The sequence below is a fragment of the Wyeomyia smithii genome, chromosome 2, assembly GCF_029784165.1.
Source record: "Wyeomyia smithii strain HCP4-BCI-WySm-NY-G18 chromosome 2, ASM2978416v1, whole genome shotgun sequence".
Taxonomy (NCBI): domain Eukaryota; kingdom Metazoa; phylum Arthropoda; class Insecta; order Diptera; family Culicidae; genus Wyeomyia; species Wyeomyia smithii.
This window is the reverse complement of record NC_073695.1, coordinates 73,586,593-73,730,771: the sequence shown is the minus strand read 5'-3', so window position 1 is coordinate 73,730,771 and position 144,179 is coordinate 73,586,593. Positions and strand designations below refer to the sequence as shown.

The 144,179-nt window shown below is 37.9% G+C and overlaps 1 protein-coding gene across 1 annotated transcript; it reads right to left on the bottom strand.

The window, feature by feature from the left end:
• Positions 1-37,509: 37,509 nt before the first annotated feature.
• LOC129720010 (myb-like protein U) lies at positions 37,510-124,830 on the bottom strand. Its single transcript, XM_055671420.1, has 3 exons — positions 123,754-124,830; positions 54,394-54,884; positions 37,510-54,333 (listed from the first exon to the last, which is right to left on the bottom strand). Exons 1-3 carry the CDS (start codon positions 124,050-124,052, stop codon positions 54,020-54,022), a joined length of 1,104 nt encoding a protein of 367 aa, XP_055527395.1. The 5' UTR covers positions 124,053-124,830; the 3' UTR covers positions 37,510-54,019.
• Between the last annotated feature and the right edge of the window lie 19,349 nt (positions 124,831-144,179).

Genomic DNA, 144,179 nt, shown 5'->3' with positions numbered 1-144,179 from the left:
TTGGAAAAACTCGATCTACATAATGTCGTTTTTGCCAATTTGAAACCGAAACTGCTGAACATATAGGTACTCTGCAACTGTGGAGCCTTGTTCAATCAAAGGATGTCAATATTTGGAAAAGGGCTACTAGAGCCCCATGAAATTTGGCATTGTGATCCTGGTAAGGTATTAGATTTCATAAAACGAGTCGACCCTAACTGGGATCGGGTATTATGTCAACCAGTGTCCATCACACCTTAGTTGTGATAGGATAATCGACTAATACCAAATCAAACATGGGTCATACAACAATAGTCCTTACTAATGGAGGCAGTTGTGTTTCGGCCCTACAGGGAAGAAAAAAAAGGGTTTTTAAAATCAGAAAACTATAAAATTATAGTTGATGTGAACCAAACTTAATTCAATAATTCTATGGGCAAAAGATGCTTTTGGTTCAATTTTTTGGAACACGATTCATTTTTGAGAAAATACTATTTCGGGAAGGTATTGATGATTACAAATATTTGCAGAGCCAAAAAGATTTAATCATGTGATGTCTTCGGCCAAGTTGTAATATACATATAGTAGTTTAATTGGCCAAAACACCATGCCGGAGACATCGGAGTTTGCGGGTTTGCGTTCCGTCTGGACGAGGAAAATTTATTTTAAGTTAACAACCTCAGCCCTAAAATAGGCTGCAGGTTAGCACAGAAGTAACATCAACACACCATCTATTGGAGTAGGTGCTTTCGGCAAGGTGTCCGGGCCGTCGGTTGTATTTTTTCGGCCCAAAGTGATTTCGGGCTCTAAATTAATAGCGTCCTTTTGTTTGATTTTAGTGATACACTTTATTTGGAAAAGTTTCTATGTTTTTGATTGCGCTTCTTTCAAAATGGACATTTTAGAATTTAATTCGCCTAGAAGTGATATGAAATTTTTTTTTTCAGAACAGTGAGATAGACAAAGTCTTCGAGAAAGTTGTAGTAAATGTTTTTGCTAGCAACTTTGTCGGAGGTGTCGAATTTCTATCTCTTATGTTAAAAAAGATATAAAAAGTATATAAAGCCCAATTAATTAATAATTTTCAATATAACTCTTTTTATTATTTTTTATACAAAATTATTAGCCAAACAGAAACACATACTTTTGCTGAACATTTGATCTAGCAATAGTCATCGGGGATGCGGACAGGAGAACTTCTTCCGCCCCGTGATTGGTAGAGAAAGCCTCCGACAACGGCCTGAGGCTAGTCAATTTCGCTGCAGCCAGAGGTATGGATATCTGTAGCACTTATTGTGCATGCCGGAATATACGTAAACACACCCGGATGCACCCGAATGGTGAGACCTGCTCTCAGATCGACCATGTTCTGAATGATGGTCGGCGCTTTCCAGACATTAAAGACGTGAGGTCGTTTAGAGGACTAAACGTTGACACGGATCGTTATCTCGTGGTATCCAAGATTCGCGTCTGCCGTATCAAAATCCAGGACGACAAGGAGGATACAGTTGAACATCCAGCGGGTATCAACTGGAGAAGTTGGAAGATTGATGAGCGGATCGGGGATCAAGTTGGAGGTAGCCTGAATGAACACTGGTGGCATATCCACAGTACAATCAGCACCACAGCGAGAGAAGTGTTGGGTACATCTGCGACAGCCACGTCCAATGAGTGGTTCGACGCTGAGTACCAGCGAGCAACGGATGAAAAGATCACGCCAGAGTTCACATGTTAGCTACAGCTGTGACTCGTCAGAGCGTAAGAAGATACCGGGAAGCTAGAGCTCATGAAAAAAAATCCATCGCCGGAAGAAACGACAGTATTGGGAGCGTATTCTTGCGGAGGCGGAAATTGCTTCTCCAGACACGATGCAAGAAGCTTCTACAACAAGATTAATGGAATCAGGAACCGAAATGTGCTGATTACCGATAGAACGGAAATGGCCAGGCGTTGCAAGGAACACTTTAGTGTGCTGTTGAATGGTGAAGCAAACAGCATAGTCGAAAGGAGCAGGATGGTGATTGAGGATGATGGCAAAGCTGTAGACCCACCATCCATGGACGAGGTAAAAAGAGCAGTGAAAGAGCTCAAGAACTGCAAGGCAGCTGGTAAGGACGGTATTCCAGCCGATATCTTCAAAGTTGGGAGCGATCAGTTGTTTCGTGCTTTACATCGGATCATGCTAAGAGTGTGGTCCGATGATAAACTACCCTCGGGCTGGTTGGAAGGTCTTATATGTCCGATCTACAAGAAAGGCCACCGCCTGGACTGTATTAATTATCGTGGCATAACCCTTCTCAACACCGTTTACAAAAGTCTCTCCCGTATTCTGTTCCATAGACTGAGGCCGTTGCAGGATACCTTTGTTGACGAATACCAATGTGGTTTTCGAGGGGAACGCTCCACTACGGATCAAATGTTTACCCTGCGACAGATCCTCGAAAAATTTTTGAGAATTCAGCTTGCAGACTCACCATCAGTTCATGGACTTTAGGGCAACGTACGATACAGTTAAGAGAAATGAGTTATGGCGAAACTTTTGAAGTAGTCGATGAATTTATCTACCTGGGTCAACCATGAGATAAAAAGGCGGATAGCAGCTGCAAACAGGGCCTACGTAACCAACTGAGATCCCGCTGTCTACAAACCCATACTAAACTTGCACTCTACAAAACACTAATCTTTCCCCTGGACATCTACGGCCATGAAGCATGAACGTTGAAAGAGACAGATCGGCGAACTCTTGATGTTTTTGGGTTTGACTTTGCGTTCAATCCTTGGCGGCAAATTAGAAAACAGTGTTTGGCGCAGACGCATGAACCGTGAAGTGTACCAGATGTACAAATCGGCGGATATATTCAAGCGGATAAAACACGGCAGGTTGCAGCGGGCTGGGCATGTAGCTAGAATGCCGGAAGAACGACCAGCGAAGACTATATTTGGCAGAAAACCCGATAGAAGCCGTCGACTTCGAGGTAGGCCTCGCACACGTTGGATGTGTGCTGTCGACGAGGATACCCGCGAAACAGGTGTTAGAGGAGATTGGAGGATAGCAGCCCAAGACCGAGTGACATGGCGACGTATTCTGGAATCGGCATTGGATCGATAATATTTCTGCCGCCGTAAAAGTAAATTGAGTAAGTATTTTGACAGTTTTTCTAAAAATGACAATTATGCAATTACGCACGTACTATCAACAGCAATAGAATTAGCTAGACATGAATAAAACAAAATGACATCGCCAAACGAATGACAGCATCTCTTCAATGCGCGATGGTTATTCTACAATTTTTGTGTGTGCGAGAGCCGTCGGTCGTTCTACATTTACGGGAGCCTACTGCCACGCACACTAGCGAAGCTAATCAAATGAAAGTGATGGCCGTTTACAACCCGCCTACAAAAATAACGCGCCTGGTTTAAATAGTTTTGGAGTAATTATTCGATTACTTTGATTACTTCCTATAGTCACATTCCTATAGTTTTATCAAATTCAAGGTTTCGTTTAGCAGAAGCTATTCTACCAACTCCCTTAGATATTAAACTTCCACTTGACATTTGCAAAACAGCCGTCCAGTGCATATGTGTTGCTAGTATAAATTGCAATCCCCAACGCGAAGGGTTTGAAGGGCGAAAAAGTTAGCATATATTAAAGCTCTGGAGGTCCTCCTCCAGACGAGGTCCCTTGCTTGCGATCCATAGTTTGTTACTGTTCAATGTCTGCACAGTAATGTTCAGCATTCAAATTGAAATGCTATAGCTAGAGCGCATGCAATGGTCATGAATCGTGAGTTGCCCAACTCGACACGCGACTGTGGAGCGTGTGGAAAAACTACGAGTTACAAGAGCAAAAAATTCCTCAAAGAATATTTACTCAGCAGTCAAATTGCATGTCACGAACGCTTTCGGAAAAAAGTTCTTGGGAGGAATTTTCCTCAGACACGTGACAAAACGTTTCATTTACAGCTGGAGTGCATATGTGCAATTAATGAATTGAGAAAATGTAAAAAACGAAGTGCAATGAATCTAAATTAAATATTCATTTGGAGACAGGCATGCATAACCAATTCCACAGCTCGACTTGCGCGGTTCTATAAAAAGCTTTCTTCCAGCTCTAAGCACAAGCTGCAGACGTTGTTCAGTTTTACTGGCAAAGTATTGGTAGAGAAGTTCAAAAGTTGGAATCGTCCAATTAGCAGCGCCTACGCAATAAAGCAATAACTGTTAAAAGAAGTTATTGCTTTATTCATTCTAAAGTCGAATGCAAAGTTTTCAAATTAAATTATCCCAGCGCTCTCGACAGCTTGCGGTGCTAGCTTTCCTGCTGGTGCTGGTAAACCAAAATTGTATCACGATCCTTGCTCAGGAGCAAAAGGAAGCGCAGCAACCCACTACGACCCCAGCACCGCTGGCTGCAACGGAAAATGCAAGACAACGCCTCCCGAAGCAGCTGTCGCCAATTGCCCAACTCGCGGATTGGTCTGGAAAAGGAATTTCCTTCGCCGGAACCGTTTGGGACACCTTTATGAATCTGGGACAGGAAGCAACGAGGCGGTTGTTTACTGCGCTGCACGTAGGATAGCAAATTATGCTGTGGTGGTTTGTTCAAATCGGTTAACGTTTCTCTACGGAATGCAAAAGTGCCGTGTCGTGTTGAACAAGTGGAAGATCTTTTGAACTATAAAAATAATAACAGTATGCGATGACCAGGATAAAATAAATAGGTGAATAATGAGAGGTCTTATATTCTTAGTTTACTAACTACCAAGTGGGTGTGAATTTCAATCGCTGCAGCATTAACTTGACTAAATAGTTTTGATCTTTCCTTTTTCATTGAGTTAAGTGCATCCGATTTCCACGGCAGCCTTCTGCCTTGTTGTTCTTTTCACATTTCCAGCCTATCCGAAAGAGATAGATTCCATCTCTGAACCTCCGTGCTGTTTGAGTAAAAATATCTCCTTTATTTTCCGAGCCTGGCTAGACGGAAATAGCGACCGACCGTCGCAATCTGCTGCAATCAAAAGAAGCAATCCCATAAACACCCACTTCTGTTTCTTTCTCCTGCCACTGTACCCGGCAGTATCAGGAGATTACTGCCAAACTAAGGAGTAAATATTTGCCATAATGTGGTTATCCTTCGTGATTTATGATCAGTCGCGGTACGCTGCCGGACACGGGCAGACCACATAGCGTTCGTTTGGATGGAATATTGGAAAAGCATTACACTGTGATGAAAATTTATGCAGTATAAGTTGGTCACGAATCAGAAGCAGTGCCTCATCGTTTGACTTGACTTGCTTTACTCTACTTCGATACAGACAGTGCTTTGATAATAAAACTTACTACTAGAATTTGTATAGGAAGATGAGTTATTACAATGCATGCAATGATGAACTGCTGAAGAATGTAGCACCCGTGTGAAATATCGTGCACGAAAATAGTTTTAGCCACAAAAGAGTCTTTTGAAAAGACAAACATTTCTTTCGCAGTGGCACTTCTGCCCAACGCCCGTTAGACATACAAAAAAGAGTAGGAGGGTGGTATTCAAGACACGACCGCATGACGTTGACTACCGTATTCTTATATTCCATTAAAACAAATAGTAGAGGGAATTGCAATGCTTGTATTACAAAACTTCGAGGCACCAAAAGGTACCAGTTGCCGATTATTCTTGTACGTCCAGAAATCCAGACATTTTAGTATTTTGCAGTAGCCATGTACTACTAACAGCTACCAGCATTACTGGTGAAACCGGCACGAGATGACCAGTACTATTTTGTCTTTCCTCCTTCCAGCTGCTAACACCCAGAGTCCGTATGTACCCCGGTACGGTTTGGTAATAAAACTGATGGGGTTTGATTGATTGATTTCTTTTGAAGGGACTTTAACCCCCAACGGTCATTCGTCCCTCTGCTTTGCTTGAGGAGAAACAGTCTCTTATGTAGCCCAAAGACATACGCTGGATGATGAAAGTATCTCAAACCACCTGGCGGTGCGAGTCTCTTTCAGTTTCGGGTTGTATTCACCCAACGATATCAGAATCGGGTTACCGCTGCACAGTGTTTTATTTTGCTGATTTCGTGCGAAAAATCAATAGCGTCTTAAAATTTGATTTTAGTGATATACTTTATTCGGAAAAGTTTTTATGTTTTTTATTGTGCTTCTTTTAAAATGTACGATTTAGCGATTAATTCACCTAGAAGTGATATGGAAAATTTATATTTTCAGGACAGTGAGATAGACAGCTAGTGTCTTCAGAAAAGTTGTGGCAAATGGTTTCACTAGCAACTTTGTCGAAGGTGTCGGATTTCTATCTCTGATGTTAAAAAAGATATAAAAAGTTTTATATGCAAAGTTCACCCAAATAATAATTTTAAATATAACTTTTTTCCTGGATTTTCTACATATTTTATACCTTCTGCAAAGTTATTAACCAAACAGAAATACACCTTTTTGCTGAACATTTGATCTAGCTATGGTTCAAAATAAAAAAGTTACTCAACCTTTAACGGTTTTTCAAGGGTTAGTTTAACTTCAAATTACTCAGCCGTACGCAAAAATACGCAGATAACTTTATGATTTTCTGAAAGCATGTCTATTCTACTTCCGAAAGAATATAAAATCATTTGTCTAATAGAGTCTTTTCGATTGTTTTAATGAAAACCTAAATTAATCCACCTAGCGGTCAGACCCACCCTTTCTCATTCAACTTTTATTTGTAAAAATAGATTTACATGAACGCTTCAATCCAATAAATGTATGTCACTCTTTAGGTTCTAAAAAATTGATGTTGTAATCTATACATATAAAAATGTAGTCCGGTCTGTCAGCCTGTTTGATCCATATAGGCTCGAAAACTACCGAACCGATCGACGTGAAAATTTGTATGTAGGGGTTTTTGGTCCCGATAGAGGTTCCTATGATAGTTTGAGACCCCTCCCTTTTCTGGAAAGGAGGGGTCCAATACAAATGAAACATACATTTCTGCACAACCCAAGAAAAAACCAAGCAAATGAAACCGAATTTGGCATGTGGATGTTTTGAAGGGTAATAAATATGTCCATAATGGTTCGACGCCCCTCCCTCTTATGGAAGCACATGTTTCTGCACAAATTTAGGCACATCTCGCGAACTAATCAACTAAATGGAACCACGGGGACCACAAGAAAGATACACAGGAGCTGAATTCGACCACAGATACAATTTGAATTCTAATATGGCGACTTCCGGCTACGGAAAACCAGCGGCAAACGACCAAATACCACCCAATATGGGTATTTTTGGAATCGTAATGATGCACTGGAGCCACAATTCAGACACCATTATGAATTGTAGGATGGCAACTTGTGGTTTCTGGAAAACAGCCAAAATGGCCGATTTCCGTCTAATATGAGTATCTCCGGATCTAGAATGATACACAGCATTTGAAATCGAAAATTATCAAATTACACCCAATATAGGTGTTTTTTCAACCAGAATGACGCTCAGAGGCCAGAAATTATATTAAATACCATTTTGAAATCCAAGATGGCGAATTCCGGTTTGTGAAAAACAGCCTAAAATAACCAAATACCATCCGATATGAGTATCTCTGGAACCAGAATGATGCAATGAGCTAACAATTGACCTTAGGCACCATTTTGAATCGCTAAATGGCAACTTATAGGAAACAGTCGAAAATGACCAAATAATACTCAACATGGATATTTCCGTAATCGAGATGATGCATAGAAACCAAACATTGATCCTTGACACCATTTTGAATTTAAAGACGACCACTGTTAGTTTCTGGAAAACAACCAAAATAACTAAATACCTTCCAATATGGGTATTTCCGGTGTTAGATTGATGCCAGAAAGTTTGCTGAAAATGACCGAATATCACCCAATATGAATATATTCTAAATTAGGGCGATGTACAGAAGCCAAAAGTCGAGGATGTTGTCATTTCGATAAAACCAATAAAACCAATAAACCAAACGATTTGTCTTTTGACTTTGAACATATCCTATGGCCGATTCGTCGTGCATTTGCAGACTTTGAACACATCGCGAGGAATCAATGACTTTGGAACGTTCAAATAGTACAAAACCACATTTAAATTATGTTGAGGCCACATAAATATATCAATCAGAGCAGGTATAGTTTTAAATAGTCTTTGAATTTCTTTTCTTTCCATAACTTTTGAGCCACATATCAAATTGTTATGAAGTTTGTTATTTGTAAGTTTGAGAGATGACTCGTTCGTATGACACTAGTTATGTTCAAATAAGTCATGTGAAATAATAGACTTTCATTGTTTTATTAGCAATTTAATACATAACGGTGGCTTAAGTTCAATTACAATCAAATGAAATGGGAATGTATAGGGCAGCCAAACTTTAAAACCACGTGTTTAATCATAATTCATCAGTTAACTCTTAACAAGCCCGCTCATCTGATAATAATATTGATCAAATCGGTTGTGTAGTTTTTGAGATAATGAAGTTTCGTGATTTTCACATTTTGGTACTTTACAGACGAAGTTACAGTCCGATTACAGTAAAATTCAATGGGGTGTTACGAGGCAGCTAGACTTATTAATTGACACTAATTTTGTGGAAATCGGGTCAGCCATCTCTGAGGAAAGTGAGTGAGTTCAAGTAGTCTTTGGAATATGTTCCTTTTCGTAGCTGGATTTCACATTTATAAACATAACAGGCAAAGTAATAGTCCGATTGCAAAACAAATCAATAGGTTCTAATGGGGCAACTAGACCTTCCATTTGACACTAATTTTATGAAAATCGGTTCAGCCATCTCTGAGAAACATGAGTGAGATTAAGTAGTCTTCCAAACACGTTTCTTGTCATAACTTTTGAACCACAAGTTCAATCTTTATGAAATTCAAAAGTTAAAGGTTTTCCAGGTAGCCCGTTCATTTGAAATCAATTTTGTTCAAATCGGTTGTGTAGTTTTTGAGATAATAATGTTTCATGATTTTTACATTTTGAAACATAACCTCTAAACTAAAAATCCGATTACAATGAAATTTAATAAAGTCTTATGGGACAAAGAGACCTTTCATTTGCAATTAGTTTCATGAAAATCGGTCCAGCCATCTCTGAGAAAAGTGAGTGAGAATAAAAATCTGCACATACACACACACACATACACACACACACATACAGAAAATGCTCAGCTCGTCGAGCTGAGTCGAGTGATATATGCAATTCAGCCCTTTGGAGCACTTTTATACTTTCGGTTTTGCAAGTGATTGCTATACCTTTCTAGGAGAAAGGCAAAAAATCTTTTGCATGAAAATTCTGATTTTATCATATAACTTTGTTATTTCTAAATATAGCGTTTTGCAATATTTAGCAAAAATATAAATCCAATAAAATCGCGTAATTTTCTATATAGTAAATCATGGGAAAGAGTTATAACAAAATATATGAATTTTTGGTCAAAGTTCAACGTATGACATCATCTAAAGTGAATCAAAAATCGTATTTTTTCAGTTTATTCTTCGTTTTCTTCTCCACTGTCTTGTTCGAATTGAACGAGAGTTTTAGCATCTTCTGACAACTCTTTCGCATTAAGTTTTGGCCAACCTCGAGCTTCCGTCACCATTGGATCCGAAGAAACCAGCAACCAGTGCATGAGATCCTCATTCGCACACTTTCTAGATATTTTTCGGGTGTGGTATTCTCGATATTTGTTAATTAAAAAATAAATCACCGAATGAATTAAGAACTTGCGTGAATGTTTACCGTTTCCACTCTTAATTTTTTGCCTCTTGTGCTTCCTCCGACAGCTGTCCAATAGGGACCAAAAAGTGTTCGATAACCGCCGATCCGTGCATAAGTACTTCATGCACGCTCGACGGTAGATAGTACCAAAGATACAATAGTGTTAATAAACGGGCTGTCTCTACACAGTAGCAGCTGAAAGCTTCAATATTATAATATCTTTCTCTTCTTAATGATGTGAAGCGATTCTGCTAAGACGCTCGAATTTTTTTTTTCTAATTTTTCCGAATTATTTAAACTTTGTTTGTCTTTTTTCTCTCGCGACTTAACCGAGAATTTTTTAATAATTATCAACAGTTTATTTATAAAAACAGCCGCTTATAAGAATTCCGTAAGCTTCATAAACTCTACAACGAAATTTAAAACAATCGATGAAGAAGACAGAAAAGACGACAGTCAACAGTGACCAAAAATTCATATTTTTTTCTTATAACTCTTTTCCATTATTTTCTATATTTTCATGACATTCTAGAAAATTACATTTTATTGGATTTATATTTTTGCTGAATATTGTAAAACGCTATATTTAGAAATAACAAAGTTATTTAAAAAATCAGAATTTTCATGCAAAAGATTTTTTTCATTGAAACAATCGAATAGACTCTATTAGACAAATGATTTTATATTCTTTTGGAAGTAGAATAGACATGCTTTCAGAAAATCATAAAGTTATCTGCGTATTTTTGCGTACGGCTGAGTAATTTGAAGTTAAACTAACCCTTGAAAAACCTATAAAGGTTGAGTAACTTTTTTATTTTGAACCATAGCTAGATCAAATGTTTAGCGAAAAGGTGTATTTCTGTTTGGTTAATAATTTTGCAGAAGGTATAAAATATGTAGAAAATCCAGGAAAAAAGTTATATTTAAAATTATTATTTGGGTGAACTTTGCATATAAAACTATCTTTTTTAACATAAGGGATAGAAATCCGACACCTTCGACAAAGTTGCTAGTAAAACCATTTTCCACAACTCTTCTGAAGACACTAGCTGTCGATCTCAGCTGTATATCTCACTGTTAATCACTAAATCGTACATATTAAAAGAAGCACAATAAAAAACATAAAAACTTTTCCGAATAAAGTATATCACTAAAATCAAATTTGAAGACGCTATTAATTTTTCGCACGAAATCAGCAAAATAAAACACTGTGCGCTGGTGGGGTCCAACTCAGATCGAAGAGAAGCCGAACTGAGAGAGGTAAGAACTGCAGCTAACCACTACCACCGCCGCTGTTGCCTGCTGCTGGTCCACTTCGCCTACTGCCATCAGTGTTGATGTACGCTGCTGCTGCCTGCTGCTAGTAAACTGAACTGATGGGGTGAAATGTTCGAACGGTACCTTTTATACCAAGGCTTAGAAAGAAGGAGGAGCTAAGTAGATAATGGAATGACAAGGAACATAAATAAGCATCGGAAACAGAAAGTGACAACAACAATAACAACAAAGTCAGATCGATTGTATCCGTTAGTGTCGACTGTGCTTGGGAAGAGAGGTAGTGATTGGCTGCGCGGTATTATTTAGACAATCGATATTAATCACCAATTTTTCAATAGTGTATCTCAAACAATAGTTTGTTTTTGTTACATAAATTTAGCCGTAAAAGAATTTCTGAACGATTGATGCCAAAACCTCGAAAACCTGGTTATATATGACTGAAAAATAAGCGCTCAAAACCTGACCACTTTTCCCTGGTTTTCACTGGTTGAATTACTAGATTTTCAAATTCAGGTGCCTAACTTCGATATAGACGTTAGTCAACGTCAAAAAACTTATTGTAGCAGCCATATCAAATCATAAAGCGTTATGGTCTTTAAGCTGGCAGCACTGGCATGTAATAGCGTCCACGCGTCATCTGTCAGAGTCAAAATTGTTCAGTATACTATGATATTTCATCGTGGATTTAGTTACGAAGGAACAACCATTGCAAATAGTAGAAACTTATCAGGAAAATTCGTGTTCTGCGGAAAATGTGTTTCTCCTGTTACTACCATTAACAGGAGAAACACATTTTCCGTCGCCATAATCGCCCGGTGAAATCACAATCCAAGGTGTCATTAACAACTTTTGCTCCAATTTTCCTTTGTTAGACTATAAACCGTTGACTCGCAACAGTTTGGTATGGTTTATGGACTGGTTAAATTGCACCGTTTTTCTTTTAGGATGAATTTGGACGAAACGTTACCATCGACGCGAACGGTATCGATCCATGATCCGTGATTTTTTATCGCTCAAACTGAAAGATTTGAACTTGGTTGACACCTAGTTTCCACAGACAGACAATGGCATATTATAGATAAACTCAGAATTTTGCTTTGCATGTTTGCAATTCTTTTAAATTTTCAATCTTTAGCAATTTATGTATTCATTTGGTGATTTGGCTCATCCATCATATCGTCGGTTTCGTGCAACACTGGCACAACTAAAAAATCATAGTTTCGAAAAAAACGCGTTTGAAAATTAACGTCGAAAATTTGTTTTTCAATATTTTTGGAAAACTCTATAGTTTAAGATTTCCAACCCTTATCTAACACTTTGAGGTCTAATATGCACATATTATGAGCACGCTGTACAAGTTAAATCCTTATTTTTACCAACTTTATAGAGAAATTTTGATTTGTGCAGTAAAGGCACTTCTACTCATAACTCATATTTAACTCATATTTCCATCTGCGAATCAAGCTGAAAATCAAGAAAAAATATGAAAAAGTTTGGCCAAATGAGTGACAATATAGTAATTGTTCTACGTAAGGTCATCAGACACTCTAAATAAACGATTTAAAAAATAAAACCCAAATTAATCCACCTAGTGGTGAGACTCAGCCTTTCTCATTCAAACTAATTTACACGAACACTTCAATTTTCAGAAAAAATACACCTTGATAATATTTATTGGATTTATTTATGACTCTGAATAACAAATCGTTGTTAGCCAGTAGTGAAACTATACATTTAAAACATAACATTCAAACACATATGAACATACACTAACACATGCAAATACCATGGAATAAATATATTTCAAAAATATGGCGCGAAATTTTTTTTGATCGTGGTATAATCGAAATGTCACTGTACTCATATTAAGGTTGAACTTGATGATATATAGACTCGATTATATATCATTTGATAAAATATCATTTTAGATTCGATTATTTTAAGCGAGATTTTTTTTCTCTTTCAAATATGATTTCCTTTTCACAACTTTTGAATCATGTGTTCAATCTATATAAAATTCATCAGTTAACCCTTAACAAGCCCGTTCATCTGATATCAGTATTGTTCAAAACGGTTGTGTAGTTTCTGAGATAATGAAATTTCGTGATTTTCACATTGCATCAATTACAGACGAAGTTACAGTCGAAATTACAGTAAAATACAATAGAGTGTTATAAGTCAGCTAGACCCTTCATTTGACACTAGTTTTGTGGAAATCGGTTTAGCCATCTCTGAGAAAAGTGAGTGAGTTTGTGTGTTTCTTTCCAGAGCTGGAATTCAAATTTTCAAACATAACAGGCAGAGTAAAAGTCCGATTGCAAAAAAAAAAATCCAGACCGTCTTATGGGGTAACTAGACCTTCCATATGACACTGATTTTATGAAAATCGATCCAACCATCTCTGAGAAACATGAGTGAGATTAAATAGTCTCCAGAACACGTTTCTTTCCATAAATTTTGAACCGCGTGTCCAATCTTTATATTAATTCTAAAGTTAAGGGTTTTGAGGTTGCCCGTTCATTTAAAACTAATTTTGTTAAAATTGTTTGTGTTTTGTTTCTGAGATAATGAACTTTCGTGACATTTTGATAAATAACATACAATCTAAAAATGAGATTACAATAAAATTTAATAGGGTTTTATGGGGCAACTAGACTTTTCATTTGAGAATTACTTTATGAAAATCGGTCCAGCCATTTCTGAGAAAATCGAGTGAGATTGAAAAGTTGCACATACATACACACACACATACAGAAAATGCTGAGCTCGTCGAACTAACTTACTTACTTCAGCAGCCTAGAGCCGTGGCGGCTCGTGCCGTATCAAGAATTTTCCTCCATTCTACTCGGTCCTGGGCTACTCGTCACCAATTTCCTAGACGTCTCGATACTCGCAGATCCGCTTCAACCTGATCAAGTCATCTAGCACGTTGGGCCCCTCTATTCCTGGTGCCGGTGGGGTCCTTGAAGAGAACCGATTTTACCGCGCTATCATCCGGCATCCTCACGACATGCCCGGCCCATCGTAGCCTCCCGACCTTCGTCAGGTGTGCAATGGGAATCTCTCCAAGTAGTGTCTGTAGCTCGTGGTTCATACGCCTACGCCACTCTCCGCTTTCTCCACCAACCTCGTTTGTACTCCACCAAATATTGTCCGCAACACTTTACGTTCAAATACGGCCAGTGCGCGTATGTCCTCTGTGAGCAGCGTCACGGTTTCGAGTCCATAGAGAACTACGGGTTCAATTAGGGTTTTGTACATCGTCAGTTTCGTGCGGCGGCGTATGCTCCTGGATCGAAGCGTCCTGCGAAGGGCAAAGTAGGCTCGATTTCCAACTTGAATACGTCGTTGGACCTCCTTACTTGTGTTATTGTCGGTGGTTACCAGAGATCCCAAGTATACGAACTCCTCTACCACTTCGAGTTCGTCGCCGTCCATGACCACCGTCCGTGGCAGGCGAATGTTAGTCGAACTAAGTCGAGTGATATATGCCATTCGGCCCTTCGAAGCACTTTTATACCTTCGGTTTTGCAAGTGATTGTTATACCTTTCTAGAAGAAAGGCAAAACCATTAAAAAACATGCCGCGTAAAAAAAACTACTTTTTTGGAAAATCTGCGTATCTACTTTTCCAAGATCAGCATGGAAAACCGCGTAAATTTCGAAATCTGTGAAGGAAACTGCGCAAAAAAAATTTAGTGTATTTTAATGCAACATACTTAATATTCAGTAACCACGCGATTAAATAGTTCAAATGCGGTTCTAGGTGACCTTGAGCTAAGAAACGTGTTATTTTCACTTCACTAATTCTTCCGCGTTATTTTGACTTCGCTAATTCGTCGAGGTCATAAATCCCTCACATTTAGAAGAAAACAATGTATTATGATTTTTGTTTGCGGTACAATTGCGTATTCACGGTTGGTTGACCGTTTATGGTATGTTTATTCTGCGTTTTATGAAATCAAGTTACTCATTAATTCTTGAATCGAAATGTTTTATGAGATACGCGTAATTAGCGATTATGTAATGTGAGAAAGCCGAAATTAATGAGCTATTTCGAATTTCTGGTGTACGGAAGATTCTAGGGACGCAATTAATTTATATTGTTTACGCAATCCACGATTATCTTTTTTCTTAATTCCAATTCAAGGCTATTAGGAGCCACTTTTCTGCTTCGCATTACAATAACCAGCACGCTCGTTGTAGAATTAAACTGTTTGAAATGTGTTTTCTTCTTGCGAAAAAACAGCTGTGGATAATGATTTACGACTTACGCAGTAATTTCAGTTTTGATAAGGAGAAATCTTCTCATGCCTTATTATGAGGGGATGCGGGTCGTGAATTATGAAAAAAGTTTCTACGTTATTTGTGGATGACGCCTGTGGTCAGAAAATACAAAATTAGAAAATGATTCCAAATTCAGCTAAGAAAGACAATTTAAAGGCCAGAAAAAAAGCCAAAATATAAAACGATTCCAAATTGAGCTCAGAATCTTCAAAAAGTGCTTCTAAAGACCAGAAAGGCTAGAATAGAATATGATCCCAAAATAGGCTCAGAAACGCTGAAAAACTATTTTAAAAGCCGAAAAAGCCAAATAAGAAAATCATCCAAAATTAAACTTAGAGTCGCCGAAAAGCGCGGCCAGAAAAGGTCAAAACCGAAAATGATCCCAAATTGAGCCCTGAGTCACCGAAAACTGTCAGAAAAGCTTAAAATAGAAAATGATCCCATTCCGAGCTTAGAATCGCAGAAAAACTCTCCTAAAGGCCAGAAAAAAGCCAAAATAAAACTGATCCCCAATTGAGCTCAAAATCACTGACAAGTACGAGAAAAGGCAACTATACAAATGATAACAAAATGAGCTCCGATTCGCCGAAAAGTCCTTCTAAAGCCAAAATAGAAAATTATCTCGAACTGAGCTCAAAATCACTGAAAATCCCTTAAAGGTCAGGAAAGCCAACGTTGAAAATGATTCCAAATTGTGCTTAGAATAGCCGAAAATGCTTCTAAAGGCCAGATAATACCAAAAATAAAATTATTTCAAATTGTGCTTAGAATCTGAAAGGCTGGGAAAAGCATAAAAAAAAGATCCAAAATTAAGCTTAGGGTCTTTGAAAAGTGCTTTTAAAGGCCCGAAACACCCAGAATAGAAAATGATCGCAAACTGAGCTCTGAATCGCTGAGAAACTCTTAAAAAAAGCCATATCATATCCTCTTTCTCCATTCTTATAAATTTGGAATCATTTTCTATTTTGGCCCCTAAAATAGGCCATGATCCCAAATTGTACTCACAATCGCCGGAAAGTGCTTCTTAACACCAGAAAATAGCAAATGAGCTCAGAATCCAAAAGGCCAGAAAAAGCCAAAATAGGAAGTGATCCCTAAATGAGGTCATAATCTCTGAAAAACCTTTTCAAAGACAGGAAAAATCCAATTAGGCTCAGAATCGCTAAAAAGAGCTTCCTCAGGCCAGAAAATTTCAAAATAGGATAAATTGAATGAATAAATTGAATTGGTTGTTATGTTTTTCGTATTCTCTATTTGATAGATATAGAAAAAATGTTTTTTTTTAAACTTACGATGCTTTATTATGGGGTAAGGAAAAGTCGTAAATTCCGAAAAAAACCTTGGATAATTTGTAAATGGCGCCTTATTCGTAACATTTATTTAAAACACAATTATTTCCTTACTAGTTGACCGGTAGTGGCTAGCCACTTTTAAAATGCATGTTGGACTATTACTTCGACTCACAACAAATACTGGTATTTATTCTAAAATGATGAAGCTTCTTCAAAAAATCTAGTTTGGAATCAAGATTCAACTATGACAGTTAGACAATTCGATGCAGATGATCAACGCTAACTTGAAACTCAAATGTTAACCTTAACTGTGAGAAACATCCTTCTTTCAGTGTATCATGAAATGGCTTGGATTTATTAGAAGACGAATGAATATCTTGTCTCCCATACGGAACCACTGCACAGAACATTTTTTCTATTATTTTACCATTTAATTTTAATTTAAATAAGAGTTCAATTTTTCAATTGTATGATGTTACATTTTAAGTAAAACTTACATAACAAACAAAAACAAATGTGACCGAGAAAAACATAACAATTTTCAAAATAGTTGCCTACGATAAAATACTGAACTACTCCAGAAATTATTCACTCGTGCAAAAGTTTGCCTCCGTACTTTATAATAGTCATGGCAAAGCCTAGAATAACTGGGTACTGACGTCTCCTAATCATTATTAGGCAGTTCAAATCACTCTGTGTAACTCCAGTATAACCTCACACATTATCAATTTCGCGCATGAAAGCCTGTCCCCGTGTTCCCTGGTTCCTGGTTTTAAACCTGAAATGTGTGGTGTAAGCCTTGAATGTGTATAAGGTTTACAACGGGAAATACACTAAGGTCTTTTTACGCAGATTTCGAAATAAACGCGTTTTTTATGCGCATTTCGGATTCTACGCAGATTTGTCAAAATAGTCGTTTTTGTCGCGGCTTTTTTAATGGCATTTCATTTTAAAATCGCTTATGTCTGAGGATCGTTCGTTTCACATTTTTCGTTGATGTTCAGCTCAGTTCGGAGGTGGAAATGACACTGCTGTTTATTGTTGTATTTAGCAGAAATGGTTAAAAACCTTTAGCAAATTAAGTTTTCTACGCGAATTTCGGAATTTAAGCGGGTTTTTACGTCGATTTTGGAATTTGTCTTGTTCTTTTTTTTTAATCAAATCAAATGCTTGGTGTCTGTAGGATTTTAGAAAAATCGAAAACTATATGGCGATATTTCAAACATCAAAAATAAAAACCGGTAATCAAATTCTACATCATGTTTCAAGATAATGATAAATAGTGTAAGCTTATACTGTATCTGTATTTATAAAGCAATGACATAATATGTTCTTATTAAATAACGTATTGACTGGTGATATTTTTACATATCGGCAAATGAATTATCGCTTTAACCATACAGTTTGAACGTCGGAGTTAGTTAAAGGATTACGTTGGAGCTCTTGTTTTAAATAACCCATCTTGTACCTGACTTTTTCATAGTCGGGTTCTGTCTTATGCCATCACTTATCATCCTAATTTTGATGAAGCTGTATGATGTTACAGGACTAATTTGATATGTTACTATAGATTAACGTTCATAATCAACTGAAAGTGGTTTGGTTTATTTCAAATCTCTGGGACATGCTGAATATTTATGACACTACGTTCCTTCTACATCCCGAAATCATCTTCCTCTGTCTTCAGCGAAGCATTATATTTTTGGCGGTTTTTGTCGATGCAACTGGATCAGAACATTTAGCCATGTGCGAATAATAACACGTGTGCCTAAGTAAGTTAAAACTCAGTTCACTCTGATTTCCTCACGCTTCAATGGGTCCGTATCGGGCGAGAGGAGGTGTGTAGAGGACTAAACGCAATCAATGGTAACTTGTAGTTGCTACACATAAAAAAATAACAAACTTTGGTGTACCTCAGGTTCATAGTTTGCTAGGAAAGAAGACAGTTTTAGTAAGTTGCGTTTGGCGTGTGCGTGACCACTGACAGCTTACGAAACTATATATATTCCGATTTTGACAACTGTAGCGATTGTCATTTGCTCGTGTAAAAAAAAGTTAATAGAAGTTTTAAAATTCTTGGTTGGTGCTTGAAGTGTCCCATAATTCTGAGAAAGAATAACTTCGCCCACAATTGTGGGCCAGTATATTTTGATAATTTTCAAGCTTTTCGAAAAAAAATACGTCAAAACTTACTACAACCTAATTCCATGCGGTCACAAAAATAATTGATTTTTTTTTGTTAGGGAATTATAATTACGTTGTCCATTGATGTGAACTTTTGTAATAAAAAAATTGATTATTCATTTGTCTAATTTTATATCTATTTGACCATTAAATTTTTGCGTTGACTGACCCAAAATTATGGGACTTTTTTGAGTATAAATATTTAGCGATGTTTCAATCGTCGCCCCGCGTGCCATCGATTTAACACTAATACTGAGTGGTAGATTTCAAATATATCACTCAGTTGAGAGCGTGGCTTGGGTATGGAAGGTTCTGGGTGGACTTGCCGCCCCGGGCGTCGGTAATCGGCACAACAATGGTAACGGAGCTGGACCGATGGAAAATAAGTGAAAAAACAACAACTTTTTAATCATTGAAAAATTCACGTGAAACACAGTTTCATTCTCATGTCCACTTCCATTAATTCTCTCTCCGCGGATTGAGCTCAGTTTTACCTCGAAAAATGACCTTCAAAATCTCATTACTCATAAATCACATGTACAATGGGATACCAACGCTAATTTCTGCTAATAAATCACACCAGTGAGTGCAAATGTTTGTGTTTTCCCATCTATTAAAGAATTACAGAAACTATCGATTTTTTTCAATCACAGCTGCAGTAGATTTCGTTGCTTGTCCATGATACTTAAATGGTTCATCGCTATATGAAAATATTAAACATTGATATCAAAGAACCAGAACAAAATTTTATTGATTCCATTTGAAACCTCGAAAATCCTAAACTTATTGGAAGTCAATTACTAGTGACTCCGCTTGGCGCATTGCATTCTAAATTCGAATTAAGATTTTGTATGAGAAAATCTACATTTAGCAAACTAGATTCATTCTAACGAGTATTGCACGCATCCGCATTCGACCACACGGCTCTCGTCCTAATTTTAAGCTATTGTAGAAATCGCACGAACTACGGTTACTACGAGCCTGCAGCATACATGGTTAGAATTTTCGCAAATGTTGAACATCTTTTTAACTTTGGTGAATCCACACATATTTTTAAACAAAAAATTGTTAGACTAAGTTCCTTTTAACTATCGATTCATTAGGACAACTGTCAGATGATGCTATGAACAAATAAATAAATAAATAAATAAATCACGGGCTCATAGACGAATGGTAGTAAGACACAATGGAGTTATATGAAAAAAAAAAACATATTGTTTTCATAAAAATATATTGCCTTTAGTCAAAGTAAGTACTAGAAAGTTAGAATAAGATGTATAGAAGGTAACTGATGCTCTTTTCCTGGTCAATAACTAAAATTCTCGAAGAAATGTCTACACTGGGGTCTTTTTTTACGCGGTTGGTTGTACCGCGTTGAAAAAATCCGCGTTTAAAATAACCGTGTATTTTGAAAAAATCGGGTAAAAAACTCCATACGATAAAAAGATTCAATCGAAAATAAAAGCAAATAAGTAAATATAAACTTGAAAAATGATATAAAAATGTTAACAAAACACACAGAATGAGTTTATAGTGGATCAAAAATGAAAATTCATTGAGCTACAAGACAATAACTTTTTTACAATGATTTCACCATATTTTTAAGCTTTCGTTCCTTAATCGGAAATTTCTCGTAACGACCCTGACCGGCATCGTTATACAATTATTAATGTATTTTTTTTCCTTTTTTCTAATCAACGGAAATTGCCTATTATTTGATAATAGCAGCAAATTTATAAAAAATATTTGTTATTTTTTTCACTACCCACAGTTAAATGGAGAGCCTCAGCAAACGGTCGGAAGACTACTAAAAACTTTCATTAGAATCATAATATATTCTTTAGAAATTCCTGACAGTCTGAAAAGTATTGATAGCTTTAAAAGTTATATGACCATGAATACATAAGAGCAAATAAAGATCTGTTTTAGCATAAAAAAAAATTATTCGATACCGCGTAAAAATAGTCTTCCAAATCGCGTAAAAACAATCCGCGTTATTGTTAAAAATCGCGTAAAAAAGCCGCGTATAAAAAAACCGCATCAAAATAACTTGCGTAAAAAAGACCCCAGTGTATTTAACTACTACTGCAACAGCGCCATCTCTTGCCATTGGATGTTTTTTTTAGGTGTCCCATTGGCATGAATTACTGCATGTTAAAAGTCGTATTTTTGTTCTTTAACTGTATTTACAGTTTCTTTCGTTCAAAATTTCAAATATGATTGGTCGGGATGCAGCCAAATCTAACCAAATATTATTAACACCAATTGATGTGGAAATAAATAATCTTTTTTTTCGTTAAGCAAAGGAAATTATTTGCACATTTTATAAGGGTATTATAACAAAAATGTTCTGTAGTAGGTTGCACAAAGAAAATTTATATCCAAGACCCAAAACGTTTGTTATTTGAATATATATGTATGCCTCAAAATTTTAGGAAAGCATTTTTTTTTGAACAATTCTTCTATTAACCCTCTAGTGCCCAAGTTAATTTCAGACCGACTTCGAAAATATCACTATGAAATTTTATAAACATTTTTTAAGTATTGATTGCAGCATTTCAGAGGTTTAACTGACGACTGTCTGTAGGGCACTAAAGGGTTATAACTGCAAGTTGACAAATCTGCACTAAAAGTGAAGCCACTCGAAAATATTAGGCGCGGAATGGTTGAAAACTGTTATCAAATTAACATACCAGCTACGTTGTTGCTTATGATTAGGGACAGTGGTAAATTGGGTCCTAAAGCTATACCAGTTTTTATATATTATTTGAAAAAGCCGTGTTTTCTGAGCAAAACGTGATTTTTAAAAAATGTTCATCGTTTTCCTTCGATTTTTAAATGAAGAACAAAATAACTGCTCGAAAGGTCTTAAATGACATTTCACCCATGTACGGTATTTGGAAGAACTGTCATTTAAGGCATTTCGAGCAGTTTTTTATTCTTCATTTAAAAATCGAAGGAAAACGATAAACATTTTTTAAAAATCACGTTTTGCTCAGAAAATTGCCCTGTTTCAGCTGATATATAAAAATCAGAAATCCGTGTAAAGCTTTAAGATCCAATTGCGATTTCGCGGAAGCCGCGAATTCCGCGAAATCCAGCATCGGCCGCGAAATTTACAAAAATTCGCGAAATGCCGCGAAAGTAATGATAAACAGCAACAATTTATGTCCATCATGAAACATACCAATTTGAAACCTGCGAAATTCATGGTAACCAGCAATACACACAAAGCTGAAGGTTAATTGTCATCTCGATGACAACAGGAAGCCTTTTCCTATGTAACCAAGAAGTTTCAGTACTACTACTCTCTTACATTGCGAATTTGTCAGCCTGGGTTGATTTGTCTTCGGACGGTTGTGACCTGCATGACAGAATTCCAGAGTGTGCAGTCGAATCGGAGTTGCAAGACGAACAAAGTACAAACAAGCATTTTCAAAAATACCGGACAGTGAGATTGATATTATTAAATTGCTATGTATTCGGATCGCGAAGGTTTTCCTGGACTTTTTCGGTTAGCAATCGATTTCCGGATTTCCGATTTCCTTATCGATTGAAGACATTTTGACACACTATGTACTTTTAGCCAGTAAAGCAAAAAAATCATGGATTGTACGGTAAAATGACCGTATAATTAATTAAATAAAACATTTGTTTCTACCAAAAAAAATTACCTCTGTAGTATCCGCTGAAGAAAAAGGTTATCGCGAAATTACCACGAATTTTGAATATTTTCTATTTTGTCATTCGCGAATTTTCATTTTTTTTGCCGCGAATTACCACTGTCTCTACTTATGATTAATTATTCGCTGCTCCATTTTATCTATAATTTTGTGTGAATCCATCCCTGGGGATTGATGCTGTAAGACTTCTCAAGACAGGTTAAGTAAGATCATATTCATATATAAAGGTGAATCATATTTCATACACAAACTGATCTGTCATCTCGAAGAACAGGTTAAAGACCGCAGAGCATCTGACTAAGAGCGCTGACCAACAAGAACCCTTGTCAATTGAACTGAACTGAAAGAAATGAAAGGGGGTGGTTTATCAGTAAAACCAAATTTGGGTCGTAAATCCAGAAAGTTTTTTTAAGCGCAGTCTTCACAAGGAACAAAACTGCCTAAAAGTTCAGAAATTCGATTGACCTGACGTTGTTGATTTTATTTGTGCCTTCGTCGGTGGCAAAAAGTATAGTGTAGAGGTACCTGGGGTAATAAGCACCGTTGAGGCGAGATTAACCCCGTCCGATTTACAATGGAGAAACATTTTAATAACAAAATAATAATTCTATTATGTGAATCTATGTTTTCTATAGCGTCAATTTGGCAGCACTGCAATGTCAGAAAATGTAAATAAATACAAAAAAAAATTCGCTGCATACGGTATCATTATTTTCATAGCTGAATTAAGTGTTTTTAGCTCTTCAATCATTGTTTTCATTCGGTGCATTTTACTCCAGCAATGGGGCATTTTGCCTCGATTGACGAATTTTATAAGGTATTACACTCACTTGAAAAAGTGTGTGTTATGCATTTTTTATAATGTTTTTGCATCAGAGGCGAGTTTGAACGAATAAATAAGGGGTTTTACATTTTGATCAGTATATAACATTGGTTTTATCTTTCAGCTTAAACAAGAATATACTCTGCTTCCGTTAACTGGTGCGTTTTACTCTAGGAACCCCTAATAGTTTTTCCTTCACATTTCAACATGCTCCATTTTTTTTGTTCGATATTTACAGTTGTTTAGAAAATGGGATGTACTAGTGCAACTATTGTTGAATTGACTTACCTGTTGTTCTTGCAGGGCATTGTTCGGACAATTACTTGTGCATGCGATAAAAGACGGAATGTATCAATAATTAATTCTTGACGCACAAGAAAATTCAGTTAAAGGGTAGAATCGCAAAGCCACAGTCTTATTTCAGACTCTGAACGTCTAAACTAACAAATGTGGACTATTAGTACACAATGCTTTATAGAGAAAGCTGTTTGCTCAAACAAAGTACAGTATCCCAGTTTTATTTTATTCAGCATTTTGACAAGTATGTTTTACGCTTTCTGATCAAGAGTACCGTGCTCTGTATTTTCTGGCTGTACTTTATCTGAATACAGTCATAAAAACTAGTTTTACACCTAGAATCTCTCCCAGAGTGTTTCTTTCTGAAGGATGAACCAAAATTAATGTTGAAACATACTGAATTATTGAGTGCCTTTAGCTTCTCGGTCTTCCTACCTTTCTCCCTTCCAGGATATTCCTTCAAAGCCAGTAACCAATTCGTGTGTTCTACTGCCCCAGGGATTCCGGATTGAAGCGAAATAAATCAATCATTTGTGATTTTTTCCTTCTCTGTGGCTCAACCATTCAACAAACTATTCATAGTCTGATAGACAGTCGATAAAAAAGCACTCACAATGTTCTACACATTTCCACTTGTCTATATAACCATTTCATTCATCATTTTTGAGTCGGCAAATTTCGGAACTGGCTTCCACTGGAAAGAGAAGAAGATTTTGCTGTTCAATCCTACTTTGCCATTTTGTAAAAGATAAAAAAAAACTCTGGCGTTTGATGTCGCGTCAGTTTATTTTACTTCTGAATGAATTTCATTTCATTGAGACAATTTGGCTTCTGAGAAGAAGGACGGAATCGAATTCGGCCGCTGTAAAGCGAATGATATAAATTGCCGTTTTATGCGATTACACTTCTTTTCGGTGTGCCCTTGCGTTGTTACATCGTTTAGCTGGGCTAGCGTTTAGAGTTTCCCAAGGTGGGGCTCGTAAATTGTGGTTCCCTAGCGAATTTCCACTGCCGTTCCTCATTTTCGTCAGTTTTGCGAAAACTTTTTTTAGCGTCGTGTTGTGGAGCGGAAGCAGAAGCGGTCTTGTAGTAGAAGGGAGGAAAATCGCTTGAACAAGAAATACTTTTGACAAGTTTTGAATGATTGTGGTTTTTGATAGTGAGCGATGAGTGAGTCTAGAGATTGATGCACAAGTTAATTTGGGTAATGAAACATTTTCAAATTACCCGGGGTCATAAATTTGAGTGATGAAACAATGCCAATTTATATTGTGTAATAATGTGTAAATTTATTCCAGAATCAATTTTTGCTTACCAGGTTGAAGTTTTATTTTAAAAACAACTTTATTTGATCACAATTCGTCTATCGTTCCTGTATAAAGTCCTTAGTTCATGTTTGTAAATGTTTCTTTCTTCTTTTGCAACAGACAGCAGATCTACAAGTTGAACTCTTGAGATTTATCAACCATAATAATAATAGTAATCTTTTGCAAGTTCCATATGACGGTTTGCAATGCCAACGCATCAAGTTTTTGGTTTTCTTTTTTAGGACAAAACTGATGATCTCAGAATGAAGTTTTGAAGGATTTTCACATCACAAATGAAAAAAATTAGCAGCCTAACAAATTTTGTTACGCAACTAACATTATTCATAGCTGAATTAAGTGTTTTTAGCTCTTCAATCATTGTTTTCATTCGGTGCATTTTACTCCAGCAATGGGGCATTTTGCCTCGATTGACGAATTTTATAAGGTATTACACTCACTTGAAAAAGTGTGTGTTATGCATTTTTTATAATGTTTTTGCATCAGAGGCGAGTTTGAACGAATAAATAAGGGGTTTTACATTTTGATCAGTATATAACATTGGTTTTATCTTTCAGCTTAAACAAGAATATACTCTGCTTCCGTTAACTGGTGCGTTTTACTCTAGGAACCCCTAATAGTTTTTCCTTCACATTTCAACATGCTCCATTTTTTTTGTTCGATATTTACAGTTGTTTAGAAAATGGGATGTACTAGTCCAACTATTGTTGAATTGACTTACCTGTTGTTCTTGCAGGGCATTGTTCGGACAATTACTTGTGCATGCGATAAAAGACGGAATGTATCAATAATTAATTCTTGACGCACAAGAAAATTCAGTTAAAGGGTAGAATCGCAAAGCCACAGTCTTATTTCAGACTCTGAACGTCTAAACTAACAAATGTGGACTATTAGTACACAATGCTTTATAGAGAAAGCTGTTTGCTCAAACAAAGTACAGCATCCCAGTTTTATTTTATTCAGCATTTTGACAAGTATGTTTTACGCTTTCTGATCAAGAGTACCGTGCTCTGTATTTTCTGGCTGTACTTTATCTGAATACAGTCATAAAAACTAGTTTTACACCTAGAATCTCTCCCAGAGTGTTTCTTTCTGAAGGATGAACCAAAATTAATGTTGAAACATACTGAATTATTGAGTGCCTTTAGCTTCTCGGTCTTCCTACCTTTCTCCCTTCCAGGATATTCCTTCAAAGCCAGTAACCAATTCGTGTGTTCTACTGCCCCAGGGATTCCGGATTGAAGCGAAATAAATCAATCATTTGTGATTTTTTCCTTCTCTGTGGCTCAACCATTCAACAAACTATTCATAGTCTGATAGACAGTCGATAAAAAAGCACTCACAATGTTCTACACATTTCCACTTGTCTATATAACCATTTCATTCATCATTTTTGAGTCGGCAAATTTCGGAACTGGCTTCCACTGGAAAGAGAAGAAGATTTTGCTGTTCAATCCTACTTTGCCATTTTGTAAAAGATAAAAAAAAACTCTGGCGTTTGATGTCGCGTCAGTTTATTTTACTTCTGAATGAATTTCATTTCATTGAGACAATTTGGCTTCTGAGAAGAAGGACGGAATCGAATTCGGCCGCTGTAAAGCGAATGATATAAATTGCCGTTTTATGCGATTACACTTCTTTTCGGTGTGCCCTTGCGTTGTTACATCGTTTAGCTGGGCTAGCGTTTAGAGTTTCCCAAGGTGGGGCTCGTAAATTGTGGTTCCCTAGCGAATTTCCACTGCCGTTCCTCATTTTCGTCAGTTTTGCGAAAACTTTTTTTAGCGTCGTGTTGTGGAGCGGAAGCAGAAGCGGTCTTGTAGTAGAAGGGAGGAAAATCGCTTGAACAAGAAATACTTTTGACAAGTTTTGAATGATTGTGGTTTTTAATAGTGAGCGATGAGTGAGTCTAGAGATTGATGCACAAGTTAATTTGGGTAATGAAACATTTTCAAATTACCCGGGGTCATAAATTTGAGTGATGAAACAATGCCAATTTATATTGTGTAATAATGTGTAAATTTATTCCAGAATCAATTTTTGCTTACCAGGTTGAAGTTTTATTTTAAAAAAAAATTTATTTGATCACAATTCGTCTATCGTTCCTGTATAAAGTCCTTAGTTCATGTTTGTAAATGTTTCTTTCTTCTTTTGCAACAGACAGCAGATCTACAAGTTGAACTCTTGAGATTTATCAACCATAATAATAATAGTAATCTTTTGCAAGTTCCATATGACGGTTTGCAATGCCAACGCATCAAGTTTTTGGTTTTCTTTTTTAGGACAAAACTGATGATCTCAGAATGAAGTTTTGAAGGATTTTCACATCACAAATGAAAAAAATTAGCAGCCTAACAAATTTTGTTACGCAACTAACATTATTCATAGCTGAATTAAGTGTTTTTAGCTCTTCAATCATTGTTTTCATTCGGTGCATTTTACTCCAGCAATGGGGCATTTTCCCTCGATTGACGAATTTTATAAGGTATTACACTCACTTGAAAAAGTGTGTGTTATGCATTTTTTATAATGTTTTTGCATCAGATGCGAGTTTGAACGAATAAATAAGGGGTTTTACATTTTGATCAGTATATAACATTGGTTTTATCTTTCAGCTTAAACAAGAATATACTCTGCTTCCGTTAACTGGTGCGTTTTACTCTAGGAACCCCTAATAGTTTTTCCTTCACATTTCAACATGCTCCATTTTTTTTGTTCGATATTTACAGTTGTTTAGAAAATGGGATGTACTAGTGCAACTATTGTTGAATTGACTTACCTGTTGTTCTTGCAGGGCATTGTTCGGACAATTACTTGTGCATGCGATAAAAGACGGAATGTATCAATAATTAATTCTTGACGTATATTTCTGACCCCCTTTCTGTACACATGTGTTTGATGTCTATTTTTATAGTCGAACTTTTCTTCTTCGGAATCAAGCTTCAAACCATTCACATATGGTTAGTTTTTCTGTCTCTCTCTTTCTCGGACAAATGGCGTGTGTCTTGTGTCAGTTTCAACGATAGAACAGAAGGAGCTGTCACATAGCTGTGTTTCAGCAGTTCGATGTCTTTTTCGCCAGCTTGTCAGTGCTAGCAAGTTTTTTTTTATTATTGTTACAACAGTTTTTCTCTCTGGTATGAAAATTCAACATATTACGTGTTAGTGCGGCTTCTGTTATTTTGATTTTCTGTTTTGCTTGATGAACTATTTCTATTTTGTAGATTGCTCTATTCTGCTTATCTGTTATACAACCGCATATCATATGCTGTACAGTTGCGCTGCAGGCTATAGTTCAAATCAGCTAGGAATGCAATTGAACTTCATCACAGAATGTTAATATACTAAACTATGATCATTAGTTTTATTGTTTTAAACTTTATATTTAGATATAACGGTTAGTTTATTTAAAAAATATGCATGTTTTATACAAGTAGCTTTTACCTTCTTAGTTTTTGGAAATAATCAAAATTATGTTGGGAATTGACTGAATAGATTAGCTTTTAATAATTTACATTAACGAGAAATTGAAATTAGTATCTTTTATTTCAAGGTAAACATATCAGTAAATGCTAAAATATTATCAACAAGTATTTAGAAACGATTCTTCAACAACAATTCTGTGCATTATACGAGCTCTTTATTGAATTGTGTTTTTTTTCTTCAAATATTTGAGTGCGTGCGATTACAAGGATTATTGCGCTAGTGTGACTTAATTTTCTTATCGATTAGGGTTCATTTTGCATTAGCCAAAATCATGCTCATCATTGTTCACATAAGTTTAGTTCTGATTGAAATAGTTTCATTAGTCAGTTAGTTCCTGCTTCTATAAACTTACATCTAGTTGGAATTCATTTATATTTCTCACATCTAACTGGCTTGTTTCTATCAAATTATTCGAGGCATTATAAGGCAATGTAGAGGACCGTAGTTTTTCACTCTCTTTCACTATATCGAATATGTATAGCTATCTGGCGGCAAACAATATCAATGAAAAGTATTAGCTTCAAATGTGCGTATGTTCTAGGGACTATCTTTTATCTCGCATCACGGTATACAGCGTTACTGTTTCATTTCATTACATTCATTTTAATTATTACACACTTTCTACGCAGTATTTTCTCATCTTTCATTCTAAACACTGCACACAATCACACACTTTCATACAGTACTTAATTATTGCGCAAGCATCGAAGTAAACTATAAGTGGATAGAACAAAAAGGTAGGACATCAATCGATGTTTGGCTTCGAATTATTGATATTTTATTATTTTGTATTTTCCGACAGGTGAAGCAGCACTATTTTTTACTTCAAACTAAGGTATGTCAAAGGAATCAGAATGTAATTTTGAAAAGTCTTGTACGTAAGATTTCTTTCTCAACAAATGAACACTGTCGATGTTATATTATATTTTTGCTGGATACTTGTGAAAAAAATAAAATCAAAAGTTTTTTTTGGAAATGCTCTACACAATATACAATATTGCACGCTAGCCAGGAGGCTAATGCGGTCTCGATCAACTAGATTATTTGTTTTTAGAACATTTTGAATATTGTAGGATAAGTACAACGATATACCGTGCCCCAATGGTGCGTCGAGTAAATTTCCAGCTCGAAAAGATCCTCGACCTAAACGGGAATCGACATTACAACCGTGTGGGAGAGCTAGTCGACCGACATCACTAACCACAGAACCACGGGGACCACTATAAAAAGCTCTACAACCTACTAAAAAAAATGCTCTACAATTTTCAAATGCACAAGAAAATTCAGTTAAAGGGTAGAATCGCAAAGCCACAGTCTTATTTCAGACTCTGAACGTCTAAACTAACAAATGTGGACTATTAGTACACAATGCTTTATAGAGAAAGCTGTTTGCTCAAACAAAGTACAGCATCCCAGTTTTATTTTATTCAGCATTTTGACAAGTATGTTTTACGCTTTCTGATCAAGAGTACCGTGCTCTGTATTTTCTGGCTGTACTTTATCTGAATACAGTCATAAAAACTAGTTTTACACCTAGAATCTCTCCCAGAGTGTTTCTTTCTGAAGGATGAACCAAAATTAATGTTGAAACATACTGAATTATTGAGTGCCTTTAGCTTCTCGGTCTTCCTACCTTTCTCCCTTCCAGGATATTCCTTCAAAGCCAGTAACCAATTCGTGTGTTCTACTGCCCCAGGGATTCCGGATTGAAGCGAAATAAATCAATCATTTGTGATTTTTTTCTTCTCTGTGGCTCAACCATTCAACAAACTATTCATAGTCTGATAGACAGTCGATAAAAAAGCACTCACAATGTTCTACACATTTCCACTTGTCTATATAACCATTTCATTCATCATTTTTGAGTCGGCAAATTTCGGAACTGGCTTCCACTGGAAAGAGAAGAAGATTTTGCTGTTCAATCCTACTTTGCCATTTTGTAAAAGATAAAAAAAAACTCTGGCGTTTGATGTCGCGTCAGTTTATTTTACTTCTGAATGAATTTCACTTCATTGAGACAATTTGGCTTCTGAGAAGAAGGACGGAATCGAATTCGGCCGCTGTAAAGCGAATGATATAAATTGCCGTTTTATGCGATTACACTTCATTTCGGTGTGCCCTTGCGTTGTTACATCGTTTAGCTGGGCTAGCGTTTAGAGTTTCCCAAGGTGGGGCTCGTAAATTGTGGTTCCCTAGCGAATTTCCACTGCCGTTCCTCATTTTCGTCAGTTTTGCGAAAACTTTTTTTAGCGTCGTGTTGTGGAGCGGAAGCAGAAGCGGTCTTGTAGTAGAAGGGAGGAAAATCGCTTGAACAAGAAATACTTTTGACAAGTTTTGAATGATTGTGGTTTTTGATAGTGAGCGATGAGTGAGTCTAGAGATTGATGCACAAGTTAATTTGGGTAATGAAACATTTTCAAATTACCCGGGGTCATAAATTTGAGTGATGAAACAATGCCAATTTATATTGTGTAATAATGTGTAAATTTATTCCAGAATCAATTTTTGCTTACCAGGTTGAAGTTTTATTTTAAAAATAACTTTATTTGATCACAATTCATCTATCGTTCCTGTATAAAGTCCTTAGTTCATGTTTGTAAATGTTTCTTTCTTCTTTTGCAACAGACAGCAGATCTACAAGTTGAACTCTTGAGATTTATCAACCATAATAATAATAGTAATCTTTTGCAAGTTCCATATGACGGTTTGCAATGCCAACGCATCAAGTTTTTGGTTTTCTTTTTTAGGACAAAACTGATGATCTCAGAATGAAGTTTTGAAGGATTTTCACATCACAAATGAAAAAAATTAGCAGCCTAACAAATTTTGTTACGCAACTAACATTATTCTACGTGAGAAGAGATTGCAATCATTTGGCAATGTGGTGCATTGCCATTTTGTACGAGCAAATTGTCGTTCCGCAAGGCATCAATCTAAGTCCAATTTCTTTACATCCATTTAGGAGTTATATTCAATTTATTAAGGTATATTTCATTCGAATAAATTGCATTCTAAGATAACATATAAAGGGTGATTTTTTAAGAATTTGGTTTTTCTTTAAAAAACGCATAAAAATTACAAAATTGTATGGAATCTTTATTTGAGCCGATAAATTGGTTTATGCCATTTACTTTTTAAAGATAAATCCATTCAAATGTTGGCCACGGCTACGTTTTAAATGGTCCATACGAAAGGTCCAATTTTGGGTCACTTTTTCGAGCATTTCGGCTGGTATCCGCGAATAACGCGTGTAACGTTGTCTTCCAAGGCTGGAATTGTTGTTGGCTTATCCGCATAGATGAGAGACATAACGTAATCCCACAAAAAATAATCTAGCGGTGTTAAATTGCATGATCTAGGCGGCCAATTCACCGGTCCATTTCGTGAGATGAATTGCTCACCGAACTCATTCCGCAATATGTCCATTGATTCGCGCGATGTGTGGCACGTTTTTCACAGAGAACGAATTTTGGTAATAAAATTCGATTTTTTATAAGCGTTGTTCAGGCGTAAGTCTGTTCGTGGTGAAATGGCAAACCAAACTGAGTACATTAGACTTTGACAGCTGTCAGAATTCCCGCGTGAACTGTCAAATCTGAATACACGAAAAACCAAATAGTAAAAAAAAAATTTCAAATGTTCAATCAAAATAAAAACTTAATTCTCAAAAAATGTTGATTCGTCTGTCTTACTGCATAACTCTTATCACGTTGAAAAAAATCGACCGTATTAAACTCAGAAGAGCTATATTTCCTAGGTATTCCAATGGGAAACAAAATATTCTAGTTAATTAAACCTCATAGCAATATAGGTACACAAAAACTGGTTTATAGTTCCTAGTCCGAAGCACGTTTTGAAATATACGCAGATGAAAGAAAATGCCACACTCTCAGCGCCACGTAACAGTTTATTACACTGTTGCGTGTTGCATGTTGCCGTTGTGCGTCTGGGGAACAAAATTCTATTCGTGCTGACGTTGACTGGTGGCAGACATGAAAATCGAGTTCGAAATGCTGCTGTGAAGTTGAATTCCCTGTTATACCTAAGACGTTTAAACATTTCGAATGAAGTATAATACATTTTTTGAAACGAATTTAGTATTTTCAACAGAACACGTTGAAATTGTTGATTGGAATTGGAAAGACCGATCAATGCAGTTGCAAATATCGTTCTGTTCATTCCGAACTGACATAATATGTTCCTTTGTCTGATTTTCGTTTCAAAGGGATTTCAACCATAATATAATCTCACTCCTTGGTGTTTATTTTAGACCTATGTTGTAAGTGACTCCGCCTTTTTTTATTCAAATTAATATCATTTCCTTTCGCAACACGCAAAGAGATTGAAATTCGTATGCCATACGAATAAACGAAACTTTACTCTCATTTCGTGTTGGAAAACGGTGGGGAATCGCTGACCATCGCACAATGGTCGGACAATTAAAAATAAATATTTTTTTCTATGTTAAATTGTTGGGTTACTGATGATTTTGTCATATGAGAAAAGTGTTGTAATGACAATGCACAGTGGTACAGTAAGATAATTTAGGCGGATATGAGCTTTTCGACGCGATTTTGTGGTCCTAGAGCCATAGTCTCTTCTAAGAAGTTGTTTCTTATGGTTACCCTTTTATTTATGTGCAAATGAAAATTGGGGTGGTTTTAAAATCCGCGAAATAAAAAACTATTTATTTTATTTGCAGAAATAATTGTGTATATTTTTTACAAAGTTGTAGATCAACTAATTTTAAGCCTATTTGCGATTTTTTTGTAACTATTAAATTGACCAATTTTATTCAACTGGCTTGGGCTGAGCTCCCAAAAAAAAAAAACAGTTATTTATGCTTTATTTTTTTCAGTTCAAATTTAATAACAAATTTGTCATCGGATGACCTTAAGAGCTTGAAAAGACGCAACTTTTAACGAAAAACATTGTCAACGTATTGTACAGTTAGAGAGTTATGAACGTTTCAATTTTAAAAATAGGCCTTTTTCGAGCATTGATATCTCCGTTTAGGGAAAACAAAAAAAATCATTTGAAAGAACAAATGTTGTACTTTATTGTGAGAAACTACTGGAAATGTACTGTTTTTTTTTTTTCAAAACAGCAAGAAATTCATTTGAATTGTTTACTTTTTATTATTTTTCAAAAAAATTATGCACAGAAACAATTTTATAGCTTTATTTAATCAATTTCTAAGATTTCTGTACATATTCTCCGGTAAATTTGTAGATCAGTTCATTTCAGGTAATTTTCATTTGCACCCAAATAAAGGACTAACTATAGGAAATAACTTTTTAAAAGAAACTATGGTTCTGAACCCACAAAATCGCATCGAGAAGCTCATGTCCACCTAAATTGCCTTATTGTACCACTACCGCTGTCTATAAACTACGTAAACTGGGAATAATCTCATACTTTGTTCGAAAAACAAAAAAACTCATCAACAAATAAATAATTATACTAATTGTACGTTTCCTCACTGTGTTTGGGACCAAATTGCTATGATATAAAAAAAAATTCGTTGATTAATCACTGAAAAATTTGAAACTTGCGAAAAAAATGAAAATTATTTAATTATCTCTTTCTACCAAAACGAAATTTTCTGCAAACTTTCAATATAGATTCTTGAAAGGCCTAAATAGGGCTCACAGGTACACTAACGTTTGAATGGGAAAAAGCTTAACGCTCTACTATACCGAGCTTCTGTCCATCCTAACAATATAGCCTATTTACAATTCCTTGGAGAAGACTTTCCTACGTTACTCACACCAGTTTTATTATAAGAGGGACTTATTTTTGTTAGAAGGAGTGTCAACAAGGGTACTGTAGAATTTAGATTGAAGGAAGGGTTCGTGGTAGGGAGCTTGAGAATAAACCCATGCCGAAGTCCTTTGACAACCAAATGGCCTGATTCTACTAAGATTCGAACCCACGACCACCCGCTTAACAAAGCGGACTCTGTAACCTTGCAGCTTCGGCTGAATAAGATGGTAAAGTCGATTTTTCCGGCGAATCGCGACGTGGCGATGCTGATGGACGACGAGACTTATCTTACCCTAAATGGCAACGACTGGCAGGGCATTTCATATTTTACTTCCCCCCTCGAAGGAAGTGGGCTTCGAGGTGAAGTTCATTTCACATACCAAGTTTCTTTCCCAAGTAGGTGCTACTGTGGTTAATAGCGAAAAGGGTATGTCAAAGCCACTCTTCTCTCGATCCGGACTGGCCGTAAACGGGTAAATTCATAGTACGAAGTGCCAGCCAAAAGTTGCGTCGTTCATCAAGAAATACCATAAAGACGAAGACGCGGTATTCTGGCTGGATCTGGCGTCGGCCCACTACTCAAAGCGATTGTTGGAGAAGATGGAGCGGCTGAAATATGGTAGCCAAGTTGGCAAACCCGCCCAACGTCCCTCAGCTGTGTTTTATTGAGAATTTCTGGGCAAACCTGAAGCGTAAGATCTACTCCAACAATGTTGTCGCGAAAACTGAGGAGGAATTGATAAAATAAAACGAAGGACGAATTCAAAAACATGCCTACATGCATGTTTTTGTCCTCCATGGCTAATGATCTGGTTAACTGCCGGTAGGCCGCTCGCAAGGGTGTAGAATTTTTTTGCAAGTAAGCTCATACTTACTTTCCATGGAAAGTTTATCAAATTTAATTATCTTCCATAGTTTTTGTTATCACCATCCGAAAAAAGTCATTTTTTTTAATGCAAGCGTTATCAGGAACTGTGCTTTACACGTGCTTACATTTGTTGTATTTGATGGTCAAATATAAATCAACATGTTTTCCATATGGCCCACGGCAAACTCTGTGGGGTTAAAATCCATTACTCATCCAATTTTGGGAAACTAACCTAATAAGCTCTTAAAGTGAAACTCCATGCTAGAATTTTGCCCGAATTTTGCGGGACAATTGTCTCGAAAATAAATAAATTTATGTATGTTAAACTTTGGTCGATTGTTTGCATCGCTGAAGCATGCATAGAGTAGTAATTCGAGCTGAGATTTTTACACTCAAAACCGTCAAGTGAAAAGAAACTTAACCTCAAAACTGTATGGAAAATAGCCACCGTCCAGTAGAACTATTTTTCTTTATTTATGAAAAGATAACTTTCGAGGCGTTTTTCAACAGGAATCGTTTCATGTATCAAGATTTCGTTCTGAAATTTTGAAAATATAGATCAAAAACCACAAAATCAAGTTTCCTGAATATGGAAGTCGCATGCCAAAAATTGAAAATGAGAATTTCCTTTCCGTTTTAGTTTAACTATAGTTGTATACTATTGACGGATAATATCCGGATATCCGGTTGGTCCGGATTTTGGATATTTTTCAGATATCCGGATATTTCAATCCGGATAGTCCCAGCACTAATCACGCATTGCTGTTGCGTATTACATTTGAGCCGAAAGCGGACTCCTACATAACGCAAAGAATGCATTCTCGGTAGATTGGATATAATATTCTGTCAATCGATTGCTTCAAGAACGAAGAAAGCTGGAAATGAACAGTTTAGAAGAACGATTGCGTATTTTTTCTTGTTCGTATTGTCATTATATATTTCTTGTTAGTTTGTTATAAATCAAGGTGCAATCAGACTCATACTGTATTAATCATATGATCGCTGTCTGTAAATTGGAAATTTAAAATCAAATCGTTTGGTTTTTAATCGCGTTTTTGTAGCAATTGGTTGGGAAATTAGCTACGCGTTTTTCAAAATGCAGAAAATTGTGAAGTTATTATGCTATTGAAAAATTCCAAACCTTGTTGAATGCAGATTTCGGCCAATCAGAGCTCAAAACAAGGTCAAATCCAATATGGGTATTTCCGGAATCAGAATGTTGCAGAGAGACTGGGAATCGACTCCAAATGTTATATTGAAATCCAAGATTATGGTTTCCGAAATATAACCCAAAATGAGCAAATATCACCCAGTATGGGTATTTCCGGGATCAGGATGATGCCCGGTGACCGGAAATCAACTCATCATGTTTAGCAAGCCAATCAAGAGCTATTTTCAGGCATCTTTTGCCTTAATGGTTGGTGTTTCTCTGTACTTGATTGATAGTTAAGCAAGTTAAGAAAAGAGTTTCATTTAATCGAAATCAAGAAAGAATCATAATCAGCTTTTAGGTTTATAACGAACTGACACCACGAGAAACAACTTTGTTCAGAGTGCATGTGTAAATAGTAAAAACTTTTAACTAAACCGAAGATCAAAATTCAAAAATTATCCCCAACGACCAGCTCTCAATTATCACCGATAAATAGCAGGAGTTTTGCTTGTTCGCTGGGTCAAACAAGGAGCAACATTCAAATTAACCATGCAATGGTAGAAAGCGGAGCTCCATTTTTTTCCTTCAATTGCTCAGAGAGAGTACGCGATATCATCTATTCAATAGAAAACTTATGTTTCCAACTTACGGTTGTGAGCGGCAAAAGTACAGAAGAGCACTTTATTTAATCGCTGTCGCCTCATTCATTCGCTCCTATCGTTTCCGACCAAGTGAAGGCGAATGCACTCTATTGAAGCTTCAACAGATAATGATCCAGCATAGTTTTCTCCCGGGAAGCTTTACGTTCATGATGACAGAATCATTTGGATGCTTGCTGCAACAGAACACAGCTTATCAACGGTAAAGCACAGGATGACAATTATCGATCCTTTAATGTGGTTCATTAAATGTTTCAGTTGCTAATTAAGTTATTAATTTTTGTTCTGTTTAACTCATATCCATCTATTCCCACTGTGAAAAAGGCTAACCAATGGTGTATTGTGGTTCCCTTGTCCGTAACAATGGAACAGATTGTGCTCTGCGAACAAAACCGGTTTCACACAGTGACAGAGCGTGTGGTCCCTTGCGGTAACACGAAAAGCATACAATGAAACCTTGCAATTGTTCCACTGTTACTCGTTGGACGTACTTGTGAACCGCCAGACGACAAAGAGTAATTCGCTGTCCCCAGATGTATCAGGACGGGGATGGGTACTGCATCCATTACAGAAACCATAAACCAAAAAGAAAAGAACGAAAAACAACAGTATGCTGGTATGCTGTTCCGTTGAAATTTTTGCTAGTCAGAGCAACTGCCGGATCAACATTTAAAGTTAAAAATTTAACTTTAAATGTTGATCCGGCAGTTGCTCTGACTAGCAAAAATTGTATGCTGTGCTCAACCTCGTCCTGACGAATGTGGCTCTGCCGAGAATTTGTTTGCTCGGTTGGTCACTACCGGATGAAGCGATTAGAAGGAGTACGGTGGTGAAATCGGTTGCTGACGTCGTCGTCGCTTGTGTGAGGAAATGGCACGTTCTATTCGTATGCAAATTCAATTCCATCGTGATATGGTTAGGTAGCACTATCGTACTGTTGGCTTAAAGGTACCTGGCAGGAAGTACCCTGGGTGAAATAAATTACGGTTTCCAGGGAACTGCTGAAGGCTTTAATGTGACTGAAACGTTGGATGTCCCCAGCGAGGAACGGGGTTGCGGATAAATGCTCCAGCCGATTGCGTGGTTAGCCAACGTTTCAAAGTTACACATTGAGGTTATTTACTGTGAATGCAGAGACTTGCTACCATCTTATATCTAGCTATTGGCTTGAATTATTATCATACTTTGCCTGTTTTGACGCCTGTGTAATTGCGGAAAACATGGTGCTATGGCATAATTGAACAACCTAAATAAAACATTCGAAAACATTCGCGCAACATTTTCACGTGAAAAGTTCCGCAAGTGCTTTAAAGGAAATAGAGAAAAATCAGATTCAGCGTCGCAAAACAATCGCCGTATGACAAAATTAATTTATACCTTATTTAAGATATCCTACTTTGACAAACTCATTAATTGCCAGTCGAGTTGATAGTGATAGTGATGCAGTGTAAGGACCAGTATCATTTAAACAGTAATTTTATAAGAAACTGTTAGAAGAGTGAACGTCTGCTAATCTGTGGTAATACAAATGGAATATGCCGCATGAATAAAAGTTTTACTATTGTCGTGTAAATGTTATGGGAGAAATAAAGCCTCATTTATTTGATTTGTTCTGCCAAGAAAGTAATTTTTAGGCAACTTGTGATTTTAAGAATATTTATCTAACTGTTACTTCTAAAAGCAAAGTTTGATCTCTAATTTATTTGGTGATAAGGATACTCCTAATTCATTACCTTTATTGTTTACCTTTTCATAAATTCTTGATTCAGACCACAGTGATATATGAAAAAAAAAAGGAACGACGACTGAAACAAAATATGGCGAAATATGAACAAGCAAAAATTGAGCATAGAAATAAAAATGGAAAAGAGCAACCGATGAAGTGAAAGAAAATTTTGGATTAAGAGGAAAGAGAAAGGATGTTTGGAAAAGGATGGGGGAAAAGAATAACATAGGAAGAAAGTGAGATAAATAATGGAACCCGTTTGGTTTTATTAGGATAAATCCTAGGTATTATTGCAACAAAATCCACCCGATTCAAAAGTTTTAAGCGTTGAACTACGTCTGTCTGCAGGCTTCTAAGAGAGGAATAAAATGTTTATAACTCGAAATATTTCCAACAGTTTGTTTTTGTAGCAATCGATTATATACTAATTAGTTACTCGTCTACCAAAATGCGAAAATTTCAATTTTATCATGTTAACTATTACACTGTCATGAACGCCAATTTTAACCAATCAGAGCTGAAAACAAATATCATCAGATATGAGTATACTTGGAACTGGAACAGTCTGTATTCTAGAGGCCAACAGTCGAACCCAGATGCCATTTTGAATTCCAAGGTGGTGACATCCGGTATTTGGAAAACAGCTTAAAGTGGTCGAGTACTACACAATATGGTTATTTCCAGAGCCATAAATAAACCCAGAGGCTGGAGCTCAACTCTAGAAACCATTCTGTGACTTCCGGTTTCCGAGAAACGGTCTAGAATGATTCGAATCAATTCAATATGGAAATGATCCATAGAGGCCGGAAATCGACTTTAGACTCCATTTTGAAATCCACGATGGCGTCATCCGGTTTCCCAATATTATCAAATACTACCCCATACGAGTATTTTCGTGATCTGGATGATGCACAGAGGCCCTAGTTGCCGTTTTGAATCTTTTCAGGGCCAGTACGTTATTTTCAGGGAGTTATTTAATTATTCTTGCATAACTTATTGACATTACTTATCATTTACTCTCGAATGCTACACTGCAAGTAATGTTTCAAACATTCTTCATTCTGTGTCAACTTTTCTGTTGTAATTTTGCATATCACCCTGGTGTTATTTTTCTTCTCGAATACTCCAAAACCAAATATAATAAAATTATATAATAAGATTTTAAAATAATATATTATGATGTTTTGAATCCACCTTGGTGGTGTTTCGGTACGGTATAATATAAAATTCAACTGCACCGGATTCTCTTTTTGCACGATTATTTTTACACGGTTTGCTTTCCTCCATTACTCAAAAACGGTATCTCGATATCTCCTCATTTCAATCACATTTCCCGTTTTGGGCCACGAGTGATTATATATCAGTTTTTGAAAAAAAAACACAGTTTTTGGTGTAAATATTCTAAATTTAAAATATCGCATTTTGGTATCTAGATTGACTAGATTGAGATCTAGATAATCAATCGAGGTTCAAACATTTTAGGACGATTTTTTCGTTATATTTGCAACTCAAAAAAGTTTTTTTTACACGGGCCCATACAAATTTGGAACGCATACAAAAAAAAAAAAAGAATCGGGTGTAATTAATTCGTTGTGTGGTGAACTAGTCAAAACCTGCGCATTCCAGAATAATTCTTTCACCATCTTTGAATCCTGAAGGCATTACTCTAAAAATGTAGAGCTCGAAAATCGAAGAGCTAAATTGAAACCTGTCATGGAGCATTGAGTAAATCGGGTTTCCATGCATAATACGTACTTTGTTGAATTCAAACTCATTTTTTCTCAAAAGCTGTGCATGCTAAAATAAATATTTCATCGTGTATGGCTTCGGGCAACCTTGTTTTGAAAATGTAGAGCAACTTGAAGGACCTATGTATTTTGACTTTTTGAAAATACGTAGTTTTGTGATTTTGAATTGAAATAATTTTTAAACTTCAAAATTCACTATTATTTGCCATATTTCATCTACCTGACATGATTTGACGCATGGAACAATTGTTACGTATGAAAATTTCCAGCATTTGCTCAATCTGTTTGAAAAAGTAGAAAAAAACACAGACATATTTGAGTCTCACGGTAACGGGGAGGGTTCCAGAAGGGTGGTACCTTTACAGAACATCCTTCCTATAATAAAAAAAAACGTGTTCACCGTTAGATGTTTAATTCAAACAGGTGCTCGCCGTGTTCGTCGCTTCTAAGAAGCTATATTATTTTCGAGTTTGAGTTCTAGGGCAAACCTGTGCTGACAACTGGTCGAGTGAAGCGGAAGAACAGCTTGTCGCAGAGCTCGAACTGAAAAAAAAATGGATGGTTAGGCGTCGTACACACTTTACGTAACGTTAAAAACCCGGATTTTAGTCCCCCTCCCCCCTTATGTAACGATAAGTAACGTTCAATATGACTCCCACCCCCTAAAATTACGTAAAGCTAAACCCACCAAAAATTTCGATTTTGAAGTAAAATCACAGTTACGTAACTGTTTCAACAAATCATATCATTCGAAGTCAAAATGTTGGTGTTTTTTATAGGAATTAGGAAAGTCGGATGTTTGTTTACGGCCCAAATTTTGTTTTTAGAATATTTGATAAGATTAAGAATATTATACCTCCGTTTATTAGAAGCAAACCGGTGTTAAATCTGTAGGGTCTGTTTCTGCTGGAATGCGGTCAATTTTTCTTATGTTTTTGGAATCAAGCTTGTAAATGGTTACGGTAGAATAAGTTTTGTTCACAAAAGTCGTCCTCTTTTGCTTCTGACGTTTGCAAAGCTCTCAATCAAAATACATTTTTTGAACAAAATGAATGAGTGCTTACTACCGCTTCATCTTCTTCCGTGAACGTAAGGTTCATTCCACTTAGTATTTGTTTGTATTGTTTTCTTTTATTCACTGCAGCGCCTCCAGTTGTCGTACCGAGAAACTAATGACAGCGTTTTGATTTGGAAGGTTCGTTTACTTAGTGGTGAAAATTTCGTCATTGATCACGCGTTCAAAAGTTATCCAAGATGAAACGCGAGAAACGAGAAAAAATTGTGCACTCCTTCGTTGAAAACCCAAAACTACCGAAATCGATTGTGAATACCGTGCTCAAACGTTTCCGGGACACTTTGACGGTGGATCGCGCTAAACAAACCAAACGTAGAAGTGGATCATTGGACCGGAAACTTCGAGCGAAGGTCATCAGGGCAGTCCGGAATATCCCTGGGCTTCCTCCGTGATTTGGCGAAAAGGTTCAATGCAGCACATAGTACAGTTTGTCGAATCTGTATGCGTAAAATAAATTTCTTTTTGAGCGTCTTAGTAGAATGGAATTGAATATTGAGAAAAGGTTATGTTTCCATTTAATTCTACTACAAAAAAATCGAATACCGTCCGCAGATACGTATTTCGGTTGCTTCATGCAACCATCATCATTAGTGCTTATGTGGACTGTTGAAGAGCATAACTGAGTAACCCCCTTTTTATATGCGTGTAGGTAGTAATAGGTAGACGGCCAATTCCTAAATTGGAGTTAGGTAGTCATATGCTGTGGTTAGTTTGCCCTGTACTGGATCTAGGGTTTTTAGGTAGGATTTTGAAAAGCCATGAAAAATGATTACCTACGTATTCATTGATCAGAGTGAATGGATGTTGTTTGTAGATTTCTAAACTTTCAGATACATCCAACTTCCATTAATTATTAGCGGGGCGAAGCAGGTGAATGTTATCCGATGTTAGTGGATGTCCCTCATTAAAGATATGTTCAGCCACTTTTGATTTGAAAAGGTGTGGTGGATCATTTTTGGAAACTTTGCATGCTTTGCTGACTTCTGCCACCTGCCCTTTGAAACGGATTCCCAGGTTTCTTTTGGTTTGCCCAATATAAACCTTGTTGCAGTGGCAACAAGCAATATAAGCTCACATAAGAAGGGAGAAAGAGGATTTCCCATTGGAGCTCCTTTTGTTTGTGTGTAAAATTCACCTCGAGGAGTGAAATAATTTTCTTTTATACAAAGGCGGGTTAGTTTCATGAGATTCACGACTTTCTTTTTCCAAGTGCTATCAGTATATTGGGGAATTAGTCAATCCTCAAGAAGATTCAAGGTTTCATTAACTGGAACACTCGGAAACAAAGCCGTCACGTCAAACCAGACCACTATCTCATCCGCTTCAATGATACCCGAAGATTTCAAATCTTCAACGAAAACTTCCGTACTCTTAACCGATCGACTTGGGAATTTACTGGGCATAGCTTGAAACTCTTTTACAAACCACCTTGCTATTTTTTCTGTTGGAGCCCCTACAGCTGAAATAATTTTCCTCATTTCGTTTCCTGGTTTATGGATTTTTGGTAGGCCTTTTATTCTTGGAAGAACTGGATTTGAAACTCAGTTTTGTTCATGATGACAGTTTTATTAGCCTTGTTTGCTTTTAAGTAGAAAACTTGTTTGTCGCGCTACTCTCAAGGATTACGGTCGTATCATGCAAGCAAACAACCCTACAGGACACTGAAACAGAACCTGTTTGCCAGAACCCGAGCAAGAAAGCTATACAAACAAGTTCTGATGGAGTACAACGGCTGTATTTTGAAGGACGAAGAGACATACGTTAAAACGGACTTTGGACGAATCCCGGGTCGGAAATTTTACCTTGCGGACCGTAAGGGGAATGTTCCTGGTAGGTTCGAATTTCTTTCGCGAATAAATTCGCCCGCAAGTTGATGATTTGGCAAGCCATCTGTAGCTGTGGAAAGAAGACAAGAGTTTTCATCACTGGAGCAATCATGAATGGACAAGTTCAGAGAAAGAAGTGTCTTCAAGAGATAGTTTTGCCGTTCATCCAGTCACACGGAGGTCCCCGATCTAGCTACCTGCCACTTCGCTCAGGATGTATTGGAATGATACAAGCAGAAGAATATTGATGTTATCAAAAAAAGGATTAATCCACCAAATTGGGCACAGTTTCGTCCCACCGAGAGATATTGAGCAATGGTCGAGCGTAAATTGGAGAAGTATGGCAAATCAATCCAAAAATCATCTGATATGGCGAAGTCGTGCAAAAAATTAGTCGATATGGATGATGTTGCCACTATGCAGAAATTGATGGGAGGTATTCGACGAAAAGTTCGAGAATGCATCGGACCAGTATACGACAATTATTTTGCATTTTTTCTTTAAAGTTCAATGAAAACCCTGCAAAAACATAATTTTACCAATTTTGTATGCTATTTCAGGATGGAGAAATCGGAAATTGTATGCGGCTAAATTCTAAATTGAACAAACCTTATTTTGACATATTCGGAGTGGTTCGCGATTTCTTTCTTTTGCAATAATCGATAAAATTATTTAAAGTAATTTGCTTGTAAAGGGCGATAGAACAGTTAAAGCAGAGCAAAAGATAATTTGGAATTAAGCCTTTTTCGTTTTTTAGAAGTAACGGGCCCATTTGTAAATTTGTTTTGTAAACGAATTTTCAAAACACATAGACGTGGCGAATCACATTGTCAAAATGCATTGAGGCTCATCAAAAAGGGCTCAATTTGAAAAACGCAGATTTAAGGCATATATGCACAAAATTTGTGCAGTATTGTCGAGAAACTATTAGATAGGTTCATTCTATGTCAGTCTATGGTAATAAAATCTATTTTCTTCACTTGCATTTCAATTACGGTTTGAAAACGTACTCGGGAATTTCCGCAGTGATACTTCCTATTGTTTAAGCTGTTTGTGGAGATTTTGGCAATTACATATAGCATTAATCTTATACTAATATATCTTAATGAAAATGGTCAAATAGAACCAAATGATAAAATTACAACAAAAAATAGATCATCGCCATCTTCTCGATGTGCGCGATTGTTATTCTACCGCATCTCAATTCAAGAGCTAAAGTCAGCTGTCACGTATAGGTACTAACGAATCGAACCATAAAAAGCGTGTAAAAGTTTGCGTGACCTGATGGTATCTGTTTGTTTACAAGTAAGTTTAATTTCTTTTGCTAAATTGAAATAAATGAAATATATTTTATATAAATACTGGAAATGTCTCTCGATGTAAACGGTAAATACTATTGAATTTTGCCGGTATATAAAACATATTACTTAAATATTTCTTACGTGTGGAAATGAATTTCATTACGATTATTCATAGTAAATGTTTAGATGTTAGGCCATTTTTATTATAATGCTCAAAATAACCGAATTATCCCATTAGTTACTGTTCGAGATCAACGAAAATGGCGACGATTGCTTTTGGTCATTCAACGGGTTCATGATTAATACAAAAATGTTTCATAGCGGAAAGAAATTTGATAAAGACAAGTTTCTTTATGTGTTGATTGTGTTTAATTTTGATTGCGTGTGCCAAGTCAAAACAAAATTTTCGGATGATATTTAGTTTTACAACCTGTTTCTTAATAATGAATTCTTCAACAGAAAAAGGTTTTTTCCATAATTTCTACGGAAATTCTCAAATCTTCAGCCCGACCATAGTGGAATTCATTGTTTAGAATTTTCTTGGCGGATTTAAATGCATTTCAATCTCCATACACTGAAGCTTGAGATACGTTGGACAAGATCAATTTCAACAGTTTTAGTTGCGAATGATATGTTTTATCAGTTTGGCACCACCTTTTATTTGACACTATGTTTGTACAAATCTATTCATTTTTCAGTAAACAAATTTCAAAGGAAAATATTGCACTAAGTCCCGTAGGATTCGACGGTTTTTACCTATAAATATTTGGATACAATGAATCATTTCGTTCATTTAATAACAGTGCCTCGAAAGGGCTTAAAAGATTGTTATTTAAAAAAAGAAAGGATGCACATTTGATTGTTTGTGCACAGGATTTTCGTTCTTCGCATATATTTTGTTTGCAATAACACCCTTTAAAGTTATACTACGCAAAAGCTTTCCATCCACTGTAAAAACGGTGATAGGAGCTTGGAAGGAAAAATGTACATTCGAAATGTCGCGCCTCGTTTAATCCCACGAAAACCATGAATAAGAAACAATCTGTGCTTACATTTTAATGGAAACACGCCACAAAACTATACTAAATCTTGGCACGACATTTTATATGTTGGTTGATAAGAGAACAACACAAGATTACTTCAGTTTTATGCGCTTTTCGGAGAACGCATGACGTAAGAAAGTTCTCTTCTTCGCCGTTAGCTGTTTATCCGAAAATCGATGAGTTTACCGATCGCAGAAGCGATGGTGGTTCGTGATGCTAAAAATCTTATTTTTTCATTAAACAGAAGACACTAAATCCAAATAGCGTGAACACAATAGAACGGGATACCTGCTCAAAGGGGGAGCTTTGTGCTAAGAATGTGTAAATATGAGTTGTTCACGCCTGGGAAAATAATGCAAATTAAGGGGGGAGAGTGTAACGTGGCTGTGCCGAAAAAGAAAGCAATTTATGCTAATGATGCCAAACAACTTTCGCGTGCAGACTTAGCCCGCGCTATCAATCACCAGAATCAGTAAGCCAGGCACAAAGTAGGGATTTTCGAGCTTTACTTTTACACCCCCGCTAGAATATTGTTTTCGTCATTCCCCGTTTGACGTCATCCATTTATGTAGTCAATACGGTCACGAAAGCAGTTGGAAAGTTACCTGTTAGAAAAGTTGTTCTGTAAAACACCGAAGCGATAACGATGCGTAATGAGTTAGAGTTAGGTAGGTACTTCGGGAACACTTTTATGGCTGGAATATGCTCATACAATGTATTGAACGATACAATTTTAATCGTGACAAAAATCGTGCATTGAAACCTGAAACACCAATGATGTGACCTAAATTCACAATTTTCAACCACAACAATTTCGTCCTTGGCCTTTTTGAGAGGTAGATAAAAAGTGAACCCAACTGCACTGGTGATGCATGCAATATGCAAACGAGCGGGGATTTACTGGATGGTCGCGATAACCACCACCACTGCGGTATTGTTCTGGTGGATACAAGCTCGGTACGCTATAAGTATTTGCATAGCAGTTGATCTGAACAAGAACATTGAGGGCTCGCGAGGGCTCCCGTGTGTGTATTTAGGATATAGGTACCTACATAGGCTACATGTATGTGCTGTATCCGCTTTGTCAGTTTGAGATAAATGCTTCTTTGCGAGGATATGACTGATGCGCACATAAGAGAAAAATAATGGTAGAAACAATTTTACTGTTATGTTGTCACAAACAGTGGAAATTGTGTTTCGTTTGAAGCGAAAACACGAACGCGTACAGCTTACAGAAGACAATTCAACTTGTTCTTCTGTTGTAAATATTTGTAACATTTAAACCCCTCCTGACGTCGTGGTTAAATCATTGGATGAATTTTTATTGGTGAGCATCTGCTTCCCACTTTTATGGTTATTGTTTTCGGTGTGGAGCTCACTTCGCCCCCGTAGAATTATCATGTTACAATTTTTTTTCAAATTCTATGCTATGATTTGCACGTCATAAGACAAAGCTTTTAATGATGAATGAATTATATTTGAAAAACACATTCCAATAAGGATTTGGGAATGCGATCAATTTAAGCATAGCTTATCTTAGTTCTGACTGTGCTACTTCGTGATAGCTTGCCACGAAAGCCGTACTCTACCGGTTAATGACAATTTCCGCACAGCGAAATTTATTATTTCTACTTGAGATTGCTATCTTTCGGCTGTTTCTCGATTATTCTATTTTTTTACATCTTTTGGTAGTACAACTGATGTATAAAACAATCAAGGTGAATTATCAAACAAAATCGAATCAAACCAATCAAATAAATTATCCAATCAGTTTAACAACTTTTGTAGGTGACGGTAGGCGACACATATAGATTATATGCCACATTTTTGACAAATTTGCTGATAGAAACTTGTTCTTACCACAGTCAAAGTATTGCAACAAGCAATAAAAAAGTCATAAGATCTTATTATTATTCACGTTGTGTTTGTGGTTTTCAAATTACATTCTGAAAACGCCCTTTAACAGTTACCACCCAAGAAAAAATCATTCCAAGAACAACGGCTGACCTTCGCGGAAAAAGATCTGAAGCATTATGAAATCTTTTATAAAATTAATCTTGTTTTTGAATTACCGCAATTTTTAGCCAAAAATCCGAGCTCGTAACCGAAACGCTTCGCAAACTACACTAAAGAAAAAGAAAAGTCTGTCTCCCGGCCATTCGAGCGGACGATTTTCTGTTTGATCCTGCCGTGACGACCTTTGCAACTTAATACCGCAGAAAGTAAAATCCATTATGCCCTGCCGCGCGGTTTGGCTTCCCATTTGCCAGCCGCTCGAACCGTCGAAACCGCTAAGCACAAGGTATGCAAGTGGAAAATCAATGATTTTTGCGCCATCTGCAGGTGGGCCCCACAGGACGGCTGTCGCACGTTACCCTTAAGGCTGGGGAAATTAATTTATCGTGATTACGGAAAGGGGTACACCTTTCCACCAATCGCTCGGTATATATCCCCTTCCTGTACAGTAGTGGTACGAAAACCGCCGAATACATACGATTTCGAGCTCGTGCTGGTTTGTATGACTTATTTTTGGGCGGGCGAGGACCCCACCGTGGTTTTTCGTGGTGAATGAATTTTCCAGTCGAGGGCTTTTATTACCATCGGCAGTTATGAGATTAGTACAGTTCTGATTATAATTAATATTTTCGAAGCCAAAATCGACAATCTGCCGCAGGAACGCAATTGGTTGCGGGGTTGGGGTCATGCTTTGAATTAGCATGGCGAATACAGGGGTGTTAGCGCATATTTGAAAATATCATAATCCACAACGCTCGTTCGTTCTTGTTCTCGTTCTCACACTCGGGAGGGGGAAGTTTGCGGTGATCGTATGCTTTATATACTGCTACCTAGTTATAATAATGATGTACGTACTATTTCATTACAGGTATATAAAATCGTTAATATTCAATGCGCTCCTTCAATCAGGATCCTACGTACGTTTTTGATTGCTACAGCTGTGAGTATTTTCACTTGTTCGTTCTTGCTTCGAGTATTTCCGGGAGTTTAAAAACGGTGTCCAATTTCTTTCTCATTTTGCGAACTTTCGCTTTTGTATACAATATACGATAAGCTTATGACCAGCATCTTTAGCACTATGTTGCGACTTTTGATGCCTGTTTTGATTGTTGAACTAGTGTAGGTAACAAATCTAATAAACTGTCTATGCTTCAATATTATTTTTTGTGTCTTTTTATCGAATTTCTTTTTTTATATAAAATAACTCTCAAAAAATTCTCTAAAACATTAACATGTTATATTTTTTTGTACACTCGCCTCGTTTTATCATTGATTGGAATACGTGTTTTTTTTTAGTGCGCTCATTTACTGAAACATCAACGTCATCTCGTCACACAAATAAAATGTAGATTCGTTGTCTGTTGAACAAAATAACAAAAACTAGTTTTCGGATTAGCCAATCAATTGTTCTATGTTAAAATAACACATAATTAAGGTGATTAATTTTCATATTATCTTTTAAGCAATATTACGCACTCTAAAATAGCTGCATTTTGTTTTTTTTTTAATATGTCGATTGTTATTCTAGTAAAACACAGCGCATCGAATTAATTTTGTTTGATTTTTTTTCATACGTGGTTCACAACGGGTAAGCGATAATAACGAGCTGGCAATGTATGTTTTCACCAACCGGAATCTAAATGAGGCTCAAATTTAAACTAGTTTCTGTTTTTTATTTGCATTGGACATGGAAGCATTTTTTGATATTGGCAGCTAGTGTCGTGCCCTGGATACTCGTATACTTTTTAAATTTATACTTTATGAAATAGAAGAAAGATAGATAGAAGAAAGATTCAGATAGTATTAAATTCTTAGAACTATAGGGTACCTTGGATGGACCACTTTCTTCAGTGCATCACCCTGACGAAGCATCAACGTCATCTGGTCACAAAGATAAGGTGTAGATTCATTGTCTGTTGAACAAAATAACAAAAACTAATTTTCGGATTAGCCAGTGCATCACCCTGACAAAAAAACTGGTTATTCTCTTGGTATAAGGTGTACTACCTTGGATGGGCCACTTCCTTCAATGGACCCCACTGACGAAACACGTTTATTCTCTTGATATAAACTGGAATTTACTAATGTTTCTCATGATTCTGATGCAGGTTATCAGGATAGAATGTTTCCCAAAGGAAGCTTTCTGGAAATCTCTCGAGTTTTCGGATAAATTTAGTTAATCTTACCGGTGGTCCAATGAAGGAAGTCCACCCTATATTTTTCGGGCCACATTTTTTCCAAGTCTATAAATAAATTTTCTACAATTCGTTCACAAATGGATAATTTAATCTATAATGGACCTGTTTTCTATAGTGGACCACTCGTTAGATTAACTCAATTCATGTGAAAGCTCGAAGGATTTTCAGAAAACTTACATCGGAAAAAATCTTATCCAGTCTATCTACAATTTAAAATCCGATTTATGGTAAGAGAAATTGAGTTAATCTGACATGTGTCCCACTATAGGAGAGGGGTCCAATATAGATTAATTTACCGTACACTGTTTTCAAAACTTAACCATCGATAAGAATGGCTTAAATATCTGTGGAAAATCATGTGACCTCTAATCGAAAACATATGGTAAATTAAACTATAGTGGCCCCCTTTCTCTAAAGTGGACCACTCGTCAGATTGGCTAAATTTCTCTTAACATAGGTCGGAACTGAAAAATGTTTCTCTTGATTCTGATGAAGATTGGCTGGATAAGATGCATCGCGATGGAAGATTTCTAAAAATCCCTCGAAATTTTCGCAAAAATTGAGTAATTCTGACGAGTGGTCCAATATACTGCCGTGAGATGACATTGTGACGTAGATCCAAGTGATCAGTTTTTCAGTACGGCCCAAAAACGAAAGAATTCTTCGTCACTTTTGTATGGCAATGTATGCCAACGTCACTTTGTTTTTTTGATTTTATGCAACGTACGAATAAGTAAAAACGAAAAGGAAGATACCAAAAGATAGGTCTTCGAATAATGAACAAATTGGCATGAAAAACTCATATTCGGGAAAGTGGCACTTACGTCACTTTGTCATCTCACGGCAGTATAGGAAAGTGGTCCACTATAGGTTTATTTACCCTTCATTCAAGTAGTCACCTATAAATTCAAATTGATTTTATTCAAATGTAGGGTAAATTAACCTATAGTGGACCATATTATTTTATTACCTATAGTAGACCACCCGTCAGATTATCTGCATTTCTCTTAACATAAATCGGGACTCATAAATGTTTGTGATACAGATTGACTGGTTAAGTTGTTTCCCAATGAAATTTGGTTGAAAATCCCTCGAGTTTTCGTATAAATTCATTTAATCTGGCTGGTGGTCCACTATAGGAAAGGGGTCCACTAAAGGTTTATTTACCCTAGGTATGCACTGTCTGAAAAATTCAAAAAATTATTTCTGTTTCTTCATTCGAAAAGTTTTTAAATCACAAATTTTTTTTTAATATAGTTCAAAATTTTTATTTACCATTGAAAAAAGCAGTATAAAAATAGGTAGAACTGCTATTGATGGACCACTTGCTTTTAATTAACCTACAGTGGACCCTACTCCTATATTGGACCTATATTGGTCGGATTACTTCAATTTCTCTTAATATATATCGAAATTTATGAATGTTTTTTTTTTTAAGATTCTCTTGCAGGTTGGCTAGATAAGATGTTTCTCATTGGAAGTTTCCTGATCCCCCAAGTTTTCGCTGAAATGAGTTAATCTGACGAGTGGTCCACTATAGTGAAAGGGTCCACTATAGGTTAATTTACCCTACATTCAAAAATTCACTAAGAACTTTAATTTTATTTCATTCAAATGTAGGTTTGCACTGTCTGCTACCCATGCTGCTAATTTTATACTCAACTAGAAAATTTCTTGTCCTGTCAAAGTGCAGTTCTTCACTAAGTTGTTGGTTAATCAGTAGTCCTGAAAGTTTTCTTGAAAAATCTTGAAAACGACTTCACTTAGCAATTTGTTTACTAAGAGCCTTTCCGATTAAAATTACATCAAAAATCGTTTCTGTGCAGTCAAAGCGTCCAGCTGTTATTGGAGAATACCTATGAATATCAGAAATGTACAGAAAATAGTTTTTCGAAAAATTCGAAAATTATTTTTACTCCTTCATTTGAAAAGTTTTTCAATGACATCAACTTTTTTTAAATTTAATTAGAAATTTTCGTTTACTATTAGAAAAAAGTTGTAAAATGGGTAGAATTGCTATAAATGGACCACTTTCTTTTAACTAACCTATAGTGGACCCTTCTCCTATATTGGACCACTCGTCAGATTACTTTAATTTCTCTTAAAATAAATCGGAATTTAGAAATGTTTTTTAAAGATTCTGTTGCAGGTTGGCTAGATAAGATGTTTCCCGATGGAAGTTTCCTAAAAATTCCTCGAGTTTTCGCAAAAAGGGAGTTAATCTGACGAATGATCCACTATAACAAAGGGGTCCGCTATAGGTTAATTTAACATACATTCAAAAATTCACTCAGAACTTCAAATTTATTTTATTCAAATGTAGGTATGTACTGGCTGCGCCCCATGATGCTAATTTTATACTCAACTGAAACATTGCTTGTCCTGTCAAAGTGCAATTCTGCACTAAGTTTTTGGTTTTACTGCAATCAAAAATTTGTTCTTCCAAAATATTCAAAAAATTTTTGCTCTTTCATGTGAAAAGTTTCAAAGCTTTTAAATGACATCAATATTTTTTCAAATTTATTTTAATTTTTTTTAAACTATTGCAAAAAAGCAGTAGATCAGAACTGATTTTAATGGACCACTTTCTCTAGTGGACCACCAGTCAGAATAACTCAATTTCTCTTGACAAAAATCGGAATTTATAATTGTTTGTGATGCAGATTGGCTGCATTAGAAGTTTCCCGATGGAAGTTTTCTAAAAACCACTCGAGTTATCGTATAAATTGAATTAATTTTGTGGGTAGTCCACTAGAGGAATTGAGTCCACCGTTGGTTAATTTACCCCAAATGTTCTGCAGCTCGTCCAAGGACAACATTTTAGTAGAGATCAATACTTTTGTGACATAAGTTAACCAATAGTTGACCCCTTTGCTTTATTAACCTATAGTGGACCACCCGTCAGATTAACTCAATTTCTCTTAATATAAATCGGAATTTATAAATATTTGTGATGCTTTCCTGAAAGAAGTTTCTGGAAACCCCTCGAATTTCCGCAAAAATTAAATTAATCTGGCTAGTCGTCCACTATAAAACAGGGTCCACTATAGAAATCAACCTATAGTCTTAAAATTCCAATGACTCCACCTGCTTAAAAATATAAATTCCAAATTAATGGTAAGAGAAATTGAATTAATCTGTCGAGTGGTCACTATAACAAGAGGTCCACCACAGGTTAATTTATCCTACAGAAAGTATCATCTGAATTGAAAAATTACGTTTAAAATTTCAACATTTTCAGGAAGATTTCACTTGAATTACAGAAATGTTAATTCCTCCAATTTCTATTTCTTCCTTTAATGATTTATTCAGGGTTTCAAATAATCGCTCACTGCATTCGAATTCAATGATCATTCCCGAAACCCATCAAAGCATAGCAACAGCGTTTATGCTTTTGCATGAATGAAATATCTTCGCAGAATCGATGCGAACGAATTGCGTGCAAAGAATATGGATACAAGTGATGTGATTCCCACTCATGTTTTCATCACACAAGTTACGGATTCATACCATTCATAGGGTTAACATTTGTGTAAGAATGATTTCCATAACATTCGATGATAAATGCGGGATAAGTATTTTTAAAGTCGGATGTCGGAACGAACATTGAAATGGTCCTTAAAGTCTGATTAAATCTTGCCGTCCGGCGTTACCGACACGCTCCTAGTGGTAGGAGCTGGAATTAGTTAGCATAATTCAGTTTAGATGTTGAGAGAGAATTTAACTTTGATTAAACTTTGAACCAGGTTTTAGTGAAAAAATAAACTAAAAATTTTGCCGAAGTTTTTCTTCGAACGTTCAAAACCGGCCATCATCCACGGTTAATGAATTGGGTTTATATTTGGAAACTAATTTTGGATAAACATTTAGCAGTGAAAGATTTTTTGTCCTCATTTTAGTCTGACAAGTAGTTTTCCAGTCTTCCAGCACTTAGAAAGAACAAAAGAAAGTTCAGCGTTTCCGAACGTTAGTGAATGCAGTATGGGCTGCCGATTCGCAATCTAAGAATCTTTCTAGGGGCCAATGTTAGTATTTCAAGTTTAAGTATCGAGTACGTAGGATTGGTAGCACACTAGCAGTCAAATTCAAGCTCATTACACTGGTTGATTTAACTACGCCGCCTCAACAGTTACTATGTAAGCAGTGGCAATAGACTAGGATTTTTTACAGCGGCTGTACATGTGATTGAATTAGTTTCTTTACAAACGATGAAATCCATGCGGTTAGTTTCTGGCCTAGGAAGTATCTTATATGTTACATAATGGAACACCGTTTCTTATTTACTCAGTGGGAAGCACTCAGATTTTCCAGATCTTTGTTCGAAGGAGAACGCGAAAGGTGGGGATCTACGTTGGCCACGATTGGTGGCAGGACATTCTGGCGAAATTCACCCATCACGTTCCCGGCCGGATAGTAGTACGCCACTACGAACAGCTTGCCGGTCTTAGAGATGGATTTGCTGACCCCAAAGTACTTGCTGGCCCGCCACACCATCTGGCTGAAGTGGCCGGTGTTGACGTTAGTGTGTAGCAGATGACTTTCTTTGAAGTAATCATACCTTCGATTGGTACTGTACCAGTATGTTGCCACCTCTTGACCTATTTAATAGTTCCTTCAACATTACCATTAAATTATAATTTATGTAAACTTTCACTTACCAGAGAGATCCGTGAGTAGGGAATTTGCCGGACAGCAAAAAATATTCTGACCGTAGTTTGTACCGATCTGATAGTACAGTTCGTTGGTATTCGCTAAATGATTTGCCCATTGCGATGCCAGCTCACACAGCTCCGAGGAAATGGCCAGCGCCGTCGCTCCGTGCCGCATTCGATATTCGTTGTGCCAACACATACACTCGAAGATAAAATCTTTATCCATGACTATTTTCACTTTCGGTGATTCCTCCCCACCATCGTTGCTGCCATTTTTCTGCCGATCTTTGCGGTCACCACTACCACCAACACCAGGACCCGATACGGATGGCTTTGGGAGCAGTGGGCGGTTGTCCATTTGGTCCTGCGTCTGGCCCGTATCGTTGATACTGATATCGTCCAGGGCAGGAGCCAAGGTGTTGCGTCGAGGAGGAACTTTACTCAGATCTACAGCGGCTACACGTTTCCGAAGATTTGCCATTACGATTGCTTCCTCCCTGTAGAGAAGAGAAAGACCGAATACATCGTTAATGTACATGCTCGACTGACACAAATGGATTTTGTAATACATTTTTATTACACAACGAGTCCCATCGTTCAGAAATCACCAGAGATTTCTATAAATTTATCTATGAAATATGTATCACATATGAATAAATAAATAAATAAACATAACATCATTACAGTTCGGAATGCAATCCAACTAACAACAGGATAGATATTCGCGCAATCTCGACTCGACGGAAAAGTAAAGGATGCTTCGATAGAGTGCAACGTTGCCCTCTCAGCCAGAGGAGTGCAGCGCTCTTCGTGACCAGAACCTTCAATGTGTAACGAATTGCAGCGAGAAGCGAGGAAGCACTTCGCATTCGAAACATAATTTTTAAGCTTCTCGATTATTTTCACGATAAAAAGTGGAATTCACAGCGTCGGACTAACTTTTCTACGGTTGGGTGTGTTTGTTGCTGGCCCGGCACCGCAAAGCCAGTACAAGGTCGTAAACTCAAGTGGATGAACGAAAAAAGTGCAGGAGCCAAACTTGTGTACAACAACGTAGTGAATTATCACCTCAGTTCCAGCATGCGCCGTCCTAGTTGGGGCCAGAATTGTATAACTAATTCCTGTTTCTCCAAGGAAAATAGGGAACTGAAATAATTGGAAAATGTTAAATTATACCTAGTTTTTATTATCATTTTTATATAGTATAAGACAAGATATAAAAAAGAAAATAAATCGACACCACATTCAATTTTTTGAACACAATTTCAAACAAGACCTTTTCGAAGAGGGTTTGTATCCTAGTGTAAGATGATAGGAGTTTTTCGTTCATACCAGAGCCATTTCATGCCGAACGACCTATCGTCCAAAATCGAATATTTTTGAGCTGATTGGACTCACAATTGAATATGCTGCTACTAAACCTTTTGTTATTCGCATGTGAGTTTTAACATAAACCTGTGATCTCTCCTCTACTGAAGCTTTTGAAAAACAATCTCAGCGTACGCGAGAGTTCAGTAATATCAATTTTGATATTCTTGCTAAAGATCAGCTAAAAAAGGTTCGTAATAGGTTTTAGACGAAACATTTCCATATCGTTAGAACAAGAGCGATGTACGGTTTTCACGACGGCTTTTCTAGTGCATCTCTTGACTCAATCAATCAACTGTTTGTAGCTCGTTGCTCTCCAATTATTTTTGTACACCAAGGAACTCAGAACCCTTAACCTTCTAGTGCCCAATGCCGCCTTTTGGCGGGCTTCAGTCGAACCTCTAAATAGGTTCAGTAAATACTTGAAAAGTGTTTATAATGGTTCATAGTGATTTTACCGAAGCCCGTCTAGAAATTAACTTGGGCACTAGAGGGTTGAGAAATCTTCGACTGGGTAAAACTGAGGCTGATGTGTTGGGTAGCGTTTTTTTAGTAGAAATGGGTGTGTTTTCTGACGTAATATGATGATGATTTATCTGCTCTTGACTTATTCCGGCATTTTATCCTAACTCTTTTCAACGTTTTGCGGATGTAAAAATTGAGTACGCTTGAACTTCCTGTTGACTCATTCAATCTTTGTTGCCGCGACAACCAAAAATAAGTTCCATCACTTTGTCCCAGTTTTGTTATATTTTTATATTATAGTTTTATTTTAAATTGTAAATTCAGAGAGTATTAGCCAAATCGTAAAAAAAATTATAATGAAATCTGTAAAAGCTTACTTTTTAGAACGATAACAACGCGGGTTGAATGATTTCAATTATGTGATTCCGTAGATTCAAATAAAAACTTCGTAAAAAACTGCATAAATATTGATAAATCTGTATAAATGGCATCACTGCCAATCTTCTGGTAAACAGTAGGGACTCAAACCGAAAATAATTCATTGGATTTATTCGGCTGTTGTGAGATCCAGAATTACCTATTGCTTACTGGTCTGGTGGACAAAAACAAAGGTGGAAGGTGCTCGAGACAAGTTGGAAAAACATCAACGGCACACCTACCAAGGCATAGGGAGCTCTACTTTTTATGCTTCCACTGCATCAATTCATACAATTAGAAACCGAAAAGAGCGCTTTACGGATCAAAAGATCATTAGAGCTCTTTGAGGGTGACCTAACGGGTCATCTATATATTCTAAAAACTAGTTTATTCTGAATCCTCTGAAGTATTTTCTTTCTGGTTATACAACAACTTGTCCAGATGGGGACTGCATATAACATTGCTGGTCTAAATATTTGTTTGTAAATTAACAGTTTATTCTTGAAACAAAATCTAGAATTTCTGTTGATAAGAGGATACAAACATTTTATATATTTATTGCACTTTGTTTGGATATTCTCAATGTGCTTCTTGAAAGTAAGATTTTTATCATAAATTAGATAGTTTAGCCCTAAGTATTTAACGTGATCAGACCAATTAAAGATTGCACCGTTCATCTTAACAACATGATTATTAGTGGGTTTGAGAAAAAAAACTCTTGGTTAATGAGGAAAAATGTTTTTGATGCATTAGGAAAAATCTTCCATTTTTGCAAATATGAAGAAATTATATCTAGACTATTTTGCAGCCTACTGCATATGACACGAAGGTTTTTTTCTTTCGCGAAAATGCTTGTATCGTCACAAAACAGAGATTTCTCACAATCTGGTGGTAAATCAGGAAGATCAGAAGTAAAAATATTAAATAAGACTTGGCTTAAGATACTCCCTTGAGGTACACCAGCTCTAACATGCAATCTATCATATTTATCATTCAAATAGTTAAGCTGAAGAGTGCGGTCAGTCAAGTAACTTTGAATCATTTCTGTGATGTGAAGAGGAAAACGGAAATTGGACATTTTAGCTATCAAAGCTTTATGCCAAACACTGTCGAATGCTTTTTCTATGTCTAGAAGAGCAGCTCCAGTGGAATAACCTTCAGATTTAGTAGTTCGAATCATATTAGTTACTCCAAGTAACTAATGAGTAGTCGAATGCCCATGGCGAAATCCAAACTGCTCATTTGCAATAATTGAATTTTCGTTAATATGTGTCATTATTCTATTAAGAATTATTCTTTCAAAAAGTCTGCTTATAGAAGAGAGTAAACTGATGTTTCAGCTACTTGAGTAAACTTGATGTTTCAGCTGGATTTTTTTTCTGGTTTTAAAATTGGAGTGACTTTGGCATTTTTCCATTTTGAGGGAAAAGATGCTAATTCAAAGCATCTTTCAAAAATTGTCACCAAGAAATTTAAAGAGCTTTCGGGAAGTCTTTTGAGGAGGATATAAAAAATCCCATCATCTCCTGGTGCTTTCATGTTTTTGAAGTTCTTGATTATAGTTCGTATTTCATTCAAGTTTGTTTCCAGTACCTCTTCAGAAAGAAATTCTTGACTGGTGATCTGATCATACTTTTGTAATATTCCGCAAGAAATATGTGATCACCATCTTTGAGGACTGGAATGGGCTTTGAAGGTTTTTTAAGAATCTTCGAAAGCTTCCAGAAAGGTTTGGAATATGGTTTTAGTTGTTCAACTTTTCTCATGAAATTTTCATTTAGCAAGAAAGTGAATCTATGTTTGATTTCCGTTTGTAAATTCCTAAAAAAAACTTTTAAAGCAGGATCACGAGATCTTTGATACCGTAAAACGGGGCGAATAGAAACAGTTTCCGCTATATCTTGCAGTGTTCGAAAAATACTGTAATGTCTAGAACGAATATGAAAGCTTTAAAATACGGGTCTAGCCTTCCTCTATCAAGGTTGTAAATACCATTTTAATAAATAAATAATTTATTCTTTTATTGAAAAATACGTTGCGGCGAATAAACGACCGACTGTGTTTTTCTTGTTCTGATGAAGGATTCGATTTTTATTGTGGAGAAATAAAAGCAATTGCATCATCTTTATCGGAATGAGATGAAAACAACGCTAAAAAGTTTTTAAATAGCGAAAATGTTCGGTTTATTACTTTATGTACGTCGTCCTAATGTACGGATATCTCCTAACAAAGTTAGGAACGGAAGTATTTGAAGTTCAGGGTTAGGCATTTCTACCAATTCAGGATCTTCTTGTACTTCGTCTAGACCGGAATCTTGGCCTGTTTCTTTAGGGTTGTGGATGTCTTTGTCAATTCATGCAGCAAATAAACAGACTTTTGTCAAGTTTTTGGCTAATAGCTTGGTTATCTGCTGGTTTGATTTCTGATGGTACCTGGGGCAGTTGATTCCATACGGAGGGATGACGGGGAATGACCATGACGGAGGGATAGTTTTTTCTATGTAACATTCTTGCAGCTTGCGTCAAGCGAAGTGAATTCGGTTCTTATGTACGTTTTTGTACCTTTTTGTTTGTTAGTCCTGGCCAAGATAAAAAATCTGAGAATGTACAAAACATAGTTTAAGGCATAATTTTACAAAAAATATGATTACATTTCTCAAAACTGCTTGTTTTTGTGTGAAAGTATTCGCTCAAGCGTAAGCGTGAGCGTTGTTTCTATTCACCCCTCAAATTTGCGTACCGGGAGTTTTCCATGAAATATTAGTTAAAAGCTTGAAAGTTTCTTACGGCAATCCTCAAATTTACTATGAAAACCTAAAATGCTTTACTACTGACCCAGTACAGCTGACGAACAAGCTCAACGTGGAACAAAATGGCTTCCATAGGTAAAGTTTTTTGGCACTCGTAAACGCTCTGAACATAAGCCTCCATTTTGTATTTTTTTAACAAATTGATAGTAGTGCTTCTAACCCAAAATGGGTTTGGAGGACTTGTTAAATACTGAACTATCAGAGAAAACTCTTTTACATGATTTTTTCAATGTTATCAATGACTTGTAATAACATTTTTCAAGCTCAGAAGTTTGTTTATATTCGCCCCGCTGCACACCGTTTCCAAAGCTACAAAAACGTGATCGAAAATAAATGGACTTTTGTGGAGTTTTCTATAGATTACTACTTAAAATTTTTTTTGCTATTAAACTTTTCATAGTGATTTTCTACAATTTTTGAATGTTCTATAAAATTGTTTACTACAACAAAATAAACAATATCTCCGAAGAAAGTTTATTTTTATCTCACATATATTATTGGTTGTTGACGATTTTTACTAGAATAATGCGCTGATTTTCACTCATCACTCTTAACTCAAAAGATAATGATTTTCGAGCCGTAGTGTCTTCAGTAAAGTTGTTCTATCGATTATTCTCCATTTTGTAGAAGTTATAATTTTGTGATTGATCTACCTAAAAGTAAGAAATGAATTTTATTTTTCCTATTTTTGCATATAAAAATTCACTTTGTTTAGTAAAGTTTTAACACATTTTGTAAGAAACAACTTTGTCGAAGACACTATACTTGTATTTGCTAATTTAAATGAACTATTGTAAAGTTTTCTCTAGAATGGCCTTTAAAATATTTTTTTTTTGATAATTTTTTATAGTTATTTTCTAAAATTTTTCAATATTCTACAATGTTGTTTACTATAATAAACCACACAAGCTCACTGAAGAAAGTTTATTTTTATCACTTAAATTTATTTAGTTATTAAAGATTTTTATTAAAATAATGCACTTATTTATTTACAAATATCTGCACAGCAGACAGCGAGAGACAAATGCCTATATCTGGATTAAATGATGTTTACTTATTCTTAAATATAGAAATGGTTTAGTCTGCAGATGTTTGCAGATTTTGAAGATATCTGTTATTAAATAAGTGCCTTGTTTCAATAAAAATCGTCAATAACCAATGAAATATGAGAGATAAAAATAAACTTTCTTCGATGACAAGTCCATTTAAAAAGGCAGATAGACGTATGGTACCTTTGACAAAGTTGTTTCTTATAAAATGTGCAACAACTTTGCCGAACAAAGTGAATTTTTATATGCAAAAATGAAACAAGTAATATTCGCTTCTCACTGTTCTCACAGTGGATTAATCACAAAATTTCAACTTCTATAAAATGGAGAATAATCAATGGATCAACTTTCCTGAAGGCACTATGGCTTTAAAACCTGTTTATATGGTTCAAAATAATTTCGATCACGTTTTTGCAGCTTTGGAAACAGTGTGCGCTGTTTCTATTCACCCCGTTTTACGGTATTGACGTCTCCTTATGTTCTTCAAACGTATAAGAAGTTGAAGCTCATTGTCAATAATTGGTGTATTATATTTCACTTCCTCTTTAGGAACTGATAAGTTCCGGGCATTAAGAATAAAACTGCACAAATCATTTAATGCTCCGTCAATGTCAGCACTATTTTGTAAAACAATATCACAATTCATGCTCTCTTCGATCGTGGTACGATATCGATTCCAATTGGCCTTGTGATTATTGAACACAGACCTAGTGGAATTTAGAACAGTTTCACGGGATATGGAAAAAGTTATAGGAAGATGATCAGAACCAAAATCAGTATGGGTTAGTAAATCACTGCATGAATGACTTTGATTTGTTGATACCAAATCAATTGTGGGTGGATTCCTTACAGAAGAAACAACGAGAAACATGTAGGACCATTTGGAAATAAAGCTGAATGAAATCCAGCCGAGCAATCGTTAAACAATATTTTTCCATTGGAATTGCTTTGTGCATTATTCTACGATCGCTGTTTTGCATAAAAATCACCGATGATAAAAACTTAGATTTATTTCTCGTGAGGTTTTGTAAATCTCCCTTGAAATGATTTTTCTGCTCACCAGTGCATTGAAAAGGTAAATATACTGCGGCTATAAATAAAATGCCAATATCTATTATTGCTTGGATTTTCGGCTCATCAGTCTTTAAGCTGAACTAAACGAAGTACTGCCTCTTTTCCTTCAACGTTTCGACAATATATTTTGTCTTTATCAAGAAGTCTACAAAAAACAAAGCAGAGATGTGTTTTCCCTATTTTAAAACCTTTTCCGAATGTCTGGTACTTACTAAAAGACATTCGGAAAAGGTTTTAAAATAGGGAAAACACATCTCTGCTTTGTTTTTTGTAGACTTCTTGATAAAGACAAAATATATTGTCGAAACGTTGAAGGAAAAGAGGCAGTACTTCGTTTAGTTCAGCTTAAAGACTGATGAGCCGAAAATCCAAGCAATAATAGATACACGTCACAGTCGATAGCATTCACATTAAAATGCCAATATCTGTTTCGATTTCAATTCCCAAACATTCAATAACCTTCGTTTCAAGATGGGGCATAACACGATGTTTTATTCGACGGTGAATAACTATTGCAACTCCCCCTTCTGCAACTCAATTCTATCGAACCTGTGAACCATATAATTGGGGTTTCTTTTTAGTTTTATATTGGGCTTTAAAAGCGTTTCAGTCACAACTGCAATATGCACATCATGGACTGTAAAAAATCATTTTCTTTCGCTTTTAAGAAGCGAGAATTCCAATTTAGAAAATTTACAGCATTACCTAAAGTCATTGCTGAATTTCAATTCCATAACAATATCAGTTGTAAATTTTATACCTACTTGAACAGTGTCGTACATCGAGTTACAGTTCATCAGAGTGGACATTAACTGCAGCATGGATTGTTGTAGGTAGTCAATCTTCTCGAGAGTAGGAATACCTAAATCAACACCGGCTAACTTTTCCGCACCAAACACGAAAGGTTTGTTGATGTTTGAATTTGAAATATTACCTGAAAGGACACTAGCATATGAAATGCCTGGTGGTGCCTGAGCAGGATTAATTGTTTTCAATTTGTTGTGTACAGACACACTAGCTATAGGAAATGCTGGTGATGCCGGAACAGTATTGAATGTTTTTTGATTACCCATATGAATATTATTGACAATAGGTTGTTTTTAATACCTACGCTGTCTAGAGGAAATGAATTTTGTCCTAACAGGGCAATCAGAGGAATTTGATTTGTGTTTATCCTCACAATTTACACATTTGAAATTTCCAGTGGCCTCTTTCACAGGGCAGATGTCCTTTGTGTGAGAAGAGTCACCACAAATCATACATTTTGTTGTCATAGGACAGTTGCGAGTACCATGTCCATAGGCTTGACAATTCCGGTATTGCGAGAGATTATGGATGCCTCCATGTCTCTTGAAGTTTTCCCACTTTATTCGCACATTGAATAAAACACGTGCTTTTTCTAAAAATTTCAAATTACTGACTTTGGTACGATCAAAATGTACCAAGTAATTTTCCTGGTGTATTCCAGTATTATTAATTTTTGCGTTTGATTTACGTTTCATCAAAATAACTTGGTTGAGGGAAAACCAAGTAATTCTGTCAAACAATCTTTAATTTCATCAACAGTTTGGTCATGTGAAAGACCTTTCAAAACAGCCTTGAACGGTCTCTCGTTTTTGGCATCATGGGTATAATATCGTTGAACGATTGGTTTTTGATACACGAAAGTTAACTTTACCAATAAAAATTTTTTAATGCTATTTTAAGCGCTCAAAACATGTTTTTTTCAGGAAAAACGTTCCCGTTTGCACTGAATACAAAATACTTTTGAAAATGATCGTTCAGATACCTGACACACTTCTAAACTAATGAAATAATATGAGTTTTTGATTTCAGTTGATCTGCTGGGTCTCTATCGTAAACACCGCAAACCTCTGCAAAAAACAGCGTTTCGGGGAAACGGCCATTACTCCACAAATAATTAGTATTTCATATAAACAAACGTGTTTTTTGTTCTTGATTAACAGAACTTTCAGAAAACATCTATGCAATAGAAGAGATTTTACACGCGTTAAAAAAATTCAAACTTTGCTCTTTTTTCTCGAGCAAAAGATTAAAAAGTCCCTTAATTAAATGCACTGTGTTATAACTCACGACTTGTGGCTTCACGAGCACACTTTGTGACATTTTGAATAGCACACTTTTCTGCCAACTCTCCGGCACTACAAATATGTCGCATATAAACCTGCTGAACGCCGTCTGCCTTTTGGTGATTTTATCAATCTTCACTGTCACTCGTAAATGAGCTATTTGCCCTCAATTACTTTAAATCTTCATTCAACAGCCACTGCCAAACTCGCTTAGATTATAAATGACTTTTTCATTTTCTTCCTCGCAAATTCAGCCATTCAGTTTTCATAACAAACACTAGATAGCGTACGGAAGCTTTTGAAAACCGGGAAAATATAGCTTTTAGAGCCAAACTTCAACGTTTTCACACGCTACCCGTCACATTTGGCAAATTTGTATAACTAAACCAAACACAAAACTAACACTGAATTTTACTACAATATTCGGCTCTAATGAAAACCACTTCACTTACATCGATCGTACTCACTTAGTACACACTTAGATATTATCAACGAGTACGGTAGAATAAATAACCGATATTTCTACAGCTGAGATTTCGGTAATACATCAAAATACTGAGCTTCTGTGAAACCAACAATTGACGACCTGTTTAACTTTAACAAGATTGTCGGTTCATGAAATAATTCCGAAACTTGTTTTGATATGCTGAACACTCGGAAATTTCAACTGTCAAATTATTACGAAAACTTAGGTGAAATTTACTGCATTACGTATTTTTCGCTTTTTTCAGAAACAATCCAGAAAATGATCAATGCGATTAAATATAGAGTAGTTTGGGGTAATTTGTACCCCTGGAGTGAAATAGACAGGTGCTTTATCTTGGAAAGTATTACATTTTTGGGTTACATGTAGGTCATTAGTTATTGAGTCAAATGGCTCAATTAACTACAGCATTAGTGAAAATGAAATATGTGCTCGACGAAAAAAACACTTTACATGCTCGACGGGGTACCCGGGTACCCACAAATTGTAATTCTTGTAACATTGACAATTTTCATCCAATTTCAATAGTTTTAGCACGAAAAGATTCAGTGACTTATCTATTTATAAATTATTGTCAGCGGTGCCTCGAAAGTATTTTCTCTTTTACGGAAATCCGGTTTTCCGTGGGCATGTTCCGAAACTGCGTAGTTTTGCGGTACTTACAGAATCGAGATGGCCTGGAAACGACCCGAGTGGCCATTTTAAATATCAAAATGGTGACTTCCGGCTTCTGGAAGATAACCAGAATTGGCTGGATACCACCCAATATGGATATTTACGGATTCGGGATAATGTTCAGCCAAAAGCTGTTGTTGCTAACAACGGTGGTTATTATATTGTTCTATTTTATTTTGTTAGAAAGCTGATATGTTAGTAACAAAGTTTGATTTTGTTTTGATACTAGTAGAATAATTTTTGTTACACGCAAAAGTTGGAGTGTGCGTAACTAGATAATTTATGAGCGAAATTAGCGCATTTACTGATTAAATTTGGAACTAGTACAACGCATGTGCGTTAAGCATAACGCATTTGATGCTCTAGCGTATATTGAATGTATTACGCATCTCCAAACCACTACACTTATAAAGCATCAATTGATGTTCAGAAAGCTGGCATCGTTAAAACAGTGCAACCATAAGTTGGGTACTGACAAAATAAAGAGATTATTGTCTGATCGATTCACTTTAATGAATCAGGCCATTTGAAAACATCATTCAATTATTGACAATAAACAAAAGCATTAGATTTGTACAATAATTTTGCATTTAACTATGACTCAGGTTTTATTCACATGCATTCGGTTTCGCGTTACTGGCACCAGCGTCAATAACTTCTGCGACAACATGGTTCGCTGTTGGTTGTTTCGATTGCTGACGATTTTTAGAGCCGTTGATACGCACTGGGCATTCTTCTGATAACACATTGGAAAACTGTTTTCACACTGAAAATTTGACGACCGGCAGATTTTGTTTCCAAAATACGGCAAAACTTTTCACTGAAAGAAGTTCCAGCCAATGCACCTATCGCGAATGTTACCGCTAATGCTGCTGCCTTTATGCAGTTTTCTATCAAAGGAAATGCCGCTAAACCTACTGTTTATGCTGCTACCGCTATTGCTTCTACTTAGAGTTAGGACCGTCCTAGTCGCTATCCACCACTAACATGATTGTCTTTAGCAAAAGCAGATTCTTGTGTAGTCCAAATAGTACATTTCCGGTTTACTAGGTATATAATTCTGACGACCGTGTTAGGGAGAGCAATTGTTAAGCGACCAATCAGAGGTCGAAATTTGCGCTTCAACAAGGCATGGTAATTTTTAGTAGTACATTAGTTTGAAAAATCAAATTACAATACTTTGCATTGGGATGGACGTATAAAAGGGTTTCCAATCGATTGCTGCAAAAACCAAGGAAATCCGTTAAAAACAAACCGATTTATCAGCATTCTAAATTGGACATATTTTTCCCCTCTGGCGTTTTTTCGATTTTATTTTAACACTCCTATGTAGCCGTAATTTCCGAGGGACGTAGTTTTGCGTCGAAAAATTTAAAATTGAAAAAAGGTATGTAACTCTTTAACTCTTGGAGATTCGCTCTTTGCACGTACGATCAAACCGGTCCGTGCACAGTTTGTAGCCACCCGGTTAATTTCATCGGTATTTCGAAGGACCAAGTGCTTCTCTGAGGAAAGGCCAACTTATCTAAGGATGGAGTGCCATGTAACACGTCAAACTGGACCCTAAGATGGCTGATGTCTGACATAAAATATTGCTCGAAAGATTTTGCGAACACGCAATTGAGAGGAGTCTAAACTAAGTATTGCAGAACAGCAGAATTTAAAAAGCGCAATTGCGTATTGTGTAACAGACCTAACAACCTGCCAGGTGTACTGAATGCTTGTCAAACAAACTTCTTTTCGAATTGCTTACTGAAAGCTGTTGAAAACTCACAAAAGTTTGTTGAGGTCGGTAAAAAAACTAAGAGTGTATGTATACTATATTTATGGTGTACCTGCTAAATTTGTTCGCTTATCATCCCAACATGCACAGCAAAATTTTCAACACAACCTCACACCAAGAAAAGCAACGAAACTAATTCATCGGTGCTCTAACTAGTAACGACTTTTCAACATGGATTGCGTAACGAACGACTATTTAACGTAACAAGATTGCAATGGCGGCAGTGCCGTAACTGTATTTTGATAGAATTTTATGGTTTTCAGGTGCCAACAAGTTTCCAGATGGCAACGTCTAGTAATAAAAAACATATATTAGAAATGTACTTTCTCGACTTGACGGCCAAAAAACGGAACATGAATTCATGCTGGTCTCGTTTCGTCATATATCGTGCACATAAACTGTGAAAGCGAGTTGCATCAAAAATGTTTCCGTTTCAGGATGCAGAAAAGCTGCACTGCTGCTGCTTCGAGTGGAAAATTTCCAATTACAAACTTTTTTCAACGTTATTCCGCTTGTAGATGTAGAGTTGATAGTTTTGCCTTGTTTAATCGCTTTTTGGCAACTTCTCAGAAGAAATGTTTTTCTATCCGGTTCGGAAAGTTAAAACAGTGTACTCATATGGGTTGATTGAATGGACATTACACTGTGAGCACTTGAATGTTAGTTGTTTTTCTTTCAAACAACACTTTTTTTTGGGGTATGGCCATCAAACTTAACTGTTTTTCACATTCGAGCATTATTCATTGCTTGATACGTAAACTAGACTGTAAAGAGCAATAGAACCTTCGCACCGCATAGATTCTATTCAATTGTACGAACTGGTTTCTTTGGAAAAGGTTAATTTATACCGTTGACGTCTAGCCAAATGTTATCGATTTTCCATCCGATTTTTGCCGTCTTGTTGCTACATCATTCCGAAATACTTTCCTCTGTTCATTGCCCGGCCTGGTCGGTTGGCCTGTTTCCGGATTCTTTGATCCTGTGTAAACAATTTGGCTCATGAATACAAATGACGCAAGGCTCTTCCAGTAATACGGGTACAGTAGTAAGGCAGCGACAGTGGGCAAACACAAACGGAACCCACCAAAAAGAAGCTTTCCGATTTTTATTATTTCTGCAGTCCGCCTCGAATGGGTTTGGCGAGCTTTTACTCCGGAAGATATTTTTCCACGTGTCTGACCGCGACCATGTGCGTCGCAGGATGGCAGGTCTTCGGTGAAAAAAAATCCTTGACGTCATTAGCAGAGTAATTAAAGTTCAGGTTAGAAAAGCAGGTCGAACGAAAAAAAAGGGTCACTTCGTGTATGTTCGTCGATGTGGATATACCTACCTTTTTAATATTGTGTTGAAATCACATTTTCGTGAGAGTTAGCATTTTTTATGATGTTAGATCTAGTCCCTACACCCACAAGGTTTAATAAAATTCTTAGAGGGTCAAACTTATGTACGAAAAATCCTTAAATTTGTAGATAGCCAGCAAAAGTTATAGCCAGGAAAATCTCTGCAGAACAGACCGATTCTCGCCCTCTTCGAAAAAGTGTACGCTGGTCACATCCATCATGATATAAAAGGCAAATCTTGTTAATATTATTCCGAACCTACAACCTGGCGGAAGCTGCATTATTCATAGTCCCAGTAGAAATTATTACGGTTTAATGATCACTCTTTCAACTGACAGAGCCCGTCAGCAAGTACAAGAACGAAAAAATGATATACAGTAACTTCGCGCGCTTAATGTTTTAAAAAGCACCTTCGCACATTATTCACGTCAGCTTAAATCCCCTAAGCAAATCGGATAGTCAAAAAAAAAAAACAGCCGATAGTATCAACTTGTGTAAGTGTGTGTGCTATATCACATGAGTAAGATAAATGAGGACAGGATTGCAAATACGTTTTCAAGATTTTCTGCTTTCTATGAACCCAGCCGGCTGTGTATACTCTCTGGGGATTGCCTTTTGGCTTTCCGGTGGGCGTGGGCGGTGAGATGCTGGATGTTTTCCCGTATTCAATTGCGAGCACTTAGATAAACGGTAAGGGATTCATTTATCAGCAGAATAAAAGTAGAGCTTGTGAAAAGGTTTCCCTTCAAATGTCAAGGCACATGAATGCAGGATCATTGGTTGAAAGGGATAGAAGTAAGAGAAGGGAAAGGGTGACTAGAAGTTGTATTTAGTATAGTGACGAATCAGTTTCTTCAACAGTGCATAATCAGAAACGGAATGACGAGCAATGACTATTTTCACCTATTTCACTTGTTGAAATGGATAAGGGTGATCTATTAAGTTGAAAAATTGAAAGAAAAAAATGGAAAATTGTAGACATTTGAAATTTTATCAGGGTTGCTCATTCATTGTGCTTAAAATACCACGAAGATTTTAAAGAAGCTTTTGAAAATGAGAAATCGAATGGGATGATGAAGTTAATAGCGTGGAATCATCATCAAAGACAGCATCCAAATGTTGACTGCATAAACTAAATAAAATCTGTAACCTTAGCAAAACGACATCGTAGATAAAAAACCGTCAAAAATTAAAAAAAGTTGAATTTGTTCGGATTGACGTCTGATCCGCTATAAAAATAAATGATTGGCACTGGTTATACAGTCAGCAATTAACGGGAGCTCAATGGATCCGCAATCCCTCAACTACACTGTTGGAATCGTTCATCATGTGGTAAGCGTGGAGAGTAGTAACGAAAAAGTATGTGATCCAACAGTCAGGATGTGACAGGACGTTTGTTTTGTTCCTTTTATTACATCACATAAAATAAACTTTTATACCCAAAACATACTGTTCGCTTGATGCAGTAACTACATATGTTACACATTTGAACCCGCCAAGTGATTAAATTAAAACCACAAAGGAATCGAATTTTAAAGAGATTCTGGTAAGTGACCATGCTTGAAAACATACTAGATATGCAGTGAATTTTCAAATTCTTAATTCGTTTTCGTTGTTGTAGACCTTCCCTCACTTTATTGTGCCAATTGCGTTGAATGTGAAAGATTTTCACCGCCTATGCGAACAGCTTGTCAAGCAAGAATTTCTGTTGTTGATGTTCGGAATGGACCGTAACAATGCGGAGTGCGTGGCGGAATTCCTGCCTCACCATAAATCAAATGGTGACAATGCCCACACGGAATCCATTTCCAATGGCCAGTATAGCTGCGTAGAATTATTTTTTCTCCTGTGTCACGATGAATTGATTTGTTCAGTTTGTGTCTACTCGACGATTACGACGATGGAACTGTTGTGATTGTGAACGCAAAGTCAAGGAGTGGCTCTGCCAGCGTGCCAATTGATAAGCATTCGTCTAATGGCAATCTGGCACGCGAGAAACTTTTCCATTCGCCGCAACTGCAACCACGGCCGAACCCCGCCAAATGAAGAAGAGCAGAGCATGGGTGTCACACTCTTTCCGGCAGCTATCACAACACAACCATGCAAGATAGAGTGGTAGGATTAATTATAATAAACACCGACAAATTAGGTCCTCTGCCGAGCGAGAAGAGACAGTGGGCGTCTTTGGAAGAAGAGACTAATTAATGGCGGATGGAAAGCACTTCTCTATTCTTTTCAAGCGCTTTAGACCTTTTTCATGCTTTTGGAATTGAGTATATTCAACAATTCCTCTCGTGGATGCTAATATTTCACGCAGTTGTGCAGAGTTTCTATTACTGTTTCATCACAAATTAAAAAAGGCAAAAAAAAAACAATACAATTTTTCACAGTTTGTTGTTGTGGGAGAAGTAAACATTAATTTTGAATCAAGTGATAATTTCGTTCATCTAACCTTTTGTCTTACGCACTTTTTAATATTGTTTATATTACTGACCATTTCCGCCCACCGCGCACGTAGGTTAAAAAGGTAAATTTTTTTTTTTGTGAGTGTGGAGGGGGGGAGGCTTTAAAAAACCTCAGGCATTGAAAATGAAGTCACTCGTCAGTATATTCAAATTCCTGCTCAGGAACTTTTATCTGAACATTTAATTCAAACTAACTTAAATAAGATAAGATCGATCATCGTATGCATATACAAATTGAATATTTTTTACGAGTGGAAATTTCAATAACTATTTCAAAATTTTATACGCTCCCAAATTACAAAGAAATGCAGGGAAACTGCGTAGCCGCAAGGTTACAGAGTCCGCTTTGTCAAGCGGATGGTTGTGGGTTCGAATCTTAGTAGAATCAGGCCATTAGATGCCAAAAAGGACTTTAAGTAAGGAATTATTCTCAGGCTCCCCACCAGTTACCCTTCCTTTACGCTGAAACCTATAATACCTTTCCGTGACTTCCTCTTAACAAAGAATAAAACTCTCTTATCAAAAAAACTGGCTAGAAGGAAGCATGAGAAAACTTCTCCAGGGATTTATAATTGGTGATATTTGGCAGGAGGAACGAAGCTTGGTATAGAAGAACAGTAAGCGTGTAAAATGAGGGTAGAACATTACACACAAGCACTGATAAAAAATAATAATGAGCATGCCACTTCTGAATAGCGGTATTGCTAATAATTGATGTGCGGGATACAGCAGACACCCGAGCATATCTCACAATAGAACAACAATTCTGGTCGCAGTGAGCAAGTCCATACAGGAAAAAACAAAGAAATGCAAAAATTACTTCAATTTCAAGGCAGATAAAAATACAACTTCAAATTGAATTTTCATTGATGTCATTCCTCAATTCATCAACTGCTTAGAGTAACTAATATGATACGAGCTAAAGAAGCTAAGGATTATTACGTTGGAGCTGCTGTTATCCGCTGCTTGCCTGCCAGAATTAAAAATCTGATAGATTTTCTGATAGAGCGCGTGTTCCTCAGGGTTCAATCTTAACCCTCTAGTGCCCAGTGCCGCCTTTAGACGGTCTTCAGGTGAACCTCTAAAAGTCTTCTATCAATACTTAAAAAATGTTCATAAAGTTTCAAAGTGATTTTTTCGAAGTCCGTCTGAAAATTAATTTGGGCACTAGAGGGTTAAGTCACTTCAGTTTTTTCTGATTTGATCTCAGAGAACAAGAGTTTTGAGCGAAGATCATTAAATTTTCTTTAAGGCAGTAAAAATACAGAAATCCGAAATATAGAAAAAAAAAATGAACAGCGCGCCAACAATTAAAAATTTCAAACAAACAAAAAAACTCGGTCGCAGCTCAAAACGGGCACCCACATATGAAAAGGCGATGAACGGTAATTTTAAAAATTCTCTAGAGTGCTTACAGTCAGAAGTCGAGAAGAAATGTTAGCGAGCTGCACATAGTAGAACTCCATCCAAATTGCGGTTGGTAGGGCTTCTATAGCTTGCAAATATAAAATGTCATTAGCCCTCCCCCAATAAAACATAAAATTTCATCAGGTGTTGTTTTGAAGAAAAAAATCCAAATTTGGACGACAGAAACAAACGAGCTGTTTTTGTAAACTACAAACGTTGGATTTTGTATGAGTAATTTACGAAATATACCATGCTTACACTCTTACAGTACGCTAAAAACGTTGGATTTTGTATGAAAATACGTTCTTTAATTTATTTGTTATTCGTGATTTTTTTATGATGATGGTAACGTTACAGTTGGATTCATAGGTATGCATGATCAATAATACAAAATTTACTTTCCGGTAACAAAAAGATGGGATGAATAATTCGCAATACTTAAAAAGCTTTCGAATAACTCATGAAATATTTTTACTGCCAAAAATTTCAATAGAAAAAAGGCTCCAAAACTCACACTTAGAGAAAAAAAATTATCATACATTTCTCCATCCTTGACTTTCTTTCAAAAGTTTTGTAATAACTTCAAATTTCACCAAAAATAGTAGGAGGTTGTAGCCAAGACACGACCGCATGTCTGACGTAGAATACGTAGACTTCCCAACACATAACATTCTCTCGGCGACATATTAAACGGATTTCGGCTGAACTACAGTTTGATAAGCTGTTATATAGCATATAACATGTTGCATTGCACACTGGGCCAGAAATGGAATCTAGCGGAACGAAATTAATAGCGGTTGACCAATCGGTTTTCGATCTTCTACAAAGTTTGTTGGTATAGTTAGGGCGTCATTTTGGATGTTTGAATTGGTTCGGAATTTAGCCGCAAAGGTGGCGTTGCGATGCCAACTTCTTTCCCTTACACGCTAGAGCTTTGTGGTATTAGACAAAGTTATAGATCTCTAAATTTCATGAAACTTTACAGAATATACAAAATTTCTCTCTCTTCAAGTTTCAGAGATCTACGAGTTTTCATAAATTTTGTCTGAATTTCACGTTTAATTGTGATAATTTTATGAGTTCACTCGAAATAATTTCTTACAATTGTTTTCTCGATAGAAATTTAATAATTACGTCGTTTTCTTCCGAGTACAGAAGTTTCTGAAGCACTTATGTGAAAATAGTACACAAATTTTGAAAAAAAAAATACATAATTTTGTGAAGTAGATATCTCAGCGGGTAGCAAGTATTAGCAAACCATGATTTTTTCTAAAAATTATCCATAAAAAATCTTTATTTTCTGAAAATATGAAAGAAGTGTTTGTTGGTGTTTTTGTGATATTTTAGTTCGAATATAATCATAGATTTCATGTAAAAATACAATTGCTATGTATTTATTGCATGGAATACACGGTCCAGTACTCTGTACTCTATTCTACCTATGTGCAGTCTTCAGCAAAGTTTCTCAGTGTAATAAGAACTTCAACTTGATGCTCAGTTTAGTTCGCGATTTGGCCGCAGAGATGGCGCTTCGATACCAACTTTTTATTCTTACACGCTAGAGCTTTGCAGTTTTCGACAATGTTTCAGATTAGAAAATTTTATGTAACTTTGTAGAAGAAACAAAATTTCTGTCAATTGATTTTTTTTGGAAATTTACGAGTTTGTGAAGAATTTGTTTTAGTTTTACGTTTTTTTGTAATTTTATTTTCAGAAAATAAAGATTTTTTGATGGACAATTTTTAGAAAAAATCACGGTTTGCTAATACTTGCTACCCGCTGAGATATCTACTTCACAAAATTATGTATTTTTTTAAAATTTTGTGTATTATTTTCACTTAAGTACTTCAGAAACTGAAGAGTTAGAATCTTTGTATATTCTGTAAAGTTTCATGAAATTTAGAGATCTACAACTTTGTCGAATACCGCAAAGCTCTAGCGTGTAAGGAAAAGAAGTTGGCATCGAAACGCCACCTTTGCCGCTAAATTCCGAACCAATTCAAACATCCAAAATGACGCCCTAACTATACCAACAAACTTTGTGGAAGATCGAAAACCGATTGGTCAAACCCTAAGAGCGCTATTAATTTCGTTAATTTCGTAATTCCGCTAGATTCCATTTCTGGCCCAGTGTGCGTTGTAGTATATAACATATGCATTGTTTTATTCATAAATCATAAAGTCTACTATTATTTGTTCAAATCATGTAACAATGCAACTGATACAAATCTATCAACATCCCAATTTCGAAAAACATCATAATTAAACGCTTTTAGAATATTAATGCGCTTTTTGGTGAATAATTTGCAAAAATAAAGTTTTATTATATTTGCATCCAGACAAGTTCGCACAAAAAGTTGATAAACTCATTTATAGAATTGCTCACATGCTGTATATCAGTGGTTTTCAACCTTCTACAGTTCATGCACCCCCTTTTGATAATTTTTACAAGCTTTTCCCCCCCTATGGGCACCATGAAAGAAAAGCTGTAGTAATTAAAAAATATAAGGCTTTTTAAACTTTAATTTTGACCAGGTTTCAAGCAGGAGCAGGAGAACACCAATACACGGGCATACAATTCAGCATCTCTTGTGAAGGTGTGTGTGACGATTTATCGTTAACAAGCACATTTGAAATAAAAAAATGGAAAAAATGTCGCACCACCGTCAATCACAAAAGCTCATTACATGTGAAATTTTTCCACTCGCAATTCCCCCCCTGCAACGGTTAAATTCCCCCCTAGGGGGGAATTCCCCCCCGGTTGAAAACCGCTGCTGTATATTTATTATATCTCTTAAGCTAGTTATTCACGATGCTATTAATTGACTTTTTAAAATATAATTCAAAATATTCGTTGATTTTTGCTGTTCAAAGTAAACTCACGTGTACGCATTAACTGTTTCAATTGAAAGCAAGTGATCGCCCTTAAAAGGACGGTTGGGTTATTTTTCTACAAAACTGCGAATCAATCGAATAATGCCTTTTTCCTGTTTTCTCCGAAGACAGAACTGCTTGGATATTCGGAAGAACATTTTCCTGGGCAATCAATGACGACGCGTCGCATAGTATCTCGTTCAGTTTATCGAAATTGCGAATCGCCTATTGTGTTCTATTATCTCTAACAGCGTTTCCCACCAATTCCAACACTTCAGCAGAAAGGAACATTGCAGCCGCCAAATCGATAAGTATTGCTATACCAACCCGCATAATTTACGGGTATTGGCTGTGACGATGGCAGCCCTAGGACTAGCTGTGCGTCTTTTTTCACGTTTGCCACGTGGTAGGAACGTAATTACGAGAAGTATGAGGAGTAAATGTGAACAGGAACCGATTTTAAAATCCGAATCGCGCGAAAGTCAGTAGACGAATGAATGATGACGTGCTGAAATAAACTCGAGCGTTTGTTGTAAATATCTACGGAGAGGACTAACGCAACAAGTGGGTAGGGCCACGCACACGGTATTATGGAAGAAAGTAAGAAAAAGGTTGGGCTTCACTGCGCCTAAGGCTAATGACGTACTGAGGCGTCAAATGAAGCGAAGCAAAAAGCGTCACAAAGGCGTCTGAGCTACTTCTTCGAACGTCTATATGAAACGCTCAAACCGGTCATACTGGAGCGGCAAAGACGCGTCGGTAGAGGCAGCGAAACAGAACGAGTAGTGTTTTGACGCGCGTAATACCTACGCGGTAATACCATATTCAGACTAAATCTTTCATCGCCAGGTGCTTTATATCTGCTTTATTTTGGTCTTAAATCTAAAAAAAGAGAAAAAGTAGGATAGAAAATACTATCGGGAAAAATTTTCAGGTCGTCGGAAAAATCGTTTGATAAATAAGTTGAAAAATGCGATTAGTGTGTCACAATATAACGGTGGTCCCCGTGATTTTGTGGTTAACGATGTCGGTCGGTTAGCTCTCCCACATGGTTGTGATACCGGGTTAGATCTATTCGAGGATCTATTCGAGCAGAAAATTTTCTTGACTCAGCACTGGGGCACGGAGTATCGTTGTACTTATACTACAACATGCAAAATGTGCCGAAAACAATATCGATCACGATTTCTCTCAAGTTGAGAGTCTCAACTAATCTAGTTGATCGAGACTGCATTAGCCCCTAAGGCTAGCGTTCGATATTGTTGTGTGTCACAATATAAAGATAATTCAAACACAGTATAAGGATAAAAACTAGGTAAAGAAATTAAACTATTTTCGATCGTTGCATTTACCGTGTCCGGTCAAAAAATGAACACTAAGGAGAAAAGCGAGAATTCTGGCGAGTGGCAGAAAAATAATAACTACTTCAATTGAATTGCAGTATTGCGTATTGCAGTTGAAACAACCGTACAAAAATTGTCGTCTGCTGCGCTGCGGCAAGTCTGCCTGCTCCTGGTCGATCCATTTTTCACTAAATCGTTCTTTTGCTATAATGATCGGATGAACAATGAAGACTTAATTGTTGCATGCCAGGTTTTATATGTGACTAATGATTGTTATACGTCCGGTGGGTGTGTCGTTGTGCAATCGAGCGAACAAACGATTTACTATTTTTTTTATAACTTTCGAAATGCACTCGTTCGAAAGGTCTCCAAAATGCGGCTCAGTTTCAGCTATAAGCTCCTCATTTGAGTAGAAACGCTTACCGGTGAGCTGTATCTTCAGGTTAGGGGCAAGTAATAGTCGCTGGGGCCAGGTCTGATGAATATGGTGGCTGAGGAACCAATTCGAAGCCGATTTCATGCAATTTTGCTTGTGCAACCAAGTATGAATGAACAGACGCATTGTCGTGATGATAACGCGGTTTTTTCTTTTTCAAATACGGTTCAATTGGTCCAATAATGAATACTATGCTCCGGTTATGGCTTCACCTTTTTCAAGATACTCCACCAATAGTATGCCATGTGCATCCCAAAATACGGGAGCCATAACCTTTCCGGCCCATTGTTGCGTTTTAGGACGCTTCGGAGCACTTTGGCCCGGTAAAACCCACTGTTTTGCCTGTTACGTTAAATCAGAATTATAGTAATCCAGGTTGATTGATTACCAGGTTTATGAATCTGCGCAAAAACTCGGTCGGTTTACGCGAAAATAATGCCAAATTCTGCTGTGAAATCGTCACACGAATTTGGTTCTGGTCCTTTGCACGATATTGCCCACGCGTTCCAATGACATGCCTACAGCATTGGCTACCTCTCTCGATGTCACTTTGGGATCATTCAAAAATTATAACTTTTTTTCCTGAATCAGGTAAAATTATAACTTTTTTTCCTGATTTCTCCATGATCAGACCGGTTTCGTTGTCTAGGTAATCTTTTGTGGTTTTTATGAAAAAAAGAGATTTTTAAAAAATGAGTGTTTTCAAGATAAATAATTTTTGATTCTTCTTTTAATTTTTTACAAAAAAAAATATTTAGAGTGTACTCAGAGGAGTTTCTTTCGGCTTTCTTTCACAATCTTCAAAATGTAAAAAGAAAACGATATTTTTCTCTTACACCGACGTTTCGAATAATCCATATTCTTAAGGAAGGCTCGAGAGGACCATTTTCCCGTAAAGTGATTCTTCGGCTAGAGCATTAATTGTCAAAACAGATAATTATCAACGTTATGGAAATTTAAACTAGACCCTTTTTTTATTTTTTTTTATTTATTTTTAATTTATTTCTAACCTATTTTTATTTTTTTTTTATTTTTAATTTTATTTTTTATTTTTTTAAATTTTTTAAATTTTTTTTTATATATATTTTATATTTTTTTGAATTTTTTTTTTTTACTTTAACAAAGCGAAACTCGAAGCACTCTTAATCATACTAAACATTTTTTTGCATTCCGTGTTTGCAATCAGACTTTTACTTTGCCTGTTACGTTTAAAAATGTAAAATCCAGCTATGAAAAGAAACATATTCCGAAGACTACTCAAACTCACTCACTTTTCTCAGAGATCTTTAAAATGAAAAAAGAAAACGATATTTTTCTCTTACACCGACGTTTTGAAAAATCTATATTCTTTCTCAAGGTTCGAGAGGACCATTTTCCTGTAAAGTGATTCTTCGGCTAGAGTATTAACTGTTAAAACAGATAATTATAAATATTATGAAAATTTAAACTAGATATTTTAACAAAGCGAAACTCGTAGCACTCTTAATCATACTAAACAATTTTTATCGTTCCTTGTTTGCAATCGGACTTTTACTTTGCCTGTTACGTTTAAAATTGTGAAATCCAGCTATGAAAAGAAACATATTCCGAAGACTACTTAAACTCACTCTTTTTTATCAGAGATGGCTGAACCGATTTCCATGAAATTAGATTTATATTAAAGGTTTAGCTGTCTCATAACACCCTATTGAATTTTACTGTAATCGGACTGTAACTTCGTCTGTAATGTATAAAAAAATTCGCGAAACTTCATTATTTCAGAAACTACACAACCGATTTGAACAATACTGACAAACTGATGTCAAACGGGCTAGTTGAGGGTTAACTGGTGAATTATAATGATTGACCACATGATTCAAAAGTTGTGAAAAGAAAGTCATATTTGAAATAGGAAAAAATCCTACTTCAAATAATCGGATCGAAAATGATATTTAATCGATTGATATACAATGGAGTCTATAATATCTGTCTAAATAACGTTTGCGTTGAAAAAATTGACAAAATTTGACGATTTTTTATGGGTTTACTATTACACGCACTGACGAAACTATGCATGCAGCATCAATCATATTAACTCATGAGTCAGCAGAAAACAATTTGACAGCTCTATCAGTCGAACTCTAATCGTAATGGCGAAAACAGTGAAGCTACTTCGTTCAGACGTGTGCGCGTTCAAAGAACGATACCCCGTCGCGTCGAGAAAGTACATCGTGCGGCAGCTCCTGTACACCGGATACGCCCGTTGCGGCATCTACAACATCTTGGCACTATTGGACAACAATCAGAGCATTGAAAGAAAGCCCGGTTCTGGACGGCCGACGACCCTGAGCGACAAGAAGCTCCAAAGGATGCTGAAGAGAAAGACCGAGGGAAAAGTGGATACATCGCTGCGTGCACTTGGCCAGGAGGTCGGTGCAACCGGCTAAACAGTGAAAAAGTACCTGGCGAACTTGGATATACATGTCAGAAAGTAGCCGTCCCGTCCCTCTAGCCTCGGAGCTGCAGGCAATGACGCAGCGGCAGCGCCTGAATAAGAGGGTCAAGTCGATTCTCTCGGCAAATCACGACGAGGCGGTGGTGGAGGACGACGAGACCTGTCTCACTCTGGATGGCAACGACTGGCAGGGTACTTCGCATTTTACCTCCCTCACGTAGGAAGTTAGCACCGAGTTGAAGATTATTATTTAACACACCAAGTTCCCCAAGAAAGCTGCTGTGGCTAGCGTTGCCAGGTATCCAGAATAATCGGGATTATCCAGATTTTGGAACATGCATCCAGGTAGACAGATTTGATGCTCAATTATCCAGATTTTTCATAAATGATTCAGATTTCATCCAGATTTTATTTTCTCTGTTTCGCAAAAAGGTCATCACTTCAAATTTGGCGCCAAATTTTGCAATTTTGTCACTTCAAATATTGGGTACCCTAAGAGCTTTATCCGAAAACATTACCTTTTGCCTCACAAAATGACTGCCAGATTTTTTCTAGATTTTATCTTACTTTTCCAGATTTAAAAAAAAAATGACCTGGCAACGCTGGCTGTGGCTGGCAATCAGCGAGAAAGGGATGTCGAAGTTGCTCTTTTTTCGCTCCGGACTGGCCGTGATCGGGGAAATTTATAGTACGAAGAGCCTGTCGGAAGTTGCGTTGTTCATCAAAAAATACCAAAAGACCGAAGACGCGGTGTTTTGGCCGGATCTAGCGTCGGCCCACGACTCAAAGCGATCGTTGGAGGAGAAGGAGCTGCTGAATATCGATGTGGTACCTAAGTTGGCGGACTCGCCCAACGTCCCCAAGTTGCGTAAAGCGTGAATCGTAATATCAACTTCAACAATTTTGTCGCAAAAACTAAGGAGGAATTGATAAAACGACGAAAGAATTAAAAAACATGCCTACATGCATGTTTTCGTCCGCCACGGCGAAAGATCTAGTTAACTGCTGAAAAGCCGCACGCAAGGACGTAGAATATTTTTGCGAGGAAGCTAACATGATTACCTTCCATGGGAAATTTATCAAACTCAATTATCTGTCTTAGTTATTTTTTTATCACCATCCGAAAAAAGTTAATTTTTTTAACGCATACGTTATGAGTACAGTGACGTTTCGATTATACCACGATCAAAAAACAATTTAGCGTCTTATATTTAATGTAAATGTATGTTCTAATGTGTTTGAATGTTTAACTGTTTGAATGTTTTAAATGTTCGGTATAGTTTCACTGTTGACTACCAAAAATTTGTTGTTTAGAGTGTAAAACAAATCCAGCAAATATTATCAAGATGTACTTTTTTTCTGAGAAATTGAAGTGTTCGTGTAAATTTATTTAGACCGCTAGGTGGATTAATTTGGGTTTTTTATTAATCGATGGTCGAGTTTTTGACATTAGTAAACGGGCAACCTGATGTTTTTCAAATAATCATAAATCAGCATCGTGTATGTAAACGTTCCGTATAGCCAGGATATCACGAACTGGGACATAGAGTTGTATTTATCGGGCCATAAGGGCGCTTAAAAGTGGGGATCGGGCGCAACGTAACTCAGCGCAAAAGTTCAAGCTTTGATCATCCAATGTGTCCTTCCATTTCGCACAGAATTTGTTCTGATTTCGCACAACAAATGCGTGATACGCATAACGCAAAAGTTGTACAAGGAATACATTGACAGAGATCAAAATCAGAATATGTATCATATACACAAAAATCGTAATGTCCCGGTAAACTTCGGCTTCGGGCGAACGATCAGTTTCGAGGCGCTCAAAAAACCGTTCTTTACTTTCGCGAGCCGGTGCGTATCAACGGCTCGTGCATCCCAAAAATCATCAGAAACCGAAACAGCCAATGGCGAGCCTTGTTGCCGCGGAAGTTATTGACGCTGGTGCCAGTAAGGCAGAACCGAATGCATGTGAATGAAACCAGAGTCATAATTAAATGCAAAATGTTTTGGACTAATCTCATGTTTTTGTTTATTTTTAATGATTGAATGATGTTTCTTAATGACCTGATTCATGAAAGTGAATCGATCAGACAATAATTTCTTCAATGGAGTCAGTACCCAACTTATCAGTATTGATTGCTGGTTGCACTGTTTTAACGATGCCAACCTTCTGAACATCGGCTGATGCTTCATAAGTGTAGTGGTTTGGAGCTGCGCAATACATTCAAAATACGCTAGAGCATCAAATGCGTTATGCCCAACGCACATGCGTTGTACTGGTTCCAATTTAAATCAGTAAATGCGCTAATTTCGCTCATAAATGATCTGGTTACGCACACTCCAACTTTTGCGTGTACGTGCTCGATGCTCTAATCCACAATCGTTATGAGGTATGTACACGGTGACAAAAAAGTCCGGTCACACTTTTTTGGGGTCGCCTGTAGCCTACACGTTGCACCCCTCTGGTGCCATCTATATGTCAAATGAAAGGGTTAACTTTGCTGCCCAAAGTGGCAGAGTTTCGTTTCTGTGCAGTTTGTTTACATTGAGTTGTGAGCCATGACAGAGTTAAGAGCAGCATATTCAAACACCACAAACCCTCCGGAGTCAACAACACACCGCAAAGGTTGTTCAGGCGTGGTGTGAGGAAAACTTGACCGATTTCTTTTCGAAGAATGAATGGACTCCGTCGTCTCCGGATCTGAATCCACTGGATTATTTCGTGTGGGGATACATGATGTCGAAGCTGAACGACTATAAAATAACAAATTTGGAGCAATTCAAGCGAGTTATCACGAAAATCGGGGACGAGATGCCGATGGAGCACGTGCGCGCCGCTTGCGACGACTTTCCGAGACGTCTGAAGCTGGTTCGATCAGAGAAAGGTGGTGTAATTCCGATATATCGTCTGTGAAGTATCTTTATGAGTTACTGAATAAAGCTATGAAAGCCAGATTCAAATTTTCTTCTTATTCTTTGAAATATTGGGATTTTCCTGTGTGACCGGACTTTTTTGTCACCTGTAGTTAGAATGTTTTCAAACCTTTTAAGGCTTGCAACAGAAATAAAAGGTGCGTAACGATCTGAATCACTTACAAGCCCGATGCTTTTGGGCTGGAAGCTAATCGACAGATGCAAATGATAAATGATACAAGTTCGCACTAGAGTTCCCATTTATGGTACAAAATAATGATTGTTTCTTCAGGGTACAATAATAAGTGAACAGGTTCGATAATAAATGAAAAAAAAAAATAAATGAAATAAATGGATTGTTTGTGCAAAGTTCCCTGTTCCCCATCGGAAGGAGAGGGTACACTTTTCACTTGCGAGTCCCAAAATAAGCATTAGACGTGAAAAGTGATGTGAAATTGAATTTCATCAGCAATCTCATTATCACATCTTTGTGTTCCGACACTAGTTTCCGGTGCCCTAAAGAAAAAAAAACAGGAAAGGCAGACGTGGAGCGAAACTAACATTAGGAATGCCATTTATTTCATCCGCACGTGCAGGCTTTGCCCGCTAAGCGGTCTATACATGGCAGCATTTGAAGCGTTCTGTTCCGTTATCTAAAGCTCAGAGGATAGCTGTTTCTAAATATAACTTTGAATGCTTGTTGAAATATTCTATACCAAAATTAATGTTTGTTATTTTTTCTCACATTTATTAAATTGTTCAACATTACATAACTTTGGATCCTTTTTAATAATTTTGGTATGAAATTAATCTAGCCAGTGGAATTGTTGGAACCACGCATCAGTGACAAGTGTTATCGAACAACTTCTATCGAATTTGCTTGTGGGTTAAGTTGTTGTTGAACAAAAAGTGGGGTGAATGCTACAGGATAAAGTTTGGGGCTACGCACAACACAGAAGCATCTCAACGAGAAATTATTTTATGACTTTTGGAAAAGTTTCTGCTCTCCATCGGATTGTTGTTGTTGTTTATGTTTTCATGGTTCGATTGTATTTGTATACTCGTTTCAATTATAATTTGCCTCCGACTTTTTATCTTGCAAAAACTGTAAGACAGACGACGAAACGAAAACAATCGCCAATTGTGGGAGCATGTATTTCTTACTAAGCAGAATGTTTTTGTTTCAACTCCATTGATTCAACTGTTCCACGTCCAACCACAGCGTGGGAGGATTGCGATGTATGGGATGTTATTTCGCTCAAAGTCTAATCAAATTAAATGGGACGTTTTACGAGGATGTTGTTTTCGAATTCACCTTATAATAAAGGAATAGGCCGCAGCTACCAGGATATAAAAAAAAAATCGTAGGTTGACGAAATGCTAACACGACCAAGGAGGATTTTATAGGGTGTATTATTTTTTATGCAGCAGAGCAGCCGACATTTGAACAATGATAAGTTTAGAAGCAAATTCCATTCGCAAGGTCACGCCGTCGTCGATGTTTTTCACATATTCACATATACAAGTATTTCAACTCTTTTTCCGATTTTTTCCAACCTTACAAATTCTGTTAAATTGATAAGAGCTTTGCGACGAGAAGTTTCGTCGGCGGTGGTGGCATAGATTTTTTTTGTATCAGTCAGTGGGGCGTCGATGTGGCGCCGCCCCACTGACTGATACCAAAAAAAAAAAATCTACGCCACCACCGCCGACGTGTTTTTTAGTGTGCTTATAGTTAACATCTCTAAAATATCACAATAATATTAATCAATCAAACAGGTATATATATATATTCACAAGGTAAGTATAGCAGTGAGGTTAGCAAATTTTATGTGAGGAGCCTAATGGAACCCTTCATCACGCGGTTTAAGCAATAAGAATAATTATATGATCCGACAGGATATTGGTATTTGTAAACAAAGGTCAATGCACCAGATCATTAACACATTTCGACGGTTGCATAAAACTAGATGTAGAAAAAAAATCGGGCGCTGCTTGAAAACTTATTGACATCCGAAATTAATTTACTCGAATCTAGAAAATATATAACCTCGCAAAAAAAATCATCTTATTTCAATTTACAGCATTTCATTGTTGCAATTTATTTTCACGTAAGTTGACGTTGTAAATGGGTTAGATATAACAATACAAGATGATTATAAACGACTTGAATTTAGCGTTCATTTTCCTCATGATAATAGCCTTTTGGGGATTTTTTTTTCTCATAGAACTGAACATAAAATCAGAGAAGTTTGCGTGTAAACGCCACCATAACAAACCCGTTAAGAGAATAATAAGAGAAGAGCAGAAGACTTGTCTGTCTTCACTTCGTAGGATAAAAAGGTCACATTAGGCAGGTTCAGTAGTGCGCCCTGTATGAACTGTTTCCGTTACGTCTTATTTCGTTGACGTAGCCCTAATGCTTAATTTGAAAAGAGTGAAATCCCATTATTTAGATATCTGTAGAATAAATTTAAGATTTTATAGCACTATTCATTGAGCTCCCCTAACAAACATCTACTCCACTGAAAATATTTGAAGCCTTCAAAGCTCGTTTGTGGAATGACGAATAGTAATATAAGTGGAATCAGCACAGAAGGATGAAAAGCTTCTGACAGCGTCAGAAGCTGTATCGTTCGCTCAAGGAAAATTGTACATGCCAGTGGAATTTTCAATAGAAACAATCTTCGTTCAAGGCTTTACTGCTCGTAACAGGATACAGCGCACGTATGTTTCGGCTAATCCGCACAGCAACTAGTCAGACGCCTCTAATTCCAGTGTACAACCGGAGCTTTGTTTTGTATTTGATTTCAGTTCTCATGCTGCGAAAACCCTCATGTGTTGTGTCATTTCTGTGCGATATGGTTTATTTATTTCTGCTTTCTGCTACATAAAACCAAACATTGCTAAAGCTATTTCAGGGCTATAACTCTGTGCTTTCTCGATGAGCCCACCCGTAGGTTGGCACTCCACTAATGCACAGTTTTCGGGTAGTTGAAACAGAACGAAAATTCCGAAAAAACATTCCTCAAGCCATAATTTTGTTACGTTGTCTAATGGAGGATTCAAAAAAAATGGGAATTGGATGCAAGCAACTTCGAATTGGGTCATGATCAGCCACCAGCCAGAAGAGGACAGCTCGAAAACTTCTACAACTGAACGGTACGACAGGACATCCGGCTGCTGGATTCACATTTCTTGCCCCACCGCAGCTTGCTGGTGCAAGTACTTTTCCAGAACGGTAGCGCGTCGTCATAGGATCGATTTCCAGCTGAACAAAGTTTTTCATTTTATGTTTGGTCGGGTTTTCGTCTCACGTTTGCCTAAGAAGCGCACGTTGAGCCTTCCGGGACGATAAACGAGTACGTCGTTCCGCTCTTTCTCTGCTACCGGCATGTGCGAGTAGGTGGGTATCGCAGGTTTAACGCGTAGAAGGAACTGACGGTCCATAAACCCACGCCACAACGTGCCATTTCGCATTCATTTTTCTTCCTTCCTTCCGGTTCGGGTGCACTGCGTTCGGTGGATTAAACCGATGAAATGCAGTGCCCATCTAGCGCACGTCAGATGCAAGCTACATTGTGCAGCTACGATTGTCTAATAGATTGAGGAATTTGTCTTGTAAAATGCAGGATTCAATATCTATTATTAAAGATGAATGTAAATGGAGAAAGAATAACGTTCGAAAACTGTGGGCTTCGTTACAGAATGTAATAAGGCTAAAATGAGAATTCAAAATTGATCACCGGACAATTTTATGCTATCCGTTATAACGAGTCTCATACTTTCAATATCTCAATTCAACGAAGCTTAATTTGAAGGTCTTACAATTGATTTTGGTACACGTGCTATTTGTTTCAAAGTTTACCTGGAGGAACGATGAAGGCAGTTCCACCGCAGACACATAATTCACTCGCAGAGTCGCAGGCTTGATTCGTCACTCGCTACTGCTAACTTCTGTACACACTGAACGATAGTGAGTCTCGGTGGTGTATTTGAGATGTGATTGCGTTCGAAAATTGCTTATCTTTTTCACCCGCGATTACGATCGGAATCAAGAGATGAAGTGATAGGACTGTACGGAGGTGCAAACCAAAGGTGAGTAAAACTTTCTAGTTGCCTTTCCTAATTTTGAAAAGAAAAAATCTTGTCTGGTTTTTGCTTTTTATAAGGAAATGTCGAAAGTAACTACACCCGTTTGTGCCATTTTGGTGAATGACAAGGGTATTCTAAAAAAAGGTTCAACTCGACACCAGCAATCTGTTAAAAAGGTTGAAGGTGGTGTCCATGTGATTGACGTAGGACTACGATAGTTTTATATTCCATCAGAACAACTAGCAAACGAAGTTTTGGTGTTTGAATTGTCCTACAATTGTGTGTAAGGATATGTGCTAAGACGTTAAAGCGCTAGTAACAACAATCTATGTTGAATAATGACAGGACAACTTTTTGAGCTCTTCAACGACACATACATTTATCATTCCGTATAATTATGTGAAATTATTAGTTTTTGAAAACTCAACGTTTATGCTCATTTTTTTCGATATGATCACATTACTCTAGTATTTAACTGAAAAGCAAGAAAAAATATCCGGGAACTGATTAGGGGTACAGGAACATATTAACTAAAAAAATGGAATAAAAATTGAAATTACCTGCAATGTTATATCACAAGAAATTTACTGTTATTGATGGGTAATACAATGGAAGAAATGTTTTTGAATTAGAATTATATCAAACTCATAAAAGTTTATTCAAAACAGCTTGAGGGCGGATACATTTGGGGTGTTTGTAGGCTTTTTGATTCAGAGCAAGAGCATGACTTTTGGGCATTATTGTACAGGATTGGGCTGAGCGATCATAATTTTTTTTAGCAGAAACAAGTTTTTATGGACCTATAAATGAAAATAAAATTTAAAAGGTGGATGAATTTTTGATAAGTTTCAAGATGGTTGTAAGAAACGACAGCATTTTTAACGTGGGGCTACGCAGCGCAAACATCAAACTCTTCAGTGATATTGATTCAATGGACTGTAAACAGGTAAGGCAAATACACTAAGGTCGCTTTTTACGTGTTTTTTACGCGGTTTCTTTTTACGTGGCACGTATCTCTCACGTAAAAAGCAACTTTAGTGTAGTTCAAAGGGCCCTTTTTTGTCAACATTGATGACGTATAAGTCCAATAATATTGTCCAGAAATCAATGTTCGGTACATTTTTTCAAGAATTCTTCACAAGTTATGATAGTTTACGGCTGTAAAAGCCGTTTTGTTCCAATATACAGGATGTTAGGAAGCTCACTTAAAATCTTTTAAGTACTACTTGATGAAAAAATGGCCAAAATTTAACTTTTGCAGAATTATTCCCTTTTTTTTTAGTTTTCGGTTGGTATTGTTGGAAAGCTGAGAAAATTGCGTATTCAAAAGTGTCCTAAAAACGTTGAAATAAAAAGTATAACATGCACTTAGAAAGGAACAGATGTGAAATCAAATGTTTCTTAGAACTAAACTGCAATTTACTTTCTGAAATGTTTGATAAACATGGGTTTTCTTGTTAACCAAATTAAACGTCTACTCTACAAGTTGTTTTTTGACACCAAGCATCTAACTCTTTTTGTTATGCTGCTATTTCACTTTAAAACAAATAAGCTGCGCCTTCATTTAGTGTTGTAAGATTCACAATTTTCTGCTCCACTGTGTTCCCGAAACCAACAGAATTGAGCTAGCTATCATACTTCTTGTGCCAAACCTCGCTAAAAGCAAACATAATCGAAAACTGAAAAAAGTGAAGAACTCTGCAGTAGGGTAGAGCGGGGCTAGTTGGTCGTTTTTGATCAAAATGTTCTGTAAATTTTTGTAGGGAATATTATGGCAAAAACTCATTCCATGGAAATGTTGTGTTAAGTCTATAGCAGAAAAACCTAAATTAATCCACCAGACCCAGCCTTTCTCATTCGAACTTTTATTTGTAAAAATAGTTTTAGGGGTACTGGGGATAAGCCCGGCACTGAGGGTAAGACCGTCACTCCTAGGATTTTACTAGAAAACGCTAATTAACTGTGTTTTGGAATATGTGAAGTGTTGGTATTTTATATTTTAGACATTTTAAGACACATCGAAGCCACCGTGAAACGTCAAACGTCAAAATAATAGACAAAACATACGCTACTGCAGCTGATGCGTAAACGGATGTAATTTTTCGTGAGTGGAACTTAAGCTTTCATTCATTTGAAAAGACTAAAATCATTTTTCGTTGCTCTACAATTTATTGCCTGTATTGTTAGCAATCACAGGAATTCGATCTGAGGTAAATTGAAGCGATAAATTTTTAGAAATACTCTTTTTAATAAAATATGTGCTGTCGGGGTAACACCGTCACCCAGTGAGTGGGGTAAGCCCCACATGGTCTGAGGCTAGTTGAATGTTACTGACACATATTTCTCATCTATTACCGATGTCTCGCTAATGAATAAATTAATTAATCGACTTAGAACCATGCACTCAAGCTCCTCTGTGATTTATGAATGATTCCAAGGGTTATTAGAGGTGCCAAATGTACTGAATCAAGTCACAAAACTGACGGCTTTCCCGGTGGTATTTGAAATATGCTCCGGTGTGGTCAATGTGATACTGACTTAAATGAAACTAGTTAATAATATGATTTAAAGTGCCACATGACAGGCTTGCCGAGTATCAAATTGTTTTATTGTTTATACATAATGTTCACCGGAACTTGTTCCGGCAATCTGCCCAGAACCAGCTAACCGACAACAACCAAATTCAACAGTAACATACAGAAATGTAAGATTTCCCATTCGGCGGTTTCCGAATTCAAATTGGTTCAGTTAATTCGAGTTAATTCATGAACAAACTTAGGTGCCGGTGTTACCCCCAAGGGGTGCCGGTTTCACCCGCATTGATTGCTAAACGTCATTTTTATGTTAGTTTCAAAACTTCACTATTCCTTGTAAAATAACAGTTTGAAAGGACTGAAAACCTTCATATCTTGTAGAAAACAATCTGGGCAATGATTCTGTGAAAGAAAAATAACAATATTCGCCATCAAGTGCTGCTAAAGAATCATTTTTCTTAGGGGGCCGCGCTTACCCCCAGTACCCCTACATGAACGCTTTAATCCAATTATTGTATATTCACTCTTAAAAAATATTGATGTTGTAATCTATACATATAAAAATGCAATCCGGTCTGTCTGTCTGTCTGATCCACATAGGCTCGAAAATTACCGAACCGATCGGCGTGTAGGGGTTTTTGGTGCCGATAAAGGTTCCCATGATAGTTTGCGACCCCTCCCTTTTCTAGAAGGGAGGGGTTCCATACAAATGAAACATAAATTTCTGCACAACTCGAGAACAAACCAAGCAAATGAAACCGAATTTGGCATGTAGATGTTTTAAGGGGTAAAAAAAATGTCCATAATGTTTTGACACCCCTCCTTCTTTTGGAAGGGAGGGATGCCATACAAATGAATAACAATTTTCTGCACATCTAGAGAGCTAACCAACTAAATGGAACCAAATTTGGCAGGTGAATGTTTTAGTGGTAAAAAATATGTTCCATAATCGACCTTAGGCAACATTTTGGATTGTAAGATAGCAACTTCCGGTTTCTGGAAATCAGCCTAAAATGGACGATTCCCGTTAAATATGAGTATCTCCGGAACCAGAAGCTGAAAATTGATCACAGACACAATCTTGAATTGTAAGATGGTGACTTCCGGTGTCTGGCAAACAGCCGGAAATGACCAAATACCATTCAATATGAATGTTTTCGGAACCAGAATTACGCCCAGATGACAGAAATTGATTTCACAGGCAATTTTAAAGTTCAAAATGACGACTTTTGGTTTCTGAAAAACAGCCCAAAGTGACCAAATACCACCCAATATGAGTATCTCCGGAGCCAGAATGTTGCAAGAACACCACTATGAATTGTAGGATGGCAACTTCTGGTTTCTGGAAAACAGCCAAAAATGGCCGATTTCCGTCTGACATGAGTATCTCCGGATCTAGAATGTTACACAGCAGCTGAAATCGACCACAAATCCCGTTTTGGATTCTAGGTTGGCGACTTCCGGTTCCTGGGAAACAGCCGAAAATGATCGAATAACAACACACCCCGTTAGAAATTATCTCAAATACCATTGTGAAATCCAAGATGGCGACTTCTGGTTTGTGAAAAACAGCCTAAAATAACCAAATACCATACAATATGAGTATATCTGGAACTAGAATGATGCAATTAGCTAACAATTGACCTCAGGCACCATTTTGAATTGCTAAATGGCAACTTTCAGGAAACAGTCGAAAATGACCGAATAATACTCAAGATGAATATTTCTGTAATCGAGATGATGCATAGAAACCAAACATTGACCCTGGACATCATTTTGAATTTAAAGACGACCACATTTAGTTTCTGGAAAACAACCAAAATAACTAAATACCTCCCAATATGGGTATTTCCGGTGTCAGATTGATGCCAGAAAATCTGCTAAAAATGACAGAATACCACCTAATATAAATATATTCAGAATTAGGGCGATGTACAGAAGCCAAAAGTCGAGGATATTGTCATTTCGATAAAGCCAATCATTTCAAACGATTTGTTATTTGACTTTGATCTTATCCTATGGCCGATTCGTCGTGCATTTGCAGACTTTTAACACATCGGAAGGAATCAATTAAATTGGAACGGTCAAATAGTACGATACCACATTTAAATTATGTTGAGGCCACATATATCGATCAAAGCAGGTATAGTTTTAAATAGTCTTTGAATTTCTTCGCTTTCCATAACTTTTGAGCCACATATCAAATTGTTATGTAGTTTGTTATTTGTAAGTTCGAGAGATGACTCGTTCGTATGACACTAGTTATGTTCAAATAAGTCATGTGAAATAATAGACTTTCATTGTTTTATTAACAATTTAATACATAACGGTGGCTTAAGTTCAATTACAATTAAATGAAATGAGAACGCATAGGGCAGCCAAACTTTTAAACCACGTGTTCAAACATAATTCATCAGTTACCTCTTAACTAGCTCGTTCATTTTATATCAATATTGTTCAAATCGGTTGTGTAGTTTCTGAGATAATGAAGTTTCGTGATTTTCACATTTCGATACTTTACAGACGACGTTACTGTCCGATTACAGTAAAATTCAATAGGGTGTTATGAGGCAGCTATACATTTCATTTGACACTAATTTTGTGGGAATCGGGTCAGCCATCTTTGAGAAAAGTGAGTGAGTCCAAGTAGTCTTCGGAATATGTTCCTTTTCATAGCCTGATTTCACATTTTTAAGCATAAGAGGCAATGTAATAGTCCGATTGCAAAACAAATCAATAGGGTCTTATGGGGCAACTAGACCTTCCATTTGAAACTGATTTTATGAAAATCGGTCAAGCCATCTCTGAGAAACATGAGTGAGATTAAGTAGTCTTCAGAACACGTTTCTCTTCATAACTTTTGAACCACAAGTTCAATCTTCATAAAATTCAAAAGTTAAGGGTTTTAAGGTAGCCCGTTCATTTGATATAAATTTTGTTCAAATCGGTTGTGTAGTTTTCAAGATAATGATGTTTCGTGATTTTCACATTTTGATACATAACCTCTAAACTAAAAATCCGATTACAATAAAATTTATTAGGGTCTTATGGGACAACAAGACCTTTCATTTGCAATTAATTTCATGAAAATCGGTCCAACCATCTCTGAGAAAAGTGAGTGAGAATAAAAATCTGCACATACACACACACACACTTATCCACACACACACACACACATACAGAAAATGATCAGCTCGTCGAGCTGAGTCGAGTGATATATGCCATTCGGCCCTTTGGAGCACTTTTATACTTTCGGTTTTGCAAGTGATTGCTATACCTTTCTAGGAGAAAGGCAAAAATATAAACTGTACAAAATAGTTTATGATTTTGCGGATATTCTGTATTTTTTAGTGGATGTCGAATTGGCCAACTAGCCCCTCAGCTGGGGTAAGTTGGTTGGGGTGTGGGGTGAATTGGCCATTTATATTTCGGAAGGACAATTCAGTTTTCCTTCCTCGCTGCATTTGCGGCAGCCTGTGGCGTCTCAGCGGAGGTCAAACCGCACCCGGTTTTTTGTTTATGCATTTGCTTTCCGAAATCCCAAACAATGAAAAAAGTAACTCTTAATTGCATAAAAAAATCGTGTTACTCTTTCATACCTGACGAGAAGTATGTTTAAATCTCTCTAATAGTTTGGTTGCGAACTAAATCAAAGACAATACGGATTGAAGAACCGGTGCCAAATTCTAGATTCGCATCTGAAATCACAAGCACAAAACTATAGCTACATTGTTTTTTTTCTTTTTTTTTTGTTGAAAGCTTGCTTTCTCCGAAATTTTTATCAGGTAGAGGCGATGCATTAGTGTAAGTTCTAGATATTTTAGATCAATGACTCAGCATTTATAGTGTGCAATAAAATATTCATCAAAATGACAATGCAATGAAGATAACTTTTACTAAATATATAAATTCAAATAAATGGTTCTACTAAACAATAAAAAGTTATGTTTTCGCTTGGATTAAGTTTGCATCACGAAAGTACTTTTCCTGAAATTGCATTTACTTGGTTACTTGAATTCATTTATGATGACCAACCAGCCCCGCTAGTATGTGACCAACTATCCCCTCACGTATTGAATATGAACATGATTTGAAATATATGAAAATAAAATTTTGGCTAAAGTTTGCTTTACACAACTTAAAACTAACGAAAACGACTTTCATAATACGTTAAGCCATGTTCATTTCCATTTGGCTAACTTTGTTTAGCCAAAAAGTTTCAACTTGAAAACCGAGTAGAATTGATGGCCAATTTGGCACCAACCTGTATTTTTTGTACGTCTCAATTAAAACTGTACTTCATTTTGTCATTTAGTTTCTCTGGTTATCTACTACGTATCACCCATATAACCCGATTTTTTTATACAAAGATGCGAAGATATTCTCATTGACCAACTTACCCCGTAACCAACTAGCCCCGCTCTACCCTACTTCAATTTTTGGCCATATGCGTAGAAGGATTTTTTCATCAAATAGGGTAGTCTACCACCCCCCTCAAAGGATTTCAGGTCACCTCCCTAACACCCTTTATACCTCATTGATTAGGTGTACAATTTCGTTTCCGCCGTTTTATAGTAGATGTCTCAAGGGGTTAGTGTTGATCGATACAAATCGATCGATCAGAGTCGATAGTCGTGGTTATCTGTCAACTTTATTGCAGCAGAAAATTTGTGAATATCTGTTTATATCATGAACTCATTTGCGATTGAAAATATCCGTTTTTTCAACTGAACTTTTCTTTACTTTTGGGAGTTCGGTTGAAAAACAGATATTTTCAAAATGCTGAGGCGCATCCATTGCGGTTGAATACTTAAGGTGAATCCTCTTTGAATGAATGATCGTATCGCGAGTGGTTTCCAAGATGGTGATTTTCACGTCGAAGACCGGCAAAGTTGAGGAAACGAGGTGGTTTTTAAAGATGCCGAATTGGAAGTATTACTTGACCAAAATGTATTCTACACGCAAATTGGCAGTATCACTGCAAATTGTTCAGCAAGTCGTGACAAAACACTTTAAAGCTACAGCAAAGCAAAGCCTTGGTGCTACATTCCGATTCGGAGCTCGACCTTCTGTATTATGATACACAAGACTTCGCCAACTGTTCTATGTACAGGACAATTGCAGGGCTAGCGCTACGATCCTACTGACATTAACAGTCTCTCCCGAGCCGGGACTCGAACCTACGACGACTGGCTTGTTAGGCCAGCATCGTACCTCGAGACCAACTGGAAGCTTCGAAGCTATAGGGTAACGGGGGTATTTTCGCCCACATGCATATTTTGGCCCACCCGGTTACATTTTACGCATTTTATCTGATAAATTCAATGAATATTAGAAAACTATGCATGCAACATTGATAAACAGACCTAAGAATCATACTACACTATAATTTTCGGCGAAAAACTGGCTCTAGGTAGTGTTATTTTGGAATTAGTTCATACATATTCAAAGTCATGGCTGAGTCAACCCAAAGTCAAGAGGAAGTGGTAATATACAAGTCAACGTCCGGAAGCTATTGTAACAAATACGTATGCTTTTGAAACAATTCGTTGTTGCAGTAACATCAATAAAATGTCATAGAAACAGTTTGTATACTCAAACACGTTGGAAAAAGTTGAAAAAGTGGTTAAACGCATGGCCGAAATATGTTTGCCTCTTTCTGAAGCAAACATATTTTGGCCATGCCAAGTATTGACATCTCTTTGATTACCGTTGCATGTGAACAAAGAAACAGCTTGTGACAATTTACAGGTATGTAATTACTTCTTAATTTATCACATTTAACGATATGAAATTAGATGAGAATGCCTGTCAAACCACTATAAGCCAAATCATTCCATTTTTAGATGCCTAAAATTAACAAAAATTCACAGCAGAAGGATGTCCTCCTCAAACCCACTATTTTTGCTCTAAAAATACCGATGATGATCTTAAATATAATTAGTCCGAATTATTTCCATACACGTCTGTAGATATACAGGTGAGCCAAAGTAAAAATTTGGTGGACCAAAATATGTTTTTAGAACTTCGTAGGAATTCTGATATTTCTAGGATATTTTTCAATATATTGCATTGTTGAACGGTGTATATTAAAATAGACACTTAGTTTTTAACAATGGTATAATAGAGTAGGTATTTATCTAAAAAAATTGTGTTTGTTTTTAATGAACTGTGCAAGCACTTCCCAAAACTGGCCAAAATATCCCCGTTACCCTAGTAATGGTAAAAACAAAACCTGAAACCTAAAACTTAAAACTAAAAGATGTCGTAAGGTGTTTCATTGCTTATGAACAGCTACTCCAAAGGCAAAACCGGAAAGGATTTCTACATAGCAAAGTATAGTTACAAATAACGAGAAATGGTTTCATTAATTAAACGCAAAAAATCATGGGGAAAGTGTGTCCGACACGCTTCAATGTCGATACGACGAGCAAATATCCACGGTGTCAAAGTTATGCTCTGCGTTTGGTGGGACCAGCAAGGTGTATCTAATATGTTATGAGCAACTTAAGCCAAGTGAAACCGATACATCGATACCGTATGCAATTGAAGCATTTGAGTCACGAGCTGAAGGAAAAACGGCTAGGATACAAGGACAGACACGGAAAAGTCATTCTTCAGCATAACTATGCTAGACTCCATGTCGCAAAAGTAGTCAAAAACACTTGGAAACGCTGAAGTGTGAGATCTCATCCTCCCCACATCGTACTCCCCAGACGTTGCGCAATCTCACTATCACCTGTTCCGATCGGTGGCACACGCTCTAACTAACGAGCACGTTCGTTCTTATAAAGAAGTAAACAAATGAGTTGATACTTGGGTCAACTAGAAAGATATGCAGTTTTTACGTCATAGAATCCGAATGCTGCTAGAGAGATGAGCGTATTTCACTTTCTTTTGACGGTATTTGGATCTTTGTTAAAAACGAGATCAAAAAACGAACAACAAATGGAATGAAAAGTGTGGAAACTACAACTACGTTTTTGATGCATGTCGGAAATGTTTTAGTTTAGCAGAATTGCGAAGAAAATGCTGTACAGCTTTACCGTTAGTTTTTGTAATTTTCAGGTAGATATTTTTTCGAATGAACGAGTTGGGAACAACAAATGGTAACAAACGAGGCTAGTTTTAGTAATAGTTCTTGGTCGATGTACACGGACCGTTGCAGAGTGGAAAGATAAACATGGTATCTGGACCCATTGTGCTGATATGTCAGAATTTTTATCTTTGTATTCCTACACCACTGTTTAGATTTTTTTTTAAATTTGACTAGCACGCTTCATTTTTAACTGTTCGTTGCACAATGGTGAAACTTGTATCGATACTCGGTACGAAAGTATCGAGTATTTTGGTATTGATACCTTAGTGAGTGCCGATTGCCAGAGAGCGCCAGATGAGAAGAACCGTGCCAGGAGCCGCATGCTCACTGCGGCTACACGTCAGAACAGAGAGAGATACAGGGTGGCAAGAGCAGCCGAAAATATAACCCACCGTCGGAAGAAGCGCGAGTACGAGGAGCAAGTGCTCGCCAGCGCAGAGGACAGCTATGCTCAAAACGACGTGCGGAGATTCTATAGAACTGTCAACAGAGTCAGAAGCAGGAATTTCCCTGTGCCGGTCATGTGTAATGACAAGGACGGCAACCTGCTTACTGATAAACCGACAGTTGCAGCCAGGTGGAAGGAGCATTTTCAGGCGCTATTGAACGGTGAGGAGCCGGATGAGCAGAGCAGGAACAGGATTACGATTATGAGTGACGAACAAGCTGTGGAGCCACCAACACAGGAGGATGTGAAAAAGGCGATTAGTGAGCTGAAAAACGGCAAGGCCGCTGGGAAGGACGGTATCCCGGCCGAACTTCTAAAAGCGGGAAGAGAGCAGCTGTACTATGCGATCCACCAGATAATACCAAGAATCTGGGCGGATGAACAAATGCCGAACGACTGGTTGAAAGGCCTCATATGCCCTATCTATAAGAAAGACCATCGATTGGATTCTATAGAACTGTCAACAGAGTCAGAAGCAGGAATTTCCCTGTGCCGGTCATGTGTAATGACAAGGACGGCAACCTGCTTACTGATAAACCGACAGTTGCAGCCAGGTGGAAGGAGCATTTTCAGGCGCTATTGAACGGTGAGGAGCCGGATGAGCAGAGCAGGAACAGGATTACGATTATGAGTGACGAACAAGCTGTGGAGCCACCAACACAGGAGGAGGTGAAAAAGGCGATTAGTGAGCTGAAAAACGGCAAGGCCGCTGGGAAGGACGGTATCCCGGCCGAACTTCTAAAAGCGGGAAGAGAGCAGCTGTACTATGCGATCCACCAGATAATACCAAGAATCTGGGCGGATGAACAAATGCCGAACGACTGGTTGAAAGGCCTCATATGCCCTATCTATAAGAAAGACCATCGATTGGATTGTGGCAACTATCGAGGCATAACGTTGCTCAACTCCGATATAAAGTGCTCTCCCGTATCCTGTTCTTCAGATTGAGACCGTTAACGGAATCCTTTGTTGGCGAATACCAGGCTGGTTTTCGACAGGGGCGTTCCACGACGGATCAAATCTTCTGTTTGTGGACTTCAGGGCGGCATACGACTCAGTGAAAAGGAACGAGCTGTGGCAGATCATGCTGGAACACGGTTTCTCTACGAAACTAATTAAGCTGAGTCGTATGATGCTGGAGGGATCAAAATCGTGCGTGCGGATGGCTGGCGAAACATCAGCCGCATTCGTAACGTTGGATGGACTGAAGCAGGGGGATGCGCTCTCCAACTTACTGTTTAACATCGCTCTTGAGGGTGCAGTACGAAGAGCAAACGTGAAATGAAACGGTACGATCATCACGAAATCTCACATGCTTCTTGGTTTTGCGGACGACATCGATATCATTGGTATCAACCGTAAGGCCGTGGAGGAGGCCTTTGTACCTTTTAAGAGGGAAGCAGCGAGAGTGGGGCTTGTCATTAACTCTGCCAAACGAAGTACATGGTAGCTGGCAGAGAGCGTGGAAGTCCCCGTGGTGTAGGTGCTGAGGTGGAGATAGATGGGGAACAATTTGAAGTGGTTGACGAATTCGTTTATCTTGGTACACTTGTGACATTTGACAACGATATGAGCCGTGAAGTGAAACGACGAGTTGCAGCTGCAAACAGGGCCTTCTACGGACTACGTAACCAGCTAAGGTCCCATCGTTTGCAAACTCGCACAAAACTAGCGCTTTATAGGACGCTGATACTCCCGGTCCCTTCACGGACATGAAGCATGGACGCTGAAGGAAGTTGATCGACGAGTGCTCGGAGTTTTTGAGCGTAAAGTTCTGCGATCGATACTTGGCGGTAAACTAGAAGATGGAGTGTGGCGCAGACGCATAAATCACGAGTTGTACCAGGTATACAAACATGCTGATATAGTGAAGGTAATACAGCGGGGCAGGCTTCAGTGGGCTGGACATGTAGCCAGGATGCCTAACGAGAGAGCCGCCAAAACTATCTTCAGTAGAGAACCAGGAAGAGGCCGTCGGCTCCGTGGTAGGCCTCGCACGCGGTGGATGTGCGCGGTGGAAGAAGATGCACGATCTGCTGGTGTACGAGGAGACTGGAGAACGGCTGCCCAAAATAGAAGAAGCTGGACATCTCTAATTCGTTCGGCCCTAGACCGGTGAGCGGTCCGTTAGCCAACAAAGTAAAAAGTAAGTACCTTAGTGAGTGCGATGATCTAGTATCAATACTCGAAGATTGTTAAAAAAATCGATGCAGTGAAGTCTTTTTTATGAGACGAATATGTACTGCATGAACAAAATCCGAGATAATTTAAAATTTGGCGTAAAAACCGTGTATAAATCCGCATGAAAAAATAAACAGACTAAAATAAAACAAACTGGAACTAATTTTTTTCTTATGATGTCAATAAATACATTCGAAAACCACTAAAGAGTAGAGTTTATTCCACCAAGAAGATAAGGGAAGATCATGAAAAAATAGTAAATAATTTCTACTCTACTAACCGTACAGTGCACTTGAGTTAGATTTGAGTTTGAATCCTGCATAGCAACAACTGCGAAAAAATCGCATTGCGATGAAATTCGCGACGTGTCTGCTGCAACAGATTGTTGCATTGACCTTTGAAAGCATAAATTCGATCTAAAAACAAATCGCGTCACATCATCGCCTGCATCGTTGAATACATTGTGCACTGCATGCATTGCATGCATTTAAACTAAATCGATCAGAGAGTGCTGTGCAAAAAAATCACAGGAGAGTTGTGTGCAAAGCCACGACCGCAAGGTTGAAGTAGAATACTTTTACACAGCTCTACTTACGCTGTACATTAACCTACGGCCGGACGAATCGGTTCGCGCCGCTTTTCGCGTTTAGCCTGGCAGAGACCTTATGCGCACGGCCAACACAATAGAAAGGTGTTTTTCATATTGAAAATTAGACACGGCTTTACTGGAGTAAGTGTTGGCAAATGCATCAACCGCTAATACCGCCGCTATCGTGCGAAAGTCAGCCTGGTAGCCTGGTAGAGACGTGGTGACCAACCACAGGGCAAGTGATTTGTTTAATTTGAAGGTAGCCACAGGCGCAACCCGCTGCTATCCTCTGTTACTGCTGAGTGCTGATATCTGCTGTCAACGTTGTGGACGGTCCATCCAGCTCACCTTCCGACTAATGAATGTAACTAGTTTTCCCAGAAACACTCTTTTATAGTCGAGGGGTGCTACGAAATAGGCCACGCCTTTCTGTTCAGTTTTACCATTTTGTAATGTTCTTCAGACGAATTATACCACAATTCGCATTTGATTTTTATATCCAGCGAATAAACACCGATGGTGCTCTCACACACGCAACGATTTATCCCTAACCGTATTGCGGCTTGTAACATCAAGCGATTACGTTTGCTCGCTGTTGCGTATTGCATCATGTTGTAACTTGGCAGCTGGGTGACGACAAAATTCTGTTCATGCTGAATGATTGAATCGACTTCATATTAACACTGCATAGTCGAACTAACTGCTTTTGTGAATGCGTTCTAACAGGGCAGTTTGTTATTCAAAATCGGTTATGCTGATCACAGCCTTTGCGCTGCCCCAACAGTGAGGGGTTAACTCAATAAAGTAAAAATTTGACAACTACAATAGAATTTGATTGCATCCCGCACAGAATGTCTGCTTGTGTTGATGCCAGAAAATTATTATTCAATTATTTTTCTATTTGCCTTGAAAAAAAGCATTTTGCGGCTCAAATCGGTTGCTAATTACAACCTTTGAGCTGCCCTAACATTGGGGGAATTAAGATACACGGACAACATGCACTGTGGAAGCTATTTCACATTCAGTAAATTAGACGGGTGCGACAGATTTAAATTGCTAGGATGCAACACAGAATGCTTGCTTGCGATGACAAAAATTATCAACTTTCAATGACTTGTTTATTTGCCTTGAAAAAGGTATTTTGATTTCCGAAATTGGATTTCCTGATGGCAATCTTCATGCTGCCCCAACACGGGGGAAATAATGGCTGTCTGGCGACACACGCTGAGAAAAACCGCGCTGCTCCTGAGACGTGGTGACCAACCACAGGGCTAGTGCTGCTGCTAAGGAAGGACGACTGCTGCTGTCGCTGTCTAGAACTATTATGAGCGGCTCCGGCTGAAACAGGCTCTTATATAGGCCAAATAGCATGGTTTCAGTTGCAAGGTATATGATCCTGTCGACCGTGCTAGGGAAGCAAGCATATAACGACCAATCAGAGGTCGAATTTTTCGTTTTGACAAGGCTTGACTATTTTCAATAGTGCAATAGTGTGAATAATAAAATTACAATTATCTTATTTTGAGAAGAATCTTAGAAGATTTTCCAATCTATTGCTGCAAGAACGAAGGAAATCCATCGAATACTAACCGATTTATTAGCATTTGAAATTGGACATATTTTTCACTTTTTTCGGTTTTAGATTTTCATTTCACATCCCTATGTAGCCGAACTTCCTGAGAGAAGTATTCTACTTCAAAAACTCAAACTATCGAAAGGAAGCAGATTCAGGTTTAATTTAAATCTGGAAAAGTGTTACTCAGTTCAACTTTGCATGAGTTTATGTCAAATATGCCGACAAAATTCTATCAAAAAATGTCGATGCCATCTACCGGGAACCCTATTTCGCAATTTCTTGAATTGGAGTACGCTTTCTCTGGAAGTCTGGAGCCAGGATTTCGAAGACTGGCTCTTCAATCGATAATATTTCGACTTCCAGACTGTTGGTAAACTGGCGCCTCTCACAACAGTATTCGAAGTGGTAGTAGAGCAATTCCACAAAAAAAAAAACGGGCAACCAATTTAATCGACCATTTTTTATTTGACTGAAACTTTGCATAGACGTTTCTATAGGCAAAAGATGCTATTTTGTGCTAATGGTTTGAATTTTTGGAATACGACTCATTTTCGTGAAACTATTGAAAAATGCTATTTTGGGAGGGTATTGATGATTAAAAATATTTTTAGGGCCAAAACGGTTTGTTTGCTCGGTGTGACATCTTCGGCAAAGTTGTAGATAATGATTTTGTTTTCCGAAAAAAATATACACTCCAAAAAAATATTAATTTTTTGAAAAAAACTTAGACGGAAAATTCAAAATAAACTATCTAGAAAAGCTCATTTTATAAAAACTACAAAAGGTTACCTAAACAATGCAACCGGTTCAATCATAAAGAAATAAAAAAAAATTTTTTTTCAACTTTTTTTTTTCGAGGTGCATTTTTTGCCTTTCTCCTAGAAAGGCATAGCAATCACTTGCAAAACCGAAAGTATAAAAGTGCTCCAAAGGGCCGAATGGCATATATCACTCGACTCAGCTCGACGAGCTGAGCATTTTCTGTATGTATGTGTGTGTGTGTATGTGTGTGTGTGTGTGTGTGTATGTGCAGATTTTTATTCTCACTCACTTTTCTCAGAGATGGTTGGACCGATTTTCATGAAATTAATTGCAAATGAAAGGTCTCGATGTCCCATAAGACCCTATTAAATTTCATTGTAATCGGATTTTTAGTTTAGAGGTTATGGTTCAAAATGTAAAAATCATGAAACATCATTATCTCAAAAACTACACAACCGATTTGAACAAAATTGATTTCAAATGAACGGGCCACCTGAAAAACCCTTAACTTTTGAATTTCATAAATATTGAACTTGTGGTTCAAAAGTTATGACAAGAAACGTGTTTTGAAGACTACTTAATCTCACTCATGTTTCTCAGAGATGGCTGAACCGATTTTCATAAAATCAGTGTCAAATGGAAGGTCTAGTTGCCCCATAAGACCTATTGATTTGTTTTGCAATCGGACTATTACTTTGCCTGTTATGTTCAAAAATGTGAAATCCAGCTATGAAAAGGAACATATTCCAAAGACTACTTGAACTCACTCACTTTTCTCAGTGATGGCTGACCCGATTTCTAAAAAATTAGTGTCAACTAATAAGTCTAGCTGCCTCGTAACACCCTATTGAATTTCACTTTAATCGGACTGTAACTTCGTCTGTAAAGTACCGAAATGTGAAAATCACGAAACTTCATTATCTCAGAAAATGCACAACCGATTTGATCTATATTATTATCAGATGAGCGGGCTAGTTAAGGGTTAACTGATGAATTATGATTGAACACGTGGTTTCAAAGTTTGGCTGCCCTATACGTTCCCATTTCATTTAATTATAATTGAACTTAAACCACCGTTATGTATTAAATTGTGAATAAAACAACGAAAGTCTATTATTTCAAAGATTACATGACTTATTTGAACATAACTAGTGTCATACGAACAAGTCACCTCTCAAACTTACAAATAACAAACTTCATAACAATTTGATATGTGGCTATACCTGCTTTGATTGATATATGTGGTCTCAACATAATTTAAATGTGGTTTTGTGCTATTTGAACGTTCCAAATTCATTGATTCCTTGCGATGTGTTTAAAGTCTGCAAATGCACGACGAATCGGCCATAGGATATGATCAAAGTCAAATAACAAATCGTTTGAAATGAATGGTTTTATCGAAATGACAAAATCTTCGACTTTGGCCTTTGGTTATTTTAGGCTATTTTTCACAAACCGGAAGTCGCCATCTTGGATTTCAAAATGGTATCAAAAAAAATAATTTCTGGCCTCTGAGCGTCATTTTGGTTGAAGAAACACCCATATTGGGTGTAATTCGATCATTTTCCGCTGTTTTCCAGGAACCGGAAGTCGCCAACCTAGAATCCAAAATGGGGTCTGTGGTCGATTTCAGCAGCTGTGTATCATTTGTTACAACTAAAAACATTCACCTGCCAAATATGGTTCCATTTAGTTGATTAGTTCGTGAGATGTGCAGAAATTTGTTCAGACACATGTGCTTCCATAAGAGGGAAGGGCGTCGAACCATTATGGACATATTTATTACCCTTTAAAACATCCACATGCCAAATTCGGTTTCATTTGCTTGGTTTGTTTTTAAGTTGTGCAGAAATGTATGTTTCATTTGTATTGGACCCCTCCTTTCCAGAAGAGGGAGGGGTCTCAAACTATCATAGGAACCTTTATCGGGACCAAAAACCCCTACATACAAATTTTCACGTCGATCGGTTCGATAGTTTTCGAGCCTATATGGATCAAACAGACTGACAGACCGGACTACATTTTTATATGTATAGATTACAACATCAATATTTTAGAACCTAAAGAGTGAATATACATTTATTAGATTGAAGCGTTCATGTAAATCTATTTTTACAAATAAAAGTTTAAATGAGAATGGCTGGGTCTGACCGCTAGGTGGATTAATTTAGAGCAGAATCATTTCAAATCGCCTGGAAATACGTGAAAATTTAATCGACCATTTTTGATTTGAATGAAACTTTGCACACATATTTGGCTCAGCAAACTGAGCATTTTTCACAGGTGGAGAGATTTTTTACACCCATGAGTTACATTCTAAAAGGGCGTATGCCTTTTGGCATAGGTTTTATTCGAAGCATTGTAGCCCAGAAACCGTTGGTTGTATAGAAAAACTGTCTGAGAATGAGTTGTAGGGAAATAAAGATGCACCATAAAAAAATACACTGTACAAAAAAATTTTTTTTTGACCAAAAAAAATTAAAAATAAACATTAAATTTCAATTTAAAAAAAAAAATGAGTTGAAATTTTTTTTATTTTTTTTTTAAAGAAACTTGACGTTAATACGCAACTTTTAAAAAAAGTCCAGGATGGAGGAATGAAAAATAATTTTTTATGGTAAATTAATTTTTTTATGAAAATTCTAATTTAAACATTTATTTGTATTTGCGCACTGATTTTAATTGTTGTATGATGTTATGTTACGTCATCATGATCCGCAGACACTCTTTCTAAAAGAGGCACGGAGAAATGACTGGAGAAATTTCTTTGTCGGTGATTCCGAAAAATTTTTGCGTGAGTTAGTGTTTCTAAAGTGGCGACAAAAATTAATACACTATTGAAATATATATACAAAACAATCCAAATTAGCTTTATTTCTCTACATATCGTTGGCAAAGTGACCTTTAACGTTACAAAACTCACATTCAAAATTTTGTGGCTTGTCCTTTGTTTTGTAAAGCCATATTCAATCTTCCGGGTAAGTTTACCACCAGGTTTTCACGAGTAGAAGCTGAACTAGCATTTCACGCTGCCTGCCCGACGTTCCATAAGTCTGTTTTATTCTTTGGATGGTGCTTTGCAACCTAGACTTTCCCAATCTTCCATAGAATTTCTAAAGGATTCAAATTAAAAGTCTGGGCTGGTCAAACTAATATTTTTTTTTTCGTTTGAAATTATCTTCGTGTTTTCAATGCTGTATGTTTAGGATCGTTACTCTCCAACGAAGAAGCATGTTATCTTTGGCACACGGAAGCATTGCGCTACGTGAAACATCTACACAGTCATTAGTATTCATAGTCTATGTTATAAAACCAATGGGTTCCATACCAGCATCGGAAAACAGTATTACACCGTTTTGTGATCACTTCCAATTTTTACTACTTTCGTGGTTAATTGTGCGTTGAAGGCACTATTCACCGGTCTTTTCACCAGCTGCTGACCGTTTGAACCAAAAAGGTAAAATTTCGACTCATCCGACCAAAACACGATGTGCCATTTAGTTGCACCCTAGTCTAAAAACTTTTAAGAAAAAACTGTTCTTGCCAAAATGTTTCGCTTTTGAAGTAGAATAAAGTTTCCTGTGTACCTAGGTGGTCGATTTTGCTTCCATATGCCGAAGAAAACATGCCACATTGCTGGATCTCTATGCAGTATAACGATCCTAAACATACAGTTTTTAAAACACGAAAATGATTTTCAAACAAAAATATAAAATTATTAGTTTTACCAGCGCAGACTCCTAATTTAAATCCTTAAGAAATTTTATGGAAGATTGGGAAAGTCTAGGTTGCAAAGCATCATCCAAAAAATAAAACAGACTTATGGAACGTCGGACAGGCAGCGTGAAATGCTAGTTCAGCTTCTACTCGTGAAAACCTGGGGGTAAACATTCGACGAAGATTGAATATGGCTTTACAAAACAAAAAAACAGGCAACTAAATTTTGAAAGTGAGTTTTGTAACGTAAAAAATCACTTTTCTAACAATATGTAGAGAAATAAAGCTAATTTGGATTGTTTTGTTTATATATTTCAATAGTGTATTTATTTTTGTCGCCACTTTAAAAACACTAACTCACGCAAAAAAAATTCGGAATCACCGACAAAGAAATTTCTCCAGTCATTTCTCCGTGCCTCTTTTAAAAAGAGTGTCTGCAGATCTTAATGACGTAACATAACATCATAGAACAATTAAAATCACTGCGCAAATACGAAAAATCATCCAACACTGCAAGTGTATTTATTTTTTCTCCATGACTGTATATATATATCAAATATTTATTTTCGAGTTTTATTATCTTAAGAACATCGAGTTATTTATCTTAATTATCGAGTTTGATTATCTTAAGAACATATTTTTTCATGACATAGATACTTTACAGAACTAGTTTCACTTTATATTTCATGTACATCATAAGTAAATGATTCGTCATCTTTTGAAAACAGCTTCGTTTGTATCTTATTTTCTGAAATCGAAACAAAAGAGTAATACTTTTGTGTGGCAGCTATTATTATAGATTTTTTTTGAAAATATTGCTCCATTCTGTTACTCCTTGTTCATATTCTTCATTTTATACCCAACTAAATGACATTTTTGATGAATTTTTATTACTTTTCTGATTAGACCAATCATACAATTCTTTTGCGCTTGTAATGGGATGTTCATGTTCTCTAGCTAAACTTGCATTTCCTGCCATTCGTTTTAATATGCCACCAATTGCATCGCATGGGCCTTTAACATGAGAAGTCGCAAAAAAATGCCACTCTGCATCGACGTTATATTATGTTTTGAACTTGCAAAGTTTATTCTATTTTTATATTGTGAGGCAGCTCCATCAGACATTAATATCGCTTTTTTCAACTCTATTGTTGTTTTCAAAAAACTCATTAATTTGGCAATGAACACCTGAACCGCAACTGTATCATGATGGAGTACTTCCGATATTATGATGAAGCTGGTATTCGTAAGTGTTCCAGATTCTGAATAGTAAACAACGAAGGGATGAATGGTGGCTTGACTATCATTCAAATAACTAAACGAATCACAAATTGATAAAGACGTATTAAAATGAGCTTGACTGTTCAATGTTTTTAATTTTGCAATAACGTTTTCGTTTAATTCGCGTAAGCTTGATGAGCACCGATGACCAGGAAAGAGTTTACAGCATTTGGGCTTGGTGTATTCCATTTTCACTTTATTCATCTTCACAAAATGCAAACTGTTACTAACACATCTGGAGTAGTGCAATCGTATTTATATACGAAAACAGATATTATAAGTAACCCAGTAGCTATTGGTTGCGTACTTTAAAAACAGTTAGCATTAGTAAACAAGTAACAAGTGTTGCACGACAAACATATTTTTTTATAAAACATTCGGCAAGGGGGAACGTGTAGGTAGGCTAAGGTTTAGCGCTTGAGTTATTTATCCAATCGTTTTGTTGTCAAAGAATGAATTGTATATTCTTGATCAAGCATTCCAATGAACGTAAGATTTTTGCTGGAGAACCATGGACAAATTAAGAAAAACGTGTATTTTCCGAAATATAATTAATTTATCGAGCTTAAATTTAAAATAACTCGAAAACCAATGCGTTTAGAATGTTTACTACCAACAGCTTTTTGATTTAAAATGACTCTCTGCATCTTTTAAAATCATCAGAATACAAATATTTTGAAAAATGTTTGAATTAGAATTTTTATAAAAAAATTGATCTACCATAAAAAAATATTTTTCAGTTCTCCATCCTGGACTTTTTTTTTAAAGTTGCGTGTTAACGTCAAGTTTCTTTAAAAAAAAATAAGAAAAAATCCAACTTTTTTTTTAAATTGAAATTCAATGTTTATTTTTAATATTTTTGGTCAAAAAAATTTTTTTTTGTACAGTGTATATATTTTTTATGGTGCATTTTCAATTCCGTACAACTCATTCTTAGACAGTTTTTCTATACAACCAACGGTTTCTGGGCTACAATGCTTCGAATAAAACCTATGCCAAAAGGCATACACCCTCTTAGAATGTAACTCATGGGTGTAAAAAATCGCTCCATCTGTGGAAAATGCTCAGTTTGCTGAGCCAAATACGTGTGCAAAGTTTCATTCAAATAAAAAATGGTCGATATTCGACCATCGGTGATTTGGCGCGATCTTGCTCTTTAGGTTTTTTTTGAAGGTAAAAAATGTTATCTAAAACTTTGTCGAAGACGCTATGCCAATCATTCAAACCGTTTTGGCTGCAGAAATATTATTAATTTCCAATAGAGCACAATAAGGGGAATTGAAGATATTTTTACAGTCAAAACGGTTTGTTTGATTTGCATAGTCTTTTTGAAAAAGTTGTAGATAATATTTTTTTTCCTTCCATGAAAAATTAACCCTGTGAATGAAAAATTACAATTTTTCAAAAAATCAACCACGTAGAAGCTCTTTATACGGACTATACTGAGCAAGGCATTTGACAGACTCGACATACCTTTATTGCTCTTCAAGCTCGAAAAATACGGAATGGAAACAAAAATTTTGGAATGGCTGCAGTCATACTTAACAAAACGAACACAAATAGTCCGCTTTCAAAATTCCTTTTCAAATCCAATAGAAGAAACTTCCGGGGTTCCTCAAGGTTCACACCTGGGCCCTCTTCTTTTTATACGTGAATGACATTTCCTTTCTTCTTAAATCAAGACATGTTCTCACCTGGGCCCTTTTCTTTTTAGATTATACGTGAATGACATTTCCTTTCTTCTTAAATCAAGACATGTGCTTGTATATGGTGACGACATGAAGCTCTTTATAGAAATAATCAATGCAGAAGACTTCAAAATATTCTAGAATGAAATTAATGTATTCTACACTTGGTGCAACAAAAGTCCATTGCAACTCAACATTAAAAAATGTAATTAAATAGTCTTCAGCAGAAAAACAGTAACACCACCAACAGACATTTTCTTAGGAAACCAACCAGTAGAAAAATGCAAAATCGTAAGGGACCTAGGCGTAGTTTTAGACTCCAAACTTACATTCATAGAATATTATAACACAATAATCAACAAAGCAAATAGTAAGCTGGGCTTTATAAAACGCTTCGGCCATAATTTTCAAGACCCATATACAATCAAACTATTATATATTACATACGTCCGACCAATTCTGGAATACTGTAGCATTGTATGGAATTCCTATATTGTAACACATGAAGAACGCATTGAATCTGTTCAAAAAGTAGGAGGGTGGTATTCAAGACACGACCGCATGACGTTGACTACCGTATTCTTAAAAAAAAAAAAAATATTCCATTGAAGCAAATAGTAGAGGGAATTACAACGCTTCTTTTACAAAACTTCTGTAACAAAATTTCGAGGCTCCAAAAGGTACCAGTTTCCGATTATTCTCGGCCAGAATTCCAGCCATTTTAGTATTTTGCAGTAGCCATTTATTACTAACAGCCACCAGCATAACGGGTGAAACCGGCACGAGATGACCGGTACTATTTTATCTTTCCTCCTTTCAGCTGCTAACACCTAGCGCTGTCGTGAAATTAACATCAACATAAACATGCATTTTTGCAAGGTTTTTTTCCGCTAGCAACAGCAGTTGTAAAACATAAAATTCAACTAACCGCTTCTATTATAAAACTGCGAGGCACCAAAAGGTGCCAGTTGCCGATTTCTTGTTTACTGGTTTCCGTCCAGAATTCCAGCCATTTTAGTACTTTGCAGTAGCCACCAGCATCACGGGTCAAACCGGCACGAGTTGACCGGTACTATTTTGTTTTTCCTCCTTTTAGCTGCTAACACCGAGCGTCCGTATGTACCCGGTACGGTTTAGTAATGAAACTGATGGGGTGAAATGTTCGAACGATACGTTTTATACCAAGGCTTCGTCAGATAATTAGAAAGAGGGAGGGGCTACATAGGTGATGGAATGGTAGAGACAAATGTTTCTTGAAAGCTGCGCCGGCCGCTGTCATAATATTAACACCAACATTGTTGTTTTCTGGTTAATCTACTAAAAGCCACCAGCATAACGGGTGAAACCGGCACGAGATGACCGGTACTATTTTGTATTTCCTCCTTTCAGCTGCTATCACCTAGCGTCCACATGTCACTGGTGCGGTTTTGGAATCAGAATGATGCGGCGCCGGCCGCTGTCGTAAAATTAACACCAACAAAAAGATGCATATTTGCAAGGTTTTTTCCGCTAGCAGCAGCATAAACATCGGAAACAGAAAGTGACAACAACAATAACAACAAAATCAGATCGATTGTATCCGTTAGTGTCGACTGTGCTTGGGAAGAGAGGTAGTGATTGGCTGCGCGGTATGATTTAGACAATCGATATCAATTACCAATTTTTCAATAGTGTATCTCAAACAATAGTTTGTTTTTGTTACACAAATTTAACCGTAAAAGAATTTCTGATCGATTGATGCCAAAACCTCGAAAACCTGATTATAGATGACTGCAAAAAAAGTAGGAGGGTGGTATTCAAGACACGACCGCATGACGTTGACTACCGTATTCTTAAAAAAAAAATATTCCATTGAAGCAAATAGTATAGGGAATTGCAACGCTTCTTTTACAAAACTTCTGTAACAAAATTTCGAGGCTCCAAAAGGTACCAGTTTCCGATTATTCTCGTCCAGAATTCCAGCCATTTTAGTATTTTGCAGTAACCATTTATTACTAACAGCCACCAGCATAACGGGTGAAACCGGCACGAGATGACCGGTACTATTTTGTCTTTCCTCCTTTCAGCTGCTAACACCTAGCGCTGTCGTGAAATTAACATCAACATAAACATGCATTTTTGCAAGGTTTTTTTCCGCTAGCAACAGCAGTTGTAAAACATAAAATTCAACTAACCGCTTCTATTATAAAACTGCGAGGCACCAAAAGGTGCCAGTTGCCGATTTCTTGTTTACTGGTTTCCGTCCAGAATTCCAGCCATTTTAGTACTTTGCAGTAGCCACCAGCATCACGGGTCAAACCGGCACGAGATGACCGGTACTATTTTGTTTTTCCTCCTTTTAGCTGCTAACACCGAGCGTCCGTATGTATCCGGTACGGTTTAATAATGAAACTGATGGGGTGAAATGTTCGAACGATACGTTTTATACCAAGGCTTCGTCAGATAAATAGAAAGAGGGATGGGCTACATAGATGATGGAATGGTAGAGACAAATGTTTCTTGAAAGCTGCGCCGGCCGCGCTCATAATATTAACACCAACACAAACATGCATTTTTGCAAGGTTTTTTCCGCTAGCAGCAGCATTTGGTAAAACAGAAAATTCAATTTGCCGCTTCTGTAACAAAATTTAGAGGCACCAAAAGGTGCCAGTTGCCGATTACATTGTTGTTTTCTGGTTAATCTACTAAAAGCCACCAGCATAACGGGTGAAACCGGCACGAGATGACCGGTACTATTTTGTCTTTCCTCCTTTCAGCTGCTAACACCTAGCGCTGTCGTGAAATTAACATCAACATGAACATGCATTTTTGCAAGGTTTTTTTTCCGCTAGCAACAGCAATTGTAAAACATAAAATTCAACTAACCGCTTCTATTATAAAACTGCGAGGCACCAAAAGGTGCCAGTTGCCGATTTCTTGTTTACTGGTTTCCGTCAAGAATTGCAGCCATTTTAGTACTTTGCAGTAGCCATCAGCATCACGGATCAAACCGGCACGAGATGACCGGTACTGTTTTGTTTTTCCTCCTTTTAGCTGCTAACACCGAGCGTCCGTATGTATCCGGTACGGTTTAATAATGAAACTGATGGGGTGGAATGTTCGAACGGTACGTTTTATACCAAGGCTTCGTCAGATAAATTAAAAGAGGGATGGGCTACATAAATTATGGAATGGAAGAGACAAATGTTTCTTGAAAGCTGCGCCGGCCGCTGTCATAATATTAACACCAACACAAACATGCATTTTTGCAAGGTTTTTTCCGCTAGCAGCATCATTTGGTAAAACAGAAAATTCAATTTGCCGCTTCTGTAACAAAATTTAGAGGCACCAAAAGGTGCCAGTTGCCGATTATAGTTTCCTGGTTAGTCCGTCCAGAATTCCAGCCATTTAAGTGTTTTGCAGTAGCCATTTACTACTAAAGCCACCAGCATTACGGGTGAAACCGGCACGAGATGACCGGTACTATTTTGTATTTCCTCCTTTCAGCTGCTATCACCTAGCGTCCGCATGTCACTGGTGCGGTTTTGGAATCAGAATGATGGGGCGCCGGCCGCTGTCGTAAAATTACCACCAACAAAAAGATGCATATTTGCAAGGTTTTTTCCGCTAGCAGCAGCATTTTGTAATAAAACAGAAAATTCAATTAGCCGCTTCTGTAACAAAATTTCGAGGCACCAAAAGGGGCCAGGTGCCGAATATATCCATGTTTTTGGTCAGTCCGTCCAGAATTCTTTCAAGATAGCGTCCGTATGTAGCCGGTACGGTTTAGTAATGAAACTGATGGGGTGAAATGTTCGAACGGTACGTTTTATACCAAGGCTTCGTCAGATAAATTAAAAGAGGGATGGGCTACATAAATTATGGAATGGAAGAGACAAATGTTTCTTGAAAGCTGCGCCGGCCGCTGTCATAATATTAACACCAACACAAACATGCATTTTTGCAAGGTTTTTTCCGCTAGCAGCATCATTTGGTAAAACAGAAAATTCAATTTGCCGCTTCTGTAACAAAATTTAGAGGCACCAAAAGGTGCCAGTTGCCGATTATAGTTTCCTGGTTAGTCCGTCCAGAATTCCAGCCATTTAAGTGTTTTGCAGCAGCCATTTACTACTAAAGCCACCAGCATTACGGGTGAAACCGGCACGAGATGACCGGTACTATTTTGTATTTCCTCCTTCAGCTGCTATCACCTAGCGTCCGCATGTCACTGGTGCGGTTTTGGAATCAGAATGATGGGGCGCCGGCCGCTGTCGTAAAATTAACACCAACAAAAAGATGCATATTTGCAAGGTTTTTTCCGCTAGCAGCAGCATTTTGTAATAAAACAGAAAATTCAATTAGCCGCTTCTGTAACAAAATTTCGAGGCACCAAAAGGGGCCAGGTGCCGAATATATCCATGTTTTTGGTCAGTCCGTCCAGAATTCTTTCAAGATAGCGTCCGTATGTAGCCGGTACGGTTTAGTAATGAAACTGATGGGGTGAAATGTTCGAACGGTACGTTTTATACCAAGGCTTCGTCAGATAAATTAAAAGAGGGATGGGCTACATAAATTATGGAATGGAAGAGACAAATGTTTCTTGAAAGCTGCGCCGGCCGCTGTCATAATATTAACACCAACACAAACATGCATTTTTGCAAGGTTTTTTCCGCTAGCAGCATCATTTGGTAAAACAGAAAATTCAATTTGCCGCTTCTGTAACAAAATTTAGAGGCACCAAAAGGTGCCAGTTGCCGATTATAGTTTCCTGGTTAGTCCGTCCAGAATTCCAGCCATTTAAGTGTTTTGCAGTAGCCATTTACTACTAAAGCCACCAGCATTACGGGTGAAACCGGCACGAGATGACCGGTACTATTTTGTATTTCCTCCTTTCAGCTGCTATCACCTAGCGTCCGCATGTCACTGGTGCGGTTTTGGAATCAGAATGATGGGGCGCCGGCCGCTGTCGTAAAATTAACACCAACAAAAAGATGCATATTTGCAAGGTTTTTTCCGCTAGCAGCAGCATTTTGTAATAAAACAGAAAATTCAATTAGCCGCTTCTGTAACAAAATTTCGAGGCACCAAAAGGGGCCAGGTGCCGAATATATCCATGTTTTTGGTCAGTCCGTCCAGAATTCTTTCAAGATAGCGTCCGTATGTAGCCGGTACGGTTTAGTAATGAAACTGATGGGGTGAAATGTTCGAACGGTACGTTTTATACCAAGGCTTCGTCAGATAAATTAAAAGAGGGATGGGCTACATAAATTATGGAATGGAAGAGACAAATGTTTCTTGAAAGCTGCGCCGGCCGCTGTCATAATATTAACACCAACACAAACATGCATTTTTGCAAGGTTTTTTCCGCTAGCAGCATCATTTGGTAAAACAGAAAATTCAATTTGCCGCTTCTGTAACAAAATTTAGAGGCACCAAAAGGTGCCAGTTGCCGATTATAGTTTCCTGGTTAGTCCGTCCAGAATTCCAGCCATTTAAGTGTTTTGCAGTAGCCATTTACTACTAAAGCCACCAGCATTACGGGTGAAACCGGCACGAGATGACCGGTACTATTTTGTATTTCCTCCTTTCAGCTGCTATCACCTAGCGTCCGCATGTCACTGGTGCGGTTTTGGAATCAGAATGATGGGGCGCCGGCCGCTGTCGTAAAATTAACACCAACAAAAAGATGCATATTTGCAAGGTTTTTTCCGCTAGCAGCAGCATTTTGTAATAAAACAGAAAATTCAATTAGCCGCTTCTGTAACAAAATTTCGAGGCACCAAAAGGGGCCAGGTGCCGAATATATCCATGTTTTTGGTCAGTCCGTCCAGAATTCTTTCAAGATAGCGTCCGTATGTAGCCGGTACAGTTTAGTAATGAAACTGATGGGGTGAAATGTTCGAACGGTACGTTTTATACCAAGGCTTCGTCAGATAAATTAAAAGAGGGATGGGCTACATAAATTATGGAATGGAAGAGACAAATGTTTCTTGAAAGCTGCGCCGGCCGCTGTCATAATATTAACACCAACACAAACATGCATTTTTGCAAGGTTTTTTCCGCTAGCAGCATCATTTGGTAAAACAGAAAATTCAATTTGCCGCTTCTGTAACAAAATTTAGAGGCACCAAAAGGTGCCAGTTGCCGATTATAGTTTCCTGGTTAGTCCGTCCAGAATTCCAGCCATTTAAGTGTTTTGCAGTAGCCATTTACTACTAAAGCCACCAGCATTACGGGTGAAACCGGCACGAGATGACCGGTACTATTTTGTATTTCCTCCTTTCAGCTGCTATCACCTAGCGTCCGCATGTCACTGGTGCGGTTTTGGAATCAGAATGATGGGGCGCCGGCCGCTGTCGTAAAATTAACACCAACAAAAAGATGCATATTTGCAAGGTTTTTTCCGCTAGCAGCAGCATTTTGTAATAAAACAGAAAATTCAATTAGCCGCTTCTGTAACAAAATTTCGAGGCACCAAAAGGGGCCAGGTGCCGAATATATCCATGTTTTTGGTCAGTCCGTCCAGAATTCTTTCAAGATAGCGTCCGTATGTAGCCGGTACGGTTTAGTAATGAAACTGATGGGGTGAAATGTTCGAACGGTACGTTTTATACCAAGGCTTCGTCAGATAAATTAAAAGAGGGATGGGCTACATAAATTATGGAATGGAAGAGACAAATGTTTCTTGAAAGCTGCGCCGGCCGCTGTCATAATATTAACACCAACACAAACATGCATTTTGCAAGGTTTTTTCCGCTAGCAGCATCATTTGGTAAAACAGAAAATTCAATTAGCCGCTTCTGTACCAAAATTTCGAGGCACCAAAAGGTGCCAGTTGCCGATTATAGTTTCCTGGTTAGTCCGTCCAGAATTCCAGCCATTTAAGTGTTTTGCAGTAGCCATTTACTACTAAAGCCACCAGCATTACGGGTGAAACCGGCACGAGATGACCGGTACTATTTTGTATTTCCTCCTTTCAGCTGCTATCACCTAGCGTCCGCATGTCACTGGTGCGGTTTTGGAATCAGAATGATGGGGCGCCGGCCGCTGTCGTAAAATTAACACCAACAAAAAGATGCATATTTGCAAGGTTTTTGACGTTGACTAACGTCTATATCGAAGTTAGGCCCCTGAATTTAAAAATCTAGTAATTCAACCAGGGAAAACCAGAGAAAAGTGGTCAGGTTTTGAGCGCTTATTTTGCAGTCATCTATAATCAGGTTTTCGAGGTTTTGGCATCAATCGATCAGAAATTCTTTTACGGTTAAATTTATGTAACAAAAACAAACTATTGTTTGAGATACACTATTGAAAAATTGGTAATTAATATCGATTGTCTAAATCATACCGCGCAGCCAATCACTACCTCTCTTCCCAAGCACAGTCGACACTAACGGATACAATCGATCTGACTTTGTTGTTATTGTTGTTGTCACTTTCTGTTTCCGATGTTTATGCTGCTGCTTGCGGAAAAAACCTTGCAAATATGCATCTTTTTGTTGGTGTTAATTTTACGACAGCGGCCGGCGCCCCATCATTCTGATTCCAAAACCGCACCAGTGACATGCGGACGCTAGGTGATAGCAGCTGAAAGGAGGAAATACAAAATAGTACCGGTCATCTCGTGCCGGTTTCACCCGTAATGCTGGTGGCTTTAGTAGTAAATGGCTACTGCAAAACACTTAAATGGCTGGAATTCTGGACGGACTAACCAGGAAACTATAATCGGCAACTGGCACCTTTTGGTGCCTCGAAATTTTGGTACAGAAGCGGCTAATTGAATTTTCTGTTTTACCAAATGATGCTGCTAGCGGAAAAAACCTTGCAAAATGCATGTTTGTGTTGGTGTTAATATTATGACAGCGGCCGGCGCAGCTTTCAAGAAACATTTGTCTCTTCCATTCCATAATTTATGTAGCCCATCCCTCTTTTAATTTATCTGACGAAGCCTTGGTATAAAACGTACCGTTCGAACATTTCACCCCATCAGTTTCATTACTAAACCGTACCGGCTACATACGGACGCTATCTTGAAAGAATTCTGGACGGACTGACCAAAAACATGGATATATTCGGCACCTGGCCCCTTTTGGTGCCTCGAAATTTTGTTACAGAAGCGGCTAATTGAATTTTCTGTTTTATTACAAAATGCTGCTGCTAGCGGAAAAAACCTTGCAAATATGCATCTTTTTGTTGGTGTTAATTTTACGACAGCGGCCGGCGCCCCATCATTCTGATTCCAAAACCGCACCAGTGACATGCGGACGCTAGGTGATAGCAGCTGAAAGGAGGAAATACAAAATAGTACCGGTCATCTCGTGCCGGTTTCACCCGTAATGCTGGTGGCTTTAGTAGTAAATGGCTACTGCAAAACACTTAAATGGCTGGAATTCTGGACGGACTAACCAGGAAACTATAATCGGCAACTGGCACCTTTTGGTGCCTCTAAATTTTGTTACAGAAGCGGCAAATTGAATTTTCTGTTTTACCAAATGATGCTGCTAGCGGAAAAAACCTTGCAAAAATGCATGTTTGTGTTGGTGTTAATATTATGACAGCGGCCGGCGCAGCTTTCAAGAAACATTTGTCTCTTCCATTCCATAATTTATGTAGCCCATCCCTCTTTTAATTTATCTGACGAAGCCTTGGTATAAAACGTACCGTTCGAACATTTCACCCCATCAGTTTCATTACTAAACCGTACCGGCTACATACGGACGCTATCTTGAAAGAATTCTGGACGGACTGACCAAAAACATGGATATATTCGGCACCTGGCCCCTTTTGGTGCCTCGAAATTTTGTTACAGAAGCGGCTAATTGAATTTTCTGTTTTATTACAAAATGCTGCTGCTAGCGGAAAAAACCTTGCAAATATGCATCTTTTTGTTGGTGTTAATTTTACGACAGCGGCCGGCGCCCCATCATTCTGATTCCAAAACCGCACCAGTGACATGCGGACGCTAGGTGATAGCAGCTGAAAGGAGGAAATACAAAATAGTACCGGTCATCTCGTGCCGGTTTCACCCGTAATGCTGGTGGCTTTAGTAGTAAATGGCTACTGCAAAACACTTAAATGGCTGGAATTCTGGACGGACTAACCAGGAAACTATAATCGGCAACTGGCACCTTTTGGTGCCTCTAAATTTTGTTACAGAAGCGGCAAATTGAATTTTCTGTTTTACCAAATGATGCTGCTAGCGGAAAAAACCTTGCAAAAATGCATGTTTGTGTTGGTGTTAATATTATGACAGCGGCCGGCGCAGCTTTCAAGAAACATTTGTCTCTTCCATTCCATAATTCATGTAGCCCATCCCTCTTTTAATTTATCTGACGAAGCCTTGGTATAAAACGTACCGTTCGAACATTTCACCCCATCAGTTTCATTACTAAACCGTACCGGCTACATACGGACGCTATCTTGAAAGAATTCTGGACGGACTGACCAAAAACATGGATATATTCGGCACCTGGCCCCTTTTGGTGCCTCGAAATTTTGTTACAGAAGCGGCTAATTGAATTTTCTGTTTTATTACAAAATGCTGCTGCTAGCGGAAAAAACCTTGCAAATATGCATCTTTTTGTTGGTGGTAATTTTACGACAGCGGCCGGCGCCCCATCATTCTGATTCCAAAACCGCACCAGTGACATGCGGACGCTAGGTGATAGCAGCTGAAAGGAGGAAATACAAAATAGTACCGGTCATCTCGTGCCGGTTTCACCCGTAATGCTGGTGGCTTTAGTAGTAAATGGCTACTGCAAAACACTTAAATGGCTGGAATTCTGGACGGACTAACCAGGAAACTATAATCGGCAACTGGCACCTTTTGGTGCCTCTAAAATTGTTACAGAAGCGGCAAATTGAATTTTCTGTTTTACCAAATGATGCTGCTAGCGGAAAAAACCTTGCAAAAATGCATGTTTGTGTTGGTGTTAATATTATGACAGCGGCCGGCGCAGCTTTCAAGAAACATTTGTCTCTTCCATTCCATAATTTATGTAGCCCATCCCTCTTTTAATTTATCTGACGAAGCCTTGGTATAAAACGTACCGTTCGAACATTTCACCCCATCAGTTTCATTACTAAACCGTACCGGCTACATACGGACGCTATCTTGAAAGAATTCTGGACGGACTGACCAAAAACATGGATATATTCGGCACCTGGCCCCTTTTGGTGCCTCGAAATTTTGTTACAGAAGCGGCTAATTGAATTTTCTGTTTTATTACAAAATGCTGCTGCTAGCGGAAAAAACCTTGCAAATATGCATCTTTTTGTTGGTGTTAATTTTACGACAGCGGCCGGCGCCCCATCATTCTGATTCCAAAACCGCACCAGTGACATGCGGACGCTAGGTGATAGCAGCTGAAGGAGGAAATACAAAATAGTACCGGTCATCTCGTGCCGGTTTCACCCGTAATGCTGGTGGCTTTAGTAGTAAATGGCTACTGCAAAACACTTAAATGGCTGGAATTCTGGACGGACTAACCAGGAAACTATAATCGGCAACTGGCACCTTTTGGTGCCTCGAAATTTTGGTACAGAAGCGGCTAATTGAATTTTCTGTTTTACCAAATGATGCTGCTAGCGGAAAAAAACTTGCAAAAATGCATGTTTGTGTTGGTGTTAATATTATGACAGCGGCCGGCGCAGCTTTCAAGAAACATTTGTCTCTTCCATTCCATAATTTATGTAGCCCATCCCTCTTTTAATTTATCTGACGAAGCCTTGGTATAAAACGTACCGTTCGAACATTTCACCCCATCAGTTTCATTACTAAACCGTACCGGCTACATACGGACGCTATCTTGAAAGAATTCTGGACGGACTGACCAAAAACATGGATATATTCGGCACCTGGCCCCTTTTGGTGCCTCGAAATTTTGTTACAGAAGCGGCTAATTGAATTTTCTGTTTTATTACAAAATGCTGCTGCTAGCGGAAAAAACCTTGCAAATATGCATCTTTTTGTTGGTGGTAATTTTACGACAGCGGCCGGCGCCCCATCATTCTGATTCCAAAACCGCACCAGTGACATGCGGACGCTAGGTGATAGCAGCTGAAAGGAGGAAATACAAAATAGTACCGGTCATCTCGTGCCGGTTTCACCCGTAATGCTGGTGGCTTTAGTAGTAAATGGCTACTGCAAAACACTTAAATGGCTGGAATTCTGGACGGACTAACCAGGAAACTATAATCGGCAACTGGCACCTTTTGGTGCCTCTAAATTTTGTTACAGAAGCGGCAAATTGAATTTTCTGTTTTACCAAATGATGCTGCTAGCGGAAAAAACCTTGCAAAAATGCATGTTTGTGTTGGTGTTAATATTATGACAGCGGCCGGCGCAGCTTTCAAGAAACATTTGTCTCTTCCATTCCATAATTTATGTAGCCCATCCCTCTTTTAATTTATCTGACGAAGCCTTGGTATAAAACGTACCGTTCGAACATTTCACCCCATCAGTTTCATTACTAAACCGTACCGGCTACATACGGACGCTATCTTGAAAGAATTCTGGACGGACTGACCAAAAACATGGATATATTCGGCACCTGGCCCCTTTTGGTGCCTCGAAATTTTGTTACAGAAGCGGCTAATTGAATTTTCTGTTGACGTTGACTAACGTCTATATCGAAGTTAGGCCCCTGAATTTAAAAATCTAGTAATTCAACCAGGGAAAACCAGAGAAAAGTGGTCAGGTTTTGAGCGCTTATTGACGTTGACTAACGTCTATATCGAAGTTAGGCCCCTGAATTTAAAAATCTAGTAATTCAACCAGGGAAAACCAGAGAAAAGTGGTCAGGTTTTGAGCGCTTATTTTGCAGTCATCTATAATCAGGTTTTCGAGGTTTTGGCATCAATCGATCAGAAATTCTTTTACGGTTAAATTTATGTAACAAAAACAAACTATTGTTTGAGATACACTATTGAAAAATTGGTAATTAATATCGATTGTCTAAATCATACCGTGCAGCCAATCACTACCTCTCTTCCCAAGCACAGTCGACACTAACGGATACAATCGATCTGACTTTGTTGTTATTGTTGTTGTCACTTTCTGTTTCCGATGTTTATGCTGCTGCTAGCGGAAAAAACCTTGCAAATATGCATCTTTTTGTTGGTGTTAATTTTACGACAGCGGCCGGCGCCCCATCATTCTGATTCCAAAACCGCACCAGTGACATGCGGACGCTAGGTGATAGCAGCTGAAAGGAGGAAATACAAAATAGTACCGGTCATCTCGTGCCGGTTTCACCCGTAATGCTGGTGGCTTTAGTAGTAAATGGCTACTGCAAAACACTTAAATGGCTGGAATTCTGGACGGACTAACCAGGAAACTATAATCGGCAACTGGCACCTTTTGGTGCCTCGAAGTTTTGGTACAGAAGCGGCTAATTGAATTTTCTGTTTTACCAAATGATGCTGCTAGCGGAAAAAACCTTGCAAAAATGCATGTTTGTGTTGGTGTTAATATTATGACAGCGGCCGGCGCAGCTTTCAAGAAACATTTGTCTCTTCCATTCCATAATTTATGTAGCCCATCCCTCTTTTAATTTATCTGACGAAGCCTTGGTATAAAACGTACCGTTCGAACATTTCACCCCATCAGTTTCATTATTAAACCGTACCGGATACATACGGACGCTCGGTGTTAGCAGCTAAAAGGAGGAAAAACAAAACAGTACCGGTCATCTCGTGCCGGTTTGATCCGTGATGCTGATGGCTACTGCAAAGTACTAAAATGGCTGCAATTCTTGACGGAAACCAGTAAACAAGAAATCGGCAACTGGCACCTTTTGGTGCCTCGCAGTTTTATAATAGAAGCGGTTAGTTGAATTTTATGTTTTACAATTGCTGTTGCTAGCGGAAAAAAAACCTTGCAAAAATGCATGTTCATGTTGATGTTAATTTCACGACAGCGCTAGGTGTTAGCAGCTGAAAGGAGGAAAGACAAAATAGTACCGGTCATCTCGTGCCGGTTTCACCCGTTATGCTGGTGGCTTTTAGTAGATTAACCAGAAAACAACAATGTAATCGGCAACTGGCACCTTTTGGTGCCTCTAAATTTTGTTACAGAAGCGGCAAATTGAATTTTCTGTTTTACCAAATGCTGCTGCTAGCGGGAAAAACCTTGCAAAAATGCATGTTTGTGTTGGTGTTAATATTATGAGCGCGGCCGGCGCAGCTTTCAAGAAACATTTGTCTCTACCATTCCATCATCTATGTAGCCCATCCCTCTTTCTATTTATCTGACGAAGCCTTGGTATAAAACGTATCGTTCGAACATTTCACCCCATCAGTTTCATTATTAAACCGTACCGGATACATACGGACGCTCGGTGTTAGCAGCTAAAAGGAGGAAAAACAAAATAGTACCGGTCATCTCGTGCCGGTTTGACCCGTGATGCTGGTGGCTACTGCAAAGTACTAAAATGGCTGGAATTCTGGACGGAAACCAGTAAACAAGAAATCGGCAACTGGCACCTTTTGGTGCCTCGCAGTTTTATAATAGAAGCGGTTAGTTGAATTTTATGTTTTACAACTGCTGTTGCTAGCGGAAAAAAACCTTGCAAAAATGCATGTTTATGTTGATGTTAATTTCACGACAGCGCTAGGTGTTAGCAGCTGAAAGGAGGAAAGACAAAATAGTACCGGTCATCTCGTGCCGGTTTCACCCGTTATGCTGGTGGCTGTTAGTAATAAATGGCTACTGCAAAATACTAAAATGGCTGGAATTCTGGACGAGAATAATCGGAAACTGGTACCTTTTGGAGCCTCGAAATTTTGTTACAGAAGTTTTGTAAAAGAAGCGTTGCAATTCCCTATACTATTTGCTTCAATGGAATATTTTTTTTTTAAGAATACGGTAGTCAACGTCATGCGGTCGTGTCTTGAATACCACCCTCCTACTTTTTCCGCTAGCAGCAGCATAAACATCGGAAACAGAAAGTGACAACAACAATAACAACAAAGTCAGATCGATTGTATCCGTTAGTGTCGACTGTGCTTGGGAAGAGAGGTAGTGATTGGCTGCGCGGTATGATTTAGACAATCGATATTAATTACCAATTTTTCAATAGTGTATCTCAAACAATAGTTTGTTTTTGTTACATAAATTTAACCGTAAAAGAATTTCTGATCGATTGATGCCAAAACCTCGAAAACCTGATTATAGATGACTGCAAAATAAGCGCTCAAAACCTGACCACTTTTCTCTGGGTTTCCCTGGTTGAATTACTAGATTTTTAAATTCAGGGGCCTAACTTCGATATAGACGTTAGTCAACGTCAAAACAATTTCTTTTGTACGCGCTTCGAAAGCTAAATTGGACAGCATTTCCCTTACCATCTTATGAAGCACGCTGCATGCTTATAGACATACAAGCACTTTAAAAACGCCGCGAACTTTCAATGCAATGCTTTACATTATTTCTCAACGCGTGCAATCTTCTAAATTATTATCGCAACTAAATTTTTATGCACCCAGTCGTCAATTAACCCTATAGTGCCCAGTGCCGCCTGTAGGCGGTCTCCAGTTGAACCTCTAAAAAGCTTCAATAAGAACTTAAAATATGTTTATAAAGCTTCATAGTGATTTTTTCGAAGTCCGTCTAAAAATTAATTTGGGCACTAGAGGGTTGAGAAATAGTAAAATATTTTCGGAAAATTCTCACAGAACTTACTACTCAAAAATGGCCCAATAAATCGCATGATGCGTCACTATGGCACTATGGGCAGAAATCAAATCAAAAAACGACTAACTACTGGAAATAATGTATAGAATATATGTAAACATTGTATTATTATAACTGTAGTCTTCATTTGCTTGACGAAATTAATAAATAAATAGATTGGACTGGTTGCATTGTTTAGGCAATCTTTTGTAGTTTTGGCGTAGGACTACGTCTTTGTTTTCTATATGTTTTTCTATTGTAGAATTGAAAATGAAACGCGTAGCGACAGATTTCAAACGATTATAGCAAGCGAACGACTCAATGCATCTTAGTCGTTTATATGTCAGTGGATAGATAAACTTGGTGACAATTGTTTAATATGAAGTTTAACATTGTTGCATTATTGCTCAGTTGTGAAAAAGGCGAAAAGTTCCAAGGTCAAACTTTCCCATACATTTTTCTCGCTATTGCCTTGCTTCCCGAGCACGGATAACAATAACATGGACGGAATAAATTCCACTATCTACATATTCTGACTCAACAAAGTGTTTAGTTTCATTTCTCTTTCTCGAAACTACGTGGTCACGCCTTCATGGCAAAAACCTACACTCAACTCGATACAAAAGACTGCGTGTGTAGAAAATTCAGCTTCAGTCTAGTTTGTTACACGGTAGCGAGTGGAGTATAGCTGTGAGAGGTACGTGACATTAGGAAACAAGAGCTGCATACGAGTTAACTTCTAGGCACTGCGGAGCACCTTACCTTTATTCTGCATACGGCAGCAACAGGCACCATCGTATGCTACAAGATATTTTGCTGGCGCAGTTACCGGGGGGCACAGTGGAGAGCAAATTCTATTATGCGCGGCGAAGCAAAATATTCAATGCTACCGGTGGTGCGATCATTAGCGTTATGTAGCATGCATTTCTAGCTGAAGATTATGGAATCGGTTCTTTTCAGAACTATGAATTTTTGAAGATAAGAATTATCGCAGCAAGATATAAACTACCAAACCAAATTAAACTCAATCATTACGCCATAGTTTAGTACATGCTCATTAAACCAGGATAGCGAAGCGGTGATCTCTTTGAAAGCATTACTCAATCGTAGAAGCTATCCCTTTGAGTTCAAATTTGAGTAGTAATAATAATAAATAATATTGCTGTTATTATTCTCGGTCATACATCTGAATGTTTAGAACAGCAAGAGCTTCACCAACATAAAAATAGTTCCAGAATGATTCATTTTATCGGTTATGATTTTCTTTAAAATAAAATAACACTAAAATTTTAGTCTCATACACAGGAAACTGCTTACCTTTTCCGGTTGGGGGGCGGGCGTGCCGTACTACCAGGCAGCGTCTCGATTGGCGTGATGCTGAACTCCGGTGTGCTGAACTGGATCTTTTTCGGGGGCATTTTAATGCTGCCGCTGTTGTTGTTACCGGCGGTATTAGCATTTCCACCGGAACCACCGCCGGTGCTTATTATACCGACAATGCCGTTTCCGTTCGAATCGTTATTGCTGCTGCCAGCAGTATTGTTACTGTTGTTATTCATTTTGTTGATCGAGAGAAGCTCGAAATCGTTATTTGATAACTTTTTCTGTAAGGCCATTATTCATAGGATGATCTAAAGTATTTCAACTTTCAGCACTCTTTTCAATTTCAACTTATATACTATAGCTTCAGTAACCAAGAACAAATTCAATGTTTTTTTTCTTGAACTTATATTTTACACATCTCTACTGTAGTTGATTGGATTGTCTGGTAGATCATAAGATCTACTAGTCAGGCCATGATTTGTAAACAGGTGTTCTCGACTTGCGATGAAAATCCTCCGAGCAACAGCCCCAACATAAAAGCGTTTGTTATGAATATCATCTTTCCAACATCTGAGATTATCACATATTGACAGTTTTACACACTGTACTGTATAAAGTGGAAAAGAAAGAACGTAATGTGACGACAGAGGATGAATTTATTCCATTTGCTCGAACCGATGAGGGTTTCGTTCTGTCAACCGTATCCTTCGTGAGCACAATGCTTACTGTGGATTTAATTCAACGCCCTTGGATAGTTACCTCCGGAATCCACTAGCCTTTACACTGTGGACTAACAAACACGCACTTTCACTACTCTTCCTACTTCTTCCCCGTAGCTGGACCGATTTCCATTTCGTCACGCTCCGATTAAACTACATAAATGTAAGGAACTTTACAGTTACACCTCTGCCCATCATTTGCCTCATCTCAATCAACCACATTTACAATTATTCTGCTCGGACGGAAGCTGATGAAAGTGTTGGAACTAAATACTTGGGAAAATTTTGCAATAATTGATTGAATAGTTAGTTTCTCTACTAGCGAAGAAACACGCACAACCGACATCGGAAAAATCCCGTACACAACTCAGAGCTGGCCAAGGAAAAGCTGCCACTAGGAGTGAGGATTCGCAGATGAGCCTTTTCCAGTGAGTGCCAGTCCGATACGACGCGAAGATAACAGGGAATGACTAGCTCGGCTAGTGGCTGGGGCGCATGTACAAACAAACCGTGAGTTTCCGCGGTGAGACCTTCTGTTGCGCATCGAGGTTCTTCGGAATTGAGTTGTAGGAGATAGCCGAGGATGGTAATCAAGGCGAGTGTCGTGTTTACACCTGCAGCAGACCTACAGAACAGCTTGCGGTTTTGTACTCGAGCTGCCACTGACCCATTGAGCGTTTTTTTTTGAAGCTCACGAAACGCACTTCGGTCGGTCAAAGCGCGGTAGGTAGGCGTAGAGCTGCGAGTGAGCTTGCATTATTGGGTGGTGACAGATTGTTTTATTAATGGTGTTTGTGATGTATGATACAGCACCGTTGCTTAAAGTATGCATTTTTAATTGAGTCCACTTAGTTTAACAGGCATTTAATTGAGCAGCTGTTGGTCCTCCCAAACAAACTGGTTCCGTGATGGCATTTGGCGTGATGAGGTGGGCTGTGCGATTGTAATTGAATATTAGACGATTGTTATTGAAGACATTAGCGTGCTTGGTGTAAATGTGGGTATGTTATTTCAATATACAGTTGGTCGATTCGATTGTATGTAGTTCCTAATATTATCCATATTTATAATAAACAGTATTTGACACATTCTCGCGTTACGGGACAACGTTTTGACTTGTCTTCCAGCCACATTTTCAACTATAGTTGTGACACGAAACAAAAAACCCTCAAATGTTTTTACATATTCGGAAAGGGCATTAAATTTCCTTTAAAATAGCATTATTTTCATTTCATTTTAGGTTCTCAGCCAATTTTTAGAAACATGTAGTAGAATGTGAAGGGACAACGCGAGCAAAGCATGTTCTCTCTACCCTCGTTCGCAAAAAAGGAAAATTCTGCTTTGATTGTAAGCTCAGATCGTTTTGTTGTTGTATAAAAAATTAACAAATCGGTTGAATAGTATACTCAAATACTTGTTCATTTGATTTTGAAACGATGTTCACAAAACGTGACGGGACAACGCGGGACATTTGAAAAAGGGGTTTTTGCTCGCGTTTTAATATTTATATAGAAGCTCTCTCTCTCTCTCTCTCTCTCTCTCTCTCTCTCTCTCTCTCTCTCTCTCTCTCTCTCTCTCTCTCTCTCTCTCTCTCTCTCTCTCTCTCTCTCTCTCTCTCTCTCTCTCTCTCTCTCTCTCTCTCTCTCTCTCTCCTCTCTCTCTCTCTCCTCTCTCTCTCCTCTCTCTCTCTCCCTCTCTCTCTCCCTCTCTCTCTCTCTCTCTCTCTCTCTCTCTCTCTCTCCCTCTCTCCCTTATCTTCATGCCAGTATTTTTTTCTTTTTCATGCATGCGCACTTCTGTTCAAAATGGCGTCGAAACATGAAGCGTTGCACAAGCGCATTGTACGGTTCTAACTGAACTGCACAAAAAATACGTCCACTTTCCGCTAATGGATTTTCTTTTTTCACCTCTATGTGTCAGGCAGAAAAAAAAAACGTTTTACTACGTCAAAAGTTTACGGTAAACCATTTTGAAAGCAAAAATTTTCCAGTTGCGTCTTTGCATAATTTCCTGCAAACCTCAACAATAACACGCCAGAAAGGTAGTGTAAGACCGGTTAGAGTATTGGACAATATCGAGTATTGGATAAATCGTGGTTCAAGCCTAGTAGAATACTAGGTCATCACATTACGTCAAAAAGTACAAACAATCCTGAACAACCACTCGACTCCATCTACAACCACTGAACAACCACTCGACTCTATTTACCAATGAGCTCAATGAATCTAACTCAGTGTCGCCCAGTCGAAGATTTGTCCGGAATTTCGAGTTTCTTGGTGTGCAAAACCAACTGAAGAGCAAGGAACTGCGTATAGTTGATTGGTAGAATCAAAAGATGCATCCAAAAAGTCGACGTGAATGCCATAAAATGCTTTCGTCAGGAGAGGATAGACAAGCTGTGGAACCGCCAACCTTGGACGAGGTGATAAGAGCTTGTAGAGAGCTAAACTTTTCGAAGTCTCGAGCAAGCAGCTTGTTGACAGGACTCGTATCCCCTATCTATAAGAAGGGGCATAGACACGACTTTAGCAACTATCGAGTTCTAGCAATAATTTTCTCCCGCGTTTTGTTTCGTTAACAGAACAATCTCACCTAGATCCTCGACAAGTTTTGAGAACACAACTTGCAGACACATCATCTGTTTATAAGCTTTAAGGCGGCGTACGATTCAGTGGAACGCCACGAGTTTTGGTTGATTTTTGTTGAGCACTCCCAACTTAACTGAATAAGCCGATCCGTGTGAATCTTGACGGTTTCACATCATGCATCAGGACAGCAGGCGAATATTCGGACGCATTTGTGATGTTTTTTTATAAAGGGGGGGGGGGATTTGTTAGTAGCTTAAGTATTTATGATAAATATTAGTAAATAATGATCACAAATGGTGACTTCTCAACACTGTTAGAAATTTGTAATTTTAATTGTTAGGATTTGTTTGCTTTCGCAATTAGGACTTATCATTCGTAGGGAATTTGTGATGTTTAATTTACTGTTCAACATAGCCCTGGAAGGTTCCTTGCGAAGTTCTTGTGTGCACAAAAGTGGCATCATTGTCACGAAGTCTCAGATGCTTTTAGGCTCTGCGGACAATACCAACGTCTTTGGTGTTATTTGTAAAGCTGTGGAGGAGGTCGTTACGGTGGTCAGAAGGGACTCTCATGCCTCACAATGTTACGCCAACAAACTCGGTCCATTGTAGCTTGTCTCCAATTTCTTGAGCGTCCTACACTTCCAAGATCATTCTTCTCTTGGTCCAACCATTCGAGACAAATACCATTTTTACGGGATTGTTGTTCGGCATTCTCACAACATGTCCCCAGCATGTCAGCAACCGCCTGGAACGTCCTTCCGACAAGTTTCACGTCGTCAGCGAAGCAAATGAACTGCCTGCATTTATTGAAGATCGTAAGATCGTAAAGTCACTTTTTACGCGGGGCATACGTGCCGCGTAAAAGAAAACAGCGCAAAAAACGCGTAAATTCCGGAGTCCGCCTAAAAAAACGCGTTAATTCAGGAATCCGTGTAAAAAACCCGCGTAAATTTCGGAATCCGCGTGAATTCCCGAATCCGAGTGAAGAAATTCCGTAATCCGCATAAGAAAAAAAAACAATAACCCGCGTAAAAAACCCATAAAAAACGACCTTAGAGTACTTTCAAAGTTGTTGACGAATTTGTTTTTTTTATTCATATACAGGCCATGTTCGATTTTGGCAACATGTCCAAATTTAATTTTTTTATGATGCCTACCGGACTAAATTTATGTAACCAAAATTGAACCGTGCCAAAATCAAACGAGGTCTGTATAATTATTTTATTTATATAATAACGACGTGAGCCGCTAGGAGAAGAGATGGACTGCGGTAGCTCAACAATAACACCCCAGAAAGGTAGTGTAAGACCGGTCAGAGTATTGGACAAAACAGTGCTTTTTCCTTTTTGTCTAAATCGTTGTTCAAACCTAGTAGTATAGCAGAACGAATGTTTGAAAACAGTTTAAAACATCATCACTTTACGTCAAAAAACACAAACAATCCTGAATAACCACTCGACTCCATTTACCAATGAGTTCAGCGAATCTAACTCAGTGTCGCCTAGTTGAAGATTTCTTCGAGATTTCGAGTTCCTTGTTGTACAAAACCAACTGAAGAGCAAGGAACTGCGTATAGTTGATTGGTAGAATCAAAAGATGCATCCGAAAAGTCAACGTGAATGCCGTAAAACGCTTTCGTTTCGGCACTCAGGAGAGAAATTCGGAAGGATAGACAAGCTGTGGAGCCGTCAACCTTGGACGAGGTGAAAAGAGCTTGTCGAGAGCTAAACTTTTTGAAGTCTCGAGCAAGCAGCTTGTTGAAAGGACTCGTATTCTCTATCTATAAGAAGGGACATAGACACGGCTGTAGCAGCTATCGAGGTCTATCAATTATTTTCTCCCGCGTTTTGTTTCATTCACAGAACAATCTCACCTTGAGTTCTGAGAACACAACTTGCAAACACATCATCTGTTTATAAGCTTAAAACGGCGTACGAAACAGTTAAACGCCACGAGTTTTGTAGATTTTGGTTGAGAACTCCCAACAAAACTCATTAGCCGATCCGTGTGAATCTTGACGGTTTCACATACAAAAACGGTACAAAAACGGCCAGACACTTGGTACGGAAACGAGGCTAACCAGACCTCAAGGTCTTGTGGAGTTCGTAGTAGGCACGACTTCTAGCTACAATACGTCTGCGGATATATCTGCTGCAATTGTTGTCTGACGTAACCAATGATCCGAGGTACACAAATTCGTTCATAACCTAGAACTTATCTCCATCGATTGCTACGTTACTAGCAGATAACTGGTCTTTGTCGTATTTACCTTCAATCTGACCCTTTCTGCTCCACGTTTCAGCTTGGTGTACTGTTCAGCAACCGCCAGGAACGTCCTTCCGACAAGATTCACGTCGTCAGCGAAGTAAATGAACTGGCTGGATTTATTGAAGATCGTGTCCTGCATGGTAAAAGCTGCACGTTCCATAACACCTTCAAGCGCAATGTTGAACAGGAGGCAGGAAAGACCGTCGCCTTGCCGAGGTTCCTTGCGTGTTACAAACAAGCACCTGAAAACTTCATCAGGCCCGGATTTGAGGGGGGAGGCAAAGGGGGCAGATGCCCCGGGCCTCCCGATTCAAGGGGCCCCCCTAGTCCTGAGGCGACCTTTTTCGTTTTGCTCGTCACCTTCCAGAACGATACCTCTAAATGTTTTAAGGAAAGAGGGCCTCACAAACAAATTTGCCCCGGTCCCCCCGCCGTCTAAATCCGGCCCTGAACTTCACACAGCACTGCACACCACCCATAGTGGCCTGATCAGTCTTGGTAGTTTCGAGGGAAATCTATTTTCGTCCATAATTTTCCATAACATTACGTGACGCGAGACAATACAAACAAGACTTATTGTTCTTATAACATAAAAAATGTATTGAAATTTATCTTTCAGTCGACCGGTTTCGGGCGCGATACCGCCCATTTTCGGGACTTTGTTCATACATTTCATCCGATAAGGTTCATATCGTGAAGCAGATGAACTGGACAAAATGAAAATCATGGTGGCTCTCCCAGACGGTCTCGAGGTACGACGCTGGCCTAACATTCCAGTCGTCTTGAGTTCGAGTCTCGGCTTGGGAAAGGCTGTTAGTGTCAGTAGGATCGTAGCGCCTAGCCTCGCAATTGTCTTTGTACACTCAACAGTTGGCTACGGAGTCTGTGTAAATAAACAAAAGGTCGAGTTCCGAATAGGAATGTGTAGCACCAATGCTTTGCTTTTTTGCTTTGGTGGCTGGCAGAGAGCGTGGTAGTCCTACGGATGTTGTTGCTGCGGTGATGGTGGATGGGAATACTTTCGAAGTGCTTGATGAATTTATTTATCTTATTTATATACACGCCATGTTCGATTTTGGAAACACATCCAAATTCATAATTTTTATGATGCCTAACGTACTAAAGTGAAAATTCAATAGCCAATTATATAACCAATCCGAACAGCCCGATGCCTACCGGACTGAAGCGAAAATTCAATTCAACACTTGTATGGTTGCTGGTGGCAACACGTCTAAAGATTTTATGTTGCCGAAATTGAACCGTGCCAAAATCAAACGAGGTCTGTATAAATATTTTATTTATTTTATTGTGACGTGAGCCGCTAGGAGAAGAGGTGGATTGCGGCAGCGAATAGAGCTTATACACTGGTGGAAATATTTAAAACGCCACCATCATTTTTGGTGTTAGTTTTTTGCTCAGTGTAATTGCCAATTTCAATGGTTTATTATCTTACTCACACTAGTATACTCAGCCTAATAATGGAAACGTTTTGAGTTATTACTGTGTTTATGAGCTTGAATACTTGTTTTGTGTATTAAGAGATGGAAATAATTATAACGCCACCATGTTAGTTTCTTAGTTCAGTTCGCTAGTATGTGTCTGACTTCAACATTATTTGAAATAACTATTAGCCAGGTTAACTGAAGGTTGTAAGCTACTATATAAGGCATACGTACTTTAACATAATGCATTTTTCCAGATTTTTAAGGACCATGCTATAGGGAATGGTTCTACCGGCAAACGAGCGGAGTAAAACCGATGTTCGAAATGAAGAAAGGGTTTTTACTCCCGAGGTTGCTCATAGACTTGATAGGAGTAGGAATGTCGTATAGAATTATGCCTACTTGGTGCTCAATATGCTACAATGAAACGTTCTAGCGGAAGTTCATGCTTAACAGGTAGAGACAAACGGCAGTCTAACGTCTTTCTGTTGAATCCAAGCTTTCATCAGCTGAAATAAATGCAAAAATGAACATTCTAGTCGCCAATCGACATCAAACAAGTTTGAAAATCCGGCTCAAACTTTTCAAACAGGAAAGCAGTCGCTATAACACGACTTCCTCCGCGGCATACGAAAAACATGCTTGAATTTCTTGGCGAAATACCAATTTTGAAATGCAAAATGGTCGAGAGAGGTTTCCAGTGATGAAAAAGTTTATTTTTGACGATTCCGATGTTTCAAGAGACGAGACAACCTCGCAACTTCAGAGGAGGTGCTGTAATCGTTTGTACAGGCATTAATAACACAAGAAAAACTCCAATATGCTTTACATAAAGCAAAATGAATTCCGAGAAGTACTGGGTATGGTTACAGGAAGCTTTGATTTCTTTCACGGAAAAAGTTATGAATGAAAATTTTAGTTTTCAGCAATATATTGCTTAATTTTAGACAGCCGGTACCATCAAAAAATGTCTAGAGGTCCATATTTTCGCTTTAATGGGTCGGCCATCGTGTAGCTTGGGCTTGAATCCTCTTAAGAATGAATTGGGAATGTTATCAGTAAATTTATTTGCACAGGGCAGGGAATTCAAGCTGCTGAACAGCTGAAAAAACTATCATCCACGAGTAAACTAAAACAACTCCCGATACGCTGAAATCTCTAATACATTCTATGCCAAGGCGGCTTCAAGAGGTTATACAGAATAAAGGTGAAACAACACATTACTAATCATATTTGCTTTTGAGTTTTATCGCGAATTACTTGATTAAACAAGTTTTTTTCATAATGGTGTTTCCACCTGGAAATAATGAAATAACCCAACACTTTATGTATAGACTTAATATTCAAATGATCAACTGACACAAAATAGTAGATTATGAAGATACAGCAACAAAATATTCTAGTTTGAGAGCTTTATAAAAAAGCAATACATATTAGAGGTGGCGTTATAATTATTTCCACCAGTGTATTATATATAAAGCTTATATTATACATAGTTTAGGTTCCACAGCTTACACATCCGCACGAAATTCGTATTTCACAGAACGCTGATCCTCCTGGTGGCACTCAACCGACATGAATTGTGGACATGGAAGGAGCGCTTGGTGTCTTCGAGTGTAAAATCCTACGATCAATACTTGGTTGGAAACAAGAAAACGGGGTGTGGTGTAGGTACATGAAAAAGAAAAGTATTCCTGAAAATCTTGGGATCGCGGGAAATTGAAAACAATGCAAAGAAAACTGAAAAAGCCGCGATTTATTTAACTTGGATTTTTTGTCATCTAGAAAAAAAGATTGAAAATATGATTCGGTAAATGAGTTCGAATTATGAAAACAATAAAAAAAAATCAATTCTCAAAAACAAACTGAAAACCATTTTTTATGTCAAAAAGCGGGAGCGAAGACGGATAGTAATTTATGAACAGAAGCATAAGGGTGCTAATGAAAATTAGCGGTAGAGCTAAAAAATTTCTTCTTCTTGAGAAAAGTGTTCATGCAAAATTTGAAAAAATGCGCAAATAGTTGTTCATGATATCTTTGAAACTGATATTTTTGTGCCAAATATCTTAGGAAAGTATTAAATGTCAAGATCTGGTGTTAACTCAAATAAACTCAAATAATTTTTTTTGAAAAAAATCCTGAGGGCTACGGACGGGGAGCCTCTCTTAGTAGAATTTTGTTTTTGGTCTTTTAAAGTCGATTCAATAAAAAATTCTCTGGAGAATACCAGATCTTGACGTTTCATGTATTTCGACGACATTTGGCATGAAAAACAATGTTTCAATTTCAACAATTTCATTAACTACTTCCTGTGCATTTTTATCGGTCAAAAAAGTGAAACTATGACCGCTTTGAGACTCCACTTCCCGAAATCCGATAAGGTCAAAAGTCGAAATTTTCTCATTTCTCATTAGCACTCTCAGCAGCAAATTAATAGACAAAGGGCCGAGTTTGCAATCTCAACATCTTGCTTAACATTGCCTTGAAGTGAATACAATTTCGAAAGGGTCTAAACTCGATTTATCAATAATTTTCATTACACGAAATGTTTTCCGGGATGCCGGGATTAGAATAAAAAATTGCCGAAAATCTGGAGTCTCGGGATATTAAAATTTTCCGAGAAATTCCATCACAGAACGTCCCGGGTAGGACGCTATACTAGCCACGCAGTACGTATGGCGGATGAGTGACCGGATAGTGGTCAACGACTTCAAAGTAGATCTGGCACGCGGTTGATGTGTGCTTTCGCCGGGACCCCGAGAAGCGGTTCTAAGAGGCGACTGTAGAGGAGCAGTCTTTTATAGAGATCGACTTTCATTGTGGCGTATTTTGGGTTCGTAATGTAGGTTAATATGTAAAGATTGCCTGCATTTAAAGTTTTTTTTGGAATCGTTAGCAAATCCTAGTCAATATACGTGAGCTACAAGAAAGTCTCTCGATATTGCACAATGCACAGTGGGGAATCGCTGGCCATCAGCCAAAAAAAAATTTTTCGTTAGCTGTTTCATAATATTTTTTCTTTATTGCTATAACATTGAAGTCTAAATCCAAAATTTGGACGCAATATCATAAAATCTGAATTTTTGATGACTTTTATTGTGAAAAACAAACTCATTTCATTTGATATTGTAAAATTTGGTCATAGTAGGCCTGACACTAGAAAAAATTTAAAAAAACGTGATTTTTTGTAGAAAAGTAGCTTACAAGTTTAGTTGCCGCAGTTTGCCATGGTTGTGTTTACATTCAAAATTTAGGTAAAAACGTAAGCTTTCAAATGCATACTGTCCGCTGCTGCGCAAAACTGCGCAAATTGTCACTTTAGTGAAAAAAGCGATAGCAGATTTTTTTAGTTTTCATTTTTGAAGTTGAAATTTCATCCAGGATTAATTTTAATCATAACCATGATACCCCATTAATGAAAATTTATGATATCGTTCTTAATCCGTAAGAATAAAATATAAATTCGGGCAAAAATCACAAAATTTATCAATGAAAAGTTATAAAATAAGTGTTAAACAAGAAAACAGTAAACAAATCTGAAATTTTAATTATCTCAAACTTTATCACTATCTGCAAATTTAAAACAATACTAAAAACATTCAGCCCTTTTCAATTTATGATCATGAAATTCGATAACTGATTGAAGTGTCAAATATTAGCAGCAAATTCATACTATCAAACTCCGGCCAACAATAGCCCGTTTGAAGATTGCTTTTGCTTCGCACTCGTTCGCATACAAAAGTAAAGCACACATTTTGCTTTATGAGAAAAAAACAAAGAACAGTCGTCGCCCTCCGCGTCTTTTCGTATTCATTTAGAACGTTGTGTTATTCCAGTGTCTTAGTTTTCAAATTCATAAATTCGTTGAATTTTATTATGTAGCTTTCAACTTCAGCGGCACCACCTAATTCAATGTCTAGTAAGTTGTCAATTCATGGTGTTATACATGTATTTAAATGTCCTCTTCCAACCATAGAAACCGGATTAGGAAGATAACATATATATTGTATTTTATTTCAAAAAAATCATAACTTTTGAACCAGTTGATCGATTTCCGATCTTTTTGGGTCAAATTAAAGGTAATTACGTCTAGTTATGAGATAAAGTACCAAAAAAAAAATCTGGGTGCTTTTATATGCATAATGTATGAAATTATTGAAATTTTTGTCTTGTTTTTAAATTGAATTTACTCAAATTTAAAAAATAACATGTTTCTAAAAGTTACTCCATTTATAAAGTCAAGTATGCCCTTCAAAATGAAATCAAGAGATATTTTTTATGTTTGCCCAAAAAAGAATGACAAACAAATGAAAAATGCACATTTTTTGATGAAAAATATTAATAACTTTCCAATTTTATTTGAGATATTTACGATGTCAGCATTGAAAATTGTTTCTCTTAAAAAGCTCTAAAAGTCTTTCAAAGACAGTTTTGAACTGAAACTTGAAATAAAAAAGTTAGAGCGTAAAATGTGTATTTTCAATATAAATCGGTTGTTTTTGAAGATAGAGAATAACATTACACATTCTGTGCCGAACACGCATCAGTACTGGACGTGTTTGGTGATCGGTCCGATAGAGTATAAAACAAAAGACGTGTGAACAAGTGTTGGCATTGTTTGCCTGGTCGAGTGAAATAAATCCGGGTTCAAGGTCGTTCCTTTGTGCAACTGTTTCGCATCGTGACTGCCAGCTGGTGCGTAAGCCGATTTGGCTGCTGGCTGGATTGTGCTACAGCAGTGGACGAGACACAAACGAGGAAAAAGAAGAAGCCATCAGTGTCAGCGAGTCGTATCGCTGTGTGGAGTGATCTCACACCTGGCTCGCTGCTGGTGGCTGTTTGGTGCTGCTGTATTGGTGCTGCTGGCTGTAACGGCTGCTACTTCGAACGATCGGACAACCAACCTTACTGGAAGGGAGAAATAAAAAGGTACGTGTTCTTGTCAGCGCTAGTGCGCTAAACATAGCGCGATGGATGTAGATCCCTCGCCTCCCGCGCCACCATCCCCGAACCCCTCTGACCCTGACCCTTCTGTTACCCCCTCCCCTGTTCATTCTTCAGTCCCCCCTCGCCCCAGGCTTTACCCAGACGGAGCCCAGGGCAGCTATACTGTCTATTTTCGGCCAAAGGCGGGACCGAAATCGAAACAGTTGAACCTCTTGCAGATTTCTAAAGACCTGACGAAGGAGTACAAGGGCGTGACCGAAATTTCCAAGGTCCGGCCTAACAAGCTCCGTGTCGTGGTCGGTAACCTGAAAGAGGCCAACGATATAGCTTGCTCTGAGCTCTTCACACGCGAGTATCGCGTTTACATACCCGCACGAGACGTGGAGATCGACGGTGTCATAACCGATTCGAGTCTGTCCGTCGAGTGTATACTGCAAAGTGCCAAAGGGTGCTTTAAGAACAAAACGTGTCCCGAAGTAAAGGTGCTCGACTGCAAGCAATTGCGGTCAGCATCGATCATCGGTGGCAAAACAGTATACACTCCGTCAGACTCGTTTCGAGTTACGTTCGCCGGGTCTGCACTACCAAGCCACGTCTCGATCCACCGGGTTCGTCTCCCTGTGAGGCTCTACGTGCCCCGCGTCATGAACTGCCTGAATTGCAAGCAGTTAGGCCATACAGCCGCCTACTGCTGCAATAAGGCACGTTGTGGCAAGTGTGGGGAGTCTCATGCGGAAGATTCTTGCAGTGTTAACGCTGAAAAGTGTATTCACTGCGGAGAAAATCTGCATGAGCTCTCGACATGTGCGGTGTACATGCAGCGCAGGGATAAAATAAAACGGTCTCTCAAAGAGCGTTCAAAGCGTTCCTACGCTGACATGCTGAAGAAGACCGTTACCACTTCTCCCGTTACTTCGAACCCCTTCGATCTGTTGCCCTCTGAGGAAACCGATTCTGACGATTCACCAGCGGGAGCATCTTACGCCAATCCTGGGGAGTCTAGAAAGAGGAAAAATATTTCCTCTCCTAAACTTCCCAGAAAAGGTCCTAAGATTTCTCAAAGTGAAATGAAAGATACAAACAAACCAAACAGTGCTGCGGAAAAACCGAAGCAAACTCCTCCTGGGCTGGCAAATTTAAAGTCCCAGAAGGAGTTCCCAGCACTGCCAGGAACATCTAAAACCCCAGTTGCTCCTTTTACACTCCCAGTTGATGAAACAAACTCTGGATTAGTGAAATTTTCTGACATTGTGGACTGGATTTTTGAAACTTTCAATGTACCCGATCCAATTAAAATTTTTCTTACAGCATTCCTCCCAACAGTTAGATCATTTTTGAAGCAGTTGACTGCCCAATGGCCTCTCCTTGCAGCGATTGTATCCTTCGATGCCTAATTCAACTGCGTATATGAAGGATTCTATCTCTGTCTTACAGTGGAATTGTAGAAGTATTTTACCAAAAATTGATTCGTTTAAAGTTTTGATAAATAAAAACAAATGCGATGCATTTTCCCTTTGTGAAACTTGGCTTACTTCAAATATTGATCTCAACTTCCATGATTTTAATATTATTCGCCTTGATCGAGACACCCCATATGGAGGAGTACTTTTAGGGATTAAAAAGTGCTATTCTTTCTATCGTATTAACCTCCCCTCGATTCCAGGCATCGAAGTTGTCGCATGTCAAATGACAATACAAGGTAAAGAGCTTTGTATTGCCTCAATATATATTCCTCCCAGAGCACAGGTTGGGCAACGGCTGCTCTTTGATTTAATAGAACTTCTTCCCTCGCCACGTTTGATTTTGGGAGACTTCAACTCTCATGGCGTGGCTTGGGGTTCCCCATACAATGATAACCGCTCCTCTTTAATCTATAACCTTTGCGATGACTTCGACATGACTATTTTAAACAACGGTGAAATGACACGTATCCCGAAACCTCCAGCGCGCCCAAGCGCTTTGGATCTATCCTTATGTTCGACGTCGCTACGGTTGGATTGCACATGGAAGGTAATCCTCGATCCTCACGGTAGCGACCATCTGCCTATTCTTATTTCAATTACTAACGGGTCAACTCGCATGCGACCAATTGACATTCCGTATGACCTCACACGAAATGTCGATTGGAAGTTATACGAGGAAATGATTGCAAAAGCGGTCGAGTCGATTCAACATCATTCACCACTTGAAGAATACAACCTCCTCGCGGGCTTGATTCTCGACGCCGCGTTGCAAGCCCAAACGAAGAAATATCCCGGCGTAACGATCAAAGAACGGCCTCCCACTCCGTGGTGGGACCAAGAGTGCTCCGATGTCTACACGCAAAGATCCGACGCGTTTAAGGCCTACCAGACGGGAGGTATACCTGGCGACTATTTACGGTATTCGGAGCTTGATACCAAGCTTAAAAGCTTGGCTAAAGCAAAGAAACGTGGATATTGGCGTCGGTTCGTGAACGAGACGTCGAGGGAGACATCGATGAGCACTCTTTGGAACACAGCCCGAAGAATGCGGAATCGCGTAACGGTCAACGAAAGCGAGGAGTCTTCAAGTAGGTGGATATTTGATTTTGCCAGGAAAGTATGTCCGGACTCTGTTCCTGAGCAAAATATTGTTCGCGATGCGTCTCCGGGCCACGACGCGATAGAATCACCTTTTACGATGGCAGAACTTTCAGTTGCCCTCCTGTCCTGTAACAATAACGCGCCTGGATTAGATAGAATCAAATTCAACTTGTTGAAGAATCTACCCGGCAATGCCAAGAGGCGCTTGTTGAACTTGTTCAATAAGTTCCTGGAGCAAAACATTGTACCGCAGGATTGGAGGCAAGTGAAGGTGATCGCCATCCAAAAACCAGGGAAACCAGCTTCTAATCACAACTCTTATAGGCCGATTGCAATGCTATCCTGTATCCGGAAATTGATGGAAAAAATGATACTCCGTCGTTTAGACCACTGGGTCGAATCAAATGGTCTACAATCAGAAACTCAATTTGGCTTCCGCCGTGCCAAAGGGACGAATGATTGTCTTGCGTTGCTTTCAACAGATATTCAGCTGGCGTATGCTCGTAAAGAACAAATGGCGTCTGCGTTCTTGGACATTAAGGGGGCTTTTGATTCCGTTTCTATTGACATTCTTTCGGGTAAACTTCACCGACAAGGATTTTCTCCAATTTTGAACAATTTTTTGCACAATTTGTTGTCCGAAAAGCACATGCATTTTACGCATGGCGATTTGGCAACTTTTCGCATTAGCTACATGGGTCTTCCCCAGGGCTCATGTTTAAGCCCCCTTCTTTACAACTTTTATGTAAATGACATCGACGAATGTCTGGCAAATTCATGCACGATAAGACAACTTGCAGACGACAGTGTAATCTCTGTTACAGGAGCCAAAGCTGCCGATTTGCAAGGACCATTGCAAGATACCTTGGACAATTTGTCTGCTTGGGCTTTACAGCTAGGTATCGAATTCTCTCCGGAGAAGACTGAGATAGTAGTTTTTTCTTGGAAGCATGAACCTGCTCAGCTTCAAACACAATTAATGGGTAAAACGATTTCTCAGGTTTTGGTACACAAATATCTTGGTGTCTGGTTCGACTCTAAAGGCACCTGGGGTTGTCACGTGAGGTATCTGATGAAAAAATGTCAACAAAGAGTGAATTTTCTTCGTACAATAACCGGACAATGGTGGGGAGCCCATCCAGGAGACCTTATAAGGCTTTACCAAACAACGATATTGTCTGTTATTGAATACGGGTGTTTCTGCTTCCGCTCCGCAGCAAACACACATTTGATCAAACTGGAGCGAATACAATATCGTTGTTTGCGTATCGCCTTAGGTTGCATGCAGTCGACCCATACGATGAGTTTGGAGGTTTTAGCTGGAGTACTACCATTGAAAAACCGCTTCTGGAGCCTGTCTTCTCGTATTCTAATCAAATGTGAGGTCTTGAACCGTCCCGTGATTGAAAATTTTGAAAGGTTAATCGAACTTAATTCTCAAACCCGTTTTATGACATTGTATTTCAATCACATGTCCCAAAATATTAACCCTTCTTCGAATATTCCAAATCGTGTCGACTTATCAAATACTTCTGATTCTACTGTGTTTTTCGATACATCCATGATAGAAGAAACTCGTGGAATCCCGGATCATTTACGCGTGCAGCAGATCCCTAAAATTTTTTCCAATAAATATCGAAACATCAACTGCGACAATATGTACTACACTGACGGATCACTTCTTGATGGGTCCACTGGCTTCGGTATCTTCAATAACAATTTAACCGTCTCCCATAAGCTCGATAATCCTGCTTCTGTTTACGTCGCAGAATTAGCTGCAATTCAGTACACCCTAGGGATTATCGAAAAAATGCCCACGGACCATTATTTCATCTTTACGGACAGTCTCAGTTCCATTGAGGCTCTCCGATCGATGAAAGATGTTAAGCACTCTCCGTATTTCCTGGGGAAAATACGGGAACATCTGAGTGCTTTATCCGAAAAATCTACTCAGATTACCTTAGCGTGGGTCCCTTCTCACTGCTCGATACCGGGTAATGAGAAAGCGGACTCTTTGGCTAAGGTGGGCGCAACAAACGGTGATATTTATGAAAGACCAATTGCCTTTAATGAATTTTTCGCACTTGTACGTCAGAATACGATCATCAGTTGGCAAAATGCTTGGACCAGAGGGGAATTGGGAAGGTGGTTACATTCCATAATCCCCAAAGTATCGACGAACCCGTGGTTCAAGGGGTTGGATGTAGGTCGGGATTTCATTTGCGTGATGTCCCGGCTTATGTCCAATCACTATAGATTTGACGCGCTCCTCCGTCGTGTTGGGCTCGGGGAAAGTGGTATCTGTGCCTGTGGTGAAGGTTATCACGACATAGAGCATGTGGTTTGGTCATGCCCTGTACACCGTGACGCCAGGTCTAAATTAATAGCTTCCCTGCAGGCCGAGGGTAGACAGCCGGCTGTTCCTGTTCGTGATGTCTTGGCGAGCCGTGACCTATCCTACATGTCCCTTATATACGTTTTCCTGAAATCCATCCACGCCCCAGTCTAGTCCCGTTCCCCTCCGTCTACACCCAACAAAACGACAAGAACACGTTTGAACCTTAAGCACAAAACCAGCAACCAGACCCCGCACAACAGAACCAGGACCCAAGGACTACGAGCCTCTGTCCCAACTCACGACATCGTGGCTCAGCAGAACGAATCCATACATGCCATTCGACGATTATCAGACGACCATTGAACAACAAAACACTGATTGGAAATCCCATGCTAGTTTTAAGTTAGACTTAATTTCAGCTCGTAGTCGGCAGCGAGGATAAAAAATTTGCTTTAGTTTTTAAGTCATCAGATATAATTGGCGCCGTTAAACATTAAATTGTATTTGTGCCGTGTCAAATAAATGTTATGTGAAGAAAAAAAAAAAATAACATTACACGCAAATTTAAAAGATATTGCACGTAATTTTCAAACCAAATCGTGGTTTACGTCAGACGCAACCGAAATTTAAATGAGAAAAAATTCTACGTGATGTGTCATATTCAGATTTTTTTTTACTGTGTACGAAAAAGCATTTAAGGACGGACAGTTACGAAAAAAGCACGATATGTACAAAATAGGAGATACAGTATCAAAATATTTCAATTGTTTCACTCCTCAATAATACGATATGTAAATCCGCTTAACCCTTGTTATACAAATGTGACGTTAGTATTAGAATTCAATTACAATTTTTTTCAAATTGATCTTTTTGTCCTGATTTTAACGATCGAAAGAAAATAAAATTGCAGGATCCAGCTGGCCGACTCGACCTGAAAATATTTCAATTGCTTTACTCTTCGATAATACGATATTGAAATCCGCCCAACCCTTGTTGTACAGAAGCGACGTTAGTATCAGAATGTACTTACAAATTTTTATATATTCCTGTCCTGTTTTTTTTACGATCGTAAAAAAAATAAAATTGCAGGAGTCGTTTGGCCAACTCGATCTGTTTGGTTAATATTGAATATATTGAACTTGAATTCAAAATCTAAATGGATCTGAACAGACTCATGCGCCCGACGTAAGGTCAAGCGAGTGAACAGATTGGTTAGTCGAATTAGTCGGGGAGAATGACTTTATTGCTCTGGGCCACCCCGTAAGACAATAAAAAATCCATTACGGTATCATTCGCCGCCATAACAAATTTACATACATTTGACAGCATCAGCAACAACAAAAAAAAAATCCGGTTTAGAAAGTTCATGCCAGTGTTTGCAATTTGGTTCTTAAAAAGTATTTGAAGTTGAGAAAAGAAAAGTTTAGCAGTTTGTTTATGTTTACTGATATATAATAATAAGGTAAGATTGTTTCTTTGTAATGCTGGAATATAATTTCAGAAAGCCGATTTTGGCAAATGTACTAGTGTTGGCAAATCGATCCATGATTCAGGAAGCCAGTCTGTCACCTGTTTCTTAGGTCGAGTGTTCAGCGTCTCCATTAGAATACCCCTCATAGCAATCAAGAAACAAAAATTGCATATTGATGCTGATTTTAAAACTTGTAATTTTACCAGATTATATTTTGTGTTTTCACTCGTGATTATCGTAAAGATGATATTTGCTCGAAACTTTCCGTCGAATTTTAAAAATTGTATTTATGGCCCGCTTGTGAAGTGTTCGTTTACCGCACATCAACAGCCAACTTTACCTGCGTGTAACTCAGGTCGCCACTCATTTCCATGGGTACCACTTCAATGGAAGGAAGTCTAGGGGGATGTTGTAAGCTGTGGAGTTCTTCTTGTTTGCTTGCCACTTACATAACACCACGGGGAAAAATGCATTACCAAGGCTCCGTTTTTCCTCCTGCCGGAGCAATTCACTGATTGACGGTATGTACATTTCACGCAACGTTGATCCTCGTCCATTCTCGCTTTCTTTCGCCCAGTCCCCGTGAGCTGATATAGGAGCTGCCCTAATGGGAGGAAAACTAAGCAGAATACAGAACCGGTTTATTGTTTACGTACTTGGAGCTTCCATCCAGTGTGTTTGTAAAGATGGGAAAAACGATTAGTAGGTATCACTTAGTCGCTGCTGTGTTAGTCTGTTCCATGAAAGCATTCGCTCTGTTATTCATTATTATTTAAGAAAGTTGTTCGTGACAGTTTAAAAAGTGGTAGCAGATTTGGAATTTTTTTTTTGGATCAACACATCACAGCGGCGACTGAACCACTCTCGCCGATGAGACTGCAAAACAGTAATAAATTCAATACGTGTTAAAAGAAATTACGGGCCAGTATTGTTTACTAAATGCCAGCGAATTTGTACAAACTTCGAAGAAGTATGGTATTGTATGAATGGAGGATATTATTCTTGGTTCAATTTGGCTTCTAAGCTGAATTGAAATTGTTAATTTACGATGAAATCGAAACTTTATTACATTTATTATGGAATTTTTTTCGAATAAAACTTTAAAATAACTTATCGACTGCATCTATTGTGTATCGTTTATAAATTTTAATGATGTCTGGAAGCAAGAAGGCAGCCTAAACTCAAACTTTATTAGGTTATTATTATTGATAGCAAACGGAACAAAATTATATTGCAATTGATACCGTATCGATGATAGAAAAGTTAAAATAAATTATTAGGTATTATTAACAAAAGCAGTAACTGGAATCCCTTAAAATCTGCTACAAACCGACCCGAATGACGTCGTTCCAGTCGCCGGAATGCCTCATTGAACTTGAGCCATATAGACAGCAAAAGATACACTATTTTTTACCATCATTGACCTAATTTTCATTCCATTTGTTCCTTGAGCGGTCAAACGAACGGAGAAAAAAAATCCCGAGATACGACAGCACATGCTGCCTTAGTAGTCAGGCGTCGCGCAAGGCAGCTTTTATTACGGCACGTGCAGTTATCCCTTTGTCGTCTCTGTACGAAGGATCCAAAGGAGACCCTTGATAAGTATCACGATGATAGTAGAATGGTGTACATCCATCAATTTTTACGAGTCTCGCTATAGTCGGGATACAGCAGACAGAACAGGCGATGTTGGAGCATCATCGAATATGCGACCCTGTTGGACTCGTATTCAGCTCGAAAAAGTTTTCAATTTATTATTTTATAGTACATTGAAGGCAAGAAAGCGTAAACTAAGTACGCTTTCTATTCTGCTTTTAATTGCACGCCACACGATTTATGAGGTATGAAGAGATGATTCTAACTTCACTCATAGCAGCTCATAAATAATATTCGCAAGAAATCTGTGTACCAGCATAACAACGTTCATGCGATTTTTCATACAAGACGAATTTCACACCAGCTCGACCAGGTGTTGGCAGCATCCTCTCAGAATGCAACTTTGCATAGTTTTTTTTTCATAAATTCATCAATACTGAAGTTGATAAACCCTTTATTTATGAATCGATTAATGAGTAATAACA

What these genes read in the sequence shown, in the direction of transcription:
- LOC129720010 (XM_055671420.1), bottom strand. Translation starts at nt 124,052, where the DNA reads ATGGCCTTACAGAAAAAGTTATCAAATAACGATTTCGAGCTTCTCTCG. An exon ending in CCGCCCCCCAACCGGAAAAG is followed by an intron (nt 54,885 to 123,753) that starts GTAAGCAGTTTC and finishes TCTTCTCTACAG; the next exon opens with GGAGGAAGCAATCGTAATGG. An exon ending in CCTACTCACGGATCTCTCTG is followed by an intron (nt 54,334 to 54,393) that starts GTAAGTGAAAGT and finishes ACTATTAAATAG; the next exon opens with GTCAAGAGGTGGCAACATAC.